At 43.6% G+C, this 121,896-nt stretch overlaps 1 protein-coding gene across 1 annotated transcript; it reads right to left on the bottom strand.

Moving 5' to 3' along the window:
* Nucleotides 1-265: 265 nt before the first annotated feature.
* LOC132892115 (F-box only protein 47-like) lies at nt 266-93,447 on the bottom strand. The gene is made up of 10 exons (XM_060930514.1): nt 93,285-93,447; nt 65,301-65,468; nt 65,111-65,187; nt 48,753-48,830; nt 47,157-47,265; nt 46,753-46,926; nt 14,962-15,108; nt 14,713-14,855; nt 639-816; nt 266-375 (listed from the first exon to the last, which is right to left on the bottom strand). Exons 1-10 carry the CDS (start codon nt 93,445-93,447, stop codon nt 266-268), a joined length of 1,347 nt encoding a protein of 448 aa, XP_060786497.1.
* Between the last annotated feature and the right edge of the window lie 28,449 nt (nt 93,448-121,896).

Genomic DNA, 121,896 nt, shown 5'->3' with positions numbered 1-121,896 from the left:
TTTTAGGTCTTGAATCAGTACCTTAAGATTTTGTTACATTCGTTTCTATCTGGATGTCCAAGTCCTCCCTCAAGCATGTTTAATAACAGGGTGCCACAACTGTAAGGTGTACTGACTGACTACTGTCAACTAAACTGACTGAATGGTGAAGAACTGTGTATTCATACCAGTAAATTCTCATAGGCTATCTTTTCTAACATCTGAATTTCTTAGTCTTGTTGTGAGCGCACTTGTTCAAAGACTTTGACCTGACTTTGTTGTGAGCTCACTTGTTCTTGAGGAATATACAAACAATTTCTGTGTGAAAACGGGCATTTGCAATCAAGAGGCTGTTGAGACTTCGTAATGCAGTGTCCATCTCTCCATTTTGATGTCCTGTTTGATTACAAATTGACATAACTTCTCAGGTTATAGTGAAATTGTGTATTGCAGCTGACAAATTGTACTTAAATATGTAATTCATGTGATTTACAAAAGCTGAAGGGAATAAAAACGATAAAACACAACTGTCCAAGTTATTGACTTCTGAATTAAAACAAAAGTAAATCTGGCTTTGCATTTGTTCAAACATGCTCAATCATGCTTTTGCTTAACAACAGTTATTTTAATGTCTCCATGATACAAGATTAACTTTGAGCCCTGGGCTCTCTTCTCACCTGCCATTACAAGCTCAACAAGTTCCATGGTGACTTCAGAGAACATACTCTCCATTCTCTCAATGAAGGTCCGCTTCTCCAAGGCCACTGAGAAAACCTGATACACCTGCTGGATCATCTTAACTACCCAGTTCATGCAGTAACCATCCTTCTCACTCACCTGATACAGTGACAGTGTACAACGTTTTGTATTATTAAAAAAAAAAAAAAAATCAGAGATTTCTAGACAATAGATTTCTTCCACTCTTAGCAGAATTTAAATGTACAAACTGACATTTTAAGTAATAAACAAAATATTGAAAACAGACAATTTCACATTTTTTTCAGGGATGGTTTAAGGATGATAGTTCCATTTTTTTCCTTCATTTCCTATGTGACAAACATTTAAATGTTTTGCACAATTCAAAGCCATCTCAAGCAATTTACAGTATTTCACTATTGTGATGTCTCCAAAAATAATTAATTAAAGGAGAGATATTCTACCTCTTTTCCACATGTTGACACTGTTCCCTGAGGTTTTAATGAAATGTCTGACATGCTTTGGTCAAAATACCAGAAGGATACAGCACCACCCTGTCGAAATAGCCCTGTTCAGAATAGCTAGTTTGAGTGCCTGTTCCTTTAAATGATAATGAGCCACTGCTAACTCAAACCCACTGACTGTGGGGTATGCCAGTGAGAGTAAGGCTTCAGGCTCCCATGGCAACTGTTGAGCGTGAATATTTCCCCTAGCACAACATGCTAACGTTGCTAACCCCTACACTTATTCTCTCATTTTACTCACGTGATGTGTTGATAAAATAAAGCTCACCTTACAGACATTCAACTAACAAACTAATAGCATTAACAGTATTGTGGATCTTGCAGCAAGGAACACCAATAACTTTCAAGAAAATCAGTGTACATCTTAACTCCGCAGTTAGCTTTAGCTCGTGTTAAATGGTCAAACAAACAAACAGAGCATGTTTATTTTTTAAATACTTACATTGTCCCTTTGTCCCTTGTAAACTGCAATTTGGACAAGATATCATATTGACTGCAGTCGGATGAATGGTCAACACATGAGCACTTGTGTGTGCGCGCGTGAGAGAGCTCATGACTTGTGTGGTGGAATGTAACAATTCTTGAATTCTGATTGGCTGTAAATCTGAGAAGCGTGCACAGTACCGTATGACCACAGGCATAATAGACAGGCTTTTAATGAGTTCCTTGTGACCACGCCAGGTGCCACTCATACTTGTGTCTGCTTTTCTTGATGGATTGCCACTGTAAATGAATTCTGATGATGCCCAAGTCTTTAGTAAAACCTTATTGGTGGGTGCTAGATCTTCCTTGTTTTTGGTGAGTAACACGAAAGTGCTGAGTGATGAATGTTGAGAAGGTTTGTGTCCGTGTGTGTGCTTGGTACTGGCCAGTGACCCATGACAAAATGGCAGAATCCCCACGTGTTTCCAATAACAACAGCAGCAGCACTGTACATGGTCCCCAGCTAAGTACAGCTGAAAGGTGGAAGAGGGAATGGGGAGACTGGATTGTGTACAACTCAGAGGGTGGTGCATGTGTGCAAAGCACGCATTGTGCGGTCTGTCAGACTCACGAATCTCACTTGTGGGTTCTGAGAAACTTGAATAGGGTCATTCATTGATGGGATCTCTGGACACAATCTAAAAAAGGATCAGTTTCAAAAGGTAGGCCTATTTGATACTGTTTAATTTGGACTTATGAATGTTTCAGGCTTGTCTGCTTGGCCTAGGCAGTAACCTGTCACCATTTCAGCAGATGTACAAGCCAGTCATACTTGAAAATGGTGTAATTAAATAGTATTAGATCTAGATCTCAATAGTATTTTAGAATCACAGTCTACTATAGTTGATCATGACTGTAAATAGTCCGTGTTCCATTTTAAGTTCATTTTCAACATTTTTAATAATTAAAAAAAGTCTATTTAAATTAATCTTGTAATAGATAATTTTTGGGTCTGTGTTTATAATCACATACTATAAATTAATATGGCGATGGTACACTGTTTCAAATCTACTTGCAGGCTTTGTGTCTGTCAACCAAACCATCATTGGCCACAATCTACTCCTCAACACCCCTTGCCTTGGGCAAGCAGTAGCTGGTGCAGAGCAAGCTGATCAGGAAAGGGTCGCCATGTTGATCGACATTTGCTCTACACTGACCAAGGAAGATCTCCCTTTCAGTAAATTTCCCATCTTTGCAGAGTTGGAAAATTGACATGGTGTTAAACTAGGCCAAACATACTTGAATGAACCTAAGGCAAGGGAATTTACAAATCTTATAGGGGAAGTTATGGAGGAGGACCTCCTAAACTTGGTCAGAGCTGCAGATTACACTGCAGTGCTTACAGATGATGAAGGCTATTATTGTCACATGCACACTCAAGCACAGTGAAATTCATCCTCTGCATTTAACCCATCTGAAGCAGTGAGCACATGCACATGCTTGCGCACACACACAAAGTGAGCAATAAGCACACACGCATACCCAGAGCAGTGGGCAGCTATGCTACAGCACCCAGGAAGCAGTTGGGGTTAGGTGCCTTGCTCAAGGGCACTTCAGCCCAATGTTAACCTAACCACATTGTCTGAACTGTGGAGGAAACCAGAGCACCCAGAGGAAACCCACACAGACACAGGGAGAACATGCAAACTTTACATAGAAAGGCACCCCATCGGCCACTGGGCTCAAACCCAGAACTGTGGGCGGCATGGTGGCATAAGTGGTTAGCACAGTCACCTCACAGCAAGAAGGTTCTGGGTTCGAGCCCAGCGGCCGGCGGGGGCCTTTCTGTGTGGAGTTTGCATGCTCTCCCCGTGTCTGCGTGGGTTTCCTCCCGGTGCTCCGATTTCCCCCACAGTTCAAAGACATGCGGTTAGGTTAATATAGGACGGCCTTGGGCTAAGGTGTCCTTAAGCGAGGCACCTAACCAACTCCCCAACTGCTCCCTGGGCGCTGTTAGCATGGCTGCCCACTGCTCTGGGTATGTGTGTGTGCTCATTGCGCATGTGTGTGTTCACTGCTTCAGATGGGTTAAATGCAGAGAGGAATTTCACAAGTGTGTGATGAATAAAGTTGTGCTTTCTTTCTTTCTTTCCTTCTTGCTGTGAGGTGACAGTGCTAACCACTCCACCACCGTGCCCGTTATACTGATGTCAGCTGAGAGGTTTTTCAACAGCAGACGACACCCCACCGTGCAGCCCTATAGGAAGAGGCCTAACCCTTCAATCAGTTCCTGAACAGTTTTGCCTTCCAACAATTTTGCATGTTCAACTTGGAAATATGTTTTGAAATTTTGCAGTGACTTAGTTGTTGCATTCCTGACTCAAGACTAGCATGTTTACTTGAATATTCTTGCCTGAAATGTGACCCACTGGAATCACCTGCAAACTCCCTGGAAATGCAGGAGAATGCATTTCAGGGCATCTTTTAGCCTTTGGCTTCCAGGGCCCTGAGGCAGGCCTTGGACCCCAGCTGATTTGCTCGGCTGCTTCACGGGCTCAGCTTGTGGCCTGTAGCTACCAGTGCTATACAATCCTCACCAACTGCTACTCAGTTTCCATCTTGTATAGCAATTAATGCTATTCATTTTTTTTCTAAACAAATTGTTCCTTGCTCTTGATGTAAGGAGGAGAGGCAAATCTGCACGGCTTACTGAATCACATTTTCTAACCTAGGCAGCCCAAAAGAACCTGACTGGGTTGTCTTATTTCACAATTTGTGGTTTGAACACTCCAGAGACCCAAATGTGCACAAGCACTGAAAAAAAATTATTTTTCCACAATGTCCCCTTTTTAAAGCTTATCCAATAAAAGATGTTCCATAAATTATTTCACTGCTTTTGAGAGCCCATTTCAGTAGTGGGTAGCATTTCTGCCTCACAGTTTTAGGGTCCCTGGGTTTGATCCTGTGCTTTGGGTGTTCTTTATGTGTACATGGGTTTCCTCTGGGTTCTCCGTTTTCCTACCACTCCTCAAAATCATGCAGACTCAACTGGCTATGCTAACTTGCTGCTCGGTGTGAGCGAGTGTGCACGCATGATGCCCTGTGATGGACTGACATTCCATTCACAAGGTGAATTATCCCACATTGTGTTCAGTGTTGGCAGGACTAGCTCTGGATCTAAAGATGCCCCCCTTTTCCACCAAAGCAGTTCCAGGGCTGGTTCGGGGCCAGTGCTTAGTTTGGAACTGGGTTTTCTGTTTCCACTGACAAAGAACTGGCTCTGGGGCCAGAAAAACCGGTTCCAGGCTAGCACCAACTCTCTGCTGGGCCAGAGGAAAGAACTGCTTACATCAGCGGGGGGGGGGTTGTTAAGACCAACAATAACAAGACCGCGAAAGATCGCCATTTTTAAGCGACGAGAGGCAGCAGCTGTACAAACGCAAAGTCATCTATTATTATTCTTGTTGTTGCTGCTGCTTCTTCTGTGTTGTTTTTGCTTCGATATTCGCACCAAGGTTTATGCAAAAGTAGCGACATAACTGATGTATACAATGATGTAACTGAAGTATACAGCGACGTAATGACGTGGCTTCCCTTAGCACCGCGAGCTATGGAAAAGCAAACTGGTTCTCAGCTGGCTCGCAAGTTGAACGAGTTGTGAACCAGCACCAGCACTGGCCCCGAACCAGCCCTGGAACTGATTTGGTGGAAAAGGGGTAAGAGACCTTGATCAGGGTCAAGCAGAAACTGAAGATGGATGGATGGAAATTCACTGTATGATTCACACCTGACATCATGACAATAACTTGCAAAAGACAGGGCTCTCCAGTAGCTAAACAGTATCAGAAAGAACAAATGAAGACGCCATAAAGAGAAAGTCGAAGGGGCACCAGAGAAACTGGAATGGTGCCCACCCATGGTTGAACCTGTCACAGTCCCAAAGTGCCCTCATTTTTAAATGGGAAAAAATGAGTTGGACAGCTGCCTTTAGTGAATGTTTTGTGAGACTGCAGCCTGACTAAAAGCTGAATGGGCGACAATACACTGATACTTGAAAAAGCTCTTAAAACTATTTAAAACTCTCAAAAAACAGCAGTGGAAAACAGAAGTCATCTTGTAAGAATGGACACAGCATGCTGAAATAGGATGACCCAGGTGGCACATAAATTCTTGACAACATATGGGAGACAGGTAGATAAAAAAAAAAAAGGTAGGAAAGCCTATGGAATAGACCAGAGGAAAACCCTTAGTACGATGTGTTATTTTGCAATACATTTAACGTGCAAGAGAGAGGAAGAGGAGAAAGAACTTAGAATCAAACACTGCAATAACTATTGCAAGCTGTGCCAAGTCAAACAAAGCAGAAGAAATCTATAGATGGTCAGGAGTGCAGACATGGAATGAGCCCTGAGCATCACCAGGGTTAGGTTGTCCTGGAATACAAGTAATGACATTATGTATTCAGAGTCCAAAAATAAAGCAACCATATTCAGCCTTTGTTATATTTGAAACATTTATTTAGACTGCAGTTACTTTATAAAGTTTTGTTAGAATAGTTTTCTTCCTCAAATCACATTCAATCTCTCTTAATGACCGCAAAATGGCAGAGATGAAAGAAACACTACCATTTTCTGAACGCTGTGCACACACTCTTCTACACTGTGTGCACACTTGTCCTCCTGCTCTGTCCACAACAGAGCAGTAAGCAAACTGTAAGCAAATTAATAAGTATCCTGTACTGACCGCAGGCAGAATCTCATATCGGAAAGGATCAGCCTCTCTAAATACCTGGCGATGATGGAGTTGAGGGTGATGGGACAAATGTCATTAAGGGTTTGCACAGGCCCTGAGCACTTGGCCATCTGGGATGTCATCTTTACATGCATTCACTTGGTTTAGGGTGGAGCACTGGGGAAGAGTGTCAGCAGCAGCTCACCAGGTGTGAGCTCAGCTTTGATGGGAGGTTCTTTGGTCATAGCAAGCATAGATGATGTTGAGCACAAGCAAAGATGATGTTCTTCAAGGAGGGAGGCGTCACTGATTGAGGACGAAGTGTTGATCGGTTTGCAATCTGAAGATTTTGATGACTTGCCACATGAGCAAAAGAATGTTTTTTTCTACTTGGTTGTCATGACTCCCCTTTTCAGGTTGAGGGTGTCTCATGCTGTGGTCAGGTCATACCAAAGATCATCATAAAAATGGTACCTACTGCCATCTAGTGAGGCATACTGCAATACACATGTGAGTAGGGACTCAAACTTTCACGGTTACCGGAGGACCAGACCCCCTCTGTAACCCTAGCTATGTAATAGGCGAGATGCCAAAGGCTATCAAAACTGAGATTGGAGCCGCCTGAGGTGCCTGAAAAGGAAATTTTGAAATTACGGGGTTATGAAAAGTCATCATTATGCATTAATAATGATGGGCCATTTCCCTGGGTGTGGCCATACTGGATTAGCCAGATATATAGATTAGAGGTCTGCGCGGGTCAGATTTTTCAGTCCCGCTCCCGCCCGCAAAGAATTATGATTTTCAGTCCCGCTCCCGCCCGCGCCTGCCATATTTTGTCCCGCTCCCGCCCGCAAATCCCGCATGATGCAGACGTTCAAGTTATTTCTCAGGAAAGTTCTTGTCTTGACACAGCGTGATGGTGCCCCGCCCCCTACTTTGAGTGGATTTGAGCATAAATATCTACAGCTCACATTCACATTTGTTATTTACCTTGTTTCTGAATTCAGCATGTAGTGTCTATAATAATTATAATAATAATAATAATAATAATAAGTGCTGTCAAGCGATAAAAATATTTAATCGCGAATCACACATTATCACATGAGAAACCATTGTAATTCTCTGATCAGCATAAAAAAGTGAATGGGCTTGCTTTGTACCAATGGTGTTTTTTTTTTATTGCAAAGCAGAGCTAGCAACAGGAGTGAACTTCACTCTTCTTCCACTTCACTCAGTGAAGTGATTTACTGCTTGAGTTAGTCTACAATTTTAATCAGAGAGACAGGTTACACAGTGACGGTAGGCTTGACATGCTTGATTATAATATAAAGTACACTATTATATTAACTTTAAGTTGTTCGTTGATAAATATTGCATTGAATCTGATCTTTACTGTTTCATCTCACTTAACATATTTCGTACTTTTACACTTTTTCTGCCTGTTGATGCGTCGCGCTGTCCAATCAGAGGCGGCCAAATTTGCATATTACAGGAAGGATTTCTGGGATAGCATTGAGTTTACAGACGCTGTCTTCTTAAAACTGAATAAATATTTAAAAAGAGCCAAATGAGCCAGTCTCCTGAACGGCTCTTTTCAAAGAACGGATCACAAAGATGCGGATCCCATCAAAGAGCCATAAATCCCATCTCTACTAGTTTCAAAAGCTTATGAAAAACCTACATCATGTCACAGTGTGTTAATCTCGCGATAAAAAAAAAAATTATCGCCGTTAAAATTGAGTCAAGTTAACGCGATAATAACGCGACATTTTACAGCACTAATAATAATAATAATAATAATAATAATAATAAAAAAGACAGGTGAGCACGTAATTCCAAGTGGAATTTTGGTATATTTATTGTTCAGCCATACAAAACATTAGGCTAACCCAGTTTACATTTGTTAAGCATTTCTAACTAGAATATCCTATAGAATACCCTATAAGCATAGCATATATAAATGTTATAACAAAACACAGTCCTAGCCTACAACAACAAAAAATCGACAGTAAAGGCTACTGTAGACATTATAGGGCTATGGTTGCACATTTCTAAAATTATTTGGGCTTGAGCCTCCGTGCAAGTGTTAAACTCAATATAACATAGCTGACCTTGTTTGAATATGAATAAGAAAAACGAGAAAATCAAACGCAGGTAAACGAAACAACTAAGCCTATTGCTTAGGATATCAGGTTCTTTGAACAGCTATGGAGAAACAGCAAATTGTTCACTGTTGAGGGCTTCAACATACTGCGCCTTTCCTCCAGTATGCGACCACATATGCTGAACGCGCGCTCGGATGGTGCGCTGGAACCTGGAATGGCCAGTACATGCCGTGCCAGTTTGGCAAGTGTGGGAAAGTCATAGCAGTGATTTTTCCACCACAGCAGGATATCTTTAGATTGGTGTGATTCGGATCCAATGAGTTTCACTTTCAGATAATCATCAATCTCGGAGTTTACAGACTTCGATTCAGCACCCGTAGCACCGACATCCTCCCATTCCTCAAACTCACGAAAAGTGACCTTTTTAGGTGGAGGTGGCTCCGCGCTTTCATCAGTTTGGACATCAAACCCCAACTCCTCGGTCATCTCTTTCACAGCTTCCGTCACGTATTGTCTTTCATTTGCATTGATCATCCTAAGATGACGCAGCTTTGGAGTAAGGAAAGTTGCTACTTTATACAGCATGTCAATTCCATTTGGGACAAGGTGACTTGGTGACAGCAGTGCGTCTAGACATTGCGCACACGCAGATGCGATGACAGGTCTGATGTACCTGATTTATGGCCATTGTATGTCAGAACCTTTTGGCACTTATCACAGCAAGCAAAGGGCAGCTGATTTCCATCCGCGTCGTACACGAGTGAGAACGACTTCCAAATGTCCGATTTCAGGACTCTTGACTTTTTAACGGTAAATGTACCTCTTTTTAAACCAGCACTTACTTTTGAAGCACTGTGAGATTCAGTAAAGGAGCTCTACTCTTCTGCCATGATTGGAGATCTCAAACACGGAAGAGGAAAAGAATCGAGAAATGAACGAGAGATATTTATCCTCTCCTGGATCAGAATCAGAATTCTGATGACCAGCTCATCTAAGGTGTCATTGAGGCATCATGCTAGTGTGGGTCACTGGAGACTGGGTGTGAACGGCGAGTCATTAGAGCGATCAAAGGATTTCCCGTTAGGGTAATCAATGGCAAATTTAAGATGCCATTCCTCACTCAATCTGGCAATCTGACTCTCTCTGCAAATTTAGGCATCTTAAAATGTTTTTATTAATGCCAAATAAAATATCCAGCACAAATTATATATGATAGACATAAATTAATAATTTATAAATTTTATTTCAAACACGTTTTTAGTTAGCAGGACTGCAGCTCATCACCGCTCCCGCCCGCGCCGCATATGTGCACTCCTGCCCGCACGCGCATATGTGCACTTCCGGTCCCGCCCGCGCCTGCAATGAGCTTTCAAAATTTGTCCCGCGCCGCACTGCTTTGCGGCGGGTCCCGCAAGTCCCGCGGGACACCCGCGGGAGTGCAGGGCTCTAATATAGATGTATTAGGAGACAAAAATGAGGGTCGCGCTGCATAACATAGGATTCTGCATGTCTTCCTCATGCCGTCCTGGATCCAAGACATTTGGCCAAGTGGCTTCATCAAGTAAAGCGAGAAAACTTTACTCCTGGAAAAAGCAGCAAATTGTGCAGTGAACATTTTACAGAAGATTGTTTTGTGGAGGACGTGTATGAAGAAAAATATCACCGGGAAGATGCGAGACATGAGGCAGAAATGGCAGCTGAAGCCAGACATTTCACCGCAAAACACCAACACCTGCAGCATGACAGCATACCATGTCACACATCAAACGGATGGAAGATAAGCAGGTAAATATATATTTTTTTTAATAAACAGGCAATAAACTAGGGCGGCACGGTGGTGTAGTGGTTAGCGCTGTCGCCTCACAGCAAGAAGGTCCTGGGTTCGAACCCCGGGTCCGGCGAGGGCCTTTCTGTGTGGAGTTTGCATGTTCTCCCCGTGTCCGCGTGGGTTTCCTCCGGGTGCTCCGGTTTCCCCCAAAGACATGCAGGTTAGGTTAACTGGTGACTCTAAATTGACCATAGGTGTGAATGTGAGTGTGAATGGTTGTCTGTGTCTATGTGTCAGCCCTGTGATGACCTGGCGACTTGTCCAGGGTGTACCCCGCCTTTCGCCCGTAGTCAGCTGGGATAGGCTCCAGCTTGCCTGCGACCCTGTAGAAGGATAAAGCGGCTAGAGATAATGAGATGAGATGAGGCAATAAACTACCCACTATTTTACTGTGATTCCTTTTGTAATACTGCATTGCCATAATTTGTGTGGATAAATGCAAACAAATTGACCAAGAAGTCATGCTAGACCATAATATTATACTATAGTCTAGTAAAGCATGCACTTGTACATCTCCCCTGTGCTCGGGAAAAATGACATCATGCACAATGGAGTTACGGCAGCCTCCCTGACAAAAAATAGTCTTGTTTATTTCGATCACTTTAGTGGTTATTAGTAGTTATTGCCTGTGAACCTGATCTCCTCTGAATGGTGCTCTTTACAGGGGTTGTGTTGGTCACTGTATTCTGTCAAAATGACGTAAATTGTTCCCTGCGTTTCCTCAGTGATGCAGACTCGTCCCTATCAGAAGTCTCCAGTGAGGAGCGCTGATTGTGAAGTCCTGTACAATTGAAACTCTCAGGCGAGGTGGGGAGGGGATTCCCCGCCGAGGCTACACGCAGTGCCTTAGTGTGAGTATGTAGCCTATGGGAAATGAATAGTGTGTTGGATTAGCACTAATCCCATGTTTTGGAAAATCGAAAATGTTGTCTTGAGCCCCTCTGGGGTGTCACCAATCCATGTGCAAAGTATGGAGTACGTGCATCCAGCCGTGTTGATTTGCATAGATGAACAGACAGACAGCCTTCCTTTAGTAGTAAAGATACTGTTAAGAACAAATTCAATAAGCTGGCTTGCCAACCACCATTAAACCCAAAAGAAGAAGAAATTCAACATGCAGCTTTTTTTTTTAAATAAAGGACAGATATAAAGACTGACTTTTAGCTTAATGTGTTTATTTGTGAGATGTTTCCTTTAAGGGCCTGGTTAGTACTTGGGTGGATACTGCCTAGGAATACAAAGTGCTTGTACAGGAAGGACTCTGACTTTTCTGACATGCCCTCGGCAGGAGGCAAATCTCCTTGTTCAACTATGGTTCCTGATTGGGGAATGTTTTAATTTTCTTAGGGGTAGTGATTGTGTCAACACATCTGTTGATGTGGTCCAGGACCAAGATGGTGTATATATTAATGCCCATGTAGAAGCACACGTCGGCCTCAGAAGCAAACGTTGTGTGTTGGAACTGGTGCTGTAGTGAAAAGTTTACTTCCTGTAGCCACACTTTTACAGTCTTCACTTGTCAGACTGGCTGGCTTACTTGAGAATGGTGTCCTGGATACCTCTGGTGGTAATTGATAGTGAATTAAAATCTGGTGTCCAAAGAAACCTCTGTGCAGCAACCCTTTACACCTAGGAACACAGTTGTGGTCAGAAGTTTACATACAGTGACGTGTCATTTTGGATATGAATGTCATGGCAATATTTCGGCTTTCAATGATTTCTCTGAACTGTTCTTTTTCTGTGGCGAAATGATTGTACAACATATTTCTTTAATATAAAAAAAACCCATGAATTTGGAGCAGAAGTTTTAATTTATTTAGGATTTTCTGAAATCAACACAGGGTTAAAAATATGCATACCTGGTCAAAAAATTTACATACCCTCAGATTATTAATTCAAAAGAGATGAGACTTCCAAAATGTCTCTTATCTTGCCAAGGCCTCTTAACTTTCTGTGGGTGATCATGATTGACTACAAATCATTAGTTTTCTTTTTTCAGACATGTAAAAGTTTTTTTTTCCTTTACCTGACATGTTTCGACGGTGTAACTTCCGTCTTCATCAGAGGGTCCCTCTGATGAAGACGGAAGTTACACTGTCGAAACATGTCAGGTAAAGGAAAAAAAACTTTTACATGTCTGAAAAAAGAAAACTAATGAGTTGATTTAATAAGAAGACATAATGAACGTGGTGGCACGGTGGTGTAGTGGTTAGCGCTGTCGCCTCACAGCAAGATGGTCCTGGGTTCGAGCCCCATGGCCGGCGAGGGCCTTTCTGTGCGGAGTTTGCATGTTCTCCCCGTGTCCGCGTGGGTTTCCTCCGGGTGCTCCGGTTTCCCCCCACAGTCCAAAGACATGCAGGTTAGGTTAACTGGTGACTCTAAATTGACCGTAGGTGTGAATGTGAGTGTGAATGGTTGTCTATGTGTCAGCCCTGTGATGACCTGGCGACTTGTCCAGGGTGTAGCCCGCCTTTCGCCCGTAGTCAGCTGGGATAGGCTCCAGCTTGCCTGCGACCCTGTAGAAGGATAAAGCGGCTAGAGATAATGAGATGAGATGAGACATAATGAACGTAACACATCTATGATTGACTACAGCTGGAAGCTTCTCTGTGCCATCATAAAAAGGGTTTATTTACAGCACTTACTGGATTGACCTACACACAGTGAAATGGGAAAGTCCAAGGAGCTCAGTGCAGATCTGAGAAAGAGGATTGCAGATGTACACAATTCCGGAATGTCTCTTAGAGCCATTTCTAAAACAACTGCAGACCCCAAGATCAGTTCAAACAATTGTCTGTAACTTACTGTGAGGTGTAATCACTTTGCCAAGCCACTCTACTTCAAGAAAACCCAAATTGTCACCCTCGGCTGAAAGGAAATTGGTTCGGATGGTCAGGAACAACCCAGGAACCACCATGGCACTGCCCTGCCATGAACTGGAAGCTGATGGATCACTGTCTACAGTTCAGTGAGTTTTATATCACCATGGACTAAGAGGCTGCTATCCAAGAAATAACCCCCTGCTCTAAAATTGACACCTTCAAGCTTAAATAAAGTTTGCAACTGACCACATAGACAAAGAAAAAGCCTTCTGGAGGAAAGCTGTATGGTCACATGAGACAAAAATTGAGTTGTTTGGCCACAATGATCATGATGAGGAACACTGTACCAGCTGGTGGTGGTAGCAGCATCATGCTCTGGGCTGTTTTACTGCCAGCGGAACTGGTTCATTGCACAAAGTGGATGGAATAATGGAGGACTATGTCAGAATTCTTCAGCATAACCTCAAACCATTGGAAACTTGAACATGATTGAGAGTCACGACAGAACAATGAACCCAGACACGCATCAGAGCTGGTTGTGGAGGATAAAGTAGGCTAACATTAAGCTTAAAACAAGCCCTGACTTCAACCCTATTGAAAATATATGGACCATACTTAAGTCGAGTCCATGCCAAGAAAAAAAAAAAAATTAATTAAACTCTACCAATTCTACCATGAAGAGTCATGAAATATCCAACCAGAATTCTGCCAGAAGCTTGTTCATGGTAAACAAAAAAAATGTTGTCAAGGTGAATCTTGCAAAGAGACATTTTACCCAAATATTAGGTGTGCTGTATGTATATTTTTGACCCTGTATGTATACTTTTTTTACCCTGTGTAGATTTCAGAAAATCCAAAGAAAACTGCGCACCAAATTTTAGTTTTTTTTTTTTTTAAAGATGTATGCTGTACAATCACTTCGCCACAGAAAAAAGAACAGTTCAGAGAAATCACCGAAAGCCCAAATATTACCATAACATTCATATCCAAGATGACATTCATGTCCCTGGATGTAAACTTCTGACCACAACTGTACTTATCGGCCATATGACAGAAACTTGCCGGGGAGAAAATCACTAGTTTGCAAAACCTGGTGAGACACTGAGCCTTGTGTTGTGCATGTGCCATCAGCTTTTTTCAAAATGTGTGGCCATTTGTGTCTTAAATACTTTACCTGACCATAATTGTGTTGCATGACAGTGGTGGCTCAGTTCAAATCATGGCATGACCAAGATGTCACTATTGATATCTTGGCCATACCATGATTTAAGCATAACCTTTTGACTTTTTGAACATAACCTATAAAATTCATCTGCTCAGCTGTATTGTACATCCCATTAGATAAAACCATCTGCCAAAGTAATATCTCCATAACTGAATAAGAATTCCAGTCTCCACTAGTATGGGACATTAACATGACATAAAAATAAAGACAAGTAGAGAAGCCTGAATAAGCATCCCTTTCAAAACTGTCTTTTAATGATCCAACACTGAAAATGCTATCGTTGGCAGGATAAAGTACCCACAAGTCTTTCATATTTTTTCATCAACAAATCTGAGTATCACAACTAAAATATTTATTATAAAATAGATGCATTTCTTACCAGAATAAGAAAAATTAGGAGTCGGGAGATCTCAAAAAGCCTGCCATTGATGGCCTTGCTAGCTATCACATTGTAGCAGATATTGTTCCCACACAGGATAAGTAGACGTGCCATGTTCTCCATATGCCATGGCTGTGGCATGACTAGCAAATACATATAAAGCAGATCATTGAATTCTTTGCAAACACATGCTAAAAACCATATATATTATATAATACAATTCTGCTCTATAGGATTATAATTTAATACCCATGAGCTCATGTACGATGGCAAGAATTGTGTCAGTGCCCCAGAATTTATCAGCATTTCCATAGAGGAGGAGAATTGCCTTGGCCAAATCCCACAGAGCACCATGCACAACTGCACCATCCCGCACATCCTGCCAGCCTAGTTTCCCTAAGGAAGACAAGCAATAAGTTTTAAAAAATAAAATAAAAGTAGATTACATTTTGCAGATTATTGCGTGCAAATGTAATGTCAAACCAGAACAACTACAGTCTTGGGGGGGGGGAGTACACCCTTCAATTCTATGTTCATTTATCTGGGCCTAAATAACAATTATGTGGTCCTCAAAAGCATCTATAAACAAACAGCTAACAGATTTCAACACGTCATTTTCCCCTCCAAAAGTAAACTAACATTCAGAAACCAGGTTAAAAAGTACATCCTTCTTACTTCCACTATCATTAAGAGTAATTAGCAGCCAGGTGTTACTAATGAAATGCACAAGATTAGTTAATCATCTAGAAGTTTGACTACCTTTGTAAAAGCAGAACTTTTGGCAGTTTGGTGCTTTGAAGCACTCAGGTGTATGTCTGCATTATGCCAAGATGACAGAACATCAGTCATGACCTTGCTACTGCTCATTAATCTGGGAAGGATTCAAATTTACCATTCTACAATGACCAGAACGGTTTAAAAATAGCCTTCAAAACAGTCACTAATCTTCCCAGAAGTGGGCATACCAGCAAATTCAGACCAATGTCAGATTGTTTAATACTCAGATACAAATAAAAACCCAAGAACCACATTATGTGATCTACAGGCCTCTGTAAGCACATTAAGTGCTTATGTTTATGACTGCATAATCAGAAAAAAAACAGAATAAGTATGGATTTCATTGGAGGGTGGCTAGGAAAAAAAAATATACGGTCCATTCTATCCAAAAATAATATGGCAGCACTTTTATAAAATTGCATCTGAACAAACCATAAAAGTTCTGGAACAATATCTTTTGAACTGGTGGAGATGTTTGGTTATAATGCACAGTACAGGTGTCTTGCAAGAGCATTCATTCCCTTTGGTGTTTGTTCTGTTTTGCTGCATTACAAGACTGAATTAAAATGGATTTTTGGGGGGTTAGCACCATCTGATTTACACAACAGGCCTACCACTTTAAAGGTGCAAATTGTTGTTTTTAGTGTGACACAAACAATAATTAAGATGCAAAAACAGAAATCTGGAGTGTGCATGGGTATTCACTCCCTTTTGTATGAAACCCCTAAATAAGAGCTGTTCCAACCAATTCACTTCTTAAGTCACATAATTAATTTGATTAAGATCCACCTGTGTGCAAAGTGTCACATGATCTGTCACATGATGTCTGTACAAAATCAACCTGTTCTGGAAGGACCCTGACTCTGCAACACGAAAACAAAGGAGCACTCCAAACAGGTCAGAGACAAAGTTGTGGAGAAGTATAGATCAGGGTTGGATTATTTAAAAAAAAACCCCGAACTTTGAATATCCCACAGAGCATCATTAAATCCATTATAACAAAATTTAAAGAATATGGCACCACTACAAACCTGACAAGAGAAAGCCAAAACCCAAAACTCGCAGGTCGGGCAAGGAGGGCATTAATCAGGAGATGCAACAAAGACACCAATGATAACACTGAAGGAGCTATGAAGATCCACAGCGGAGATGGGAGTATCTGTTCATAGGACCACTTTAAGCAGTACACTCCACAGAGTAGGGCTTTATGGAAGAGTGGCCAGAAAAAGCACCACTGTTTAAAGAAAAAAAGAAAAAATAAGAAAACACGTTTGGAGTTCGCGCAACAGCATGTGGCAGACTCCCCAAAACACATGGAAGATGATTATCTGTTCAGATGAGACTAAAATTGAACATTCTGGTCATCATGGGAAACACCATGTGTGGCACAAGCCCAACACTTCACATCATCCTGAGAACACCATTCCTACAGTGAAGCATGGTGGTGGTGGTGGCAGCATCATGCTGTGGGGATGTTTTTCATCTGCAGGGACAGGAAAGCTGGTCAGGATTGAAGGAAAGATGGATGGCAATAAATACAGGGTAATTCTGGAGGAAAACCTGTTTGAGTCGGCCAGAGGTTTGAGGGATGAAGGTTCATTCCAGCAATACAATGCCCTAAACATATTACTAAAGCTACACTGGAGTGGTTTACTTACTTAGGCCCTTCGCTCCCGGTGGAGCATAGGCCATCTACGACTCTTTGCCAGTGCACTCTATTCTGGGCTGTCCTTGCTGCTCCTGTCCAGGTGGTGCCTTGTTGCTTCAGCTCAGCCTCAGTGTCTCTCCTCCAGCTGTTGCGAGGCCGGCCTCTCTTCCCCTGCGGGTTCCAGGTCAGGACTTGGCGTGTGATGCTGGATGCCGGCTTACGGAGGGTGTGTCCTATCCAGCGCCACTTCCTCTTCAGAATTTGCTTGGCCACAGGTTCTTGTCCTGCTCATTCCCACAGCTCTTCATTTGGGATCATCTCCGGCCATCTGATGTTGTAGATGCGCCTCAGACATGTGTTGATAAATGTCTGGATCTTCCGCAGCATTGTCTTTGTCTTCCTCCATGTTTCGCATCCATACAGCAGGACTGACTTCACATTGGAATTGAATATACGCAGTTTGGTTCGTGTGCTGATCTTTTTGGAGGCCCAGATGTTTTTGAGCATGACAAAGACTGCCCTTGCCTTGCTGATCCTGGCTGTGACATCTCTGTCCGTGCCCCCCTGTCGGTCAATGGCACTTCCAAGGTAGAAGAAGAAATCCACCTCCCTGATGGACTCTCCCCCGACTGTAATTGGTGTGCAGTCAGTGGAGTTGATCTTCTTCAGCTCCGTTTTCTTTCTGCTGATCTTGAGCCCTGTCCCAGCCGATACGGTCTCCAGTTGGGTGGTCTTGTCCTGCATCTGGCTGTGGTTGTGTGCCAGGAGCGCCAGGTCATCGGCAAAGTCGAGGTCATCTAGCTGCATCCAGGGTGTCCACTGTATTCCGTTGTTCCTGCCTATTGTGATGGTCTTCATGATCCAATCAATAACCAGGAGGAAGAGGAATGATGACAGCAGACACCCCTGCCGGACTCCGGTCTTCACCTCGAAGCTTTCAGACAGCTGGCCGGCATGGGCGATCCTGCAGCTCATGTCTTCGTACGAGCACCAGATGAGGGAGATGATCTTGTCAGGGACTCCGTAGTGCCATAGCAGCTTCCACAGTGTCTCCCTGTCTACACTGTCAAAAGCCTTCTCGTAGTCTATGAAATTGATGTAAAGGGTGGAGTTCCACTCAAGCGACTGCTCCACTATGATGCATAGGCTGGCGATCTGATCCGCGCATGACCCGTTTCTGCAGAAGCCTGCCTGCTGATCTCGGAGCTTGGGGTCAACTGCCTCCCTCATCCTCTCCAATAGGATTCTGTTGAGCACTTTGCCTGGCACTGACAGGAGCATGATCCCTCGATAGTTGTTGCAGTCCCTGAGGTCTCCTTTTTTGGGCAGCTTGATCACAACCCCTTCTTTCCACTGAGCTGGCACTTCCTCTTTCTCCCAGATCTTGCTGAAGAGGCTGTGCAGCACACTGGTCGTGGTTTCAATGTCTGCCTTTATGGCCTCTGCTGGTATCCCGTCCGGCCCGGCTGCTTTCCCGTTCCTCAGTGTCATGATGGCCTTCTTGATCTCTGCTTTTGTGGGCTGATCACAGCTGATTGGTAATTCTCTCTCCGGAGGTGGGATGTCGGGTAATAATTCAGGGGCAGGGCGGTTCAGCAGCTCTCTGAAGTGTTCTGCCCATCGCTTCATCTGTTCATCTACAGTCAGTGGTTTTCCGTCTTTGTCCTTCACTGGCTTGTCCGTCTGCTGGAACTTGCCTGCCAGCTTCTTGGTGGTCAGGTACAAGTCTTTAAGGTTACCCTGTCTGGCTGCTTCCTCCGCTTGGCTTGCCAGGTTATTGATGAAGTCCCTTTTGTCTTTCCTGATGCTCCTCTTTACTTCTCTGTCTGCTGCTGTGTATTCTGCCTGTGCTTTTGATTTATCTGCTCTTGTCCGGCTTGTGTTCAGTGCAGTTTTTCTCTCTTTCCTTGTCTCCAACCTCTGGATGGTATCAGTGGAGATCCATTCCTTGTGCTGGGCCTTCTTCTTACCCAAGACTTCTTCACACGTATCCCACCAGAGTTTCTTGCTCTCCTCCCACTGTGTCTCAAGGTCTGTCTCACTGTCATCTATCAGCCCCTGTAGTAGCTGGAACCTGTTGGAAAGGCTGATCTGGAATGCTGTTTGTGTGTCTTTGTTCCTGAGCAGACCCACGTTGTATCTTGTCCCGTGTGTTATTGTTGGCATTGGTGTATTTCTTGAGCCGGAGTCTCACTGCTGTCACAACCAGGTGGTGATCTGATGACACGTCAGCTCCTCTCAGCACCCTCACATCCCGCCATGACCTCCTGAACTTCCGGCTGATGCAAATATGATCGATCTGGTTCTCCATTCTTTTGTCTGGAGATCTCCATGTGGCTTTGTGGATGCGCTTGTGTGGAAAGATACTTCCTCCAATCACCAGTTGGTTCAGTGCGCACAGGTCCGCAAAGCGCTCACCATTTTCGTTCATCTGTCCCAGTCCCTGTTTCCCCATGATGTCCTCGTAGCCAGTGTTATCTGACCCGATCTTGGCGTTGAAGTCTCCCATCAGTATGGTCATGTCCTTGGCTCCTCCTCTGTCTATCACTGCCTGCAGTTGCTGGTAGAATTCCTTCTTCCTTTCTTCTTCCGCATCGTTGGTGGGAGCATAGCACTGGATGATATTCAGCCTGATGTCCTTCTTCTTGGTGGTAAACTTGGCTGTGATGATGCGGGAGTTGACAGGTTCCCAGCCGATGAGTGCTCGCTGTGCCTCTGGTGCCAACATCAGGGCCACGCCCTCAGTGTGGGGGGCTCCATCCTCTGTGTGTCCCGAGTACAACAGCTGTTCTCCTGATGACAGTCTTAGCTGTCCTGTCTGTAGCCACCTTGTCTTGCTCAATCCGAGAACTCCGATCCTATAGTTCATCTCTCTCGCTACTTGGATGGTTCTTCCCGCTTCATACATTGTCCTGATGTTCCATGTAGCTATTCTTGTTGGTGTCCTGGATGTCAGAAGGGGAGTCGGCCTCACAGCTTCCTTTCAGCTTTCACTGCATTGCGTCATGTGTCTCCCAGATGGAGACCCTTCCTCTCCCAGGTGAGTGATTAGGTTTGTTGTCGTCGATGCTTCTGTAACTTGTTCTTTTTACAGGTAGAGGTGTTAACCCTACGCAAACCCAATTAGCCTCTGGGTGAGGTGGTCCACATTTGTCTGACCTCTATCCTTTGACCTGTCCAGCATGGGTGGCCCTACCAGGAGCATACACTCCTGCTGGCATAGCTCTCCGGATCATTGAGGTACTCAAGCCATCACACCACGACAAAGGGTGGACCATGCGATGGACACTGGAGTGGTTTAAAGGGAAATATTTAAATGTCTTGGAATGGCCTAGTCAAAGCCCAGACCTCAATCCAATCAAGAATCTGTGGCATAACTTGAAGATTGCTGTACACCAACACAACCCATCTAACTTGAAGGAATTGGAGCAGTTTTGCCTTGAACAATGGACAAAAATCCCAGTGGCTAAATGTGCTAAACTAATAGAGACTGCAGTAAGCCCTGATGTGGGTGGAGTACTGAAGCACAGCAGGCGGGAAGTAATGTTCACACGCACTTATTTTTGCAACAATAGCTTTTCAGCTTCATAAATTTCACTCATTACTCAGTCAGAGACATAGACACACGCATGTATGTTCTAGTCAGGACAGCTCCCTTCTCTTTGCTCTCTCCCTCCTTTTCTACTCTCTGCCGTTATTGCAACAGACAGACACACACACCATTAATTGACAACAGGTGCATTGATTTTGCCACTCACCTTCCCCGACCTCTATTCACAGACGCTTGGCCACAGCCCCCCGCTGCCACATACCCCCACCGCCTGACTCAGGCCAGGCAGCCATCCAGCCTGCAGTGGACTCCCCCCAATGGGACAGGAAGTCCGCCACCATCTGCGCCCCCGGCCTGTGGACCACCCCCACTTGATAGCCAGGCACTCTTTTTCAATGGTGCTATACTTACTCTCACACAGAGCTTGCGGCTGATGTACAGCACAAGACGTTCCTCACCCTCCACCTCCTAGGACAAAACGGCTCCTAGCCCTATGTCCGATGTGTCAGTCTGCAAAATAAAGGGGAGAGAGAAGTGCCCCCACACACACAGTGCAGCTTTTACCCTGGTGAAAGCCTGTTGGCACTGCTCCGTCCACCTGCCCAATCACACACTTTTTTGGGTTAGCTGCAAGACCCGCATGCCTCAGCGACTCTAGGACGGCCCTAAGGTGCTCAAGGTGCTGTGGTCAATCATTGCTATATGCAATAATGTCATCAAGGTACACTGCTGCATAGGCGGCATGCAGACGGAGGTTCTTATCCATGAGCTGCTGGAATGTAGTGGGCACCCCAAATAACCCAAAAGGAAGCATGACAAACCGGTGTAACTCAAAGGGTGTGGAAAAGGCCATTTTTTCTCAGGATAGAGTCAAGGGGATCTGCCAATATCCACTTGTTAAATCCAGTGCCGTAAAAGCGAGCAGCACCTACCGTTAACTGATCAAGCAACTCATCAATGCAAGGCATTGGGTACGTGTCAAATTTAGACACCGTGTTGACTTTTCTGTAGTCCATACAGAACTGGACCGACCCGTTGACCTTGGAGACCAGGACCACGGGGCTGCTCCAGTCAGTGTGTGACTCCTTGATTATACCCATTTCGGGCATGGCCTGGAGTTCATCCCAAACCACCTTTTTTTTTTTGTGTTCGGGTAAGCGGTCAGCTATGTACCACCACTCCCAGGGGCGCGTCAATGTGGTGTTCTATGAGGTGGGTGCGGCCGGGAAGGGGCGAGAACACGTCAGAAAACTCCTCTTGCAACTTGGCAACCTCTGTGAGTTGGACTGGTGAGAGGTAGTCTCCACAAGGGACCAGAATGGCTTGAATGGTTGTTTTTGTTTTTACCTCTGGCCCCAGCTCCGCCCTCTCCGGAACTACCGATGCCAACTCCACAGGGACCCCCTTGTTCCAACATTTTAACAGGTTAAGGTGGTATATTTGTACTGCCCCGCCCCTATCCATTTGCCTCACCTCATAGTTGACATCCCCAATTCGCCATGTGACTTCAAAGGGCCCTTGCCACTTGGCGACTAATTTGGAGCTCGACATGGGCAGTAACACAAGTACTTTGTCTCCCAGCGTGAACTCCCTAAGGCGCACGCCCGTCATAGAGCCACGTTTGACATTCTTGTGCCTGCCGTAAATTTTCCTGGGTTAGGTGCATGAGGATGTGGAACTTTGCATGCAGATCCAGAATGTACTGAATTTCGTTCTTACTAGGTGAAGGTTCCTCCTCCCAATTTTCCCGCAGCATGTCTAAAATACGTGAGGCTTTAACTCATAATAATTCAAACAGGGAAAATCCCATGGAGGCATGAAGGACCTCTCATACTGCGAATAACATGGGGCTCAAGTCATTTATCCCAATTACATGCATCTTCATTAAAAATTTAGTTCGGAAATTTGTAAGTGTCTAAACTACTCTACTAAGCCATCCGTTTGTGGGTGATAAACACTGATGTGGATAGATTTCATCCCCAACAACTCATACAACTCGCACAGCGTGCATGACAAACGCAGTGCCGTGGTCAGTCAGGATTTCTTTCGGAATCCTGACCCGGAAGATAACATGGAAAAGCGCTTCCGCAATACTGCGTGCGGAGATATTGCAGAGAAGCACCGTTTCCAGATATTGCATTGCATAGTCTGCCTGAACTAAAATTAAGCGATACCGCCATGCTGATCGATCCAATGGCCCGATGAGATCCATGCCAATTTTCTTAAAGGGGGTCTCAATTAGAGGGAGGGGGCGTAAAGGCACTTTTTGGGTGGCCACGGGATTTACTAATTGGCATTCACGGCATGCTGCACACCACCGATGGACATCCCCGCGAATCCCTGGCCAATATAACCGGGCCGTTATTCTGGTCAGTGTCTTATCCTGCCCCAAGTGTCCGGCCATGGGATTAAAGTGAGCTGCATGGAACACGAGTTCCCTACGGCTCTTAGGGATTAACAACTGTGTTAGCTTTTCACCAGTTTGAGTGCCCTGCGTCACTCGATACAACCTATCCTTAATAATAGCGAAACACAGGAAGGCAGGCATTGTATTTGGCTGGAGAGTTTGACCATTGATTACTCTCACTTGATCAAATGCATGACGCAGAGTCTAATGGGAAATACTCAAGGGAATCCCCACAAGAGGGAGGAGGGGCAAGCTGCTCCTCACTCCTGGTCAGCTTCATAAGTTTCACTCATTACTCAGGGCCCGTTTACACGAGGATGCTGTCGGGAAAAAACGACTAAATATTTTATCAGAAGTGCCTTTCGTCTACACGGGGACGGCGTTTCCGAGGCTGAAAAACGGAAAAAATTGAAAACGCCTTCCAGAGTGGATAAGTTAAAAACAGCCCCCGTTGCATATCCGTCTAAACTACCCAATACGCGAAACTCTGCTCGGATCTGCTCACGTTGGGTACGCGTTTACGTCATACATATGTCATATACTGTACATGCCAGCCCGGGAAGTAAGAAAGTAAGTACAAAAGTAAGAGCATGTCTGATTACATCGATCCAATGGACCTTCAAGCTGCTCTGGCAGCTTTAATAAACGTCCAGGAGTCCTTCGAACATCTATACCGAATCTGCACATATACCGTTAATGAACAGAGGCGCGTATAGTATGCTCTTACTTTTTTACTTACTTTCTTACTTACCATAGCCAGAGTAGTCAAAGTTTTCACGGTGCAGATGTGCAGATCAGACAAGACGGAAGACGTTGCGCATGCGTGCAGACATAGCGGAGGTCTTTCACAGCACCACCTAGCCGCCTGGCATGCACATCTGTGACAGAGCGCAATGCGTCCGTCACTAAACAGCGGTTCCTCCCACTGGTCATGTTTCAATGGTCAAGTGCAATGGACTAAACCACAGTTGCAAAGACATTCCAAATACAATCTGTGTTGTATGTTTGTTGTGGGTTTGGTAATGGGGGCTTTACAAGTATGTTTTGTTACGGGTACATTTGTTACAACTTTTAGATACGTAAACCTGAAATGTTTGGTACATGTGTTCATAGTAAAAGACGCGACACAGGTTTAAACAGCGCAAGCATTTATTAGTTTTCACTATAAACAATAGCGTGTAAAGATTCATTAAGTGCGCACGTTTAACACCTGAATCCTTTTCTGCTAGACTTTATCTAACATCAGCCAGAAATGTTTGTAGCCATTTACCTGCTGTAGTCTTCCGGGTGCGGGACCAAACCAGAATGCAGGTCTGAAAGCGCTTTTCAAGGTTTCTTCCACGATGCGCGGGAAAGCAGCTCATTAGAGCGGAGAGAAATGGTCTAAAAATCTTACGCAAGTGTTTGTTGTAATATTTAAGGTCTGCACATTGTTGTAGGAGTGTAATGCATGCAGGGAAAATGTTTAGAACTGTTAAAATCTGTCTAGATGTGTTGATTGATTTTAATTGTGTTAAGACTGTGACGTAGTCTTAAATATGCGCTGCACTGTTCATTGGGGGGATGGCCTCGGCAGGGAGAGGACACATGACTTGAGCTCTGTGTAAGTAATGCCAGAGTAGCCTAGCTTGCGTGGGAATTTTGTCCCAGAATTTTTTTTTTGTTTGGTTTTGTCATCAGTGTTTTTTTTTGTTGTTTGTCCTGTTTCTGTTAACTGCCGGCTTAAGAATAAAAAGAAAACTATTTTTGTACAAGAATTTTCCTTGTTTTGCTCATCATTCTGACTGACTACTCCATCCGCTCGACACACTCTATTACAACATCCAATTGAATTCCACACATTTATGCGTCACCGTATAGACGCAGATTTCCTCCTTGAAAACGGTCGTGTAGATGCGGAAAAAAGTGAGAACGAAAACGGACTTTTGCGTTTTTGTTTCAGACCGTCCCCGTGTAAAGTGGGCCTCAGTCAAAGACACACACATTCTGGTTGGGAGAGCTCCTTTCTCTTCACTTTCTCCCTCCTTTTCTACTCTCTGCAGTCACTGCAAAAAACACACACACACACACTAATTGACAACAGGTGCACTGACTTTGCCACTCACCTTCCCTGACCCCGCCCTCCATTCACAAACCGCCACTTGGCCACGCCCCCGCTGCCACAGAGACATTCCCCAAGAGACTTGCAGCTGTAACTGCAGCAAAAGGTGGCTCTAAAAAGTATTGACTTTGGGGGGGTGAATACCTATGCACACTCCAGATTTCTGTTTTTTTTCCATCTTATTGCTTGTGTCACAATAAAAAAAAAAAACAATTTGCACCTTTAAAGTGGTAGGCATGTTGTGTAAATCAAATGGTGCTTACCCCCCAAAAATCCATTTTAATTCTAGCTTGTAACGCGACAAAACCAGACAAACACCAAGGGGGATGAATACTTTTGCAAGAGACTGCAGCATGTCTGGCAAGCACTGCATCTCCACAAACACCTCATACCACCTGTTAACCATGGTAGAGGAGAGGTGTTGATTTAGGCTTGTTTTGCAGCCAAAGGACCTGGGAAAATTTCAGACATTGAAACAATGGTGAACTCCAATTTATACAAGAATGTTCCTGAGATAAATGTGAGACCACATGTCCAGCAGCTTAAGTTGGGCCAAAATTGGGTCATGCTACAGGCAATAATCCCAACCACAGCAGCAAATCAACATCTGAATATCTAAAGGAAAAAAATGTAGTTGTAATGGCCATACCTTAGCCCCAAGGAGATGCTGTGGCAGGATCATAAGAGAGCCATGCATAAATGAATGCCCTCACACATCATTGAACTATAGTTATGTTGTAAAGCACAGTGGGCCAAATGATGCAAGTTTAATAAACATCTAGAGACAATGTTTACTTCAAGTTATTGTTGCTTAAGGTGGTTCTACATGTTCTTGAATTATAAGTTGTACTCCCCCCCCCCCCCGTTTATGAATGTTTGTTTACTTTTTAGGGGAAAAAATGACTACATATTGAAAGCTGTTTTTCATTGTTACCTGAGGTTATTTGTTGATAGAAGTTGGTGAGGATAACAACTATTATGTAGTCCCTGATAAATAAAAACAGAATTGAAGGAGGGTGTACTTTCTTTTTCCCCATGACTGTAATAAGTTAATGCAACATGATGCATGTTAATTCAATGCTGGATTGACCACTATTAATAAAAACTACACCTGCTTTGTGTTTGGCAACATCTGATCAGGCACTGATTTCAACTATGCTAACTAAGTTAGGCACTCATGAGGAAGCATGCCATTGCAGCATGGGTAGTTGCTACTGAGTCTACAGCAAATACCATCTCTCTAACCACAAAACCCTATTCAGAATTAGCGAGACTGGTCATAGATTTCCAAATGTCCAAAGATTGCATTAGTGTTTCCACGTTTATTCAGTTACTATGCATCAGAATATTATTTATACTCAGAGTAGGGTTACACATCCACTGAAGTTAAATTTCTGGGCTCCCCATTTAGATTATGCAAGTTATCCACATGATGTACAAATAGTTTTGTGATTTTCTATACCAGAGCAATATATTAGACCATCTAAAACTAGTGAAAAATATTGATAAGTACATTTTATAGATTATACAAATTTTATAACATAAATGAAATAGATTTTAGGTATGTGATGAATACACTGTTCTTGATATTCCATGTTTAATAAGTAGCTGTATAGCTATACTTGTATTTGAACAGAGCCAGACCATGCACGCCATTATCTCTGTTCCAGAGCATCACAAGATCATGGGATAGGATTCCAAATCTAATCTAGGCTACCTAGGGTCTAAACAATGCTCTGATGCCCTCTTTAGGTCTGCAGGTCTCATCAAATACAGAATCAAACAACTACAAATGCTGGATACCCCGATCCTCCCAGTAGGTCACCTGTAAGTGGCACCCCCGAGTGAGTGAACTCACAGCCCGCAAATGAATGCTCCATGAACTGAAGCATCACAGTTGTTTTACATCCTATTCTAGATGAAGAACTGATTTGGTTTGTGCAAAAACTCCTATTTATAAAGCGTTTCATGCTGTGCAGCTACAACTACAAGACTAGCTTGTGTCAATGGAGCGCTATAATGAATACTACAGTAACTGTAATTGATGCAGTATGTGGATATTCCAAGATGGTGACGTGCATGGTTGCAGCGGCTCACGGCTCTCCTTTTCAGTGCTCTTTTTTTTGTTTGTTTTTGTATTTCTTTATTGCTGGTTTGTGCACCATCAGTTCTGTGAACATCCAGTACACCCGCCAGACACTTTTGGTCATCGGTGACCAACACCAGATATCTGTTTCGAGCCACTTTCACTACACGCATAACATCCCAGATGACATAGCGAGACCGCCGGGCTCTCCGTGGATTGTTGTCAGGTCTAGGAGGCGGCGCAGACGGAGGAGGGAGAGGAAGCAGAAGCGGGGCCACAGGTCCGGTGCTATGCTAAGGCTAAGAAAACCACACAAGCCACCTCTACCGAGCCTGTATCTCTCCAATGCCAGATCCCTGGTGCATAAAACGGATGACTTGGAATTACAACTCACTGGAAATCGCCATGTTCGTGACTGCTGTGTTTTAATTATCACCAAAACCTGGCTTCATCCGGAAATACCCGATGCTAGCTTGCAGCTAGCAGGTCGCACTCTGCTCCGCTGGGACAGGACTGAGGACTCCGGTAAGAGCAGAGGAGGGGGGCTCTGTATTTACGTGCATGGTAATTGGTGTAACAACGGAACAATTATAGACAAACACTGTTCCCCAGACCTCGAGTACGTGTCTGTAAGATGCCGGCCTTTTTTTCTACCGAGAGAGCTAACTGTAGTGATTGTCACAGCTGTGTATGTTCCACCCGATGCCAATGTAAAACACAGCGCTCTCTCTCCTGCTGAACTCCGTAAACGAACAGCAGCGAGCCCACCCTGACGGTGTTCACATAATCGCAGGAGACTTTAATAAGGCCAACTTGAAGACTGTACTGCCGAAGTTTTACCAACATGTTAAGTGTTCCACTAGAGGGAAGAACACTCTGGATCATGTTTACTCCAACATCAAGCACGCGTACAGAGCCATACCCCTCCCCCACCTCGGCCAGTCAGACCATCTTTCCCTCCTGCTCTCCCCAGCCTACACCCCCCTCAGACGCAGAGCCAGGCCCACCACAAGGACCATCACAACCTGGCCTGACAACGCACTCTCCAAACTACAGGACTGCTTTAAACAGGCAGACTGGGACTTATTTGAACACCAGGAGCTGGAGACATTCTCAGGAATGGTACTGGACTATATCAAGTTCTGCATGTGGCGATGGATAAAAACATCCGGGTTTTCCCAAACCAGAAACCCTGGATGACCAGCCAGGTCCACTCACTCCTCAGGGCTCGCGACGCTGCCTTCAGGTCAGGTGAAAGAGCTCTGTACAGAGCCGCTCGAGCTGATCTGAAAAGAGGCATTAAAAAAGCCAAGGCGGACCATAGGTTGCGTATAGAGTCCCACCTGTCCAGCAACAACACATGGGAGGTGTGGCAGGGCATAGAAGACATCACAAACTTCAGAGACTGTGATGCGTAAACAGGAGACTGGTGTGAACCGCTGGCAGAGGAGCTAAATTGCTTCTTTGCTCACTTTGAAACATCTCAGCAGCACTCATCTGCTCCAGCCCTGCCCCCACCACCACACAGTTCCTACACCACTCCATTCATTCACTGTACAGGAGCACGATGTCAGACGGGTGCTCCTGGCAGTGAACCCCAAGAAAGCTGCCGGCCCAGATGGAGTACCTGGTAAGGTGCTCAGAGCATGCGCCCACCAGCTCGCCCCTACCTTCACCAGGATCTTTAACCTCTCCCTGGCTCAGGCAGTCATCCCGCCCTGCCTAAAATCAACAACAATAATCCCAGTGCTGAAGAAGTCTCCCATCACCAGCCTGAATGATTACCGTCCTGTGGCCCTCACCCCAGTAATCATGAAGTGCTTCGAGAGACTAGTTCTAGTTCTTCAGCACATCAAGGACCACCTCCCCCCAGACTTCGACCCCTACCAGTTCGCATATCACGTGAACAGATCCACAGAGAACACCATCGCCGTAGCTCTCCACTCTGCGCTGAACCACTTGGAGCAGCAGCAGAGCTACGTCCGCATGCTCTTTGTGGATTACAGTTCAGCTTTTAACACAATAATCCCCGACATCCTTCTCAGAAAACTGGACACTCTCGGCCTCCCCCCTCTCACATGTGCCTGAATAAAGGACTTTCTTACCAACCGGCCCCAGACTGTGAGACTTGGCCACCACTTCTCCTCCACCCGCATGTTGAGCACTGGCTCTCCGCAGGGCTGTGTGCTGAGCCCCCTCCTGTGCTGCCTCTACACCCACGACTGTAGTTCGACCCACAACAACAACAACCTCATCAAGTTTGCTGACAACACTACAGTGGTCAGACTCATCTCAAAGGGAGACAAGGCAGCCTACAGAGAGGAGGTCCTGAAGTTGGCAGCCTGGTGTTCAGAGTATAACCTCGCTCTGAACACCAAGAAAACCAAAGAGCTTATCGTTGACTTCAGGAAGCACAGGACCGACCTAGCCCCCCTTTACATCAACAACGAGCATGTGGAGAGGGTCCACACCTTCCGGTTTCTCGGTGTCCTCATCTCCGTCGACATCTCCTGGTCAGAGAACATTACAGCAGTCATTAAGAAGGTTCAGCAGCGGCTACACTTCCTGAGAGTCCTCAGGAAGCACAACCTTGACTCCAACCTGCTGCTGACTTTCTACCGCTCATCCATCGAGAGCCTGCTGATGTACTGTATCACAGTATGGTACGGCAGCTGCACTGCTGCAGACAGGGAGAGGCTCCAGAGAGTAGTAAAGGCAGCACAGAAGATCATCGGCTGCCCTCTCCCCTCCCTGATGGACATTTACACCTCCCGCTGCCTTAGCAGAGCTAAGAACATTATCAAGGACAGCTCCCACCCTGGCTTTGATCTGTTTAACCTGTTGCCCTCAGGGAGGCACTACAGGTGCATCAGGACAAAAACAAATAGATTCAAAAACAGCTTATTTCCAAAAGCCATAACCACCCTGAACTCAAATATGCTCTGACTTTACAGTCTAACCCCCCTGTGCAATACTTCATAATGTGCAATATTTTAAAGTGACTCTCTTCGTGCAATAATTTATAATGTGCAATACTTTATAATGTGACTCTCTCTGTGCAATACTTTATAATGTGCAATACCTCACTCCATACTGTGAAACACAACACATATGCCTCAGGACTGTGCACCTTACACCATCACCTTTTTTTTTCCTCTCTACATGCTGTTTGCACTGTTATTGGAGTTGCTTTTAATCTCATTGTACATGGGTATAGTGACAATAAAGGCATTCTATTCTAACATGTACCCATCACCCAAAAAACACGTTATCATGAGGTTTACCTTCTTTGAGCAGGTAAAGTTCAAAATTCTGCCCTTTGGGCTCTCTTTTGAGATATATGCAGGCTGGTCAGAGGTGTCAGGATGCTCTCAGATTAACATGACATGCTTCTATATGCCTCCATAAGACAGCAGGCCATTCAGGACACAACCTCCTCATGCATATCTCAAGGCTTGGTCTCACTTGGTCTTTTTTGGTGAATTCAAAAAACAGCTCCCTAACATAGAAGCAAATCAGATGATTTATCAGCCTAGGTTGATTCAATGAGGATGATAGCCACCCTTGCACCAGGGCATTTGGTGGACACCACAACACTTATCTGCAAGATGTGAGTGGGCCAGTACATCTGATTCAAGCTGCTGTTGAGAATTCTGGATTTGCTGACAACAGTGGTCCCCTTAGTCCCACTGGAATTAAGAGACACTTAGAGACTGGTCATCAGCCTGCCTAGAAAGAATCAACAGCCCTATTAGAATCAGCAGTTGCCTTGTTGGCCATCATGTTTTGCCTACCTACTGCACCACATTGTTGCACCACATGTTTTTCCTACTAGCTCTGACCCACTGTCATGTCCTGATCTGCATGGAAAATGTAGTGATGGTTAGGTACATAAATTCACCAGGGTGGCACAAGATCAGAAAACACTTCACTAGGAGTCGGGATGCCCTGGCAACATACTACCCAGGTGGACTAACTTGTAGATGAAGGAAGAGGTACAGCACCTCCAACCAGAGTACCTGTATTTACAGGTTTGGTCCTGTGAAGCAGGTTGAAGGCAGTGGCAGTCCAGGAAACAATCCTGAACTCTAAAGCCCTTAATACACAGACATTGCATGCTCTCACTTGGGAACTGTTCTGATGTGTGGACCTCCTCAACTGTACCCACTGCACTACCCAGGTGTGTTTTTGCCAATGCTGCTGATTAGTCCCCATCTACACTGATTGGCCACCGCATGGCACTTTCTGGCTTACCACAGCACAGTTGATGGTAACTTAGAGGGAGCTTATAGACTCATAACAGCATGTGGACTGTCTGCTCAGGTAGTGAAGAGGCAGGAAACAGGCAACCAAACTCAAAGCTTGTTTATTCTTTTAACTTGTACTTTTCAGTGCTGAATTCTTCACAATCTCACTGAAACATGCATCAGCACAAAAAACAGCTCTGTGATGGTTGTTGGCCTTCTCTCTCCCCCTCTCTCTCGTGAGGTTCTCAGCTCTCCCTTCTTTATCCTTTTCTACTACTCATTGCAACATAGAACACTGATTACTAATCATTCCTCACAGATGTACACCACTCATCTCTCCTGATTCCACTCTCCATTCACAAACCGGTGCTCAACCACACCCCCATTTCCACATACCCCTAAACCCAACTCAGTCCGGCCTGTCGAAGTCAGCCACAGCCATCCACGGTCTGTGGACCACCTCGAATTTAAATGGCTGAAGTGCCAGATACCAATGAGTGATCCACATGTTGGCATCCTTCATGTGGTGAAGCAACTAGAGTGGGGTGTGGTCTGAACAGAGGATGAAGGTCCATCCCAGGAAATGGTGATAGAGGGTGAGGACAGCCCACTTGATGGTTAAGCACACTTTCTCAGTGGTGCTCAAAAGTTTGCAGCTAACATACAGCATGGGGCATCCCCCCACCATCTGGGACAGCACGGCCCCCAGCACTGTCCGATGCATCCGTCTGCAAAACAAAAGGGAGAGAGAAGTCAGGAGAGTGCAAGAGTGGTCCACCACAGAGTGCAGCTATTACCTGAGTGGAAGCCTTTTAGCACTGTTCCATCCACTAGACTGGATCTGGCATTCCCTTTTTAGTGATATCAGTCAGCAGGCTGGTGACATCTGAATAGTTAGGCACAAACGTATGTGAAACACACTCAAGCTTTGTGGGAAAATGAACTGGGAAACAGGCTTGCGACAACTTGGGGTAAATTTATTGTTTCAATTTGTTTTTTCAGCCATCTTTAATGCTTCATACACAGCACTGTGCTGGTTTTCCCTCTCTGCTCATTGGCTTCTCTGCAAGAAGACGGGGAAAAAAAAGAAAAAAATGAATGGACTGCTGGTGACTAGACATAGGGGAGACTCCATGTGTTGCCTGCCAGTACTACCTGACTCCTGTCCGCTCACAGCCAATGCTTGATTATGCCCCTGCTGCCTGATTGCCCAACTCACATTGGGTAGCCATCCAGCCTGCAGTTCCCCCCCCAAACGGGAGCAGTAATCTGTCACCACCCTTTACACCCCTGGCCTGTGGAGAACCTCACACTTAAAGGGCTGAAGAGCTACATACAAACAAATGACCCATGCATTGGCATCCTTCATGTGGTGGAACCACTGGAGTGGGGCGTGGTCAGAACAGAGAAAGGGCATCCAAGCAAGTAGTACCGGAGGGTGAGGACCGACCATTTGATGGTCAAACAATCTCTCAATCTTGCTGTACTTACTCTCCAGCACTGAGCATTTGCAGATGATGTACAGCGCAGGCTGATCCTCCCCCTTCCACCACCTAGGACAAAAAACACCCCCCAAACCTCTGTCCAATGTGTCAGTCTGTAAGGCAAAAGGGAGAAAGTTGAATGCAACAGAGGGATCCTAAGCAAAACCGCCCTTTCCTGACAGAAAGCCTGTTCGCACAGCTCCGTCCACTGGACCGGATCTGGTGCTCCCTATTTAGTCAGTGGGCTGGGGACATCCAAAAAATTAGGTAGGGAAAGCAGGGAGACTTGGGATAAGTTTTCAGCTTTTGTAGATTGTGTGAAATTTATTGCAGGTAGTGTCACATTCATCTTGCATTAGTGTATTTACTATATCCTCTTGCCACAACATTAGTTTTTCAGCTTGTCACATATACTGGCCTTCAGGCTTCACTTTTCTGTCATTATTTTTTGCAGGGAGACATGAGACATCGAGGGGAGACATGGGACATTAGGCTGAAAGACTTGGAACAAAAATAAAATACCTAGGCCTACATGTTTCATTCATCAAAACTTGCAACATATGAACTGTATAAACACAATGCTGGTACAGCTATAGAAAAAGGTCAGTTTACCCAAAACCTGACTTGACAAAAACAGTTCCATTCTCAAGAAAGAATGAAATGAGCTCAATCCTCATGCAGGTACACTGCCACATTTTGAATGAACATTTTAAAACAATTTTATATTTGTAAGCCATAAGGAAAAAACAAACAAAACAACCCTGCAACATGAACTGTCCCAACTCTCCCCCCATCTGGAAAGCAAAAAATCCTTAAATGCTTTCCCCAGAATTTAAGTTTAATAATTAATGCTATATATGGTAACTCTAGGCTACATACTTTAATTGCTACCAAGTCCCAAATTCACCAGCATGCATTACACCAAAGCATGGAGATGGATTGTGAAGTAGAAAATACAAGTTTTGGTTGACAAATATTTAACTGCAAATAGACTGCTGTAGTGTCTGGCTTCATGGCTACAAAGGAAGTAGGTTACTCTCAGGGGGCAACATCTAACATCTGATTTAATCTAAAACCTGATGGGTTGAAATTAATTTATGGGAATACAAACTGTCCCAAGTCTCCCCATTCTCCCTGGCAAACTTTCTACAAGAGCTAGCCAGCCCCAGTAACTGCCTCACCCCCCTTTTTTTTTGTCTTGGGTCTCTGGCAAGCTGCAACTGCTGCAGTCATCAATTTTGGGATGCAACTGCCCATGACCTAACTGAAAGCCCAGATACTGTACTTCCACCCACCAAAAGGCACACTTCTTTGGGTTTGCGGTAAGTCCCACCCACCTCAAGAATTTTAGGACAGCCCTCAGAGGTCAATACTGCTGCCAATCAATATTGTACAACCCCAAATCAGAAAAAGTTGGGGCAGTATGTTGTGCCTGGTGGGCACTAAGACCACCTGGCTGAATCACTGTCGGACTCCTCAATTACTCACACTTTGTTTTAAGGCAGACGGTGGGGGAAGGCTGCATACCATCACCCCTCAGGGCATTTCAATGTAGTGCTCTCTGAGGTGAGTGCACCTGGGGTAGAGGTGAGAATACTGGGGAAAATTCAGCCTGCAACTTGACAACCTCCGTGATTTAGGACAGTGAGGGGTGGTCTCCACAGGGGACCAGAGTGGACTGAGCTACCAATTTTAGATTTATTTTCAGTCCCAGCTCCTCCTCTCAGGAACTACCATTACCAAAGCCAGAGGGACCATCTCCCGCCATGGTTTAAGCAGGTTCAGGTGGTACATCTGCCATGCTGTGCCTTTATTCCATTCCCTGCACTTCATATTTAAAATCCATGACTCGCCATGTGATCTCAATGGGCCCTCGTCACTTAGTAACTTGGAGCTCAATGTTGGTAGTAATATCTATCTCTCTGTGAGATTCCCTTAGCCAAGCACCTTATACTCAAAACAATACAACAGGACATTATTGTTTTACCTCATGACTTTTATTGTATTTTCAAAATAAACAATTCAATTTTGATTCTTGCAACACATTTCAAAGAACTGTTCTTGCCACAGTGTGTGGAGTTTCTGTTCAGGTCAAGAACATGATGAATTTCACTGTTACTGTTAGAAGGTCCCTCTTCCCAATTTTCTCTCATGACATCTAGGACACCACAAGGCTTATATCTGTACAATAATAGGAGTTCAAGCCACTTATCTGAATTCCCGGACTCATGGTAAATGAACTTACAAATCATGTTTAAGCATTTGATTAAATTGTTCAACCAGCCCATCAGTCTGTGGATAATACACCCTTACAGAACCATGTAATCCTTAATAATTTGTACAGTTTGCAGAGTGAAACTTTCAGGAATCTGATTCAGGAGATAATGTGGAAGAGTGCCTCCGCAACATTGTGTGTAGAGACGTTGTGCAGAGGCATGGCTTCTGGGTATCATGTGTCCATGTCAATTCTTTTGAAGGGAACCTTGATTAATGGGAAAGGACGCAACCCTCTCCACCTGCAAGCATCACTACAAATGTCCAGCCAATAAAAGTGGGCCATGAGATGTTTCAGTGTTTTGTCCTGGCCTGCCCAGCCAAGGAATTACAACCCCAAATCAGAAGTTGGGATGGCATGTTCAAATTGAAATTAAAACTGAAAACAATGATTTGTAAATAATCTTTGGCCTGTATTACACTCAAAACAATACAACAGGACATTATTTGTTTTACCTCATGACTTACTGTATTTTCAAAATAATTAAATTTTAATTCTTGCAACACACTTCAAAAAATTGGAATGGTAAAGCATTTACCACTTTGTTAGGTTGCCATTCCTTCTCACAGCACTTAAAAGATGTTTATGGACTGAAGACACAGAGATCAAGTGTTTCAGGTGTTATTTTGTCCCATTTGTCCAGCAAACAGATCTTAAGGTACACAACAGTACAGGGTCATGGTAGTCATATTTTTCCATTTCAAAGTTTGACACATTCTCTACTGGGGTCAGAGGGGACAGACACCATCTTCTGCAGCCATGCCTTTAATATGTGTGCAGAATGCAGTTTTGCATTGTTTGTTGAAATATTCCTGGAAAAGAAGTCATCTTAAAAGGCAGCACATGTTGCTCCAAAATTTCAAGGTACATTAAATGCTCCATTAATGCTCCATCACAGGCGTGCAAGTTATCTTTGCCAAGGGCACTGATAACTGCATAACAGACCCTGGCTTTTAGACTTGTTGCTGGTAACAGTCGGGATGGTCCTTTTTGTCTTTGGTCTGAGCACAGTGTCCATTTCTTAAAAAATGGACCAGGAATACTGATTTATCTGAACACGTTTTCACTGTGTGATGTTCCATCCCAGATGCTGGATCCCAGAGAAGTCGACGGCACTTCTGGACACAGTTTACATAAGGCTTCCTGTGGCAGCAGGGGCGTGGTCAAGCGCCGGTCTGTGACAGGAGGGCGGAGTCAGGGAAGGTGAGTGGCAGAATCACTACACCTGAGAGCAATTAACGTGTGTTTGTGTGTCTTCCCAGTGACCGCACCCTATTTAGGGAGGGAGAGCGAGAGCAGAGGGGATCTCTCCCGAACCAGACACCTGATGTGTGCGCGTGTGCCTGTGCCCAACATAGTGTGTTCACTGAAAAGTGTAACAATAAAACGATTTGTTGAACCTGATCTCTGTCCTGCCGTCCTCCGTGCTCCACCCCTCCATAAGAACTGCTACAGTGGTGCCGAAACCCGGGAAAATTGGAGCACAGCAGCCTAACAGCCCCATGGAGTCTTCCCCGTTCGCCGAACTGGTCCACGCCCTCGCCATGGCCCAGCAACGCCAGCACCAGGCGCTACTCACCCTCCAAAAGGAGCAAGAAGAGCGGTTTGAGGCCCTGGTGTTGGCCCAACAAGAAGATCGGGAGGCGTTCCGGCACCTCCTCGCGTCGGCGGGGTCCACCAGCGCTCCGACCGCGGGCCCGTCTCCCCTCACTGTCACCAAGATGGGCCCACAGGACGACCCCGAGGCGTTCATCACGCTCTTCGAGCAAGTCGCCGAAGCCTTGGGGTGGCCGATGGAGCAGCGCGCAGCGCGCCTCCTCCCCCCGCTATCGGGAGAGGCACAGCTGGCCACGCTACAGCTCCCCGCCGACCGCCGGCTGGCCTACGCGGACCTCCGCCGGGCTGTCCTCCAGCGCGTGGGGCGCACTCCAGAACAGCAGCGCCAGCGCTTCCTTGCGTTGCGCTTGGAGGAAGTCGGCCGGCCGTTCGTGTTTGGCCAGCAGCTCCGGGACGCCTGCTGGCGGTGGCTGAGGGCCAACAACCGCGACGCCAAGGGAATCATCGACCAGGTGATACTGGAACAGTTCGTCGCTCGCTTGCCGGCAGGAACTGCGGAGTGGGTCCAGTGCCGGCAGGAACTGCGGAGTGGGTCCAGTGCCACCGCCCGGCGTCGCTGGATCGGGCAGTCGAGCTGGCGGAGGACCATTTGGCGGCTGTCCCGGCGGCAGGACAGCAGATGGCATCGTCTCTTCTTTCCTATTCTCTCTCTCTCCCCCTCCTCCTGTGTCCCGTCCTCTCCCCGTTCCCCCACCGCGGAGGCGGGGGCCGGCACCACCCCAGCCGGCCCGCCGCACCCGCAGTGCCCTCCCGTTTCTCCTGTGTGTCTGTCTCTCCCCCACCTCAGGTGAGTGAGCCCCAGATCACCAGTGCAGAGGGAAAGCCCGGGCCGGTTTGCTGGCGCTGCAGGGAGCCGGGCCACCTTCAACAGCAGTGCACGGCGGTTCGGATCCCCGACGCGCCAGAGGCCGCCCTCGATCGGGCCGGAGCGTATCGCATACCGGTGAGTATCCAAGGGGCTACATATCAGGCGTTGGTGGATTCTGGTTGTAATCAGACCTCGATTTGCCAAAGCCTGGTTCAAGACGAGGCATTGGGGGGAGCACAAGGGGTGAAGGTGTTGTGTGTGCACGGGGATGTTCACCGCTACCCTTTGGTGTCGGTCCACATTATTTTCAGAGGGAAAAAATTTATAGTGAAGGCAGCGGTTAATCCTCACCTTACCCACTCTTTAATTTTGGGGACTGATTGGCCGGGATTTCGGGGTTTAATGACATGCCTAGTAAAGAGTGGGTCCTGCCATTTGACAGGAGGAGGTCCCGATGTCGCTTTGGTGGGAGCAGCTGTCACAGAGCCGTCTACGTCATCTCCGCGTCAGAGTGAGGAGCCGCCGGCTCCTCCTCTCTCTATTGGGGAATCCCTCGCGGATTTCCCATTAGAGCAGTCGCGAGACGAGACTCTGCGGCATGCGTTTGACCAAGTGAGAGTAATCGATGGTCAAACGCTCCAGCTGAACGCCACCCCGTCCTTCCCCTACTTCGCGATTTTGAAGGATAGATTATACCGAGTGATGCAGGACACTCAAACTAAAGAGCGAGTCACGCAGCTTTTGATTCCAAAGAGCCGCCAGGAATTGGTATTCCAGGCGGCTCACTTTAATCCCATGGCTGGACACTTGGGGCAGGATAAAACACTAGCCCGAATAATGGCCCGATTCTATTGGCCGGGGATTCGCGGCAATGTCCGTAGGTGGTGTGCGGCATGCCGCGAATGCCAGTTAGTAAATCCAGCGGCCATTCCAAAAGCGCCTTTGCGCCCTCTTCCATTAATCGAGACCCCATTTGAGAGAATTGGAATGGATCTCGTCGGGCCATTAGATCGGTCAGCACGAGGGTACCGCTTTATATTAGTTCTGGTGGACTATGCAACGCGATACCCGGAAGCCGTGCCTCTGCGCAATATCTCAGCACGCAGTATTGCAGAGGCGCTCTTCCGCGTCATCTCCCGAGTTGGAATCCCGAAAAAGATTCTGACTGATCAAGGCACTACGTTTATGTCACGAACACTGCGCGAACTGTATGGGTTATTGGGGATTAAGCCAATCCGCACCAGCGTGTATCACCCACAAACGGACGGTTTAGTGGAACGGTTCAACCGCACCCTCAAAAATATTATTAAAAAATTCGTAAGTGAGGACGCACGTAATTGGGATAAGTGGCTCGAACCCTTGTTGTTCTCAGTGCAAGAGGTTCCCCAAGCCTCCATGGGGTTCTCCCCGTTCTAATTATTATATGGGCGTAAGCCGCGCGGCATCCTGGACGTGCTGCGGGAAAATTGGGAGGAGGGACCTTCACAAAGCAAGGACGAAATTCAGTACGTTATGGACCTACGTGCAAAACTCCACACGCTCACCCACCTAACTCAGGAGAATTTGCGGCAGGCCCAGGAACGGCAAGCCCGCCTGTACAACAAGGGTACGCACCTTAGGGTGTTTTCACACTTGGTCCCTTTCAGCCATCTAACCAAACTCAGATCGATGACTCCGCATTTTTTGTGCATATGTGAACACTCCCACCGTACCCAGACCCCTTTAAAGCGAACTGAACTGAGACCACCTCAGGAGGTGGTCTCAGTACGGTTCGCTAAAAATCAACGGTACGGTTCGCCTAATCTGCGCATTGTGAACAAAAAGCGCACCGGGTTCACTTCGCCTTTTTCGCTGTAGTTTAACCTTCTTCGTTTGCCGTAGTTGGTCACATGACTGTAGCAGGGAAACTCAACTTCCTTTTGGAACTTACCACAGCCGCTTTACAGTTCTCTGAACTTACTGACTGACGAGTCGGCCACAATAATATAACTATATTTTATATATATATATATATATATATATATATATATATATATATATAAAAACTATATTTTTTATTTATTTATATATTTTTTATTTATATATATATATATATATATATATATATATATATATATAATAAACTTATTTTCCTTAATCCGCACTATTTTGATCAAAGAATACAGCAGGGCAAGCATGGCAGCAGACATTTTGATTCAAGAGAAAATTACCCAGAATTCCATGCACTGGGGGTCTGAGGGCTCTAGAGGACCTGGTGTGAACAGAAAGAGGACTGCGGCCCCATCAAAGCTTAACTGGACCAGAAAGAGAACCCAGTCCTCTTTGTAATAAATTCACAGTGTGAACACAAAAAGAACTGAGTTCTTTTTCTGTTGGTCCACTTTTTGGTCCACTTAAAGAGGACTGAGTCTGGTTCCTTTAAAGGGGACCAGGTGTGAAAACACCCTTAGAGAGTTCACACCAGGAGATAAGGTACTCGTACTGTTGCCCACGTCGAGCTCCAAATTTGATCGCCAAGTGGCAAGGACCCTTTGAGGTCACACGGCAAGTCGGGGACGTCAACTATGAGGTGAGGCAAACGGACAGGGGTGGGGCGCTACAGATTTACTACCTCAATCTGCTTAAACTCTGGAACGAGGAGGTCCCCGTGGCATTGGTGTCGGTGGTTCCGGAGAAGGCGGAGCTGGGGCCGGAGGTTCAAAAAGGGACATTGGCATCACGGTCCCCTACCACCTCTCCCCGACCCAACTCACGAAGGTCACCCAGTTGCAGACCGAGTTTTCGGATGTGTTCTCGCCCCTGCCCGGTCGCACTAACCTCATAGAGCACCACATAGAGACGCCCCCGGGGGTGGTAGTGCGTAGCCGCCCTTACAGGCTACCCGAACACAAAAAAAAAAAAGGTGGTTCGGGAAGAACTTCAGACCATGCTCGAAATGGGCATCGTCGAGGAGTCCCACAGTGACTGGAGCAGCCCGGTGGTCTTGGTACCCAAGGCCGACGGGTCGGTCCAGTTCTGTGTGGACTATAGAAAAGTCAACGCGGTGTCTAAATTCGATGCATACCCAATGCCTCGTATTGATGAGTTGCTCGATCAACTAGGCACGGCTCGCTTTTATTCGACACTGGATTTGACAAAGGGATATTGGCAGATCCCCTTGACTCCATTATCCTGAGAAAAAACGGCCTTTTCCACACCGTTTGGTTTACACCAATTCATCACACTTCCGTTTGGGCTGTTTGGGGCACCCGCGACGTTTCAGCGGCTGATGGATAGGGTCCTCCACCCCCACGCCACCTATGCGCAGGGGTGATAGCGTTCCAGCGCCGCGCCGGATTTCCGGCGTACCGTGGCTGGGGAAAAAAAAAAAAATCTAGTTCGCCCATTGTCCTGTGTCATTCTGAGATGCGCAGATAGACAGTAAAGGGAATTCACATGATATGGAACTAGTGGGAAAAAAGTGCCGTCACGGCACGAATTAGACCCTCGGAGGGTCTATCACCCCTGTATGCGGCCGCGTATCTAGATGATATCATCATCTATAGTAATGACTGGCCGAGGCACCTTGAACATCTGAGGGCCGTCCTTAGGTCGCTGAGGCAAGCGGGGCTCACAGCTAACCCAAAGAAGTGTGCGATTGGGCGGGTGGAAGTACGGTATCTGGGCTTCCACTTGGGCAACGGGCAGGTGCTTCCCCAAATTAATAAGCCCGCAGCAATTGTGGCCTGCCCGAGGCCCAAGACCAAAAAGGGGGTGAGACAGATCCTGGGGCTGGCTATTACCGTAGGTTTATCCCTAATTATTCGGACATCACCAGCCCGCTGACTGATCTCACTAAAAAGGGGGCACCAGATCCGGTCCAGTGGACGGAGCAATGCCAGCAGGCTTTTTCAGAGGTAAAGGCTGCACTGTGTGGGGGGCCACTTTTACACTCCCCTGACTTTTCTCTCCCTTTTGTGTTACAGACCGATGCGTCGGACAGAGGGCTGGGGGCAGTTTTCTCCCAGGAGGTGGAGGGGGAGGACCGCCCCGTCCTCTACATCAGTAGGAAGCTGTCAGTGCATGAGGGGCGCTACAGCACCATTGAAAAGGGGTGTCTGGCGATCAAGTGGGCGGTCCTCGCCCTCCGTTATTACCTGCTGGGGCGTCCTTTCACCCTCTGTTCGGACCACGCGCCCCTCCAGTGGCTCCACCGCATGAAAGATGCCAACGCGCGGATCACCCGTTGGTATCTGGCACTCCAACCCTTTAATTTTAAGGTGGTCCACAGGCCGGGGGCGCAGATGGTCGTGGCAGACTTCCTCTCCCGTCAAGGGGGGGGGGAGTCGGCTGCGGGCCGGACGGCTGCCCGGCCTGAGTCGGGCGGTGGGGGTATGTGGCAGCGGGGGCGTGTGACAGGAGGGCGGAGTCAAGGAAGGTGAGTGGCAGAATCACTACACCTGAGAGCAATTAACCTGTGTTTGTGTGTCTTCCCAGTGACCGCGCCCTATTTAGGGAGGGAGAGCGAGAGCAGAGGGGATCTCTTCCGAACCAGACACCTGATGTGTGTGCGCGCGTGTCTGTGCCCAACTTAGTGTGTTCACTGAAAAGTGTAACAATAAAACGATTTGTTGAACCCGATCTCTGTCCTGCCATCCTCTGTGCTCCACCCCTCCGTAAGAACTGCTACACTTCCTTTTTGGACAGTAAAGTTTTAACTGGACTTTATGGATGTAACTCCATATTGTAGTGCTTGAAAAAGGTTTGCTAAAGTACTCCTGAGCCCATATGGCTATAGCTGAATGACTGTTCTTGATGCAGTGCCATCTGAGGGATCAGAGATCACAGGTGTTCAGCTTAGACTTGTGCCCTTGTCCTTTACACACCGAAATTCCTCCAGATTCCTTGAACCATTTAATGATGTGCAATGTAGAGTGTGAAATATCCAAATCTCTTTGTAGCTTTCGGTGAGGAACATTGTTTTTCAACATTTTAATAATTTTCTCATGCACTTGTTCACAAACTGGAGATCCTCGGCACATCTTTGCTCCTCAAAGAACAGGCCTTTCCTGCATACTAATTTTGTACTAAATCATGATTACAATTACCTGTTGACATCACCTGTCTCAAATCACTTCATTTTACCTCATCACTGGCCTGAAATTGTCCTTGTCCCACCTTGACAAAACTTGAAATATCACGAGTTCATTCTGTCTGCAACGAAATACAAGATAAAGTACAATGAGTGATCACTGCTTTCTTTTTTAATTTGCATTTTCCATATCATCCCAACTTTTTTCTGATTTGTGGTTGTGCAATGAGCTGCATGGAACAGTTCCTTGTAGCTCTCTGGATCATTTCTTCCTTCATTTGATATAACCAATCTTTAATAATGAAAAAAATACGGGTGGGAGAGCACAACATTCAGCTAGGTCTTTCAACCATTGATTATACTCACATGATCAAAAGCATGTTTCAGAGTTTTATTGTGCAAGTGCCCCAAAAGGAAATCCCTGAGGTGAATACTGGCAAAGTGTCAAGGGGCCCCCTGATATGGAACGGACATTGATAGCCCTGGCACTGCCTCCCCAGCCAGAGCTGCACTGTGTCTCACTACTGCAGGACCCATTCACAAATACTTCCCATTAGTAATGTCTGAAATCCTGGCCAATTCATCCCCAGGATTAGTGGATGGTTGGTTGGGTACTACTGCCACCTATACTCTATGCTTTTGTCCCCAAAATTGAATGAGGGGATACTGGGGCACATCATGCACACACCTCACCTGGCATGCTGTACCCAATGCCTCCCTTTGAACCAAGCTTTAGTGAATGGAGGTCTGATTGCAACTCGAGTCCACCAATGTGTGATATGTACCCCTTGGATAGTCAGAGGCATGTGGTACATCCCAGTTTGATCATGACTGGTCTGCAGGGTGTTGGCCACCACTTCCATGGTGCAGGGACTGGGGAAGGGCAGAGAGAAGGGGAAGTATGAGAGAGAAGGAGAGGGAGAAGATGAAGTGGCAAGCCATCCACTTGTGCCAGTAAACAATGCCAGGTGGTCCTATGCCAGCTGAATTTCTTCATCCAACAACACTGGGTGGTGGCACTGGACTCACTGTTGTACCCCTCAGTAGCCAGGTGAGGAACTTGACATGGGCTGCACCACCCCACTGATGATACCATCAGCACTGAGCTCTTCAACCAGCCGGCACCATCAGCAGGCATCACAGAGATGATGGGCAAAAACATGCAAACTCGCTGAGCCAAGTGGAACAAATGATGCGCTGACCATGTTGACCACCCACTGCAAAAGTTGTCCAACCCTACACATCTACTACACGCTCAAACAGCTCAACAAATGCCTCAGGTTTGTCCTGCGGCCCCATCTTCATCATCGTCACATGTTTGCGGTGATTGCTGGGGCTGCTGGAGTACCTGCCGGCTGGATGAGGCACTGGAACACCTGCCAATCTTTCTCCTAGGCCTGGAGCAGTGCCTGGAACCATAGTGTTTCGTCCCCATAGTGATGAGGAACTGATGTATCTGGTTAGATGCCGTCAAGGACATGAATGAGCTCAACGATGGGTGAGGATTCCATGATTGTGCTTAGGCCTCACTATGCCAGGTTTCGGCATGAGTGTGGACTGCAGGTTCAGATAGTGAAGAGGTGTGAAGCAGGTGAGAGAAATCAAAATTTGGTTCTTTTTTACCTGCACTTTTCAGTGCTGAATGCAGTCTCATTTAGACACAATGTCTGTTCAAAATGAAGACTTGATTATTTACTCCATTTTTTTAATATATAGCCTATCTGGCAATGATAAAATCTACTGGCATGAGTTTCAGTGATGATTTCAACTACATTAACAGTCAAATGCAGAGTCAGGGTAACATGTTTTTGAACATTTAAATCTCAGTTCAAGACAGCTTCTTATGATGCACGATTTGAATTGCAGTCCATTTTAAATGCCAACATACAAGGTTGGGCTACCATATGGATTTGTCAGAATGAGATATGCTGCACATGTATTTGTTTAAATGAAGCTCTTACAGCCTTTTTTACATTTAACTTTAAACATGAAAACATGTAAATGAATAAACAAATGAAAACAGTATAAAATAAATTCACAGCATTGCTTGCTATGAAGTAAATAGCATGCCAACAAGATAGGCCTACTTTATTTCACTTTAAACTTAAATTAATTAATACATTTGGCAGATATAACATATTGTACATTAACTTTATAAATATAATTATTGCCTGCATTATCAGTATAGTAAATATGCCAAGATAATGGGAGGATGGCTGCCAAGCTATGCAACTTACCCATTTCAAGTCGTTTGCCATGTTCAATGCTGTTGACATAAGCAAATTCTTGCATATAGAGTCTGCATTTAACTTTGCTAGGATTGTCTTTCAAAAGTTTGAAATGCCGCCAAACCTTAGACTTTTTCTGAGACACAGGGCCCGTTTACATGAGGACGCTGTCGGGTAAAAACGACTAAATATTTTATCAGAAGTGTCTTTTGTCTACACGGGGACGGCGTTTCCGAGGCTGAAAAACGGATAAAATTGAAAACGCCTTCCAGAGTGGATAAGTTAAAAACGGCCCCCGTTGCATATCCGTCTAAACTACCCAATACGCGAAACTCTGCTCGGATCTGCTCACGTCGGGTACGCGTTTACGTCATACATATGTCATATACTGTATATGCCAGCCCAGGAAGTAAGAAAGTAAGTAAAAAAGTAAGAGCATGTCTGATTACATCGATCCAACGGACCTTCAAGCTGCCCTGTGTTTTAATGCAGTAGATGTGTTTTCCTGCTCACCCGCTCGGCTGGAGCTCCTCAGTTTGGTGTCGCCAGGTTACACACACACACACACACGCACGCACGCGCGTGCACACGCGCCACCTATTCAAGCCGCTCGTGAAACCATAAACCCGAGACTGAAAACAAAACTAGCAGCCGAATGGGTTTATTTTCCTGAGATGGACACTGCCTTTTCTCTTCTTCACCGAAACAAGAGTGAGTGTTACTTAATAAAGGTAGATTAAAAGAGTTTCGGTTTGCTCCTGCTCCTCCCTCGAACACTACAGTACCTCAGCCGGACCGGTGTTCTGTAAAGTTATCCTAGCAAGTTCGCATACAGACCGTTTTATTATTCAAAACAAGTCATTACAAATTATTTGACTCGGCCAAAGACTCGACCAATACGCACAAAACATAAAAATCGGCAAATGCGTGAAATTCTCACCGATTTTCTATCAGCCCAGCTGATCGGTGGGACAAAACTACTGTTGAATTTTCCTACCCTCCTGGATTTCGCGCATGCGCAGTAGGCTTGGTAGGACAAATCCAAGAGGTAGGATAACTTTACAGAACAGCGGCGCAGATGTGCAGATCAGACAAGACGGAAGACGTTGCGCATGCGTGCAAACATAGCAGAGACATTTATGCGTCACCGTATAGACGCAGATTTCCTCCTTGAAAACTGTCGTGTAGACGCGGAAAAAAGTCAGAACGAAAACGGACTTTTGCGTTTTTGTTTCAGACCATCCCCGTGTAAAGTGGGCCATAGATATAGTTAGCCTAGTTTACCAACCACTCCACCTCAGGTTTCAGTTTCTCTCATCAGTTAACCACTAACGCATATTGTCATATGGATTAACAGGTCTCCGACAGATGATTCAACTCATTGACCTTCAGGGGCAGCCCTAATCTGGTGTGAATTCTGAGTTACAGCTAAAATTAGCAGAGCCTGTTTATATTTATGCTGAGCAGAGAGCGTCACTCACCAACACAAAATATTGGACTAAAATGTAATTCTTCACAGCCAGGATATTATCTGCTAGAGTATTACCATAGCTAGTTAATGTTATAATCCAGAATTTTAGAGAAAAATTTTTTGAGCGGTTATTTGTATCAGCAAATAAGTTATATTTTGCATCAAGCACACCTGGTGTTTTACAGCAATGTTCCAGAGGAAGCAAGAAACTGCACAATGAAAAGTTTTAGGGTATGGCACAGTCAAAGCCAAAAGATGCTGCAATGTTACCATCAGACTGCAGTGGGCCGAAGAGGATAAATAGTAGACGAGCTTGGCTGATGATTGGCCACGGTTTGAGGATGCACGCAAGCCAGAAATGAGCATCTCTATTGTTTTTCCAACGATCAAACATGACACATCTGCAGAAAACACGGACCTCCAGCTCCAACCTGTGGCATGTACCTGACACAAAAAAAAAACACCTTTTATTCTAATAAAAGACTGGTGTAACTGGTCAATAAGTATTTAAAATAGCAGGTCCTCTAAAATAATAATAGTACAACAATGAGTATGAGGCTGTATTTCAATTGTTAAAATTAAGTATTTACTGGATTTGTTCTGGAATGTCAATACATTTACTATTTCTATAAATGATTTCTAATAGATTGCATAATTGATAGCCATTGACATACCTGGCTTGCTTGTAACAGCTGCCTCTATTTTCCACTGAAGATGTGTGGTTTTACAGAAAAAGTTAAATACACGGTGGCATTCCAGCTCATCCCAACCAGCTACTAGGGTCTATAAAGGGTTTCAATAACATGTACAACAAATGTGATGGAATACTGTCATAAGAACAGAGGTGGGTTTGGCAAAAAACTCTTAAATGTAAAGAGCATCTTAATTAGGAGAGTGCGCATGCATTATGCTGATCACTCGACCATTTAACACAGATCTTTGTGCTGCGATGCGTTTGGGAAACTCAGGACAGAACAGAAAATATAAAATTCCGATCCTTAATGCAAAACATTAGTATGAACATGACCACTATACTAATACGATATGTGCTATATACTAACAAACTATGTGCTACCACACCATGTACAGGAATCTATTTTTTTTAAAACTTATTTTACATACACTATACACGGATCAGCCATAAAGTTAAAAACACTGACAGATAAAGTGAATTACATTGATTGTTACAATGGCACTTGTCAAAGGGTGGGCTATATAAGGCAGCAAGAGAACGGTCAGTTGTTGATGTGTTAAAAGCAGGAAAAATGGGCAAGCGTAAGGATCTGAGTGACTTTGACAAGGGCCAAACTATAATGGCTAGATGATTAGGTCTGAGCATCTCCAAAACAGCACATCTTGGTGTTCCTGGTATGCAGTGGTTAGTACCTACCAAAAGTGGTCCAAGGAAGGACAACCAGTGAACTGGCGACAGGGTCATGGGTGTTGAAGGCTTGTGGGGCACAAAGGTTAGCCCATATGGTCCAATCCCACAGAAGAGCTACTATAGCACAAACTGCTGAAAAAAAGTTAATGCTGGCTAAAACAAAGGTGTCACTGAAAGTCAGGGGTCCAAACCTGTTCCAACATTACATTGTACCATGCATCAAACAACATCCGTGAAGACATGGTTTGGAAAGTCTGGGAATGGAAAGACTCCAGTGGCTTGCACAAAGCCCTGACCTCAACCCCACTGAACACTTTCAAGATTAAGTGGAACGATGACCACACCCCAGGCCTCCTCACCTGACATCAGTACCTGACCTCACTAATGCTCGTGTTTGAATGGGCAAAACCCCACAGCCATGCTCCAAAATCTTGTGGAAATCTCTACTCTTCTGGGAAGGCCATTATAACAGTTAATATGAAATGAGATGTTCAAAAAGCAGGTGTTGATGAAATTAAGGCAGGCTAATTTTTTCACCATGAAGTTGCATGGGTAGACCAGTTTAATTTACTTAGAGAAGAAATATATGTAAACAGAAAATGTAATATGGTCAGACATTTTGTAATCTCCAAATTCCTAGAAACCCATTTTGTATGTCTTAAATCTAAAATTCCACCCATGTACTCCACATCGTGGCAGTTATGAGGCACTACTTGTACAGACAACTAGAACAAAGATATTTCTCATGTTCTATTTAATATGTTCCATAATTTGCACGTCTTTGATTACAAGTCCTGTAATTTTGCACAAATCCAGCAATTACGTTCAAGTATCTACAACTAAATAAAATTCCTGCAAAAGCTCATGTATAACCCAGGATACTTGCCTGCAAGAACACTCCATAGCAAGAAAAACCTTGGCACAAAGGTACTGCATCACATCGCTTGATCATGAAACAGGGGATCTAGAGGAATTGAAACAGAAAATCATTAAAGCTATAACGCCTTTCAGATTTTTCAAGTTTACAGTAGGTCATAAGAATTTTCCCCTGACACCCAATTATTTTTGTTTAGTAGACCAAAAGCTACTGAATTCGAATTACAGACTTCCAATTTTATTTTATTTTTTTAAGTAGAACAATTAAATGAATTTAGGGCCACATGGCCCTAAATTCTCTGCTATTTTTTCTTGCTTCACCATGACCTAATTCAAGATACTATGTCATGCATCACGTGGTGGGCTTTCCCGGTTCGCGCAAGGCATTGTGGGATACAAAAACAGGAGAAGAAAATGGGGGACGCAAATAAAATGTGAAAGACTAAGTACAGCAACGGAACGCAAGAAGAAAAGATGTTGCGAAGGAAAGGAAATGCAGGACTAAAGTAATAAATATTAGCAATCAGTGAGCTAGTGTGATCAGCTGTTTGTTTAGCAACAGAATGATGACTGTGCACTAACAGTTACAAGGTAAACCTGTAGATAGCAGTAATACAACACTGGATGCCAGCTGCCATAAAACCCAAAAGAAGGAAGAAGAGAAGAAGAAGCAGGTAAACCTGTGCATGCATACACCAGACTTCCTCGGTCTCCTTGACTGCGCGAAGAAAGCAATTTCATTTACATTATTCACTAGGAAATCACCTCAAATTAAATAAGTTCCCAGTCAGAGAATGGCCTTTTTTTGACATATTGCAGAAATAAAACATACAATGACCAAATTTCAGAGGGAACTAAATTTCACAGATTTTATGAAATCGCAAGGCCCAGTGTTCTCCAGAGCGCTTTTGCGCATCAGGGCTTACACGCTTTAAATTTGGCGACACTATTTTTTTGCTCCAGCACTCGCTGAAAAATCATGTCAGCTTTCTACCCTGTGATGTTTGGGGCACATTTTGAAGGAAAATCAGTGTTGTGGCCCGGTTTGCTGCCATGACGCACTCAGGCAGATCAGAAATACCCCTGAGAAATTCCCGATCACAACAAACGACCTCAATCACTTTGCTGACCATGGTACCATGATGCTTCAGTGTGCATGCAAGCACCCTTGTACTGGCGTCACATTTACCTTAGCAACCGTCGCTACCCTATGACTGGGGGACAAGCGAACTTTGTTTACATACTGTTCACAAACTGAAGCCAAGCGAAAATGTCTGGTGTCTGTTGCCCAAAGAAAACTACAGCTTAAAAAAAAAAAAGCTCTACTACAGGACTACTTGGATAATATTAGTCAGAAAGAAGCAAAGGATAGATAGATATATATGCAGAAATTAGAGCTTATTAGGGATTATGATCCATACAAATTTCCTCGAAATGACTGGAGTGATAGTGCAGATTTGTGGCCTAGCGTTAGCAACATGTTGGAATATACCTTCTTTTTCCTGAAGAGTCCTGACACGGAAGAACAGTTAAAAAAAAAAAAAACTACAATAGCAAAAAACCTTTGTCTGAAGAGCCCCCCCCCCGGACATCAAGTTTGGGAACAGAATGTTGCAAAAGCCAAAGCGTTTAACTCTCAAAAGTCTCCAACCTGAATTGTAGGTTAGATGGTATTCTGGACCACCCACGTCTCAATAACCCCAAGGTCATCTAGTTACACAGCTATGGGCATCACGGTGGTGTAGTGGTTAGCACGGTCGCCTCACAGCAAGAAGGTTCTGGGTTCTAACCCAGCGGCCGGCGAGGGTTCGCTTTGTGGAGTTTGCATGTTCTCCCCGTGTGTCTGTGAAGATGCTCAGTCATCCAGGTCATAGTAAACTGTGGGTGGTAAGAGAGAGCAACTGGACTTGCTTGAAGATTCTTGAAGACGTTTCACCTCTCATCCGAAAGGCTTCTTCAGTTCTGTCAGACTGGTAGGGAGCATCAGGTATTTATCCTGTCATGGATGAAAAGCTCATCTAAGGTGTCATTGAGTCATCCTGTTGGTGTGGGTCACTGGGGGCTGGTTGTGAACGGTCTCGAGAGTCGTTAGGATGATCAACGGATTGCCCGTTAGGGTATCAATGGAATGCTGATTCTCCCTGTCCTCATGTGAGTCACTGAAAACAGCTGGGTTTTGGTGTGCATTCAGTTGTCTGGGAAGTGTGCCAAGGACTGCATTGTAGGTGGCTGATAAATGATGTCTTAGGCTACATCCACACGACAACGGCAACAAAATAATTTTTTTTTTTTTTTAAATATCGCGTCCACATGCGCAACGGATCAGTAAAATTTCAGGTCCATATGGCAACGCAACGCTTGCTGAAAATGATGCAATACACATGCCACACCACTACGTGCGCTGTAAGACGGTCCCATCGGAGGCACCAGAACAATAGAAGTAGACGCATGTGCATAAACCCCTTCTTCTGTAGCATCAGCCACACAAAGTTTTGATTATTAATCGGTAGCGTAAAACGAAAGACGTGGAAAGAGGAATGAATGGGGGTAGATGGAAGCCGGTACGCCAACATTCTGATATCCTCCAGAATTCTTTAATAGTCCGGAATAAATTGAATGCTACATGTTGATGGATTACTTTGTTGTTCTATGCCCTTTTTGAGGAATGTATTGTCGGACTTAAACCAACATCTGAAGAGGTGAGATCGCTCCTTTTTTTTTTCCTATGTTTGCTGGCGGGATTGTTTTTGTTTTTGGAAAGCGCACGGGCGGTGCGCGGTTTGGTACTGCTTCCGCAGTGTTTAGACAAAAGACTCTGCCCTAAGGGCTATTCTCTCTCTCTCTCTCTCTCTCTCTCTCTCACTTTGCACTATTACACAATAAATATTCACAGTGAAAATATTTTGTAAGCACGTTTCATGAACCAAGTTATAGGATTTGTTGACAACTCGCATCGAGTTCGTTACACTTCTACCCGGCGTGAAGCACTGACAGTCATGTGGTTGTGACGTCATTGTAAACAAATCCGTTCTAATCCAGACGACTTCGCAACGGCGCCGTTGCCAGATTTTTTCACTCTGGAACCCGTTCTCAAAAGATTTCGTTTTGGGGCACCCAAAACGCCGGTGCCGTGTGGACCCCAGGCCGAAACGATAAACAATTTTATCAGATTCACCTGAATCCGCTGCCGTGTGGACAGGGCCTTAGACCACCACCTCTGTTCAGTGATGGCCGTTCCAGGTTGACAAAAATGGCTTCTTTAACTCCTCGTTCATACCAACGATCCTCTCTGGCTAAAATGCGTACGTTGCAATCCTGAAGTGAGTGTCCTTTGTTGTTAAGATGAAGGTAGACAGCAGAGTCCTGGCCTGAGGAACTGGCTGTCCTGTGTTGAGCCATGCGCCTGTGAAACGGTTGTTTAGTTTCTCCAATATACGAGTCTGTACATTCCTCACTGCACTGAATTGCATACACTACATTGTCCTGTTTGTGTCTGGGTATTCTGTCCTTAGGGTGGATCAGTTTCTGCTTCAGGGTGTTACTGGGTCTGAAATGTACTGGAATGTTGTGTTTGTAGAAGATCCTCCTGAGTTTCTCAGATAGGCCAGAAATGTAGGGAATGACAACGTTCTTGCGTTTGTTCCTGTTATCCTCCTTGTCTGTTCTGTTCTTTTTTCTGCTCTTGAGGAAAGACCAGCTGGGATACCCGCAGTTCTGAAGTGCTTTCTTGATGTGATTCTGCTCCTTCTCTTTTCCCTCTATCGTTGTAGGGATATTCTGAGCCCCGTGTCTACGCGAGTTTCCTCCTGGTGCTCCGGTTTCCCCCACAATCCAAAGACATGCAGTTAGGTTGACGTGGGGCGGCCTTGGGCTGAGGTGCCCTTGAGCAAGGTACCAAACCCCTGACTGCTCCCCGGGCGCTCTGGGCTGCCCACTGCTCTGGGTGTGCGCGCGTGTGTTCACTGCTTCAGATGGGTTAAATACAGAGGATGAATTTCACTGTGCTTGAAGTGTGCATGTGACAAATAAAGGTGGTTTCTTCTTTTCTTCTATTTGCACTCTATCATTTACACAGTGATGCTTATTATTTGTTAAAACAATAACGGAAGTTGTTTTTTTTTTGTAAAATAAAATATCTTGCTCTAGACTTTCAAACAAGATTTTATTTTAATTTTATCTAATAGTGGATCAGGGCTCAACATTTAGGATTGCCCGATTGCCCAGGGCAAGTGAAACATGCATTCGGGCAAGTGGGATATGTCCCTGACATGCCCAACCAGGCAAGTTGGAATGAGCATACATCAATCACAAACTAGCACCACAAAAATTAGGCTTTTTGATCTTTTATTTCAGTTCCTAAAAGCGTCCCTCACTACATATTTGCCATTATGTCTTGGCTGTTTTCTTGGTCTCCATTTCATTTACTGCTTTGCAAATTATTTTATATACCCCCACTGTTGTAGTATGGTATGCGTACTGTTTACAGACCCCTTGTGCATGACATCACGCATCACATGATAATTACAGCTGGGGTCAGACAGACACTGTCTTTCATGCAAGCAAGGCTTAATCTGTCTTCAATATGGTTAATTTTTTGGGCTGTTTTTGCTTGTTCAAACAGAGAAATAGATAAAAGGCATTACCGTCTGCCCACTATCAAGAAAAATGTTAACAAATAGAAGCAAATGCTTCAAGAACAATGAGGAGATGAGTGGTTAAAGAATAAGATGAGAGGAGCTGAGCCTGAAAACTCCAGAGAAATTCACGATTGTATTTAAAATGTATTTTATAAAAAAAAAAAATCGGAAGTGAGCATAGAAGAGTTTGCTTAAGAATCTCGGGGGTTTTTTGTTTGTTTTTCCTGCTCGCATCTGTGTTAGTTCCTTCATGAAAGTGTTTGATTTTCTTACAGGTGAAGCCGCTTCCTTATTCGACACAGAAAACCCAGACTGGTTTCAAACAACTCGGGCATTAAAACAAACAAACAAACAAAAAAAAAAAAAAAAAAACTCAACAAGGAGTGACATGCACGATATATCCTGAAAGAACAGAACAGATTAAGAGCAGAGACAGCTGGAGCTCTTTTTCTGTTATCAGAGGAACACAGTCCTGTGCAAAATATTTATACATCTTTTTTTGTGTTATATCATCCAGCTCTAGGTTTAAAAAAAAAAAAACAACCCGCACTGCGTCATGACAGACCGGCTGCACTGATTCAGTTACAGGTTGCCGGGTCTGTATAAAACACCCACAACCTACACACTAAAGTTTAAACTCAAACATTATCCTGTGTCATATGACAGCACGTTTTTTTTTTTTTTTTAACCTAGAGGTGGATGATAAAGATATATAAATATTCTCAAATACAGTACTGTTCAAAAGTATTGGCACCCTATTGTTTTCTTCATACAGACTTTGCTATAGATTTATATCTTATGATTTCTACATTACTGAGTAATGAACCTACAGTCAGAGTTCTACACAAACAACTTTACATGTGAAATGGAAATGAAATTGACTAAGGCAGGAAAAACTATTTTGGTTAAAATTGTTATTGTCCATTACAAGTAAAAAGTAACCAAACTTAATAATAAACTTAATCAATAATCAAACTTCAACTCAATGTGTGATATTCATTTTATGTTGCAATTCACAACTATTCTATGGCTTTTGTAAAAAATAAAAAGTAGTACTCACAAAATAGGGGTCAAGTGATAATATTGGGGAGCAAGTGGAAATTAACCCCCACTTGCCCCCCAGGTCAAGTGGGTTTAAAAGTTAATGTCAAGCCCTGTGTATGGTACAATAATTACATTATTAATTAATACAATAATTGCATGTACTAGCAGTATTAATGCCCAAACATGTTTATTCTAAGGTGCTTTTGGGGTTTGAAGTATTAAGTAGGCCTAAGTATAAAGGGCATTTCTGCAGTAAATGCAGCCTACAGGGGGTATTATTTTTTTTTTCTAACTGCAACAGAACTCATCTACACTTGTGGTTAGTGGTGTTCTGGCAGTCGTTCAAGTAATAAAACGCATACCTGCAAACTCAAAAGGTGACAAACTTTTTTACACCCCCCCAACGTAAACCAAAACCCGAGCCCGCCCCCTCTCCGAAAAAGGTGCAACATAGCTACAGGTAAACAAAAAACCTGTTTATTAACATAACCTTGTTTTTTGATCAACCAACAAAATCAACCACAATCAAGTAACAACAACGTCAAGCTGAGTAAGTTACTAATAGTAAATCTCATTTCTTCATTTTTTTGGCCTGGACAAGCCGTTCCATGGTGTGGGTGCAATCAGTTAATTATTGATATTAAGTGATCACTCATTAAATCAGTCTCATTAAATTTTGAAGGTCAATAATTAAAATGAATCAATCCCATTGAATCGTTTAATTTGACTCGTTTGAATTGAATCATACCATAGAATCAGTCTCATTTGAAGTGAATCATTCAGTAAATCGTTCAATGAATCGTTTAGTGAATCATTTAGTGAATCATACCATTAATCCTGGCGCTTAATAATAAATTACCAAACAGCTAAATTATGGTATATTTCCAAATTATTACGATCACTTACCATATTACATAACATATGCACCCTTTTTGAATTCTTTGAGAAGATTGGGGACTTCAGATATTGTTCACAAATAAACACAGTTTGTTTAATAAATGAATTTATTATACAAAGAAAAATAATAAATCAATATATACAAGCAGTGAGGTGTGTGTGGGTGTGTGTGTAGGACTTGACCATGTGTTTAGCCTCGTGTAGCTAACTACACGTGGTGGAGGCCTAGCTTGTTGGTAGCTAAACAAAAGAATGTTATCTAAACAGAACAAAGGATTAGCTCTGTGTTTAGCCTTGTGTTGCTAGTGTGAGTTTGCTAAAGGCCCTATGGCCTAGCTAAAGTGTGTTTGTTAGGCCTTATGAAGCCTACTGAGCACGTGTTGCTAAAGACAAAGGGAAACTGTAGCTAACCCACTAGCTCATAACCATACTGAATCCACTGAAATCTTGAGATCAAGATGTATAATAATGAAATTATAATGTTAGTAAGAATAAAAGAGAGAAGCATGCGCAGCCTATCTATTAAACAATTGAGAGAACATAGAACCAAATTAAATCAACACGCTGCGTGTCTAACAGTGTAACAGATAAACCTGGGTTTAAATTCACACCATTTCAAATAAAAGCAAATTCCTAAGACTATCCTAATTATGCCCAAATGCCAAAATCTTACTTAATCCTGCCTTTAGCAAGATATGAAGAACTATTCGCCGGTGTAGTTTCGGGCCTCGCCGTGGGAGCACGTGAGCCGCTCGTGATGGAGGCGCAGAAAACTTTCAGGTCCAGCGGAGCACTTGGGTGGTTCCGGTGGAAAGCAGAGGATTCTTGGTCCGAACCTCAGCGTTCGTGAGGAAAAGTCTCTGATCAGAATAAGATGCACAGCGCTTTTGAGTTAAAAAGGATTCAATCGCTTCTTAACTTTTAACTGCCTGGGCTGCAGTCGTGACGTCACTTCTAATGCAAGTAAACCGGTTGTAACTCAGGTTGAGTTTAAAGATCGCGCGACTCTAGAGTTTACCTTTGCCAAGGGTAAGAAAATCGTGCTGAGTGATGGATCTTGCAAGAAAGAAGACGTCTTTTTGAGTGGAGAGCGCCTCTTTTGGTGCGTCTAGATTCATTGAAATCCGGACGCGAGAGACAAAGATGGTGGAGCTTCCGCTTGGATTTATGCGTGCATGGCAGACTGACGTAGGTGATCCCGCCCACGTGTGACGTAGGTCACACGGAAGTTGCCTGGGAATTGTAGTTCTGACACAAGATGGCGGCATGATACCTACAATGGCCAGTTTCCTCTGCTTTGCCATGTGTCTTTCGGGCAACATAGCTTCAGCCCACTAAGAGCTACTTTGTCTTCAGCCAGCACTTGGGCCAGGTTCACCATCACTGGTGCAAAGGTGAAAGGAAGTGAATATTCAGCAAGAGTAGCCAGAACCATTGCCTAAACAAAGAAAATATTATTAGATTTACATTATTAAAGCTGGTTTAATATTCACAAACTTCCATTGCTATTACAAAAGTTGTTAAGACTGGATCCTCATTCCAATAGACATGATATAGGCTACGGTAGTTAATCTCTAAATTAACTAAACATGCAATGTACAATTTTTTTTGGTAATGTAGGCTAGTCTACTCCTATTTTGCCTAACATTAGCCTACTGGCAAATATCAAGTAACCTGTTAAACAGTGAAATGGTAGAATTGGAGAAAACTACAAGCTTAGCCTATTTAGCCTAATCTATACACACCTCTGCATTGGCAACTCGCTGAAATGTAGGTACAGGCACCCTAACTCGCTCCCTCATAACATCAGGCCCCTTGGAAACACTTTGCTCTGGGACTGGAAGGACACTGGATGTGGTCATAACAGTGCACCTCTGTTTGGCAGTGTGCCAAAAGAGCATGAGAGCCTTTGCTGCTGTAATTTATTTCTTTTTGGCAAAGGCTGCATTTTGAATACTCGGCTTTGTCTATCTTATGAAAAAACTGACAGCAGGAAGCTGTGCTGAACTCCCTTCACTTCAGTCTTGACCTCGATTTTTAGTCAGCCCCAGCTCCACCTGCACCTCAGACCTGCATCAAGCTTTGCTACATAAACAGCGTCTCCCTCTTTAAGCTCCCTCATTCTGGAAAAGAGCTGACCAAATATTATCGCCTGGGTCAGGGCTCCTTTTTGTTACCATAAACGTTTGTAAAGGCTAACTCTAACTACATCCATCCATGTTAAATGATCTGCCGGAGAAGGTGTTTCAATCACTTAAAAAACGCCAGTGTACTAATGTTAATGTTACGTGTTCGTTTTCATTCCTCATCTTGTGACAATGTCACATTATCATCAGATAACAGTACGGATGCAGTAGAGATAGCCTTCACAAAAATTATTCGAACTGAACCGACTGGCATGAAAGGTTAATGTTAGCACACAATTCACTGATGTTAGCTGACATCCTAGCTAATAGGGCTGGGTATCACCAGATACCTCACGATATGATACTATGGCGATATTTTGCCCACGATAACGATAATATCACGGTACAGCGATTCTGCGATAATCGATATATTGCAAGAAATTTCAACCACATCACATCATCTGCGTCACTGAAGAACATCAGAATTTATTGACCACTGTAAAATTACATTTCACATACATAACTACACACTCTTGCCAGACATATATTTGTCTCTATTCCACTGCTGGCAAAACCAAGAGTTGCTTCACTACAACATACAGAAAATTCCCATTTCTGTGCTAGTATTATCAACTTTTCTGTAAGCATGGACACATCAGTGCTGCTTAACAAGCAGAATCAAATTGTTTTATGAAAACTTAAAACTTGCACTGCAGACTGCACATACATTTCAGTGCTAACACTAATATCAATTTGTTCTTTGTAAACTTGAGAACATATACCGGAGAACATTTAACTTGTGCTTATTTTGCAGGAACAACACACTGTCTGAAACACATTGAAAAGTGCAGTGTGCATCTTAGTCTCCTACTGCGCATGCGCGAAGCCTACTGCGCATGCGCAGAACACATGAATTAGCAAGTTCTCATACAGACCGGTTTATTATTCAAAACAAGGCATTACAAATTATTTGACTCGGCCAAAGACTCGACCAATACGCACAAAACATAAAAATCGGCAAATGCGTGAAATACTCACCGATTTTCTATCAGCCCAGCTGATCGGTAGGACAAAACTACTGTTGAATTTTCCTACCCTCCTGGATTTCGCGCATGCGCAGTAGGCTTGGTAGGACAAATCCAAGAGGTAGGATAACTTTACAGAACACCGGCTCACTGTTTTTTTTTCTTTCCTTTGGAATCCAAAGTGCCTCCAAACATCTGCCTTAAAGTTCAGCGGCGTCTCTAGGTTTACGTTAACAGCCATGCTTGCTTGTTTTTTTTTCCTCACTGCAACCGCCGGGGAAAAAAGAGAAGACGAAGAGTGCCTTGCAGTGAGGGAGCGGCACAGCGACACCTCGCGGAGCGGAGGTGCGGAAGTCGTACTGGATTTACAACCCGTCTGAAACATGATTTATTATTTGAAAAAATATCGATATTCAAATTTTGAGTATCGATATTGAATCAGAAGACAAAGTATCGCGATATATCGCCGTATCGATATTTTTGCACACCCCTACTAGCTAACGTTAGCAAACAAGCTGAAAAACTTTACATTATGTATAACGTTAAACATGCTGTAAAAGGTTTCATGTCACGACACACGTAACGTTGCTAAAGTAGGATTATCTTTGACAAACCAAGTTTAATTTACACAGCATATTACATTGTTGGCAGATAAGACTTACCTCAGGTCTGTCGCTAGTGTCCATAGATCTCTGAAGTCTCTGACGCAGGTCATATGTTTACTGTCTGTGGTTTAGTCAGGCAAAGGTTTAGTTCGCCGTGGGAAAGATGGATTGACTTGGATGTTTGTGATTGGCCAAATGAGTAGCGCGTGATTGGCCAAATTACTCTTGTGAAGATGGCAATCCCATTTTACTGAAAGTCCCATCCACCGCTGACACCCCCCCCCCCCAAAAAAAAAAACCAAAACACAACTCTTCGGATCTAGATGAATCACGAGAATGACATTTTGTTTGCAAAACGGCAAATTTCGCCGAAAAGCGACTAGTTTGCAGGTATGAAAACATACATTATCAGATGATGACTTTATTGCTCATATGAACCCTATGCTGCAAACCACAGCATCACAGACCTCCACTTTTTGTAGCAACCTTTTCAACCATGTTAACAGTAAAAAGTGACCGTGTCAGTACCACCATAAAATTCTCCTAAAAGTCACCAGATGCCACTAAATGGGCTCCCTTTTTCAAAATTTTCAAAGCAGAGCCCCCCCCCCATACTCTCCCCCTGCACGCCTACGTACTCTCCAGCCTGCAGGCCACGCAGGGTGGCTAGGGCTTCATTTTAATTCTGGGGAGAACACAGAGGCCGTCTAGCTTTAAAATGTGTACCATGTCAAGGTGCTGAGACATTTTAGCATATCATAATTCTATACTATATATAGAATTAATGGTCACCAAGTCAACTTGCTAAAGAGTGGACCAAATTCCAGTGGTTTTGTAACCCTGATTTTTCATAATGTGGATATTCTCCTCACAGTATAAGCCAACTGACAGTGATGTAACATAAGATTTAAACCACAGTTAATAAAATTTAAAAATTGTCTTTGCAAAAAATAAATTATGCACCAGACAGACCAACCTGCCAAATCTGCACTATACACATCAGGAACACCTATACAGTACACCTGCTCATTAATGCAATTATCTCAATCAATAACGTGGCAGAAGCACAATGCATATCATGCAGATACAGGGCAACACTCTTCAGTTAATGTTCACATCAAATATCAAAATGAGGAGAAACCATGAGCTCAGTGACTGTAGCATGGTTGTTGGTGCTAGATGGATTGCTTTTGAGTATTTCAGAAACTGCTGAACACCTGGGAATTTCACACAAGTCACTCGAGTTTATACAGAATGGTGTGAAAAAGAAACAGCCGGTGAGTGGAAGTTCTATGGGTGAAAGTGCCATGTTGGGAGGTCAGAGCAGAATAGTCAGATTTGTTCAGAATGACAGGAAGGATACAGTAATGCAAATGACTGCTCTCACTCATACCCATGGTGAGCAGAAAACATCTCAGAACACACAGCATGAAAAACCTTAAAAAGAGATGAGCTAAGCAGCAGAAGACCACTCCTGTCAACAAAGAACAGGAATACAAGGCTACACTGGGTACAGGTTCACTGAAAGGAGACCACTTAAGAGAGGAAAAATGCCATGTCACATTTTGCTCTATATGCTACCCTACACACTCACTCTAATAAAATTCATCCCTTGTGTGCATTCTCTACTGTAGCCTCTCCTCTCCCATCTCCCTCATCCTCTTACAATTGAAACAAATTCATGTGAAATTAGGTGACAAAATGGGTCTATTATCTTCCATCAATTTTACCTCATTATCTTCCATCATGTGAATGAAAAATTAGACCTATTACAAAACAATAAGACTACAAAATAGACTACCGTTACAATGACCAGCAGTTTATTCCCCCAGCTATTTAAACACTTCCTGGTTGCCAGATGCAGCTTGTGGCCAACACCTTGAAGTTGTTGAGCTTGGTGGCCTTCACAACTTTGGCACCGTTGTCTGAATTTCTGGTCTGCATGCAAATCCCAGCTGGCTAACACCTCGCGTAATGCAAGAGCTATATTTTCTCCAGTGTGCGATTCTGGGAAATACACAGTCTCTAGACATTGTGTTTTCAGTTCGAAGTCATCAGTGAGGAAACGCATGGTGAAACTCATGTAGGGCTCTGTTGTGCGACTAGACCAAAGGTCTGTACATACTGTGTCACCTCACGGAATCCAGGGACATGTCGGCCAAAACAAATCCGAGAAAATCGCAAAAGAAGCTTTTTTTTTTTCGAAATTTGTGATTTTCGTTTTTTTCCATAATGTGCAAGTTGAGATCTTGAAGAATGCAATCAGTATTTCAGATAATAGATTGTTTTGTTGGAAAAGCATACATTTTTTGTTGCAAATTGTCTCGTTTTTGTCAGGACTGTAGCCTGCTGGGGGGTGTGGGTAAATTACCATATGGGCCATTCACGTGACGATTTAAGTCTTTTTTTTTTCCGCCAATCAGCTGTATGATACGAGCTGAGCTCGTGGCTACTTAAGCTGCATACAGGCATGTAATTTCACTATTGAATGAATATGGAGCAAGCTAAACAGATCGCAGAGGAGCTGAAACACCGCGAAGCAAACAGACGCACGGTAGTTACATCGGAGATAACCATTTCTAGCAAAAAAAACCCAACCAAAAGGAAGTGTTCTAGGACTACATATTCCATCGGAGGCATTGATGTGTGCAAGGCGACGTTTCTCTTTCTGATGGGGTAAGTTTATTAACCCAAGGTTGTGTGGTTATTTTTGCATGTAACAGTGAGTTGTGGTTTGGTTACATGAAACTAGTGTTGTGTTATCATCGTGCTATCTTTCTTTCTTACGGTGTGAGTAATTTTTCAACCACAAAACGTTAAAGTATACTTTAGGACTTATTTTTGTACTTCATAATTGTTTTGGGCATACTTTGCATGGAAGGAAAATTGACATGGTGATTTGTTTACATGAAAGTAGCATCGTGCTAGCTAGTAGGGGGTAGGGCTTTCCTTAATCTCATGCAAATGAGCACCATTATGTGCCCGCCCTACACCCAGAGTAACTGAGAAGGAAAACTTTTACCCCTTTTCCACCAAATCAGTTCCAGGGCTGGTTCAGGGCCGGTGCTGGTTCACAACTCGTTCAACTTGTGAGCCAGCTGAGAACCAGTTTGCTTTTCCATAGCTCGCGGTGCTAAGCAGAGCCACGTCATTACGTCGCTGTATACGTCAGTTACGGCGCTGTATACGTCAGTTACGTCACTGTGTTTGCATAAACCTTGGCACGAATATCAAAGCAAAAACAACACGGAAGAAGCAGCAGCGGCAACAGCAATAATAATGGATGACTTCGCATTTGTACAGCTGCTGCTTCTCGTCGCTTAAAAATGGCGATCTTTCGCAGTCTTGTTATTGTTGTTGGTCTTAACAACTCCACCCCCCCGCTGACGTAAGCGGTTCTTTCCTCTGGCCCAGCAGAGAGTTGGTGCTAGCCTGGAACTGTTTTTTCTGGCCCCAGAGCCAGTTCTGTGTCAGTGGAAACAGAAAACCCGGTTCCAAACTAAGCACTGGCCCCGAACCAGCCCTGGAACTGCTTTGGTGGAAAAGGGGCATTTGTAGGGATGTTAACCGGTGACCGTTTGACCGGTGGTTGACCGAATCAACGTCAAACGGTTAATTTTTTTTGGTTGTCGGTTAAAAAAAAAAAATCAATCGTTTTGAAGCTGCCGATTTTGGAGCGGACAGCTGACAAATCAGAAACACCCATTCAGTCATGTCCCGCCCCAGTTAAAGACAGCTGACACATCAGAAACACCCATTCAGTCATGTCCCGCCCAGCTGCCACTCGGTGAAAGAAAAGTGTAGACACCGGCTTTTTAGCTTACAAATTACTATTGTTTTTTTTTTTTTAATTATTAGAAGGCACATGGAGTTTAGTCCTGCCTTGGCCAGTGCATTCTGAAAGTATGTTTCGGTCTGTAGCCAACAATGCATGTTATTGCAGATCATATCTCTCCACACAAACTAAAAGCGCAGATGCCGACCTTTTTTTTTTTTTTTTTAATCGCGCAGATCCATTTTTTTTTTTTTTGGGGGGGGGGGGGGGGGCGTTGGAGTGTCTGATTGTAATTTCAGCGGTGGATTCTGTATTAAAATTACTAAATAGGCGGGTGCCGTTGCAGTCCATGAGGCGTGGGGGGTGTGAAAGGAGGGCAGTGGATCGGGGGGCTGCGCGCGTTTGCGCGGAAGCTGCGCAATCAGTAGATCAGAATGCGCACATTAAATTTTGTGCGGCTTCAGCGCAGCTTTCTGATTTGCTGTTTTCTTCTCGTGCTTGCACTTCCTGTGTTTCTTGGACTGTGGCGGCATTTGCTTATATGCAGAATTTGCTTTGATGAAGTTGTGGTCGGACGCTCCAACGCCCCCCCTTGGGAAAGGAAGGTTGGATCTGCGCGATTCAGCCGTGGAGAGGGCGGCATCCCCCAAAAGGCGCGCCGTTTACATCCCTGTAATAATTCCAATTCTATAATTTTAAACTCATAGGTTAACCGACTTTAACCGGCTAATGAGGCTCGGTGATCGGTCAAGATTTTTTTTAGTTTTCGCCATCCCTAGGCATTTGAGGGCAATTTTCTCCCTTTCCTGTTTTAAGAGGTATGCACTTTCAAAAGGCCACACATTCTTCAAATATTGTCAAATCTCCACATGGAAGGCATCATTGGAAAGCTTAGAAACTGTACTTTCTGAATCTGTCAATAACTCAAAATGCCCCTGGGCCGACATGTGTCCCTGGATTCCGTGATCAAATTTTGTGGAATGGCGTCTTGGGAAAAATAATTCTGTGATGGAATCTGGTATCTTCGGCCCAGTTTGTTTATCAGACTTACAAAGCCCTCTCTGCTCACTATATTCATAGGTATCATGTCCTTCACCAAATAACATACAATGGCATACATCTTATTTCTTTGTGGCGCTTTGATGTTTTCTCAAAGCATTACACTTGCAAAACTCTGATGAACGGATGTCTTTTGGACTGTTTTGCTGCTACTTGACTTAACGTCAGTAGTTTTGCTTTTGCTAATTTCTTGAAGCTTTTCATACAGATCTTTGTGGTTGTGTTGTAGGCGGCTATGAAGATTAGGCATGTTTCCTCTGGTGGGTGCTACAAGTGTTTGGGATGACTTACAGAGTATCCGTGTCATGTGATCTCTCTTGTAACCAAAGTATTTCCAAATAAGATGTGCTGTTCCTTTCAGCCATGAGTTCTTCTTTGCCCACATTTTCCTTGCTCGTCTCTCTCTCCCTTCAGCCATCATGACACCCACTATACCATCTCCATACATTACCACCTCAGCCACTAGCATCTACGGCAGTAGGGCTCCATCTGATTGGCCAAATATATTGACATGCAGTGTGTGAACGCACAGTAAATGGAAATACACCATTTATCGCAGTTCAACCAGTCTTTTGCGATATGTATATCGTGCATGTTGATACTGTGATGATAGTAAAGTTTAGATATACCGTATTGTGCACCCCGAATGCACAAAACATCAAACTTTGTGGTGGATGGGCTACAATAGCAGACCACCACTTTGGGTTCCACTTCTATCAGACAAGAACAGAAACCTTAGGCCATCATAGACACACACTCACCCAAACTAGACAGTTGAAGATTAGGAAAGGGAAAAAAAAAATCCCCTCTTCTTTTACCAGTCTTCCAACTGTCCAGTTTCCATGAGTCTGTGCCCATGATATGCCTCGGATTCTTGTATTTGACTGAGAGGAGTAGAGCCTGATGTGTGGTGTTCTGCTGTTGTAGCCCATCCACCTCAAGCTTTAGCGATTTAGTTACTACATACTTTTTGTCCAGTCAAACAAGTCTGGTTGTTCTCCTCTGATCTCTCATCAACAAGGTGTTTCAGCCTGCAGACCCTCTGCTTTGAGGGTTCTGTTTTTTTTTTTTTTTAAACGCACCATTCTCAGATGGTCAGCAGAGTTAGTCACCTTTCTAGATTTTTTTTGCACTTGTTTTGCTGAAATTCACTGCCACATTTCTGAAAGGCTGTCTCATTGAGACTATTTTTGACCCTACCTGTGAAAATGTGTTGTAAATCAACTTCAGTCTTTCCTTGGTTGGTAGTAACAGAGTGCATCTCTTGAACAGTAAACCTGTGAAGAAAGGGATATGATATTGCTCTGAAAATAGTGTAATGTGTCATTAAGAACGCTAAATTTGACCACACGCAAAACTGCTTTGGCTGAAAATAACCTTTAAATCATACCAAGGGATCTGAAATGATCAAGCATTGTGTTCAAGTGTTCAGCTTTGGGTGATGTGCAGTGGAACTTCTGAAAAATCATCTGGTTCCTCCAGGCTGGAGTGGACAGATGCCTCACTATGCAGTTACTGATGCTTTTTGATACCAAACTGAAAACACTGGCTTCTACAGCTAGAAAAAAAATATACGGAAATTTTTCAAATTTGAAAAATAAATAAATTATAAATTAGACAATATTCTTGCACCGGCTCTTATGTTGATGACCCTTTATCAAGTTGGAATGAATGGATTTATTTGTATTTTTTTTTCATATGAGCATTTACACAAGGAATTTGGTATTTATGAAAATCCTGTAAATTCAGAAAAACTTCTGTATCCTACTCATGCTGCTGAGTGTGTAAATTTACATACAAGACTAATATACACCTAGATTTGATTGACAGAACTCGATCTGTTTTGCTGCTATACAACAATGTTAGGAACACTTAATATTTTTGTTTCATTTTCTTAATTGGGTTCTTTATCTCTTTTTAGGACATGTGTGAAAATATGATGTTTTAGGTCATATTTATGCAGAAAATTGTAAAGAACATTCTAAAGGGTTGCACCATTGACGTGACCTAACAGAAACCGTGTGGAGTGAGAAAATGCCAAGTGTTTCCCCACGGATCTGAAATCTACTTGTGGTGGTAGTCAGCGGAAAGGGCCGGCATTATCCGCCAGCACAAAAGTGGTCTACTATATGTGACTTCAGATCACACTGAAATCTGCTCTGCTCATGCATGTCATCCATCAGTGACAACCACAAGCTTCAGAAAAATGGACTCTTTCATATACATTTTCATTTTTTGACTTCAGAGTTAAACTCTCTTCAAAAACTCAGACTCAAGAGTTTTGTTTTCCCCCCACCCCACCAGCATATCATCTTGGGAATCTTTTGAAGAAAAACTGAAACGGTCATGAATATTTTCCATAAAATGTGTTAGTAAATAATCCCACGTTATTTTTTTAAAAATAAACACTGAATAAAAACCCATCTATCTTATGTAAATGCTAGATATTTCATTGTTCAGTGGTCAAGTGTTTATGAGATGCATTGTCTTGCACTTGCGTTCGAATTCGCTGTGGTCGAAAAAGCCATCAAAAATCAGGTCGATTCATTACCATATTCTCTTAAGTATGGAGCTCTGCTTCATGTGCGTGTGTGCTCCGCTAAGAAGAGCATGACTATGACCCACGCTAATAGTGTGTTGTGATTGGTCAACATCCATTATTTCCACTGGAAGTCTGCAACATTCGTTAGTACTCGTTAGGGCACACTTTATTTCTGTGGTGGAACGCATGTCAAGGGCGCTTTTATTAGTGGTGTGATGATTAATCGATCCCTGATCTATCAATCCATTTCAATCCACAATTCAAAAATCGATGAAAATTTAATGAATCACTGTGGCAGCGGGGGCGTGGTCAAGCGCCGGTCTGTGACAGGAGGGCGGAGTCAGGGAAGGTAAGTGGCAGAATCACGACACCTGAGAGCAATTAACCTGTGTTTGTGTCTTCCCAGTGACCGCGCCCTACTTAAGTAGGGAGAGCGAGAGCAGAGGGGCTCTCCCGAACCAGACGGCTGATGTGTGTGCGTGTGTGTGTGAGAGAGTGTTTAAATAAGCTGAAAAGCTGAATAAAAAGAGTTTTGTGAACTCAGTTCTGGCCTGCCGTCTTCTGTGCTCCGCCCATACATAGGAACTGCCACAATCACGATTCACTAACAATACCCAATTTCATCCTGATAACCCTAGATCAGGGGTTCTCAGACATTTGCGATCTGGGACCCCCCCAGCTGTAGCAAGTGTATTTTGAGCCCCCCCGAAAAAAAAGATAGATAAGCTATTATTATTATTATTAGGCTGTTTTTTTTGTTGTGTATTATTGCATTATTACAATGTTGGGCAACACAGTCCAAGACTGAAAACGTTCAATTGTGCCCTGTATCCTTTTAAAAATTTCTGGATCCAGATGCGGTTCTGGATCACCTCCAAAATTTAAGTTCTTCATTGGGCCAAGCCACATATCTAGTAAAATTTCCATGAAAACCCATCTGTACATTTTTTTCTGCAAAGTTGCTAACAAACAAACGCATGAACGAACAAACAAACTTTACCGGAGTACTGGAGGTCGTGTTAACGAATGTCTCAGTGTGACACATGAGCCTGCTTTGTTTGGCAGAGTTCTCGAATTCTCGGCTCAATTTTAGTTAAACATAGCCTCAGGTCATCCTCAATCTGTGCACAATTTCGGTACTTAGTTTTGAGTGCGGTCAGTTTTGAAAAGTCTGCCTCACACAAGTATGTTGACGCGAAAGGTAGAATTGTGATTCAAATTGAATCCAAAAGGTCAAAATCGTGATTCAAATTGAATCGTGAAAAAAATGAATCGTTATACCTCTAGCTTTTATGAGCAGGGCGCATATAAATTTGGGCATGGCGTTGGTATTTCAGGGCAGGGCACAAGTTCCAGAGGGCAGGGCACCCTAGTAAAATAAACTGGTTGGAACACTGATAGTAGAGGCACTAGGGAAGGATGCCAACTCTCTCAATCCCTAGTCGTCATTTTTATAGAAATGTTAGTGGCAGCAATAAGACAAAACGTAAATATTAATGGGATCCAGACACCAAACATGGAGCACAAAATCAGTTTATATGCTGAAGGCATTTTACTCTTCTAGCATAAACATAGATTCAATACAAGAACCTGTCCACACACACCTTCTAATTACTCAATTAACTGGATCAAATTCAGTTAACTTGCAAACTAAAAGAATAAGACCAGATAATGGCCTGCGTACACAGAAAACAAATCCTCTTCTTACCTCCCGACTTAGGCCGCTACCACATTTATACTACAAAAAGCAGGATTCATGAGTGCAAGAATTGACTACCTGTGCAGGAAGGCCCCGCCCACAGACAGGTGATTGACAGCTTGACCACTGAAGCGCATGAAAAAGCAATTCTTCGTGTGCATGTGACATCACACTTATTTTCCAAACCGGAAGTCCGCCATGTTGGATGATGATCAACAACTAGGAACCAGCGCTTCACGTGTGAGCTGCTGCAATGCTACGTGATTTTCTTTTGATTTCATTACCTTTGAAGAAAGACAATGCCTACTTTGTGTGCAGGATATAACTGCAGTAATAATGCTACTCAAAGAGAAATGGTTCTTCAAAATTCCCTAAATAATTAAAAACAGTGACAAAACTGACGAACTGTCCAGAGAATGTCGTGCGCTGTGGTTCAACAACATACATCATAAGGACTTAACTGAGGAAAAAGCTAATTACACCTGCATGCGTGGTGACCACTTTATATCTGCTAAGAGTTCATTGCTAATTAAAGCTATGCTTCCTGCTGATTAAATTGAACTTTTGAGCGGTATTTCTCGAGATCCTTGAGAATGGTTTACACGAGCATAAACAAGCACCCGGTCATCTTTTAATTGTTTGGTGAGAAGACTACCAACCCAGCCAAGCACAAAGGTATCGAGGCACTTATAAGCCTTCATTTGTGCATTGGTTGTCCACGAGGTTTGTAGAACAAGATGGTTCACAATATCAGGGTATTTAATCGCTGGTAATGAGGCTAAATCCTCTGCATGATTGGACTACTTTAACATATACAGGTCAAAGCCACAAATTTGAACTTTTTCTCTGAATCTTGACTTGGTAAAGGACTCCAGAGAATCATAACATATCAAGAAAGTCGGAGATGCATCACAGTTATTGTTCACACGAGACAGATTTGTATATCATCCAGCAGTAGGGCGTCAGCTACAATTATCGGCACCTTTTCAGATTTTTCACTAAAAAACAATTTTACAAAAGGTGAGTTTCAGTTACAACAGTTATTATTGGCTAATTAGTTAACTGGAAGACCCCCTCTCACCCTTTGATCTTGTCGTCTGATGACAGCTCGTTACCTGTGATTGAAATTTTTTTTAGCACAATCAGTAATTTGAGGAAAACCCGGACGTTATCATCGCAGGTAAGCATGGTGGAAAGATCATAGACATGTTTTTACTCATCAAATTCCCAGATATTTCATGATGTTATTGTTGAAACCTACTTTGTTTCTTACTCTTTCATTTGACAGTCGCCATTTTGTATCTAAACGTGCGTTTGAGAAGTCACATGAGGTGTCGATAATAGTGATCACTTTCACCGGTGTCCACCATTATCGACAGCCTGTGGAATTAAGTGACATTTACAACTGTTATGGATCAATCTTTGTGTAACATTGTTGAAGTAGATGAAGTACTTTAAAAAAATAAAAGTGCTGTGATTTATATTTTTTTCTGATTCATAACAGAATGGAATGCTTATAGAGCATACTTAAAACAAATTTAAAATAAAAACTATGCTTTGTTAACTTTATACCACATACCGATTTTTATAAAAAGAATCATCTGAATGTCAATAATTGTGGATCAGTGTCACGTGATCTGATACGCTATTGCAATAAATAGAATTAAACCAGAATTAAATTCCTAGCATATAAAAAAATTAAATGCTTGAAATATTCAGATTTTTCTATTCCATTCAGTTTTTTTTTTTTTTTTTGCAGTTTGTTGTAAATATCTACCACATCATACAATATCAGTCGACATTTTATATTTTGGTTTGAGGAATGACATGCGACCTTTGACCCGGATTTTCATGTGGTTACAATGTCAATTGCCTGTTGACATTTATTGATAAACTACAAAACTAGAAATTAATACAAACAACGAATGATTAACAAAATGTGATCTACAAAAATACTTAGAAAGTGGGTAGAAAGTGGAACAAAAAGATTTGACACAGGTTAAACATTATCAGTTCACTTGTTTACAAACATTAGAATTACTTCATTTCTGTAAGCGCCGACATCCATATATTTATATAAAAGATATTTTGTACCAAATATAAGTCTATGTAAAACAAATTTTAAATGAAAACTATATTTTGTTAACTTAATACCACATACTGATTTTTTTTTTATAATTAATCATCTGGATGTCGATAACTGTGGAAGGGTGTCAATAACTGTGCACAAAGGTGTCGATAATTGTGGAACGGTGTCACGTGATCTGACACGCTAAGTAATCGGGAATCAACTCATTTTTGCCCAGTGGAAGTTTGAGTAATTAGTGGCAAAAAGATTAAGGTGTCGATAATTGTAGCAGCTGCTCTGTTTTGAGAAAGTCTGAGATGCATCAGTTATTGTTCGCACGAGACGACATTTTAGATTTGTAGATCATTCAACGTGGCCGCGGGTGCAAGTATTAGGGAATTGCAAAAGTAATAAAAATAATTTTATTTTTGCTTTTTTTTTTAATTCACGTTCTGATTCTTTTTCAACATTTATTTTCTTATCCTTTTGCAGATTTATTCTATTTTTTTTTTCTTTCTTTATGCAGACATCCCAAGTCTCCCAGAAGTTCCGGGAGCCTCCCGCATATTGATAGCGGCTCCCTGATGCCCGCAAATTACACACAATCTCACGGAATCTAGAGCAAGCAAGCAAGCAAGCTTCATCCCGAACCGATCAGCCAGTCAGTCAGTGCATAGAGCATGAAGAGCAGCAGCTGCTCCGGCCATTTTCTGGTACAAATCTGGTACATGGTACAAATCAGGGCTTTACATTAGCACCCGCCCACCTGCCAAATGTGGGTAAAATTCAGCTTTGCCAGGTAATGACTTTAGTCCCACTAGCCACTTTGCCCGGTGGTTTATTCTGTGGTATGACAATATATTTTAATTGTAGTTTTCTCTGAAGGCATCGGATATAATAAACGCATTGCAATGTAATATTACACGCCTACAACTCCCATGAGCACCTGCATAAACATTCTGACAACATGTTAGAATTGTTTAGAACGTTTGTTAACGTCTCAGATAAAATCAATGATACGGTAACCTGCAGTTAATGAACGAAGCAACAAAGTTGCTGACAACTGGCAAGCGTACTATGTGGCGGCATATAGCTGGAGTTTCAAACCCTGCTGCTCAGGGAAAAAGGGGCAGAGATGAGCAGGGACAGAGCAGCATTTTAAAAATCACCGAGGTCCGTGATGCGCAAAGCATGCGCCAAAAGATTTTCAACATATTTAAATGAGAGGGGTGAATTACACGCCACACAAGAGATCTATTCCTAAAATTACTTTTAATGGTGTTTGAACTGAATATCATCTCATTATCTGTAGCCACTTTATCCTGTTCTACAAGGTCGCAGGCAAGCTGCAGCCTATCCCAGCTGACTACGAGCGAAAGGCGGGGTACACCCTGGACAAGTCGCCAGGTCATCACAGGGCTGACACAGACACAGATAACCATTCACACACATTCACACCTACGGTCAATTTAGAGTCACCAGTTAACCTAACCTGCATGTCTTTGGACTGTGGGGGAAACCGGAGCACCCGGAGGAAACCCACGCGGACACGGGGAGAACATGCAAACGCCACACAGAAGGGCCCTCGCCGGCCACGGGGCTCGAACCCGGACCTTCTTGCTGTGAGGCGACAGCGCTAACCACTATACCACCGTGCCGCCCTGAATATCATCAGTTTTGAAAACAAAAAAAATCATGTATGTGGCAAGAGTAAGAATAATTTAAGCTTGTTTAATGGTTTGGTCAGGCCCAAGCAATGAGGACAAAAGATACCCTAACCATGTAGCCTATGGAACTAAGATACATTAACAATCTGGCATCTGTTACACCTACACAAAACATTCTTGGGGGGGGAATCAGTATACACCACCATGGTTTTCCCCAAAGCATTTTAGCATGTTGGGCCCGATACGCTTGCTCTGCCTGCCGATACGCTTAGTCGCTTTAGTTAAAATCCGATACGCTTAGATTTATACCGATACGTTAAATTTCGGGCGGCACGGTGGTGTAGTGGTTAGCGCTGTCGCCTCACAGCAAGAAGGTCCGGGTTCGAGCCCCGGGGCCGGCGAGGGCCTTTCTGTGTGGAGTTTGCATGTTCTCCCCGTGTCCGCGTGGGTTTCCTCCGGGTGCTCCGGTTTCCCCCACAGTCCAAAGACATGCAGGTTAGGTTAACTGGTGACTCTAAATTGACCGTAGGTGTGAATGTGAGTGTGAATGGTTGTCTGTGTCTATGTGTCAGCCCTGTGATGACCTGGCGACTTGTCCAGGGTGTACCCCGCCTTTCGCCCGTAGTCAGCTGGGATAGGCTCCAGCTTGCCTGCGACCCTGTAGAAGGATAAAGCGGCTAGAGATGATGAAATGATGAGATGAGACGTTAAATTTCCTACCCACAAGTAACTAGATCAGGGGTGGCCAACCAGTTGGAGACCAAGAGCCACATTTTTTACTGTATTACCGCAAAGAGCCACATCATACACATGGGCACACGAACATCACCCATCTCTTCCTCTCTCTCTCTCACACACACACACACACCTCTGCTCAGCCAGATTAATAGTAAATGTCACACACCAACACATTTACTCCTACAGTACTAAGACCACAGGCTGAGGCCAGTCATTTTTAACAATGAACATTGTGTGCACTTACTATGCATGCTGCTTAGTGGGACTCATGGCATTACCAAAAAAAAGCCACACCATACACATGACCGCACATGAACATCGCCCCCCCCCCCCCTCTCTCTCTCTCTCTCTCACAGACACACACGCTCACGCACCTCTGCTCAGCCAGATTAATAGTAAATGTCACACGCCAACATGAGAGAAATTTACTCCTTCAGTCAGTACTAATACCACAGGCCAGTCATTTACAGCAATCAATATTGTGTGCACTTACTATGCATGTTGCTTAGTGGGACTTCTGACATTCCTTGCCTTGAACAATCCTCTTCAAATCTGGCTTGTATTCCGTCGTTGCCACTCGAAGCAGTTCTTTCACATGGGTTTCAGTCAGAACAGAACGATGCTTTGACTTCACGTGTTTCATGGTAGAGAACACAGACTCGCAGGCGTATGTTGACCCAAACATTGACAGTATCTTAAGCGCAGCCCGTTTCACATTCGGGTATTTTTCCAATGGCACACTTTTCCAAAACTCAATGGTGCCTTCCCTCAAAACAGGTTTCAGTTGGTCTTCCTCACAAAGATCGATCATCTCCAACTCAGCCGCAGCCTCATCTGTGACAAGCGGGGCTTTCAAACAGTCCATCTCCGCATTGAATGGGTCGACGAGGAACGTAATCTGTGGCCTTTTCAGTTGTATATCACGGAACCGGGTTACAAAGCTTTCGTGCAGGTTTTCAATTAGTGTTGCATATCTGGCTCCTTGCTTATTCAGGGAGGCGGGAAGCTTTGAAATGAGCTAATGACAACTGACATATAAGGCAGAATGGCTTGCCATTACGTTCAACAAAAAAGTATAAACTCTCCCACTCTGTTAAAAATGTCCTATGTTCGTCTTCATATTTTCGTTTTGCTGTGCATTTTTTCATTGCCATTTTGAGAGGCTACTTGACACAAGATACACCTTGCCCAAAAACTTAGCGATTATCTCACGCACATGCGTATTTGACATGACCTGAAAATACCGTAATATACCCAAGCAAAGCGAAGATGCATTTGACGAAAATACCATACTGAACTCAAGCAAAGCGCACACGCACATAAAAAAAAACCCACAAACTTCGATATGAACGCAAGAGCCGCATGACACCGGGCAAAGAGCCGCATGCGGCTCGCGAGCCGCGGGTTGGCCACCCAAGAACTAGATACATAGGAGCGCAAATAACAGATCCATTTACATATTGACTGATATTTGTGTCAAACAAGCGGCCTTCTTTCCCCAATGTTTGTGTTGATTCTGTCAAAGTAATATGTCCACGTGGTATGATGTAAACAAACTAATCTGTTGGCTGTGTCAAGATCACGTGTTCAAACCATCCAATATAAATATCAAAAGAAAATGTCAGACATCCCGGAAGTTTCTGATTCATTATAAGCGATCTCATTGGCTGCCGATGTCCCCCACCAGACGGACAAAGCCAACTGATTTTAAATCACAAAAGTTTGACCTGGTCTATTATCATTCATGAATGTGTTTATAAATACAATCTTTCTGCAAACTTAAATGTATGAATTAAGTTTTCTTTTCCTTTAAATGTTTTAATCTTAATCTAGCCCATTTAATAAAGTGCAAAAATTTTAACTTTATAATCTGCAGCTGCCTTACTTTTCTTTTCAGTGCATCTTAGTTATACATATATTATGGTAATTGCATCAGAAACATTCTAAATCATTACAGTTATAGTAATACAGCAACTTATTTTAAGGTGGCAGTTCTTAGGTTCAGATCCCTTTGTGATCAACAGGAGGTCATGATGATCGATTCTCTTCATTGGATTGCATAAGATGGAGCAAACCACTGTTCATGCACATTTTTGTTCCAACACTACTTGATCATAGATAATTAAGTGCGAGGTATCCCCATAGATTTTCAATCGATCACATACCTCAGTAATCTATAACAAAACAGTTTAACTTGCATGTTGAACTTTCAGGGATCCCAGCAGTAATTGAAAAAAATAGAGGAATGTAAGAAACTATCAGCAGGGGTCAAGGGGACTGCAAGCCCCCTGAAGCTGTTGAGATTTTAACATTTAAAGATGCTATAGAACACATTTTTTACATAGATTTAACATAGAAAAGCAACAGAATTTAACATCTATCTATTTGATGCCATATTTTGTAATCAATGACATAAGTGGGGAAAAAAAATTATTTATAAAAATTAGATGAAAATGTAGCTTTGAAGAATTATACTTCCTCTAACCCGGACACTGTTCCGCTATCTCTTTTATGGACGATATCTTTTTTCCACGACATATTCAGGGCTGTGAAATTGTAAATAAGAAATCCGAGGAAAAGGGGGGGTCTGGGGGGCACAGCCATTTTAGGTGTTATATGGTGTATTCTGAGCATTTCCTGCAAGTAAAAAACTGATCTCAACAAGTAAATATTTGACTAGTCTTGGCCTTCATTTTGCCATATAAAATACCTATCAACAGTTTTCTTTTAAAATGAAAGATCCATGTAAAATACCTTGAAATATCTAATAAGTGCCTATGTATTTTCTCTTAATCAAAATAAAAGTTAAAAAAAAGTGTAAATAATTTAAAGAAATGTTAATAAAAGAAAACTTTGATAGGCCTTTCAAAATGAATTTGTGAAAAATCATGCTCAATATTTAAGTGAGAGATACCTGTTGTCTTCCAAATTACACTTAATTCTTGTATTATGTCCTGGCTTTTTCCAAGAATCTGTCACAATGTCTCTTGTCTACAGAGAGAAAGTTTAAAAAAAAAAATGTTTCTTATCTAATATATTATTTAGATCTTTTTTTTTTTACTTCTGGCTCCTTCTATTCCTCTTTGCATCACTCCCAGCTATTTCTTTCAATTCATCTTTCAGTAAGGCTATTAGTTATTAGTTCTATAGTATTTGCATTCCTCTATTAAAGCTATTTACAAAATGTTCATAGTCTGTCAAACAGCATCTAATGAAAGTCTTTTAATTTTCTTTTCTTTAACACCATCTCTTTCAGTTTCGCAAACTGGTTCTTTTTCATCTTTTCCTTCAGTCTGTCCGTGTGTTCTTTTCTAGCCCTCTTTGCATCTCTCTCAAACACCTCCTTAGCTTTCCTTTTTGATGGCATCTTAACTATCAGGGATGAGAATGAAAAATATTTAAAAAGTCTGAAAAAAACAGGGCGGGGCCCATGGCCCGGGGGGGGCGGGGCCCATAGCCCAAGGGGGCGGGTCCCAGGGGCTAATGATTTTTGGCTTTTTTTTTTTTTTTTTACCCCAAAACCATTAATTTTATCAGCAAAAAGTTGCAGTGTATTTGGAAATAAATTCCCCTTCTTGGTGGACTACCAGGTGAAAATGATTAATATGGTACAAGAGACTTGTTTTTAATCAATTCACATTTGATGATTTTAAAAAAAATCAATGCACCTTTTAATATAAACGAGCTCTACAGTATTATATTTCTGCATTTTTGCTATTCATGTCTTTGAATACTCTAATCCTTTACAATGAAGTGCAAACCAGAAAAAAGTTCTGTCATATAATTCTCTGAAGCTTTTTTCTGATGTTATCATGGTAGCAGGAGCTCTTGCATATTAAGCAGGCAGCATTCAACATCACTCATCACTTCCCTTTCAACTGTTGTGTGTACTAACTAGGTTTTATCTGGACAGGATGTTGTGTAATGTAATGCATATACCATACAGTCAATTTGAAGATCGAGATGGTGATTTTGAGTTAAAGAACAGGCATGTACAATGGGCATTACAAATTGGAAAAAGTTTTTTAAAATCAAAAACTATAAGTTCATCTCGGCCTAAAAAAAAAATGTGGGCAGACGCTCACGCGCGGCACATCCCAGCAATTCCCCCCCCCCATGAAATGAGCAACAAGTAGGAGAGTTATACACAGTATCATACCTAAAATTTTATCAGAAATATAGATATGATACTATGATTCTCCCCAACATGCTACATTAGACAAGCTAACCTCATTTATAAAAAGATACACATATAATGTGTATTTGATATACATGATGTATATTCATACATTGTTACTTTACGGAAATCTTCAATAAGTTTGGTCTTTTCATGACAGCCTGTTGTAGACCTATAATGCACATGAAATGACCCTCCTCACCTCAACATGTCCTTTACAATCATTTAAGCCACCATGGGCAATGCTGAAATCACTGCTGCAAACAGTACATCGCGTGAAACTGTCATTATTTTCTACCCTTATTAGACAGGGAGATTCTTTTGTGTAAAATTGAGCTGAAGTGGGTTTTGTACTTTCGTTTTTTGGGGCGCGCGCGCTCTCTCTCTGCTATGCCGGTCGGTCCTCGAGAAAAGGGATAAAAGCCCGCCCATACTGAAAGCTGATTGGCTTATTTTGCTGAGTAACCCAATCAGGATGCTCTTTGTCTGGCATGTGCTACATGAACAGGCACACAGGCAGTGTTGCCACATTGGGTGGTTTTAAGTGCATTTTGGCGGGTTTTGAACATATTTTGGGATGGAAAACGTCAGCAATATCTGGCAACACTGCACACAGTCTCCCTTGCGCGCGCACATTCTAAGATGCGTGATGCAGACCTTAATGTTGCACGCGCACGCTCTTGCTCGCTTCTATCAATATGCAGGAGACTCACGGAAGTTCCGGGAGACTTGGGATGTCTGCGTTATAAGGTGACCACAGATCGCTAATCATACCCCCCCCCGAAAATTTCTCAACGGATTTACATCGATCTCAAAAATGATCATTTTGGTCTGAAAAAGTCGGAAATCCGCCGATCGGCGGAAAATTCTCATCCCTGTAACTATGTCTGATCTTGCACCCTGTAAGTACAAAATTCACGTACGCGGTGCCAGGTCACGCAATAGCTATTTTTAGCTCTAGTGTTGCCAGATACTGCTGACGTTTTCCAGCCCAAAATATGTTCAAAACCCACCAAAATGCACTTGAAACCGCCCAATCTGGCAACACTGCTCCTGAGTCGCAGTCAAGACATGTTCCACGCTCAGCTGGCATAAAACTCCGCGAGTCCGGCTGTATTGAGCCGCCGGTCTCATGCAAGGCGATTAAAACCGACTAGACCCCCCCCCAATGATTTTTAATGCAAAAACAGACGTTTTGTGAAGATGATATTTTTCGCGACAGAATCCGCGGAATTCCGCAAAAATTTCACAGCCCTGCATATTGAATTAAGTTCAACGCATTAGAAACAAAAGCACGAACGGAGTTAAAACACGTTTTCTAGCAAACGGGCGCAGCCATATTGTTTTCTTGTTCTATCGCGTACAGTCTCGCGGTATTTACATCAATTTAACTTCCGAGTGTTCCCAAATGTCAACGAGAACAAACGAAGCTGACAAAAACATGGCTAAACAAGCAAACCAAATCAGAACGCATTCTGCTGGTCATTTTACTTAAACATATTTTTAACGGATATACAAGAGATTTAAATAAAAAATTAAAAAAACACCACTTTGGCTAGAAAAATAGCGGAATTCCGCTAAATAGCGGACGTCTGGGATCCCTGAACATTAAGGTGAAATTTCAAATGTGTATACATTAATACTATTTAGGTCAGAAATCATTGAAACACTGGTAAAATCTATCCTATAATCGTCTCGTCTTCTTCCGCTTATCCAGGACCGGGTCGCGGAGGCAGCAGTCTAAGCATGGAAGCCCAAACTTCCCTTTCCCCAGACACCTCGGCCAGCTCCTCGGGAAGAACACCGAGGCGTTCCCAGGCCAGCCGAGAGACATAGTCCCTCCAGCGTGTCCTGGGTCTTCCCCGGGGCCTCCTCCCGGGGGGACATGCCTGGAACACCTCCCCAGGGAGGCGTCCAGGAGGCATCCGAAAAAGATGCCCGAGCCACCTCAGCTGGTTCCTCTCGATGTGGAGGAGCAGTGGCTCTACTCCGAGCTCCTCCCGAGTGACTGTGCTTCTCACCCTATCTCTAAGGGAGCGCCCAGCCACCCTGCGAAGGAAACTCATTTCAGCCGCTTGTATCCGCGATCTTGTTCTTTCTGTCATTACCCAAAGCTCATGACCATAGGTGAGAGTCGGAACGTAGATCGACCGGTAAATTGAGAGCTTCGCCTTTTGGCTCAGCTCCTTCTTCACCACGACGGACCGGTAAAGCGACCGCATCACTGCGGAGGCTGCACCGATCCGCCTGTCGAGCTCACGCTCCATCCTTCCCTCACTCGTGAACAAGATCCCGAGATACTTAAACTCCTCCACTTGAGGCAGGACTTCTCCACCAACCTGGAGAGGGCAAGCCACCCTTTTCCGGTCGAGAACCATGGCCTCGGACTTGGAGGTGCTGATTCTCATCCCAGACGCTTCACACTCGACTGCAAACCGCCCCAGTGCATGCTGAAGGTCCTGGTTTGAAGAAGCCAACAGGACAACATTATCCGCAAAAAGCAGAGATGAAATCCTGTGGTTCCCAAACAGGATTCCTTCCGGCCCCTGGCTGCGCCTAGAAATTCTGTCCATAAAAATTATGAACAGAACCGGTGACAAAGGGCAGCCCTGACGGAGTCCAACATGCACTGGGAACAGGTCTGACTTACTGCCGGCAATGCGAACCAGACTCCTGCTCCGTTCGTACAGGGACCGGACAGCCCTTAGCAAAGAGCCCCGAACCCCATACTCCCGAAGCACCCCCCACAGAATACCACGGGGGACATGGTCGAATGCCTTCTCCAGATCCACAAAGCACATGTGGACTGGTTGGGCAAACTCCCATGAACCCTCGAGCACCCTATGAAGGGTATAGAGCTGGTCCAGTGTTCCGCGACCAGGACGAAAACCGCATTGTTCCTCCTGGATCCGAGGTTCGACTATTGGTCGAATTCTCCTCTCCAGTACCCTGGAGTAAACTTTCCCTGGGAGGCTGAGAAGTGTGATTCCCCTATAATTGGAGCACACTCTCCGGTCCCCTTTCTTAAAAAGAGGGACCACCACCCCAGTCTGCCACTCCAGAGGCACTGTCCCCGACCGCCACGCGATGTTGCAGAGGCGTGTCAACCAAGACAGCCCCACAACATCCAGAGACTTGAGATACTCAGGGCGGATCTCATCCACCCCCGGTGCCTTGCCACCGAGGAGCTTGCAAACCACCTCAGTGACTTCGGCTTGGGTAATGGACGAATCCACCTCTGAGTCATCAGCCTCAGTCTCCTCAGTGGAAGACATGACGGTGGGATTGAGGAGATCCTCAAAGTATTCCTTCCACCGCCCGACAATGTCCCCAGTCGAGGTCAACAGCTCCCCACCCGCACTGTAAACAGTGTTGGCAGAGTACTGCTTCCCCCTCCTGAGGCGCCGGACGGTTTGCCAGAATTTCTTCGAGGCCGACCGATAGTCCTTCTCCATGGCCTCCCCGAACTCCTCCCAGTTCCGAGTTTTTGCCTCCGCAACTGCCCGAGCTGCAGCACGCCTGGCCTGCCGATACCCGTCGGCTGCCTCAGGAGTCCTGGAGGTCAACATGGCCCGATAGGACTCCTTCTTCAGCTTGACGGCATCCCTTACTTCCGGTGTCCACCACCGGGTTCGGGGATTGCCGCCACGACAGGCACCGGAGACCTTGCGGCCACAGCTCCGAACAGCTGCATCCACAATGGAGGTAGAGAACATGGTCCACTCAGACTCAATGTCCCCCGCCTCCCTCGGAAGCTGGGAAAAGCTCTCCCGGAGGTGGGAGTTAAAGACCTCCCCAACAGAGTGCTCGGCCAGACGTTCCCAGCAGACCCTCACCATACGTTTGGGCCTGCCAGGTCTGTCCAGCTTCCTCCTCCACCAGCGGATCCAACTCACCACCAGGTGGTGATCAGTTGACAACTCAGCCCCTCTCTTCACCCGAGTGTCCAAGACATAGGGTCGGAGATCAGATGACACGACTACAAAGTCGATCATCGACCTCCGACCTAAGGTGTCCTGGTGCCACGTGCACTTATGGACCCCCCTATGCTCGAACATGGTGTTCGTTATGGACAAACTGTGACTAGCACAGAAGTCCAATAACAAAACACCACTCGGGTTCAGATCGGGGAGGCCGTTCCTCCCAAACACGCCCCTCCAGGTGTCACTGTCATCTCCCACGTGAGCATTGAAGTCCCCCAGTAGCACAATGGAGTCCCCAGTCTGAGCATCCCTCAGTACCTCTCCCAGGGACTCCAAGAAGGCCGGATACTCTATACTGCTATTTGGCCCGTAGGCACAAACAACAGCAAGAGCCCTCTCCCCAATCCGAAGGCGCAGAGAGGCGACCCTCTCGTTCACTGGGGTAAACTCCAACACATGGCGGCTGAGCTGGGGAGCTATAAGGAAGCCCACACCAGCCCGCCGCCGCTCACCACGGGCGACTCCAGAGAAGTGGAAAGTCCAGCCCCTCTCGAGGAGCTGGGTTCCAGAGCCCAAGCTGTGCGTGGAGGTGAGCCCGACTATCTCTAGCCGGTACCTCTCAACCTCCCGCACAAGCTCAGGCTCCTTCCCCCCCAGCGAAGTGACATTCCATGTCCCAACAGCCAGCCGCTGTGTCCGGGGATCAGGTCGTCGAGGCCCCTGCCTTCGACTGCACCCAATCCACACTGCACCAAACCCCTACTGCTACCTCTGTGGGTGGTGAACCCACAGGAGGTCGGGCCCACGTCACCTCTTCGGGCTGAGCCCGGCCGGGCCCCATGGGCAAAGGCCCGGCCACCAAGCGCTCGCATACGAGCCCCAACCCCGGGCCTGGCTCCAGGGTGGGGCCCCGGCTGCGTCCTACCGGGCGACGTCACGGTCCTGGATTTTTTCTCCATAGGGGTTTTTTTTGGTGAACTGCTCTTGGTCTGGCCTGTCACCTAGGACCTGTCTGCCTTGGGAAACCCTAACAGGGGCATAATGCCCCCGACAACATAGCTCCTAGGATCATTCAAGCACACAAACCCCTCCACCACAATAAGGTGGCAGTTCTAGGAGGGGTATCCTATAATCATGTATCTAAAACCTCTCAGGGACCCTGAAAATGCACTAGAGAGCATCTATTTTCAAAAAATTTTTTCCGGGGGGGGGGCCATGCCATGCCTCTGGACCCCCCCTAGTTTCGCTTTGTGCTGTTGGCACTCACTTGTCTGTGTATTATCATGCCAGAATTTAGGGCTTTAATTTTTTTTCTGGGGAAAACACTGTTGTAGTTATCATAGTTTATGGGTTGGGGGCAGCTAAGCAGTGTGCAAAATAGATTTTGGTTTAGGGGGAGTCAGTGTCAGTGACCCTGCTCACCCAAAACTTAGATAAACTTTATGGGAATCAATTGTTGTTATACCATATGTTATACCATTATAATAAGGTAAATAAACAATGTATAAATAAGAGGAAACCTTTTAAAATGCTACAGTACTAGTTAGAGCTGGGCAATATGGCCTAAAAAAAAAAAAAATCAATTTTTTCACAAAAAAATCCAATTTTCGATTTTAATCGATTTTTTCCCCCCCTACTAAAAATCAAACTACAGATGACAAAGAAATGTTTCAAAACAAGTTTTACCTTTATTTTGTTTTCACTTAAATTTCCCCTTTGGGGTTAAAGTGCAACCAGAAACCAATAAGAAGCCAAAAAACAAGCTTGTAGATGAGATGGCAGACCATGCCATTGTAAACAGTGAGAACATACAGTAACTTTTAGAAAGCTTTCTCCAACATAGCTTAGTTTCAAACTGGCACTGACACAATGCACCCTCAAACTTAAAATAAATAAATAAATAAATAAAAAACACAACAAAAAAGCCCCCTAAAAAAATATATATATAAATATATATGACGTTATTTACCAGCTGGGAGGTCCGTATGGTGAAATACCGTGACCAAGGTCTTGAAAGTACTGAGTGAGGCCCTCTGGGCCGAGGTCAGTATTCAAGGCCGAGGTCACGGTATTTCACCATACGGACCGATCTTAAGCTGGTAAATAATAGATTTAATTTTTTCTTTACCAAATTCTAACAGAAAACGAGAGCGCCCGAAAGGGAAAACCGAGCCGAGCTGCTATTTTGAATCCTCATTCACCCTCATTCACGGCTGTAATGCAAATTGCTTCCTCATACAAGTGCACTTCCATGGCAGGGGGGGAAAAAAAACAAACAAACAAAAAAAAACCCACTACATTGTGCTGCCTATGTAGTCTAGCTGCTTTGCACAATCGTTCCGATCTGAAAAGACAGCATGGAAACTATGGTCTAAAGGCTCGCCTGAGTTAAGGAGCCAATCAGAGAGTGGGGAGGGTGGAAAGACGGTGACGCGTACTACTCGACAAACGGAAGCTTGTAGTTTATTTGGGACTGTTTACGGATCACATTTAACATGGCGGCGAGCGATACGAACCAAACTAACCAAACCAGCTTCTCTCATATTTGTCTTGCACAAACGGCAGTAATCGTTCAGTGCCATTGTTTTCCTATGTTTGTTTTGCCTTCTCTTTCCTTCTCTTTTTTGCCTCTTCGTCGCTCTAACTACGTCACCGGGTACAACTGCCATGACTGGCCATGGGCTACGTATACGCCAAATGACAGACATTCGCAACGTCCAATAAACGGCCGTTGACAATCGTAAATCACACCTCCCCTACGAGAAATTCAATAGGCGGATTCCAGACCATATTTCACTTGTGATATGGTCTGGTGTTAACCAGACTATATGTAGTCCCCTATTTATACAAATAGGAGTCATTCAGGATTCAGCCATGTTTTTGCTCGGTGTTAGCAAATTACAGGTTTTTAGCTTTCTCCTGAAATGCTTTTATTTCTTCTTCCTCAGGGTAGTAAAACTCGCTTTCGCTGTGAAGACTGTCGTTATCACTATCCATGATGTAAAATTAATGCTATTCTCCTGAGAAATGCTGGCAAAAATTAAGATTTTTGATAATCTTATAAATAAATCTTGTAAAAAAAAAAAAAAGATAAAATGTTTGTTGTTGTTGTGAACGAGCGAGTAGCCAGAGGTCCGTAACCGGGGTCCGTACTGTAGGATACAGACCTGCTCACCAGTCAATCAGAGCGCAGGATTTGGACCGGGGGAAAAAATAAATAAATAAAATCGTGTCCTTTTCGATAAAACTGACAAAAAATGGGAAGAAGTCCCGACTTTTCCACCGTATGTATGGGCACCATGTCTTTTGCAATAAACATCGCGATAGCATTTGTGATTGCCTTCCACCACGCCACATTCTTATCATAAGGCACACAGCTCGAAAATGTGTCCGGGATGGTTGCTTGCTTTACTTTGGATGGTGCGCTCGTGTTGTGGCTGTTTTCATTCCGCTGGGAGCAGCACTTCTCCCGCCCCGCTGCAGGCTTCTGTTTAAAGAAACAGTCCACCGTACTTCCATAATGAAATATGTTCTTCTCTGAATTGAGACGAGCTGATCCGTACCTCTCCGAGCTTTGCGCGACCTCCCAGTCAGTCAGACGCGCTGTCACTCCTGTTAGCAATGTAGCTAGGCTCAGCATGGCCAACGGTATTTTTTGGGGCTGTAATTAGATGCGACCAAACTCTTCCGCGTTTTTCCTGTTTACATAGGTTTATATGACCAGTGATTGATACGGAGCTCAGTATCAATGCGCTGTCGAAGCGCGGAGAAGGTGTTGGTACGCCTGTCATTATAGTGCGGACTTTCCATAGCATAGAAAATCGCCACGTTTCAATTTGTGTAACTGAATTTTGTTTCATGTCACTGGTCATGAACGGGGACCTCCTCGTTCCAGAGTTTAAGCAGATTGAGGTGGTAGATCTGTAGCGCCCCCCCCGTCTGTTCGCCTCACCTCATAGTCGACGTCCCCGTCTCGCCGTGTGACCTCAAAGGGTCCTTGCCACTTGGCGATTAATTTGGAGCTCGACGTGGGCAACAGTACGAGTACCTTATCTCCCGGAGTGAACTCTCTAAAGCGCGTGCCCTTGTTGTACAGGCGGGCTTGCTGTTCCTGGGCCTGCCGCAAATTCTCCTGAGTTAGGTGGGTGAGCGTGTGGAGTTTTGCGCGCAGGTCCATAACATACTGAATTTCGTTTTTACTCTGTGAAGGTCCCTCCTCCCAATTTTCTCGCAGCACATCTAAAATGCCGCGCGGCTTACGCCCGTATAACAATTCAAACGGGGAGAACCCCGTGGAGGCTTGGGGGACCTCTCGCACTGCAAATAACAAGGGTTCGAGCCATTTATCCCAGTTACGTGCGTCCTCACTTACGAATTTTTTAATTATATTCTTGAGGGTGCGATTCAACCGTTCAACTAAACCGTCCGTTTGTGGGTGATAAACGCTGGTGCAGATCGGCTTAATACCTAATAACCCATACAGTTCGCTCAGTGTTCGTGACATAAACGAGGTGCCTTGGTCAGTCAGAATCTCTTTCGGGATTCCAACTCGGGAGATGACGTGGAAGAGGGCCTCCGTAATACTGCGTGCTGAGATATTGCGAAGAGGCACCGCTTCCGGGTATCGCGTTGCATAGTCCACCAGAACCAATATAAAGCGGTACCCTCGTGTTGACTGATCTAATGGCCCGACGAGATCCATCCCAATTCTTTCGAACGGGGTCTCGATTAATGGTAGGGGGCGCAAAGGCTTTTGGAATGGCCGCTGGATTTACTAACTGGCATTCGCGGCACGCTGTACACCACCTACGGACATCGCCGCGAATCCCCGGCCAATAGAATCGGGCCATTATTCGGGCTAGTGTCTTATCCTGCCCTAGGTGTCCAGCCATGGGATTAAAGTGAGCCGCCTGAATTACCAATTCCCGGCGGCTCTTTGGAATTAACAGCTGTGTGACACGCTCTTTCATCTGAGTGTCCTGCGTCACTCGGTATAATCTATCCTTTATAATAGATATAATAGTCATACTGTCGTATAATAGATATAATTTATAATAGTCGTACTGCCTGATCCAGCGACGCCAGGCGGTGGCACTGGACCCACTCCGCGGTTCCGGCTGGTAAGCGGGCGATGAACTGCTCCAGCACCACCTGATCGAGGATTCCCTTGGCATCGCGATCGTCGGCCCTCAGCCACCGCCAGCAGGCGTCCCGGAGCTGCTGGCCGAACGCGAACGGCCGGCCGACTTCCTCCAACTGCAGCGCGCGGAAACGCTGGCGCTGTTGTTCTGGTGTGCGCCCCACGCACTGGAGGACGGCCCGGCGAAGGTCCGCGTAGGCCAGCCGGCGGGGAGCTGTAGCGCGGCCAGCTGCGCCTCTCCCGTCAGGAGGGGGAGGAGGCGCGCCGCTCCATGGGCCACCCCGAGGCTTCGGCGACCTGTTCGAACAATGCGAGGAATGCCTCGGGGTCGTCCTGCGGGCCCATCTTGGTCACGGTTAGGGGAGACGGGCCCGTGGCTGGGATCTTGGTGGACCCCGCCGACGCGAGGAGATGCCAGAACGCCTCGCGATCTTCCTGCTGGGCCAGCACCAGGGCTTCGAAGCGCCGCTCTTGTTCCTTTCGGAGCGTGATGAGCGCCTGGTGCTGGCTTTGCTGAGCCGTGGCGAGGACGTGGACCAGGTCCGCGAACGGGGAGGATTCCATGGGGCTGCTGGGTTGGTGCTCCACCCTTTCCCGGGTTTCAGCACCACTGTAGAGCTCTCTTAGGTGTGGGTGGAGCACAGAGGACGGCAGGACAAAGCTTCAGGGAACAACAGGCTTTTATTGCCAGACTTTTCAGTATAACAATCGTTCGTATTTGGTAAATACACACACACACACACACGCTGTGTTCTTGTCCCAGGAAGCGCTCTCCTCTGCCTCCTTAAATAGGGCGCGGTTACTGGGAAGACACACAAACAGGTTAATTACCGTCAGGTGTAGTGATTCTGCCACTCACCTTCCCTGGCTCCACCCTCCTGTCACAGACCGGCGCTTGACCACGCCCCCGCTGCCACAGGTGGGTATAGCAACCAATGGGGCAAGTGTCATGGTTGGCAAACATCATTCAGTGTACACGCAGCTCAAACAGAGGCAACCTAATTTACAGCTAATCAGATGTGTGTGCCATTCATTGGACATTGTAGCCCACAGAGCAATGCAACAACTTCCTAGCAATGTGGAATACATGATCAGGGAGACTTATAACTGGTTTGCCCATTCAGCAAAGCGTCAAAGTGACTATCGAATTCTGTATGAAACAATCAATGGAGGGTCACCTTTGAAATTCCTGTCCCCTAGTGCCATGCGCTGGTTAGTTACTGCAGATTGTATCGACAGAATTCTTGACCAAGAAGACGCACTCACTCTACACTTCAGTTTGGCAGCAGGCGCTGAACACTGCTTTGCTGCGCGGCTTCTGCGCGACGTGTTCAAAGACAAAACTAACAGCCTTTACATGCATTTTCTCCGTCCTCTACTGATAGAAATCAAGACCGTCAACAAATGTTTCCAATTAGAGACTGGAGATAGCCTTGTCGTTTTTCGTGATCTCAATCGGCTGTACTTGTCAACTATGAGGCGCATCATCAAGCCCAGCGTGTTCCGAATGAACAGTGAACAACAACTAAGAACTCGATCTACAGTCCTCCAGTGTGTACCTCTCTCCTGGAGATGCAGACTTAGGGTCCACATTCAGTCAGAAGTTGGAGGCAAGCGGCCTGTCAACTGAGAATAAGCAAGTGGTTCTAACACGCTGTGCTGACTTTTTGAAAGAACTTCTAGTTCAGTACCAAATGCACTTGCCAATATCCATGGAGTTGCTCGCAAAGCTGGAGCTCCTATGCCCTGCTTCTATCGTGGCCTACAAGTCAACGGTCCGAGAGTTTCCCAAGGAGTTTTTTACTGTTTCACCTGATTTATTGGAGACTCAGCTGAGAAATGTTGCCTCTGCAGGTTTCCCTCCCCACCTATCCATCGAAGCATTTCAGCTTGAGGTTGAATCTTTTCAAGATGCTGGAGGAAGCCACTGCTTTCAGGATTTAGCACTTGGCGCAATTAAGTTACACACTCTCCCCATATTCAACGCTCCAGTCGAAAGAGCATTTTCTCAAGTCACACTGCTTAAAGATGCCTTCAGAAACCGAATGGGATTGCCACTTCTATCAGGTTTGATGGACGTGCATTCTGGGCTTACTCGGAATGGACTGACATCGGCAACATTCCGTCCTCCCTGACGGCTGTTGGGGAAGTTTGATTCATCTGTGTACTAAACTCACCCTGATTAGAGCTAATTGAAAAGTTCGTAAATGTTATGTTGTTCTTCAGCAGCCTATTCGATTATAACTGCCATTCTGCATAGGTAATAATAGCCATGGTATAGCCTCAGGGATCCATTGATTGTTCTCAATAGCCTATCATAAATAAGTTAGGCTATTAAAGTACTCATTGAAGTGTTAAAGTGCCTGTTTGTTTTTGCCCCATCTCAGGGATCAGAAATCCCCAGGGATTAAATCCACTGATTGTGATCTCAATAGCCTATCGTAAATAGGTTATTAAAATAGCCTAATTGAAATGTTAAAGGGTGTGTTTGTTTCTGCACCTTTATTCCTAGCAACTTTCATAATACATATTACAGACAATATCTTAAAATGATAAAGATTTAATTTAGTTATATGATAAAAATGACAGTAGGCTATGTTGCATTAGGCCTATATTTTGTGAAATGATGCCAGTGTTTGTATTTGGCATTAATGTACTTTGTACTGGACAGTTGTCGCAGCCTACAGTTCTGTCATAATGAGTGATTAAATTGGATGTTTTCCAGAGAGTGTGTCTGTGTATTATAAATACAGTGCATCATATCTACTTTGTTAAATGGTTAGTATTGTTTGGGATGTGTTCTAAGACTTTCAACAGAGAAATGCTAACGCAATTGTCACCGTTCAAGTAAACAGGAATTCTGGTTCGTAGGCCCGTGTAGCTTTTATCGGTGATTTGCCATGTTGGAGCGCCATCTACCGACGAATGTTGGCAGTTAACAAAATAGGCCTCCCTGTGATATAGTTTCATTACCACTAGAAAGCAGAGATGGGAGAGAATGTAAACACCTAAGCCGAATGATGTTCTTGAATATGCGAAAGAAATCAGGAAAAACAGCTCTCTTTGGTCAACTGAGGCAAGTCACAGACTTAGTTTACCCAGCACCCCTTAGGTATTTTAAACAACCAAAATCGAGCACTGGCCTAAATTAATCATAAACAATAAACATTAATCTCATTATTATTTAAACAAAAAAAAAGTCAATGCAACTGTAAGACCAATATGAATGTGTGTAATGTAGTGCAGAAACTGAACTCATAAACTAGTAAATAAGAATGACGCAATCCATTCCATTTTCTCTTCTCATGTTACATTCAGCCATGCATCGTAGCCTAACTTTTTTTTTTTAATTGAAGTATATAAAATGGGTACAATCTAACAAATCCACAAAAATCAGGATAACAGATGAAGAAAATACATGGATGTAGACAAAAATAAATTAAGCAGAATAACTAGGCCTATAAAATTAATAAAACAGGATAAATAAAATGAGACAAATAAAAAAAATAACCTCAGCAATGCAGATGTTAGATATGTATCGTAGCCTAACATAGCCTACATCAGCATTTCTCAAACTTTTTTCAGTCACGGCACCCTTCAGAAGTATGCAAATTCTCAAGGCACCCCCATATAAAATATACGCAGTCACGCTGACCATACGCTGACCCCAGCAGTGATGTGACATGGGAAAGGGGGCCGTGAGACAAATTTTGATGACGCATGAGGCGGCGATGATCTGCATTAGTATAACTATTGTTTTTTAGAATTTTAATTCATTTTATTTTTTTCAATGTTAGAATATATAATTTTTTGACGGCACCCTGGTTGAGAAAGGCTGGCCTACACAATATTATGCGTGTGCGTCACCTACTGGTGCATGTCGGATTCAGAACACAGCAGATGATTGCAAAGTTATAATCTGATTCAACCATACGTAGCAGAGTACCAGACAGCAGATTTTTCACCTCCAGCACTGACGGTCTCATGTTGCCATTTAGAAGTTGTTTGCATTGTTGTTCGATTTACAAATAGTACACTGGTCTTTAGCTGCATCTTTTTACTTTACAAGATAGGCATCAAGTACATTTTGGGTGGTTTTAAGTGCATTTTGGCGGGTTTTGAACATATTTTGGGCTGGAAAACGTCAGTAGTATCTGGCAACACTGCACTGTAAGAAGTGATTTTGGAGAGTGGTAAATATAATCTATGCAAACCAGATAAAATTTACTCGATTATTGCAGTCAGCCAAGGAATTATAAAAGTAATGGGTAAATTATACATATGCTACCTATTCGTTAACAGTAACAACCGTTATATGGAAAAATACGGTAAAATATACCCCAAAGCCGTGAGTCCTGTGCTCCAAATTGTGCATGCGGCAGACCGCGCGTTTGAGTGAGCAGGACAGGGAACTCTATCTGCCATCTTCCTCTCTCCGGCTGTTAGTTTAGTGAGTTATAAAACAGGTTCATTACTTGAAATGTTGTGTGAAGCTGTTGTACTGCACTTTATTTTGTGTTTTTTGATCATTTGGTGCATCACTGCTGCATATAAACAAGGCGGTTCAGTTATTTGTTGTATAAATGCACCTGGACTACAGATTTGGTCAGTCCAGAAACATCATTTGAAGCTGTTAGTGAGTTATAAAACAGGTTCATTACTTGATATGTTGTGTGAAGCTGTTGTACTGCACTTTATTCTGTGTTGGGGTTTTTTTGATGACTTTATGGATTAGAAACATTGAGATGATGAACCATCTGAAAGTCTTTTTGGGGGGGTACATCTTACCTTCTTCGAATAAGTAATGGTTACTAAGTGATGTTAATTACCTTTGATTAGTAATTATCAGGTATTACCTACTAGCAAACAAGAGATAATTTTACCCAATTTCAATGAGAAAGTAGCTGTTGAATAGATACATAAATGTGAGGTAAATTTTACCCAATTTATTTAAGGGTTGTTTTACAATCAGGGTACGCAAGCTAAAAATCACATTTAACACTTATTATCTTCAATATCAAAAGGCTTGACTAAATAAACTTGATTGTTTATTGTAGCCCTGTGATAGCTCTACTTACCATGCAAAAAAAAAAAAATTGTGATAACGTTATTTTTGGTGAATGTATGGCAATACATGTCATATTTAGCAAAATTACTCGTGTCATTTAGAAAAAGTGCTTTTTTGACCACAGGTAGCTCCAAAAGGGATGCACTTAAATCATTCTTTATACCATAAAACAAATATTTGGTTCCATATCATTGGAAACATAGTTAAGTTTTAATGTTGAATGCCAGTAAGTTTTCAGACTATTTTGATCAAATTAGTATGTAATTGTGCAGGGGCAAAGACAGGTTTTTAATTTGGGCACCATGGCGAGCGTAGCGAGGCTAAAAATTTTTTTTTTACTTTTTTTTTTTTTTACTAATTTCAATCCCCCCAGGATTTTGCGGGCCTTTTTTGTGATTGTTGCGGGCTAAAATGCCTGATGTTGCGGGGGTTTTTCCAAAAAATTGCGATGAAAGTTGCAGTGTTTTTTAGGTTTTTGTTGCGATTACATTGCGGGAGGAAGTGAAAGTTGTGAGAAATTGTTGCGATTTTCTCTTTTTGTGATTAAAATTGAGTGATATGTTAAATATTAAGTTATTACTGAAAAACTATTGATTAAAAAAATAAAGACACTGAAAAATGGTCCTATAAACAACTTTACCAATATAAAAGATTACCAGGACTACAAAAATTACTTATCCAAATGCACCTGTTGGTTCAAAAGTTAAAGTACATAGAACCTCACAGCACAACATGAAGTTACCTTAAAATATAATATAAATGCCTCAGCTTTCATGTAAGAAAAAAAAAAAACCTAATACATACCTGCCAACCTTGAAAAAATTTTATGAGTACAATTTTACAATTTCACGAGTGTCCCCCCCAACCTCACCCCAACAGATCAGCGGTATCAACTTCAGCGAGAACTTGACTAAAATGCGAGTTCGGACGATATGCGTACTTTTTAATGTGAAAACGTACAGTCGTACAATGAGGTAAAAATTTGTAGTGGCTACGCAAGATGCGTACAGGTTGGCAGGCATGTTAATACTAGTACTGTGTGCAGGCAGTCTCTCCTGAAGACTAAATTAAACAATAATTATAAACTAATAAAATAAATGGCTCAGGCTTCATAGAAGAAAAAAAACAATTTGAACAGAATCTCACAGTACGCGTATGATGCTGAAGCTGCCTAAACAATGGAAAATAAAATACCATTTTGGCAAAAATGTTGGCATCCATTAATTTATTAAGTAAAAAATATAATGTAAAGTGCACACAGTCTTTCACTGTAAACATAACACACTTTCAGCACCAGAATTTAAGCCTATATAAACACTGACTCGCACATCATGCAATGTTGCCAGATACTGCTGATGTTTTCCAGCCCAAAATATGTTCAAAACCTGCCAAAATGCACTTAAAACCGCCCAATTAAGTGGGAAACCGCCCAATCTTGCAACACTGTGCACATGCTGCTTCTCTTGAATGTATACACGGAAGTAAGGTGTGAGGTAGTTTGTCGACATCACCTCAAGACGACGCCAGCGATTGGTCAAATTTGCGGGAAAGTTGCGGTGATTGGATATAATTGCAACACCGCCCTGAATTCGCAGGGATTGGCTGAATTTGCGTTGAAGTTGCAAATCGCAACATCGCAAAATCCCGGAGGGTCTGTAATTTGGGCGATTTTCGTGTGTTCTATTTTGGGCCTTTTGACAAGCCCGTAATTTGGGCGCCGTTATACAGTATGTAATTGGGGCTGTATTTGCCCTTGTTGTGTCAAAAAAATGTCCTCTCCGAGACAGCTAATTTTTCAATATAAAATAACATATCTAAAATGATTATTTTCATCCTAAAATGTGGTCAAGATATTGGGACAAATATTAGACAACTAACACAAAGCTTACAGCCTTACATTTAAAAGCACTATGGAAGTAGTGGATTCTGAATTGTTGAAAAAAAAAAAAGTCCTCTCCGAGAATCACTTCATTTGTTTCTCCCACCTTATAGCAGATTACACAAAACTACCATACACGTGTCAAAAAATTACCTGAAATCTGTTCTTTAACTTGTCCTTCACTTAAAAACTGGTACAAGAACCAGTTTGAATCAATTTGAATTTTGGACCCCTGTGACACAAACTCTGTACCCTGATTGTAAAACAACCCTTAAGTATTTCATAGCTTTTTATTTCAGTTATTTTATACTCAATATATGGAATTAAATCTACCCCAAACAAGTAAATGAAAATTGTTACCTCAGATTTATTGGGTAAATTCTATAGGTTACTTTTTTCAGTGTGGTGTCAGGTTTATGACACTCCTATGACTCCACAGGCAGCAGTGCCATTCCCAGTGAGAGTGTGCTTACCTGACAGGTGGCCTAATACCAAATCAAACACCTCAGCTGGAAGTTTCTCGAACATTCCCTGACTGGACCGCCTCCGGGTTTTAGGGTTACTGGGTTTAACGGCACACTGGCGCCGTCTCGAGCTTCTCCGTTGTGCTTTGTAAGCTGAGGTGAATTTATTCATAATCCAAACTAAAGTAATGAAATTACATGTAAAAAGTGTCACTTGGTCGAATTAGTTTCCATTATCTAACATCCTGAATGTTCATACTCGAGCCATGCTAACGAGTTAGCAGCGTCAGCTCGCTCACCTCAGCCGCCGCCGCCTCAAAAACCTCTCACCGGTAATAAATTATCAATAAACAGATTTATAATAATGAAAAAACACCCACTGAACTGATGTGTTACGGTGCTAGCTTCGGCCTTTCTTTCTTTTCTTTTCTTTTTTTTAAACACCAAAACCCCTTAAACCGCGCAGAACCGCCAAATCACTAATGACTGCTCAGGCGGGAGCGCGCCTCCGGGATCGCGCATTTTAACTCCGCCCCTTCCCTTTCACTTCTTCTTCTAATCTCATCTCATTATCTGTAGCCGCTTTATCCTGTTCTACAGGGTCGCAGGCAAGCTGGAGCCTATCCCAGCTGACTACGGGCGAAAGGCGGGGTACACCCTGGACAAGTCGCCAGGTCATCACAGGGCTGACACTTACAGTGTTGGGAGTAACGCGTTACAAAAGTAACGAATTACTGTATCAGTGCTTAATTTGTGAAGTGTGAGGTCCCGGAACGCAGGAGGTGGGTGGGTCCGGCGACTCAAAAAAAAAAAAAAAAAGGCGGGGGGTGGTTTACTATAACTTTACGCACACACGCCTATTGTGTATGTAAAAAATAATAATAATAATAATATCAGACATTATGATCTTAGAAAACGCTTTAGTGACGAACAGTTACAGACAGTAATATGTCGTGATATTATGTTATAAAATATTTGTATTAGGCTATATATTAAATTTATCTTCTAAAATAACAGACTGTACTCATATCACAACCGGTTTATTTCACCATTGGAGATCAGGGCCCTGTACTACGAAGCGGGTTTTCTGGCTTACCAGGGTAACTTCGAGAGTAACTTGATCACGTGCAGCGTAACTTCCCGATTAACCCATACTACGAAAGTTGGCTATGTTCAAACCGAGGTATGCTGCCATGGCAACTTACGCTGCATCTCAAACCTGCTCGTCTCAGGTTATGTTCTTGGTTAACCCGAGGTTTCCGATTAACCACACCCTTTTTAAACACCACGTCTCCACCGACATTTCCTCTAGAGACAATGCCAGCGTACCTGGATGACCCGTGCGATATCGGAGCGCAGATTAGAGATGGGATTTATGGCTCTTTAAGATGGGATCCGCATCTTTGTGATCCGTTCTTTGAAAAGAGCCGTTCAAAAGACTGCCTCATTTGGCTCTTTTTAAATATTTATTCAGTTTTAAGAAGATAGCGTCTAAAGAAGCCAGATCCCTCTGCTTAGACAGTGACATCAATATTTCTGGGCATACCTTTTATATAAAGCAACCTAGACTTACATTATTGTAACCCCTAAACGCTCATTAAAAAACAATGAGGGCTTCAATGAATGTCCATGCAGAACGGCTTTTCTGTTTAAAAAACAAAAAAACACCCACTCAAGAGCATAGTTATCAAGAAGGCAAGAATATTTTATAGAAAAACACTTGTTTTACAAAAATATTTAAGTCTGAGATACAAAATAGATACAACTCCAATAAATATAACAAGAACTAGTTATCACACAAGAACATTTTAATAGAAAAAAACTTTCTATATTAAAAATATTGAAATTGTAACAAAAATAGATACAACTAAACAGTCAGATAAATAGATAAAGTTATAACAAGAACACAAGATTATTTTAATAGGAAAAACAAACTATTAATGCAAAAAATATATTAGAAAAATAGATACAACTAGACAAACAGATAAATAAATAAAATACACAAAAATGGAACAAACAAAATGACGATAGAATAAATTAAATGAACGTTCGTGCAAAGTAGTTTTCCCACAATATCATTAATATCATACAACGACATTATAAACTATATACAAAACAATTTGAACTATTAGGCAAACAGATAAAACTTGAATAAATAAAAGGCAAATGAATGCTTGCTTGCACGCACACACACACACTTACCATTATGAATGATGTTTTTATATTTAATTTTCACCTGTTGCCAGGTGCGTTTGGCACTGCTGTTGCCTCTGAAATGTTCACAGGTCATACACCAACTTAGTCAAAGGGACTGAACAGTCAGTCATCCTAATTCATGTGACTCTGTGCACATATCAGCTTAAGTAGGCTACTCCATGAATTTACCATACCAAATTTTATTCAGGATTTTTCGGACATTAAACGACTGGGGCCACGTCGAAGGACCATTTTCTGTGACTTGTGATTGATCATGAAGCTTTCTCTCATCCTATACTTCTGTTCTGGAACATGTAGAGGGGAGAATGTACTTACGCATTTACCCGATCGGCAATTCGTTGCCAACATGCTTGCCGCTCCTTATTGGCAGCCACTGTGTTAGATTTTGCTCTTAATGTTGTTTTGAACTCCTTGTAGCTTTGCATTATGACAGCGCATTCTTCCTCCGTGAAGTACGGCGACTGTGCCATTGTGAACAGTGGTGATTTGCGCTGATAACCTCCCCTTTAACGTGAACGCGCATTAACCCTGATTAGGTTAAACCAGGTTCAACAAATCAACTTCATAACTGGCGTCGTAGTACCGTTTAACCCCAAACAAGATAACCAGGTTTTGTCAACCCCGGTTTAGCGGGGGAACCCTGGGTTACTTCTGGGTAGGTTAACCTCCGTTCGTAGTACAGGGCCCAGATCACATGAGACATGAGCTCAGGTGGATAAGGCACCATACCATAAATCCGGGGACTGGTTCGATTCCAACCTGCAGTCGTTTTCCGAGCCCTCCCTGTTTTTCTCCTGCTCATTTCCTGTCTCTACACTGTCCTATCCAATAAAGGTGGAAAAAGCCCAAAAAAGAGAATAATTTAAAGGCAGTGCCAGCAAACATAAGTGCAATCAATTCAAGTAATAGTTAAGAAATAAAGGGTTTACAAAACAAATTGGAGAATTCATTTTAAAAATTTTAGTAAGCTTTCTTGTTTTTTTGCCATTTTTTCTACAGCGCAAGCTAACGGCTACAAAAAACCCGGTGTTCTATTGAGCGGAAGTATATACCCCATGTCCCTCCCTCTTCCCCTTTCGCATAGATTTTGTGGATGTCATAGGAGAGAAATCAACAACAGATATCAAAATCAAAACCGAACACTAAAAAATTTTTATTTACTTATTTAATTTATTGTTTGATTTTTTTCCCTTTGTGATGGTCACGGAGGTGATCTGATCCATTTAAATAGCTGCCGGAACACCGAATGAAATGAAAATAGCTGCCGGATCCGACAACGGAGGTTCCGGATCTTGTTCCGTCATGTTCCGGCTCAAATTAAACCCTGACTGTAATGCATTGCTTTTTGCGGTAACGCGGTAATGTAAGGCATTACAGAAAAAAAAGTGGTAATATTTTACTCGGTACAAATGTCAGTAATGCGCGTTACAATGCATTTTTAACCTGGAATTAAGTGGTGGGTTTTTTTTTTTTCCCTTCATACAAATTCGCCAAAATCTCGCGAGATCAGCAGAGGTGAAACGTCCGCGCAAAATGTTTCACTTCCTTTTCCTTTAGGCTAGTCAGACAGAAGAGAGAGAGGCGTGAACTAGAGCCCTGCACTCCCGCGGGAGTCCCGCGGGACCCGCCGCAAAGCAGTGCGGCGCGGGACAAATTTTGAAAGCTCATTGCGGGCGGGGGCGGGAGTGTGATAAGCTGCAGTCCCGCTAACTAAAAACGTGTTTAAAATAAAATTTGTAAATTATTAATTTATGTCTATCATATATAATTTGTGCTGGATATTTTATTTGGCATTAATAAAAACATTTTAAGATGCCTAAATTTGCAGAGAGAGTCAGATTGCCATTGATCACCCTAACGGGCAATCCTTTGATCACTCTGTTTTGCTACTGCTCACCTTCATTCCTCTTCATTCCAATGCATACCTCCATCTCCAAACCCAACTCAACCTCCTTTCTACTTTCACCACTTATCACAATATCATCTGCAAACATCATGTTCCATGGTGACTCTTGCCTCACTTCGTCCGTCAAGCTATCCATCACTATGGCAAACAAAAAAGGACTCAAAGCAGATCCTTGATGGAGTCCCACCTTCACCTTGAACCATTCAGTTGTTCCAACTGCACACCTCACTGCTGTTTCACTGTTCTCATACATGTCATGTAAATAAAGATATTAAATAATGAGCACAAATGAAAAGTTTTAGCAGCTTTCTTGTTTTTAGAGTCAGAGATGATTTTGATCTACTGTTCAGGTTCCTTTTCAAAGGCTATAAATGAAGGTTTTGAATGACTAAACTTGGCTGTATGAAGATGGCATTTTCCTAAAATGATCAACACATTTATTATATTTATATTATATTATATATTATATAAACATTTATTGTTTGCATCGTGCTTTTAACAACAGACATTGTCCCAGAGCAGCTTTACAGAATCTGAATGACCCAAGACATGAGCCAATTTTATCCCTAATCTATCCCCAATGAGCAAGCCTGTGGCGATTGGGGCAAGGAAAAACTCCCCCAGACGACACGAGGAAGAAACCTCAAGAGGAACCAGACCCAAAAGGGAATTCATCCTCACCTGGACAACAACAGACAACATGACTGTAACATTAACAGTTTTAACATGAAGTCAGTTTCATTGATGTTATAACTCTTCATTAATGGAAACTTGAGTGCAAAACTGTTCATGACAATGGCAGTCCCAAAGTTAGCAAGCCAACTGTAGTCCTTAGCCACAAAAGCATTACTGTAAGTGTCCAGAGCGTCTTCCAAGTGTGACTTTCAACTGTCCATATGGGGCTGTCCTCCACAGGAGTGATGTGATGAGACTCCAACCAGACATGGGGCATCAGGATAGATCAGGCAGGTCCAAGGAGCAGAAGAGGTCAGCACCTCAATCCCAGGATTGACATGTAACTCAGAGGGACAGATTTGGGGGGGAAACACAGAAGAAAGAGAATCTGATGGTAAAAGGACATTGCCAGAACAGGTGCATTATTTGTTTCCGGGTTTGTCTCACACAATGAACAGGCCACACAAATGTCTCTCTTAAACTTAAGCAGATAATGCTTGGCAGGACAGTATCTATGAATTAGTTTGAAAGACACCTTCCTTACTTTGTTTGTAAGGAAGTATCTGCATGAGAGGTTCCACACACTGCTCCAGTTCAGGTCACCAACAAGACCAGTCCAATACTGACTCACAGAGGGGATAGTGGTGATATCTGCCTGGAATAATGCACAAATATTGCAATTATTGTTCTTGGATGTGACAGAGAAGCATACATAACCCACTGAGGTCAATATGGGGTCCAGAGATGGTAAACAAACCAGTTTTTCAGCCCCTCTTAGAAGAGTTAGGATACCAGAGGGAATGGCATCCATTACAATGGCAAACTCTTTTGGGGTAACAGGAATACCAAACGTTTGAAGGAACTCAGAATAATTTAGTAGATTTCCATTATCATTGAGTAGCTGGGTTACAGGAATTATGTTGTTATTGAACCAGGATTGAAAAAAATAAGGATTTATTTTTATATTTAATGTGCTGATTATTTCAGATGAAGCATCTATGTGGGGAGAAACTGTGTTTATAAATTAATGACCATGCCAAGAGCATTTGTTTATGGAAACTGGACAGGATTAGGGGAAGTTTCTCTATTTTATAATCACATAAAAGTACAGTGGCGCTTGAAAGTTTGTGAACCCTTTAGAATTTTCTATATTTCTGCATACACTGAAAAAAGTGACTTTTTGGTGCAGTAAACTCTATTAGAGTAACTGTCATAATTTCTACCTTGTATTTTTAAGATTCAGTAAGAACTAGAGTTTCTTAAGTAAAATTAAACATTTTATTAACGTAATACATGAATTATGGGGAAGAGTAAGTTTTACTTAGGTTTCCTCATAGTATTTAAATGTTTAATAGTTGCATGTACGTAAACCTAGAAATACTACATAAACTTTACTCTGAAAGTGTAGCGTTTTGAAACACATGCACGACGCATGCACACAGTACAACAGGACTGGCTCTGCTCCGGACGTTACAGGATCACAGAGCAAGGTGTAGCACATACGACAGTCATTTCGCAGGTAAGTTATTACCGTTCAGTTTTAAATTTGTGATAATATATAAGTCTGCATGTAGTTTGACGCAAGATATGTCACTGTTCATAAGTTAATTTAAAGTTAGCATAATGCCACATTGGTCCGTGCTAGCCTGTAAGTGTGTGTGGGGGGGGGGGGGGGGGGGGGGGGGCTGCAGTTTTTCCCTCTTTTATATCTGGTACAGTCTATGGTTTTTCCCGATAAAAATAACTAAAGTTAGGATATTAAAAAAGCACCAACGTAATGGTACTATAACGTTTATCAACTGACGTCAACATAAGAACGTTTTTTTTCTCTGTAAAACTTTTGGCGGCGACAGTGAAGTAACGTTCTGTTAGTGAATGAATGCTGTGCATTGAGAATGAGGGGGAGAGGGGGAGAGGCTGATGAATGGGAGAAATGCCCCAGAATAGGTTTTTCAAACACACGTTTACTGACAGAAGCACCAGAGGTCTTTGAGAGCACCAGCTTGCAAATACAAAGAGACGTCGCTGGCAGTTTTCTTTCTTTTCTTGACAAGAAGCTAGTTAGCATGGCTAGTAGCATGGCTGTGCCGTGCAGTGTGAAGCCCACAGCAACTTCGTGATGTGTGGACCGATACTTTCGATACCAAATGTGTTCATTTTAGTATCAATACTCATAATAAATTGTCTATATTTTCACCAGTCTGCACTAATTTGGGTTAACAACTTTTTTGTCACAGTAGACAGTTATTTCACTAGTTATAGGACCTATTTTCCGCAACTGAGGCAACTAAAGTCTCGTCTCGTCTCGTCTTCTTCCGCTTTATCCGGGACCAGGTCGCGGAGGCAGCAGTCTAAGCATGGAAGCCCAAACTTCCCTTTCCCCAGACACCTCAGCCAGCTCCTCGGGAAGAACACCGAGGCGTTCCCAGGCTAGCCGAGAGACATAGTCCCTCCAGCGTGTCCTGGGTCTTCCCCGGGGCCTCCTCCCGGGGGGACAGGCCTGGAACACCTCCCCAGGGAGGCATCCAGGAAGCATCCGAAAAAGATGCCTGAGCCACCTCAGCTGATTCCTCTCGATGTGGAGGAGCAGCGGCTCTACTCCGAGCTCCTCCCGAGTGACTGTGCTTCTCACCCTATCTCTAAGGGAGCACCCAGCCACCCTGCGAAGGAAACTCATTTCGGCCGCTTGTATCCGCGATCTTGTTCTTTCAGTCATTACCCAAAGCTCATGACCATAGGTGAGAATCGGAACATAGATTGACCGGTAAATTGAGAGCTTTGCCTTTTGGCTCAGCTCCTTCTTCACCACGACGGACTGGTAAAGCGACCGCATCACTGCGGAGGCTGCACTGATCCGCCTGTCAATCTCACGCTCCATCCTTCCCTCACTCGTGAACAAGATCCCGAGATACTTAATCTCCTCCACTTGAGTCAGGACTTCTCCACCAACCTGGAGAGGGCAAGCCACCCTTTTCCGGTCGAGAACCATGGCCTCGGACTTGGAGGTGCTGATTCTCATCCCAGCCGCTTCACACTCGACTGCAAACCACCCCAGTGCATGCTGAAGGTCCTGGTTTGAAGAAGCCAACAGGACAACATCATCCGCAAAAAGCAGAGATGAAATCCTGTGGTTCCCAAACAGGATTCCTTCCGGCCCCTGGCTGCACCTAGAAATTCTGTCCATAAAAATTATGAACAGAACCAGTGACAAAGGGCAGCCCTGCCGGAGTCCAATATGCACTGGGAACAGGTCTGACTTACTGCCGGCAATGCGAACCAGACTCCTGCTCCATTCGTACAGGGACCGGACAGCCCTTAGCAAAGAGCCCCGAACCCCATACTCCCGAAGCACCCCCCACAGAATACCACGGGGGACACGGTCGAATGACTTCTCCAGATCCGTTGGGCAAACTCCCATGAACCCTCGAGCACCCTATAAAGGGCATAGAGCTGGTCCAGTGTTCCGCGACCAGGACGAAAACCGCATTGTTCCTCCTGGATCCGAGGTTTGACTATTGGTCAAATTCTCCTCTCCAGTACCCTGGAGTAAACCTTCCCTGGGAGGCTGAGAAGTGTGATTCCCCTATAATTGGAGCACACTCTCCGGTCCCCTTTCTTAAAAAGAGGGACCACCACCCCAGTCTGCCACTCCAGAGGCACTGTCCCCGACCGCCACGCGATGTTGCAGAGGCATGTAAACCAAGACAGCCCCACAACATCCAGAGACTTGAGATACTCAGGGCGGATCTCATCCACCCCCGGTGCCTTGCCACTGAGGAGCTTGCAAACTACCTCAGTGACTTCGGCTTGGGTAATGGACGAGTCCACCTCTGAGTCATCAGCCTCAGTCTCCTCAGTGGAAGACATGACGGTGGGATTGAGGAGATCCTCAAAGTATTCCTTCCACCGCCCGACAATGTCCCCAGTTGAGGTCAACAACTCCCCACCCGCACTGTAAACAGTGTTGGCAGAGTACTGCTTCCCCCTCCTGAGGCGCCGGACGGTTTGCCAGAATTTCTTTGAGGCCAACCGATAGTCCTTCCCCATGGCCTCCCCGAACTCCTTCCAGTTCCGAGTTTTTGCCTCCGCAACTGCCCGAGCTGCAGCACGCCTGGCCTGCCAATACCTGTCAGCTGCCTCAGGAGTCCTGGAGGTCAACATGGCCTGATAGGACTCCTTCTTCAGCTTGACGGCATCCCTTACTTCTGGTGTCCACCACCGGGTTCGGGGATTGCCGCCATGACAGACACTGGAGACCTTGCGGCCACAGCTCCGAACAGCTGCGTCCACAATGGAGGTAGAGAACATGGTCCACTCAGACTCAATGTCCCCCGCCTCCCTCGGAAGCTGGGAAAAGCTCTCCCGGAGGTGGGAGTTAAAGACCTCCCCAACAGAGTGCTCGGCCAGACTTTCCCAGCAGACCCTCACCATACGTTTGGGCCAGCCAGGTCTGTCCAGCTTCCTCCTCCGCCAGCAGATCCAACTCACCACCAGGTGGTGATCAGTTGACAGCTCAGCCCCTCTCTTCACCCGAGTGTCCAACACATAGGGCCGGAGATCAGATGAAACGACTACAAAGTCTATCATTGACCTCCGACCTAAGGTGTCCTGGTGCCATGTGCACTTATGGACACCCCATGCTCGAACATGGTGTTCGTTATGGACAAACCATGACTAGCACAGAAGTCCAATAACAAAACACCACTCGGGTTCAGATCGGGGAGGCCGTTCCTCCCAACCACGCCCCTCCAGGTGTCACTGTCATCGCCCACGTGAGCATTGAAGTCCCCCAGTAGCACAATGGAATCCCCAGTCTGAGCACCCCTCAGTACCTCTCCCAGGGACTCCAAGAAGGCCGGATACTCTATACTGCTATTTGGCCCATAGGCACAAACAACAGCAAGAGCCCTCTCCCAAATCCGAAGGCGCAGAGAGGTGACCCTCTCGTTCACTGGGGTAAACTCCAACACATGGCGGCTGAGCTGGGGAGCTATAAGCAAGCCCACACCAGCCCGCCACCGCTCACCACGGGCGACTCCAGAGAAGTGGAGAGTCCAGCCCCTCTCGAGGAGCTGGGTTCCAGAGCCCAAGCTGTGCGTGGAGGTGAGCCCGACTATCTCTAGCCGGTACCTCTCAACCTCCCGCACAAGCTCAGACTCTTTCCCCCCCAGCAAAGTGACATTCCATGTCCCAAAAGCCAGCTGCTGTGTCCGGGGATCAGGTCGTCGAGGCCCCTGCCTTCAACTGCCACCCAATCCACACTGCACCAGTCCCCTACTGCTACCTCTGTGGGTGGTGAACCCACAGGAGGTCGGGCCCACGTCACCTCTTCGGGCTGAGCCCGGCCGGGCCCCATGGGCAAAGGCCCGGCCACCAAGCTCTCGCATACGAACCCCAACCCCGGGCCTGGCTCCAGGGTGGGGCCCCGGCTGCATCATACCGGGTGACGTCACGGTCCTCGGTTTTTTCTCCATAGGGGTTTTGGTGAACTGCTCTTGGTCTGGCCTGTCACCTAGGACCTGTCTGCCTTGGGAAACCCTGACAGGGGCATAATGCCCCCGACAACATAGCTCCTAGGATCATTCAAGCACACAAACCCCTCCACCACAATAAGGTGGCAGTTCTAGGAGGGGGCAACTAAAGTTGTATACTGTAAATGTGCCCGTCCATGTGCATGCGTGCGACTGAATTCAAGTGACTGCCACTACTGCACACTGCATGGCATCACTCTCTGTTGACTAATGTTAAAACATCCCAATATATGAGTGGAATGTACTGTTCTTGCAACAGTATTTACAGAACAGAATTTATAATCTTTTTTTAATAACTGTCATGTGATCTGCTACTTATGTCAACTGTACCTTTTTAAAAAGGTTATTCCTCAATCACATGCACACAGCACAGCTCACTGCAGGGATATTGTGTGTGTGTGTGTGTGTGTGGGGGGGGGTATTATTTTACTCAGGATTCATGTTTTTGTAGTTAAATGAAAGAATCGATTGTTCATTACAAGTTCTACTCGCAAATAAATCTGTCGTGTTAATTGTTTTATTTAGCTATACAAAAAAATGTTCATTTACGCTTGTTCATGATACAGTTTATTTCTTATTAAGTCTTATTGAAATATTTTTCTGTCCAGCAACAGGAAGCAAATCAGAACAGAACATTATTCTCATCATTCAGGCAAGTAGAAAATAATGTATGCATGATATAATATTGTTTTGTTATTTTCCCTTATTCATCCATCCGTAATATTAAAACTGTGGCTGAATATTTTAGACCATTGTTTTAATACCACAAATTGTGTCTCTTCATTTTCAGGGTGCCCTTTGGAGGAGCCAGTGGGCTTTGTGGACAGTTGGAGTTGAAGTCTAGGGAGAGGAGGTCGAGGAGAAATTCATCAGGGAGAAAGAGTAGGCCTCTTGTGATATGAGATGGTCATGCAAAAGATGCAATTTTAGGTCATCAAAACGTTTAGAACTCATAAAACATTATAGGTTGAAGCATCCACACACTGGTCAAGGCCGGTCACTACCCTGCTTGTACTCAGATTGTCCTTGTTTATTTAAAAGTTGGGGGGGGTTGCACTTCATGCACATTTGTCTAGAAATCATACACAGACTCAACAGTCAGGGCAGATAGTTTCATTTTCGTGTCTTGTATGTAATTCATGTAGTTTTAACACAGAGAAGCAATATTTTGAACACCTCGGGACTCATCTGAAAAAGCACAAAACTGTTAATTGTGTTTTTAAAGATTTTGACTACAGTACAAATTCTAATGCAGTACAATATAATGCACTTTTACTATTAATGTAGTACTTGTAGATTATGGGTTTTTTTTTTTTTCATTTAAATAGGGTTATACATAATCCTTACACCACTGATCAAGCCGGAGTACAAGCCGGAGTCCCTGCTTGTACTCGGTGCAATATGTATACTGTTCCTACTTATTCAGGTGACATTGGGCATACCTAACCACCTGTGTTTTTCTTTCTCTCCCCCCCACCCCAAATCTGTCCCTCTGAGTTACATGGAGTCAACAGGAAATCTTTTGGTGGAGACGGTGGGGACCTCGACTGGCTATCGTAGCCTGCAGGGAATCGGCCGTCAGACATTCTGTCGCATGTCCCAGACCCGGTGAAATGTAACTGAATTGTCTTGGCCAGGCCTAAGGGTCCCATCTGCATCTCATCATTGCTGAGGAGTGTGCTCCCATCACCCAATCAAGCATCCAGCCAGAGCAGGTCATGATATATTTTTTTACCATATTAACATGCCATTGTGTGTTATGCCTGATGTAAAGACTCTCGTCTCTGCGAGCCTACCACACAGATTTAATACTTGTCATTTTTAGGGCATACCTAACAACGTGTTTTCTTTCTCTCTCTCTCTCTCTCTCTCTCTCTCTCTCTCCCCCCCCCCATCTGTCCCTCTGAGTTACATGTTGATCCTGGGATTGAGATGCTGGCCTCTTCTGCCCCTCAGACCTGCTTGATCCATCCTGGTGCCCTGTGTCTGGTCGGAGTTTTATCGCCCCACTCCTGTGAAGGACGGCCCCATGAGGACAGTTGAGGGTTATACCTGTTAAAACTGTTAATATTATAGTCAGGCTGTCTGTTGTTGCCCAAATGAGGATGGGTTCCCTTTTGAGTCTGGTTCCTCTCGAGGTTTCTTCCTCATGTCGTCTGAGGGAGTTTTTCCTTGCCACCGTCGCCACAGGCTTGCTCATTGGGGATAGATTAGGGATAAAATTAGCTCATGTTTTAAGTCGTTCAAATTCTGTAAAGCTGCTTTGCGACAATGTTTATTGTTAAAAGCGCTGTACAAATAAACTTGATTTGATTTGATTTGATCAAAGTTTAAGAGGCTGTTTCTGTCCTGACCCTCTCCCAGAAGTTGTTTTGAGCATGTTTGTGTGTGTTAAATGTTCTTGAATATCTGAGTATTATATTTCTGTAATGAATGTTGAAACTCTGTTTCAGAGGGTTGTAAGTTTTTCACTGCATATTTGAAAAGCACTATATAGATCTGTACTGCGTGTACAGAAGTATTGGGACACCTGCACAACAGCTCTGCCAGCTTCTACTTTTGTTAAGCTTCTACATGCTCAGTTTTTATTTACATTGTCAGAAAGATGATAATTTGACTTTATGTTTATTACTGAAGTTGTGGTGGATGGTGCTGGTCTACCATTATAGTGCATTATATTGACAGTGTTCCTAATATTTTGCCCCAAGTGTATATTGGATGCAGTGTATACTATGTAATACTGTCTGTTTGTTCTTTTTATGTCAGTCATGCCAATGTTAAATTTATGGCTGCCCCATAAAGGATTGGGCAATTCAATCCACAATAGTAGTGGATTTACTTTGACGGTTCTTGTTTGTTAAACTGTTTAAAATGAAAAATAAACAGTTTAATTGCATTGTAATTTAGTTGTGTGATATGTGATAAAGATATATTAAATGCATAGAGTATTGGTTAAATTTATTTGGTAACATTTATCAAAAGAATAATGACAATGATTACCTAATTTTAATGAGTAATGTAACGTAATGCAACCAAGTAAATTAAAATGTCAAGCACAAGAAAATAATTAAAATCTACTAAATTACTTCATAACAGCAAATACGACAGATATATAAAATTTACTTAAAAATTTGAGTAAAATGATGTTCCTGCCTATGAAAAACAAGTAGACTTTACTTAAATAAATATAACTGAAAACTTAGATGTAATTAAGTAAATGTTACTTAATATCTTCACAACTGTTATGTTTATGTTTAACTGTTATGTAAGTAAAATTTACTTAATACTGGCAAGTGAGTGTTACTTGATATTGCAGCATTAAATTTTACTTAAATCATTTGCGTGCAAATACAATATATTTAAGTAAATCTTATGAGTTATTTTTTTCAGTGTAAATTACCTAAAACATCATCAGATTTTTACACAAGTCCTAAAAGTAGATAAAGAGAAACCAGTTAAATAAATGAGACAAAAATATTATACTTGGTCATTTATTTATTAAGGAAAATGATCAAATATTACATATCTGTGAGTGGCAAAAGTATGTGAACCTCTAGGATTAGCAGTTAATTTGAAGGTGAAATTACAGTCAGGTGTTTTCAATCAATGGGATGACAATCAGGTGTGAGTGGGCACCCTGTTTTATTTAAAGAACAGGGATCTGTCAAAGTCTGATCTTCACAACACATGTTTGTGGAAGTGTATCATGGACCGACAAAAGGAGATTTCTGAGGACCTCAGAAAAAGTGTTGCTGATGCTCATCAGGCTGGAAAAGGTTACAAAACCATCTCTAAAGAGCTTGGACTCCATCAATCCACAGTCAGACAGATTGTGTACAAATGGAGGAAATTCAAGACCACTGTTACCCTCCCCAAGAGTGGTCAACCAACAAAGATCACTCCAAGAGCAAGGCATGTAATAGTCAGGGAGGTCATAAAAGACCCCAGGGTAACTTCTAAGCAACTGAAGGCCTCTCTCACATTGGCTAATGTTAATGTTCATGAGTCCACCATCAGGAGAACACTGAACAACAATGGTGTGCTTGGCAGGGTTGCAAGGAGAAAGCCACTGCTCTCCAAAAAGAACATTGCTGCTCATCTGCAGTTTGCTAAAGATCACGTGGACAAGCCAGAAAGCTATTGGAAAAATGTTTTGTGGATGGATGAGACCAAAATAGAACTTTTTGGTTTAAATGAGAAGCGTTATGTTTTGAGAAAAGAAAACACTGCTTTCTAGCATAAGAACCTTATCCCATCTGTGAAACATGGTGGTGGTAGTATCATGGTTTGGGCCTGTTTTGCTGCATCTGGGCAGGACGGCTTGCCATCATTGATGGAACAATGAATTCTGAATTATACCAGCGAATTCTAAAGGAAATTCGTGGACATCTGTCCATGAACTGAATCTCAAGAGAAGGTGGGTCATGCAGCAAGACAACGACCCTAAGCACACAAATCGTTCTACCAAAGAATGGTTAAAGAAGAATAAAGTTCATGTTTTGGAATGGCCAAATCAAAGTCCTGACCTTAATCCAATCGAAATGTTGTGGAAGGACCTGAAGCAACTAGTTCATGTGAGGAAACCCACCAAAATCCCAGAGTTGAAGCTGTTCTGTACAGAGGAATGGGCTAAAATTCCTCCAAGCCAGTGTGCAGGACTGATCAATGGTTAATGGAAACATTTAGTTGCAGTTATTGCTGCACAAGGGGGTCACACCAGATACTGAAAGCAAATGTTCACATACTTTTGCCACTCACAGATATGTAATATTGGATCATTTTCCTCAATAAATAAATGACCAACAGGGCTTTACATTAGCACCTGCCCACCCGCCAAATGCGGGTAAAATTCAGCTTTGGCGGGTAATAACTTTTGTCTCACTAGCCACTTTGGCGGGTGGTTTATTCTGTGGTATGACAATATATTTTAATTGTAGTTTTCTCTGAAGGCATCTGATATAATAAACACATTGCAATGTAATATTATGCGCCTACAACTCCCATGAGCACCTGCATAAACATTCTGACAACATGTTAGAATTGTTTAGAATGTTCGTTAACGTCTCAGATAACATCAATGATATGGTAATCTGCGGTTAATGAATGAAGCAACAAAGTTGCTGACGACTGACAAGCGCACTATGTTGCGGCATATAGCTGGAGTTTCAAACCCTGCTGCTCAGGAAAAAAGGGGCAGAGATGATGAACAAGATGCTAATAGGAAGATAAGACAGTTCAATGACAAATGGACGTTAGAGCGAGATTGGCTAGTTCATAGCAAAACCGAAAATACCGTACAAATGTATTTTCAGCTCTTAAAAATGACCGAGGTCCGGACCGCGGTGGCCTCATAGCTGGCTACAGCCATGGAGATGAACAAGATGCTAATAGGAAGATAAGACAGTTCAATGACAAATGGAAGTTAGGGCGAGACTGGCTAGTTCATAGCAAAACCGAAAATACCCTGTACTGCGAAGACTGTAGTAGAAAGTATGGCAAAGACAGGCACCAGTAATTTTAAACTTGAAACTATAAAGGACCACAAAAAGTCAAATGCCCACATCGGTATTATAACATCAAAACCGGCGAAGATGGCTAGTTCACTACAGGACAGCATTGCTTTCAGTCTCTGGCTGTCATGAAGTCGGCTGAGCTGGAGAGGATGGAGCTGCTGTTTAGAAATGTTCACGTGATTGGAAAGAAGTTGATCTCGCCCCAGCTATCAACTTACAACATGCTGGAAGCCTCAGGTCACGAAGACCACTTTTCATGGACCATTCAGACTCATCTGATGATGAATGTAATGAAGACATTTAATGTATGTCTCTACACATGTTCACACACACACACACACACACACGCTATTAATAGATAATACATAATAATACTTGATAATACACATAATATTTGCATGTCAAAACATCAAATGTTTTTCAATGATAAATGTTTTGAATTGGACTTTTAATATTAGAATCAGTTCAGTTGTACTGAATGTTATTTTTCATATTATACGATATTTCATATTGTAAGGGGCTTGAATTTGAGTTCAATAAACAGAATACTCTGTTTATATTTTTGTCTGAATTGGTTGCATGTTTTCATATAGGGAGCTACCTTAACAGCACTGAATACTTGAGTGCTACTGTAGAGATGCATTATACGCTGCCATTCATAATTAAATCTAGATCTTCCGAACTTTAACGTATCATGGTGAAGAAAAAACTGCGATTTCCTGGCAACAAAACTGTGGCTAGTGAAAAGTCTGAATGGCCAGTGACTCGGGAAAAAAGTTAATGTAAAGCCCTGAAGACCAAGTATAATATTTTTGTCTCATTTGTTTAACTGCGTTCTCTTTATCTATTTTTAGGACTTGTGTGAAAATCTGATGATGTTTTAGATCATATTTATGCAGAAATATAGAAAATTCTAAAGGGTTCACAAACTTTCAAGCAACATTGTATGCTCCACCCAATCAAAAGCTTTCTCCTGATCCAGAGACACCAACCCCACATCAAGCCCTAGAAGTCTAGAAACATCTAAAACATCACAAATCAAAGAAACATTGTCAAAAATTGATCTACTGAGAACACAATAGGTTTGGTCCGAATGAATAACCTGGTTCATTACTTTGCTTAGCCTGTTGGCCAGTGTCTTGGATAACAATTTGTAATCACTACATAGGAGCGACACAGGTCTAGGTCCTGTGACTAGGATGGCAGCCGCTGAAAGCCTGTCTGTAAACAATGCTGAATTTTCTCAGTATTACCAAGATTTGAATGGTTGAGCGAAGATTTGATACAAAGAGAAGATAGATACGTGTGGTTTTGACCCATATTATTTAAAAAAGCCAGATTTTTCTGAGGATAAGACACTTCTACCGATCATCAAGTACCCAGATCAATTTGGAAATCTTAAATTTCCAGTCTAACCTTTGGTGAAACATAGCCCGTTTTCTGACTGGGTGCCCAGTCTGGACTGTTTCTATCATATAATTTTAACACGTGTATTACCATTTTGCTTCTAGGAGCACCGGCAAAATTATAACAACGACCAAGTGAACCACGACAAGAGAATGCTTATTTTATAGCAAAATTCTTGCAACATGAAATAAAATTCTTCCATGATATTATTGAGAAAGCTTTTGAATCTCACCTGAGATAAAATGATTACTGCAAACACAAACTGTTTTGGTTTTAGCCTCTGTTAGATCAGCCCTGCCAATGTTGTTCAGCAGTGCTTGTCTCCTCTCCATACTAAGCCTCAGAGTTTCCTCGCCCGCTTTCCGAATCACGGATGGAATTCTAAAAAATCGGAAAGTGCCATGGTGACAAGTACTGTTATGACCACAACCATATACAAGACAAAAATATGGCATAGCAAAAAAAGAACACTTAAAGCAGTGGAAAAACAGAGAGTTGCCATGTGTGACTATGTTTTGTGTGGAATGTCGCTTGACCCCGCATTTGTATATCCACCAACATGGCCGACATCCGGGTTTTTATCTTGCTTTGATGTCACTAGCAAGTCAAGGATTGCGAATTTCATGATCCCCAGACAATAGAACTCCAGACTCAGGGCCCGTTTACACGAGGACGCTGTCGGGTAAAAATGACTAAATATTTTATCGGAAGTGCCTTTCGTCTACACGGGGACGGCGTTTCCGAGGCTGAAAAACGGAAAAAATTGAAAACGCCTTCCAGAGTGGATAAGTTAAAAACAGCCCCCGTTGCATATCTGTCTAAACTATCCAATACGCGAAACTTTGCTCGGATCTGCTCACGTCGGGTACGCGTTTACGTCATACATATGTCATATACTGTACATGCCAGCCCGGGAAGTAAGAAAGTAAGTAAAAAAGTAAGAGCATGTCTGATTACATCGATCCAACGGACCTTCAAGCTGCTCTGGCAGCTTTAATAAACATCCAGGAGTCCTTCGAACATCTATACTGAATCTGCACATATACCGTTAATGAACAGAGGCAGGTATGCAATTACCTTTATGAATTTTTGGATACACCGATTCGTTGGAGGCGTGCGAGACGGATTTGGACAAGACCCGGAAGAACCAGTCAATGGTGGGACAATTTTGTGAGAGGAGTAACAGATGACAATGCCTGGAGGGAAAACTTTCGCATGTCCAAAGCTGCTCTTGTGGCTTTAAGCGAAGAACTTCGACCCTACATCGAGGGTGTAACAACGAACATGAGAGCACCTGTCGGAGTCTTGAAAAAGGTAGCTTGTACGTTGTACTATTTGAGCGATGAGGGACGACTAAGGAAAATTGCGAAAGCCTTTGGATTATCCCGATCAACGGTGTCAGTCATCATTAGACAAACATGCAAGGCCATAACTGTCCACCTCGGTCCGAAGTATATCCAGTTGCCATTCACTGTGCCCGAAACAGAGCTGCTTGTTTCCGGATTCCCGAAGGATCATGGAATGCCCCAATGTTTGGGAGCAGTGGATGAGACTCATATAGAAATAAAACAGCCAGCCGTCAATGCCACAGACTACATAAACAGGAAGGGAAAGTATTCCCTTAATGTCCAAGCTATCTGCGACCACAAATATAGGTAAGATAAACGTTTTCTGCTTTTTCTGTAGCCCATGTAGGGTTCACTAAATTGCTATTATAGTATGCTATATTATTATTATTATTATTATTATTATTATTATTATTATTATGGTAGAAATATATATTGATATCATTTCACTATATTGTGTAGGAAAATACAAGTGTGGTTGTGAATGACACGGCCAGGGTCAGAGTGTTATTTGGGCAGGAGGGAGGAGGCACTGTTGATCGGGGTGGTGTGTGTGTGTGTGTGTTTTGGGGGGCATGGGGGGCTTCATTTATTGGAAATTACAATTAAATGCTATTGACTTACAGATTCATGGACATGGTCATAAAATGGCCTGGAAGTGTGCACGACGCGCGCGTCTTTGCCAATTCAAAAGTGAACACCTACTTGAAGACAGGAAAGATACCTTCGTTGGAAAAGCGAATAGTGGATGAAGAGGATCCCATACCTGTCTTTCTGTTAGGGGACCCTGCCTACCCCCTTCTCCCTTACCTTATGAAGACTCAGGTGGAGGCTCTAACCCATCAGAGCAATACTTTGGACTTTGTCTGTGCAGGGCCCGTATGGTAATTGAATGTGCATTTGGTCGACTCAAGGGCAGGTTTTCAGCTCTCAGACGGCCCATGGACATAAATCTCACCGATCTGCCAAATGTCATTTACGCTTGCTTTGTATTACACAATTACTGTGAGGACTGGGGCACCCCTGTGGATCCCCGTGTTGAACAGGAGGCCATACAATCCGATAGGGATCTGCAACCTCCTACACAAACAAATAACTACCTGACAGACAGCAATGAGGGAAGTGGGAAGAGAGTAAGAAGAATTCTCATTAAATACCTTGACCCCTAATGGCCTTTGTATTAGACTCCACAGGTAGACTGTGATCAAGATGGCTGCCTATTGGCTGTACATTCTTTACAGCTCCTTGTTACTTACTACATTCATCCTCACATTGACCGTTTAAGCTCAGGTGTGTTTCAATACTGTATGTATATTAAAGTGCCATATTAACCAAAGCACAGACTGCAAATTATTTGTTTTTTATTCCAGGACACACTTACAGAAGTGTTTTTCACAGAATATACCCTGGTAAATAGAACAGAAACTACACATGTGAACAATACAATAAAAATGAAATGCTTTTGGGTTTATTATCAGATTTATCATACTAAGTTGCCTATATGCTTAAACAGTAGTGCTAGGCAGGTGCTGAGCAAAAGTGTAGCAAAATGTAAACAATTATTTTGTATTACAACAAGTGACCCATATGCTTAAACAGTAGCACTAGGCAGGTAACGAACAAGTGTAATAAAATGTAAACAAGATCTTTTTTATCGTACTGAGTGGCACACATCACTCAGCTGTCCACTAGTGAGCCTCTGGCTGCTGTTTAAGAAAAAAAAAAACTTAAAGTGCTTACTTAAGTACTACGCAGGTACTAAACAAAAATAGTGCAAAAAAATTGTTTATGACCTCAGTTACAAAGACACCAGATCAACGTCTTCCTCATCTGAGTGTCGCTCCCGTAATCGTCTGTAGGACTGAGGTGCAGGGCCCATCTGCTTAACTGTGTGCAAATGTGGTGTGTATGAATGTGCTGTGGCCATGGTTGGTGCTGTGTATGAATGTGCTGTGGCCATGGGTGGTGGTGCTGTGTATGAATGTGCTGTGGCGATGGATGGTGGTGCTGTGTATGAATATGCTGTGGCCATGGATGGTGGTGCTGGGTATGAATTTGCTGGGGCTGTGGATGGTGGTGCTGGGTATGAATTTGCTATGGCCATGGATGGTGGTGCTGGGTATGAATTTGCTGGGGCCATGGATGGTGGTGCTGGGTATGAATTTGCTGGGGCCATGGATGGTGGTGCTGGGTATGAATTTGCTGGGGCTGTGGATGGGGTTGTGTGTGAATGTTCTGGTGCTGTGTTGTACTGGAAAGGGGCGGCACAGTTTGCACGAGGTTGACACAAGTGTCTCACAAGAACATCAAAACTGTTGATCAATCTGACATAAGCCTCTGCAATTGCGTCCAGCCTCTCACTGTTGCTTCTCTCAGCCTTCTCCATAATATCTACAATCTTCCTCTTTATGTCGAGGTCAGTCTGGACTGGATCCACACGAACTTTTTTCTGGAGCCTTTCACTTCTGTAGCTATTTAACTTTGCCTTCAAGAAGAGCAGGGAGAAAAATCATTAGCAGCCGAAATGTTTGGTATTGACAGTGAAAGTAGAAATACATGTTTGAATATTCAGTTAAAATTAAAATAAGTCATATCCACTTATGGAAGTACAAAAGCAGGCCCAATTGCCTTCAGATGAAAGGTAGTTATTGTAATGTTAATGTCGACTTTTTTGGCTTTTGAAATGAAACGGGAAGACAGCACACCTTGATTACAGTAATTAAGCGTACTCCACAGATCTAATTTCGAACAAAATAAACAAAACATACCTGCAGTAGACCTCTTCGTCTTTGGAGGGGGGTTTCGACACTCTGGGCCTGTTGGCTGTCACTCTGGGCCAGTTGGCTGCCACTTTCTTCTGTAGCATACGCTTGACTCTCGCTTGACTCACTAGAGTCATTCAAGGTATCATCGTTGATCTCAGCTGTCTCCAATCTGAATTCTAGAGATGAGGTGGATGGCAAACCACCCCATATGTTGTTACACAAGTCAAAAAATAGATATATAACCCGACCATGGCCACTCCGTCATTGTGTATCGACTGCATCCCTGTATTTACTCTGTATTGATTACAGCTTTGCAGCGATTTGGGGTTTAGTGATGTCGGTAGGTGTATGAGGGTAATCACCTCTCGTCTCACCGTCTTTGGGAGCCTGGTACTGTTCAATGAATGAGTTCCATATATCTGCATATTTGGTTTGACAGGATTCTCAGTCAATTCCGTTTAGTGTTTTTGCTGTTTTGTAGTCCAACGTGGCTTGAAGTAGGAGTTCCACCTCCTCATCTGTCCAGACGAAGTTTTTCTTAACCTCACGAGTAGCCATAGCCAGAGTAGTCAAAGTTTTCGCGGCGCAGATGTGCAGATCAGACAAGATGGAAGACGTTGCGCATGCGTGCAGACATAGCGGAGGTCTTTCACAGCACCACCTAGCCGCCTGGCATGCACATCCAATTGAATTCCACACATTTATGCATCACTGTATAGACGCAGATTTCCTCCTTGAAAACGGTCGTGTAGACGTGGAAAAAAGTGAGAACGAAAACGGACTTTTGCATTTTTGTTTCAGACCGTCCCCATGTAAAGTGGGCCTCAGAACGTAATGAATGAATGCATTTCTCCTGGTAATTTTTCTTCTCCAGGCAAAAAAGAACTTTGAAGGTACTGTACATCCATCTGGTCTGCAGCCCGGAACCGTGAACAGACCAACGCACCCTGTGCTTTGATTGCTAGCAACTCAACTAAAGTGTTCTTATTATTATTTAGCTTTTCAGTGTTATCATTCCCAGTAGAATAAGCCAGATTCTGAATCTCTTATAACTCACCTTCCAAAATCTCAATAGATTGGGTTCTGCCCCTTGTGAGGTTTCGAGTATACTGTTTACACAACTGCTGAATTTGTATTTTGCCAAAATCCTACCATTGTTGCAAAGAATTAAAAGATACCTTACTTGCACTAAAATCATCCCAAAAAGTTTTAACAATATCCCTAAAATGTTTATCATGCAGCAGAGCAGTGTTGAAGTGCCAGTATGCACTTTTGGATTCATAGAATGCAAAGTTTCCATGCATAACACTAACTCATGATCTGAAAAGCTCATAGGAGTAATCACACAATTCCTAAAAATATTAAGATGGTATTTAAAACTGTAGAATCTATCAAGCCTTGCCAGAGAGAGCATATCAAGCATGAGCCCAAGTACAACCCCGATTCCAAAAAAGTTGGGACAAAGTACAAATTCTCATCTCATCTCATTATCTCTAGCTGCTTTATCCTTCTACAGGGTCGCAGGCAAGCTGGAGCCTATCCCAGCTGACTACGGGCGAAAGGCGGGGTACACCCTGGACAAGTTGCCAGGTCATCACAGGGCTGACACATAGACACAGACAACCATTCACACTCACATTCACACCTACGGTCAATTTAGAGTCACCAGTTAACCTAACCTGCATGTCTTTGGACTGTGGGGGAAAACGGAACACCCGGAGGAAACCCACGCGGACACAGGGAGAACATGCAAACTCCGCACAGAAAGGCCCTCGCCGGCCCCGGGGCTCGAACCCAGGACCTTCTTGCTGTGAGGCGACAGCACTAACCACTACACCACCGTGCCGCCCAGTACAAATTGTAAATAAAAATGGAATGCAATAATTTACAAATCTCAAAAACTGATATTGGATTCACAATAGAACATAGACAACATATCAAATGTCGAAAGTGAGGCATTTTGAAATTTCATGCCAAATATTGGCTCATTTGAAATTTCATGACAGCAACACATCTCAAAAAAGTTGGGACAGGGGCAATAAGAGGCTGGAAAAGTTAAAGGTACAAAAAAGGAACAGCTGGAGGACCAAATTGCAACTCATTGGGTCAATTGGCAATAGGTCATTAATATGACTGGGTATAAAAAGAGCATCTTGGAGTGGCAGTGGCTCTCAGAAGTAAAGATGGGAAGAGTGTCACCAATCCCCCTAATTCTGCGCCGACAAATAGTGGAGCAATATCAGAAAGGAGTTCGACAGTGTAAAATTGCAAAGAGTTTGTACATATCATCATCTACAGTGCATAATATCATCAAAAGATTCAGAGAATCTGGAAGAATCTCTATGCGTAAAGGTCAAGGCCGGAAAACCATACTGGGTGCCCGTGATCTTCGGGCCCTTAGACGGCACTGCATCACATACAGGCATGCTTCTGTATTGGAAATCACAAAATGGGCTCAGGAATATTTCCAGAGAACATTATCTGTGAACACAATTCACCGTGCCATCCGCCATTGCCAGCTAAAACTCTATAGTTCAAAGAAGAAGCCATATCTAAACATGATCCAGAAGCGCAGACGTCTTCTCTGGGCCAAGGCTCATTTAAAATGGACTGTGGCAAAGTGGAAAACTGTTCTGTGGTCAGACGAATCAAAATTTGAAGTTCTTTATGGAAATCAGGGATGCCGTATCATTTGGACTAAAAAGGAGAAGGACGACCCAAGTTGTTATCAGCGCTCAGTTCAGAAGCCTGCATCTCTGATGGTATGGGGTTGTATTAGTGCGTGTGGCATGGGCAGCTTACACATCTGGAAAGACACCATCAATGCTGAAAGGTATATCCAGGTTCTAGAGCAACATATGCTCCCATCCAGACAACGTCTCTTTCAGGGAAGACCTTGCATTTTCCAACATGACAATGCCAAACCACATACTGCATCAATTACAGCATCATGGCTGCGTAGAAGAAGGGTCTGGGTACTGAACTGGCCAGCCTGCAGTCCAGATCTTTCACCCATAGAAAACATTTGGCGCATCATAAAACGGAAGATACGACAAAAAAGACCTAAGACAGTTGATCAATTAGAATCCTACATTAGACAAGAATGGGTTAACATTCATATCCCTAAACTTGAGCAACTTGTCTCCTCAGTCCCCAGACGTTTACAGACTGTTGTAAAGAGAAAAGGGGATGTCTCACAGTGGTAAACATGGCCTTGTCCCAACTTTTTTGAGATGTGTTGTTGTCATGAAATTTAAAATCACCTAATTTTTCTCTTTAAATGATACATTTTCTCAGTTTAAACATTTGATATGTCATCTATATTCTATTCTGAATAAAATATGGAATTTTGAAACTTCCACATCATTGCATTCCGTTTTTATTTATAATTTGTACTTTGTCCCAACTTTTTTGGAATCTGGGCTGTATACTGCCTTTGCTCTCTGTGAAAATTCCTCCACACATCCCTTAGATGTGTCTGAATACATTGAATGTGTTCTTCGGGCAAGCATATGTGGCTCAGTGTAGTTTCTATCTAAATCTTGCTCTGTGAAATTAAAATCACCCCCAACAAATAAATACTATTCAGTGTTGCACCCAGATACAGTGGTGGAAAAAATATCTAAAAAAGATACTCTTTCTGGGGTGGCATGGTGGTGTAGTGGTTAGCACTGTCGCCCCTTAGCAAGAAGGTCCTGGGTTCGAGCCCAGTGGCTGGCAAGGGCCTTTCTGTGTGGAGTTTGCAACCCATGTCTGCATGGGTTTCCTCCGGGTGATCTGGTTTCCCCCAAAGACATGCATGTTAGGTTAATTGGTGGCTCTAAATTGACCATAGGTGTGAATGGTTGTCTGTGTCTATGTGTCAGCTGTGGGTTGACCTGGCAACTTGTCCAGGGTACACCCACCTTTTGGCCGTAGTCAGCTGGGATATGCTCCAGCTTGCACACCCCTTCTAATGCACAACAAGGGTCAAAAATGACCCGCATTCATTTTCCAAGTTATTTCATGCTGACTGAGTTTTTCTTTGCTCTATCTTTTGAAATCAATTTATTTTATGATTGAATATTCCAAGTATTCTGTAAAAATACCTTGTTTTTATTTACCACAAATCATTAATTTAATTTTTTCTTTCCTACTTTATGAACAAAAATACTTTTTATATTACTACACATGGGTCATCCAAGTGTGATTTAAAATTAAAATGTCTTAATACTATAATAAAATTTGTTTCAAGTAATTACTTTAGCAGTGAATGGGGCCAGTTATTTATTTATTAACTATGTAGTTAGCTAAGCCAACTACAATAAAATTAGCTAACTAAAGTAGAATATGTCAACAGCTAGGTAGCTAATAGTAATTACTTGTAACTTTCTGACAAGCAATCTACTCACTCTCAAGGTAACCTCATCTCATTCTCATTATCTCTAGCCGCTTTATCCTTCTACAGGGTCGCAGGCAAGCTGGAGCCTATCCCAGCTGACTATGGGCGAAAGGCGGGGTACACCCTGGACAAGTCACCAGGTCATCACAGGGCTGACACATAGACACAGACAACCATTCACACTCACATTCACACCTACGGTCAATTTAGAGTCACCAGTTAACCTAACCTGCATGTCTTTGGACTGTGGGGGAAACCGGAGCACCCGGAGGAAACCCACGTGGACACGGGGAGAACATGCAAACTCCGCACAGAAAGGCCCTCGCCGGCCACAGGGATCGAACCCGGACCTTCTTGCTGTGAGGCGACAGCGCTAACCACTACACCACCGTGCCGCCCCCTCAAGGTAACCTAAACATAATAAATTTTTTTCTAAGGTAATGTTAGAACAATTGAAAAACATTACTTACATGTATTAGATGGGCAAAGGGTGCTGTGCTGAGCTGTGAAATGTCTGACACAAGCACAATTCACAGTTCCCACCAAACGCTGTAGTAAATGCATGCGGGTCGTTTCTGACCCATGTGTGTAAACTTGATGTAGAATTACAAAAGGTATGCTTGTTCATAACTTAAGAAAGGAAAAATAAAAATGATGATTTGTACTAAACAAAAACAAGATATTTACTGCATATTTGGAAAAGTAAATGACAAAATGAATTTATTTCAAAAGTATATCATAGAAACACTCAGCCATACATGAAATAACCTGGAAAATGAATGCAGGTAGTTTTTGACCCATGTTGTGCATTATAAGGGTAGTGATACAAAAAGGGTTTTTATTCAAAAAGTAAGAAAGGAAAAAATAAAATAAGGATGTATGATGATCAAAAACAAGTTAATTGAGGAATACCTTGAATACTGAATGATGGAATTAATTTATTGCAAAGATATAGAAGATAAAAACTCAGCCGGGTCACTTTTGACCCATGTTTTGCATCAAAGGGTTAAATACATCTTCTGTCTCTATTTGAGAACTTCTATCTCCGACATCATCATCAACAGATTGGTCAATATCATCCACTGATGCGTAACTATTTGTGAGTTATCTGCACATATATCATACTTGTCTTGAGCGTTCTCTACCCCTACTGACTCTGCAGGAGTAGAGCTACTCTGATCAGTGGAGTTAACCTCAGTAGGGGGCACTGCTCCCGCTCCCGGTGTTTGAACTCCTTCTATCCCAACACTTTCCTCATTAATGAAGGCCTCATTATTGGTGGATTGTCTCTGTTCAGTTCTCCAATCATCCTCATTGTCCAAACCATTGACATTAGTGGAGTTACCGCTTTTGTCAGGACAATCTTGCACTAGATGCCCAGTTTGATCACAACCCAAACACTTCATCATGCAAGAGGTCACATAAATTGCATAATTAAAATTATCTACCATCACATTCAGAATCAAATCAATATCTTTGTTATCATTTAAGATCATGTAGGCAAACCTTCTGAAAGACATGAGATGTTTCAGGAGTGGGGATTTACTGGATATTGCTCTTTTTTTTTATGGGTGACACCAGTTTACCATGATGGGATGGAGCTTGTACAAGGATATCATCTTTAATAAAAGGGTGGAATATTGGACAAAATCACTTTCTTCAAAGGGGTTGATAAGGGCAGCACTGGGGTGAAAACACCACCAATTACTATTCCATGTTCAACCAGGTCATTGGCTAACAACACCATTTCCAAAAACAAGACCACTGCACTATTCATACAAGATGCCGATAGAATTTTCTCATGCCCAGTAATCTCTCCAAGAGCTATACTACATTCTTCAATGCTGGCGCTGGATGTTATTTTAATTCTGTGTCACCATGTTGGAGATTCAAACTTCTCTGTACCTGAGGCCACCATGCTCCCAGCACAGTAAACAGCCCCAGTAAGAGAAAATACTGCACTAAACACACCAGAATCCCAAAATTATATAAAGCCCCTCAAAACACAAAATACACCATATACATAAACAAAAAAGGAAATAAAGAAGAAAAGAGAGGAAAAAGAGGAATGAATCAGTGATCCAAACACAGCGACCACACTCAGCACTCACTCACATGCTTCAGCTCCGCCCACTCGCTCAGCATGCGCTCGCACACACAGAGATGCAAAGATACAGAGAGAATTAGATTTTTTAGAATTTCAAAAATCATTTATTACAAATGTTAAAACATTACATATATACAAGAATTTCACTTTGTCATTTTGTCAAAAATATGTTTTTAAGTAAACAAAACAAATAAGTAAATAAATTAAAGCCGCAAGCGGCCTCGACGGGCCCTCGCGCCAGTGGCCAAGGGGGGCGGGGGCATGCGTCCCCGCGAAATACCTTCCACAGCTTCTTCGGCAAGAGACATTACTCCCGCAATGGCGACAAAGAACAGAATTGGACACATGGCAACGATAGGGTCTCGCACTGTACGGTGCTCGGGCCCTAATAATAATAGCGCCCTAATAAGGGTCTTGTAAAGAGTTTGCTTGCCAAGTTTGACAAATCAGAAGCTGCAATATCATTTTTGCCATAACCAGCACCCCCAGGGGTGAAAGTGCACAAAATTAGGCGTACATGTCAGGTGAGCTATGAAGAGTTTGCGTATGAAGTTTGATGACAATTGAGTAAATAGAAGATGAGATATAGATTTTTGAAGAATACAATTTTTGGTTTTTCCCATGTCAGTAGGTGGCGCTATGCTGTACATGAGCGATTATGAGTTGGAAAATTAAGTGTCTACAACAGCAACGCACTATCACAAGGTAGTGGTGTGAAGGAAAAGCATTATGGAATTATTTACCAAAAACCCGTTTTGGGGCAATTGCGTCGG

The sequence above is a fragment of the Neoarius graeffei genome, chromosome 9 (genome assembly GCF_027579695.1).
Source record: "Neoarius graeffei isolate fNeoGra1 chromosome 9, fNeoGra1.pri, whole genome shotgun sequence".
Taxonomy (NCBI): Eukaryota; Metazoa; Chordata; class Actinopteri; order Siluriformes; family Ariidae; genus Neoarius; species Neoarius graeffei.
Note: the sequence above shows the minus strand (reverse complement) of the source record. Positions and strands in the feature narration are given on the sequence as shown.

Excerpts from the sequence above, each read along its gene's own strand:
- LOC132892115 (XM_060930514.1), bottom strand. The coding sequence starts at position 93,447 with ATGAATAAATTCACCTCAGCTTACAAAGCACAACGGAGAAGCTCGAGA. Across the intron at positions 65,469-93,284 it reads GGTATTAGGCCACCTGTCAG|CTGTAGAAGCCAGTGTTTTC; the intron begins GTAAGCACACTC and ends TTTTTTTTCTAG. Across the intron at positions 47,266-48,752 it reads GCTATGGAGTGTTCTTGCAG|ACCCTAGTAGCTGGTTGGGA; the intron begins GCAAGTATCCTG and ends AACCCTTTATAG.